This window comes from Cupressus sempervirens, chromosome 11 (assembly GCF_028749045.1).
Source record: "Cupressus sempervirens isolate cs-2001-9-10 chromosome 11, ASM2874904v1, whole genome shotgun sequence".
NCBI lineage: Eukaryota > Viridiplantae > Streptophyta > Pinopsida > Cupressales > Cupressaceae > Cupressus > Cupressus sempervirens.
Window position 1 is genome coordinate 843,448,542 of NC_143128.1, and position 144,179 is coordinate 843,592,720.

General features: G+C 34.6%; 2 protein-coding genes and 1 pseudogene across 4 annotated transcripts; 1 reads left to right on the forward strand and 2 right to left on the reverse strand.

The window, feature by feature from the left end:
• The first annotated feature begins 41,150 nt into the window (after positions 1-41,150).
• On the forward strand, positions 41,151-43,814 carry LOC149532182 (WAT1-related protein At5g07050-like). 3 transcript variants are annotated; one of them, XM_089809379.1, is made up of 7 exons: positions 41,151-41,451; positions 41,628-41,690; positions 41,784-41,900; positions 42,321-42,555; positions 42,646-42,804; positions 42,921-43,072; positions 43,404-43,814. In XM_089809379.1, the coding sequence occupies exons 1-7, from the start codon at positions 41,279-41,281 to the stop codon at positions 43,573-43,575; spliced, it is 1,071 nt and encodes a 356-aa protein (XP_089665505.1). In that variant the 5' UTR covers positions 41,151-41,278; the 3' UTR covers positions 43,576-43,814. The 3 variants fall into 3 exon arrangements, with proteins under 3 accessions (XP_089665505.1, XP_089665506.1, XP_089665507.1); XM_089809380.1 differs by having other exon boundaries at positions 41,180-41,451; positions 42,957-43,072; XM_089809381.1 differs by having other exon boundaries at positions 41,433-41,451; positions 41,632-41,690.
• A 3,122-nt stretch (positions 43,815-46,936) lies between these two features.
• Positions 46,937-112,070, reverse strand: LOC149532183 (peroxidase 56 pseudogene; annotated as a pseudogene).
• Positions 112,071-133,027: 20,957 nt separating this feature from the next.
• LOC149532184 (peroxidase 39-like) lies at positions 133,028-134,426 on the reverse strand. The gene is made up of 4 exons (XM_089808472.1): positions 134,223-134,426; positions 133,891-134,082; positions 133,639-133,804; positions 133,028-133,534 (listed from the first exon to the last, which is right to left on the reverse strand). Exons 1-4 carry the CDS (start codon positions 134,424-134,426, stop codon positions 133,131-133,133), a joined length of 966 nt encoding a protein of 321 aa, XP_089664598.1. The 3' UTR covers positions 133,028-133,130.
• Positions 134,427-144,179: the final 9,753 nt, after the last annotated feature.

Consider the following 144,179-nt stretch of genomic DNA (forward strand, 5'->3'; position numbering starts at 1 on the left):
TCATCACCTTCCTCAAGTTCCTTTCTTTCTTCATCTATTACTGAGCTATGGCCTTGGTTGATAAACCATAAATGCCTTTCCAAACAAATATGCTTTGAGTTACCACTTCTTCTACCTTATTCCTCAAAATATTAAAAGCTCTATATTTGGGGGAAAATATCCCCTTATATTTGTTCATGGATTTAGCCATCAGATGCTTGTCCAAAGAAGGCATGACTCAAGCTAGTTGAGCCTCTCTTATTTGTCTTTCTTTGGTCAAACTAAATTTCCACTTCTGCTCAACTTGGTCATATAGAATTTCAAGAAAAGAGATGGAAAATTCTAGTGGAGTAGATTTAAATGTAGCCATCATGTCATGTATGGCTTCTTCAACCTTATTCTTATCTTCACTCCCTGGCTTATCAAAATTAACATGTATGAACCTAGACAAATCTGTATTTGTAATAATATTTTCACACAAATTATCTATGTTAGAAGAGGGATTGTGTCTTACCACCTTGTATTGACTCAAGTCATTTGACTTGATCTTCTCCTCATCTGACTCAAGTTGAGGCACTGACTTCTTCTTCAATCTCTTGTATGTCTTTTTAATAGGTTCACTCGGTTCTATTGTATCTAGTGACCTCTTGCCCTTAGGCTTCACAATTTTTGTTGCTTGTACTATGACTACCCTTGTGCTTGACCTAGTAGGTACTACAAGATTATATTGTGGTTTCATCACAAGCTCCTCTAATCTCTCCACAGTCTGTTCTTTATCTTTCCTCTTCTTGTCCTTAGTTTCTTTGGGTGCTTCCTTGACTTCTTCTTCCTCGACACCTTCTTCTTGTTCTAGTTGATCCTCACCTAGGCCTTGACTTAGTTCTAGAGGGGCCTTTCCTTTTCTTCCTATTCATAATCTTCTTCTTCTTCTTCTCCTCCTCCTCCACCAAATATTTGCTTCATTTTTTAACAATTTTATTCTTCTTTCTAAGATTTGTAGTTGTTTTCAAGTCTATTATTATTCTGGATTTGTCTTCCTCATAATTACCAAATGAGGGGACACTCCTATTAATTTCTTCTGTTGGAAGAGCTATAATAACTACAAAGGCCTCATTTTCATTTACCTCATATGGAAAGGGTTTGATCCATCTAACTTTTGGTATTTCTACTTTTGCATATGCATGGTTGGCATCCACTAAAAAACACACATCTTCATAATATTTTTCCACTAACTATACAAGGATCCTTAACCTTTGTTTCATGCATTTCTTAAAATCCTCAAAGTAACTTTTCATTAATGAACTAAAGTTATTACCTAGCTGCTCAATAAATTTTGAAATCTATTTTGCAATTGACTTGTCAGTCTTCCAAGCAACCTTTCCAAATGTGGAAAAAAGTTTCTACACATAGAAGAGTATGAAAACTAGTAAAGAGACAAATTTTCATGATACACTCTTTACTTTCCTTATGGCCTCCAATTTTTTTGATATTTTTGTAGTTGCAACTTGACAAGGTCACAGGAATGATCCCTCTTTACTATCTATTGGAATTCTTTAGAATAAATGAGAGGAATGGTGAATTAGTTACCCAAGGTCCAAATATACAAATAAATTTTTTCATAGCTTAGTGAACCCATATCCATAAAATATATTCATGCATGCATCCATTAGATCATACAGTCACTTAAACTTGTAGGTTACTATCCTAGGTCAAAACTACTTTACAAAAATGTAAATAGGAAACATAACAGATTCAATAAAACATTTCACACAAGGATTTTATGTGGAAAATAAATTTAGAAAAAGACACCAGTAACATGCTACTTATTCTCACTCTTCTGAAGTGATGCCCTATGAAAGATTGGCCATGTTAAAGGTTACAATGTACACTATTAAATATGACTTGGTTAGAGGTTTCATCCATGTTGTTAGGAGTGAGTCTTGTTGGAGGACTTTAGAGCATTCATTTGGAATGTCATCCAATTAAAGGATTTACAAATGACTATTAGATCAACTTTAATCCAAAGGATTTACCCTTGACTGATATAATGATTAGAGAGTACAACCCTATTAAAGGTTACAATTCACACTATTAAATGTGACCTGGTTAGAGGATTTCAATCATACTATTAGGACTGAGCCTTGTTAGAGGCATTTAGACCATTCATTTGGAATGTCATCTAGTTAAAGGATTTACAACTATTAGGTCAACCTTAATCCAAAGGATTTACCCTCGACTGATACAATGATTAGGGAGTAATATCATAGCTTGATCTGATAACAAATTACAACTCACTTTTAGATTAAAAATATTTTTTTTAGTCCTCTATTTTTCTTGGCTTTCACAAAATTTAGCTTTGATAGCTTTTTCACCCTTCAAGCATTTATTCTCTTAAGCATTCTTTTTTTGCTTGCCAATCGCAGTCTCTTTTGTTTGATCACTAAATGAAGCAATACCTTAGATCTTTTGTCTAATTTAGGTTCTCGAACATGACCAACCTTGCTTCTAACCAACCATCACTATAAATAGAAAATTAAGATATTTTGTTGTTTAACATCTATCATTCATTTTAGGGTTAGGTAGGATTAGGCAAGATTTAATGAATCTACCCATCTTTTCATTTGAATCCCTTCTAGAAACTTCTTCTTCAATCCTCTTTGAATTTTTCTTAAAATGGTATACCATTAATTATTTTCCACTAACTCATCATAGTTATCTTCCACATGCTTCACAAAATTCAAGAAAATAAAATAGTAGGCTTAGATTCATCAAATCTTATATTTAACGTGAATATTGGCACCTTGCATCAATATGTTGTCACTCAGCTTCCATATTGTTCTTCCACTCATCATCCACTAGATAACTTGGCAAATACTAAAGTTTACTGGTGCTCAACATCAACTAAACTATACTAGGCTTACACTATATCACTCGACATTCACTAAATCTTCACTTTACTCATCTCCAACTAATTTTCTTCTCAGCTTACACTAGCTTTGCTCGACACCTACTATCCACTTGGTCAAGCTTTGCAAATTCAATTCTTCTTACTTGTTCTTCTAGACTTAGTCAGTATATCCAACCTTTGCAACCTTAAGTAGATAATCAATACACTATTTTATCATTGTCTTAATTGATCTTTGTACTCCTTTTTCATACCATAACCCAACCTTTCATCTAGGTACTCTTCTTATCACATTTGATTAGATCATCTTCATCAATCAAACAACTAATAATACTTGAATCAACTAGGCAGTTGTCTTACCAACAAGTAGGAGGTTTGACATTAGTGACAAAATAATGGTTGAAACATATTCTCATACTTGTTTCAATCTGTATTCAACAATCTCCCTCTTTGGAATTCATGGAAAACCATACCAACAATAATACCAAGAAGAAAATAATTCCTTGTATTGAAATCTCTCCCTCTATCAACAAGTTTCATATTCTGTATATGTTGGAATTACTTTAGAATAACTGAGAGGGAGGGGTGAGTCAGTTATCCAAAGTCCAAATGTATAAATAAAACTTTTCACAATTCAGTGAACCCATAAAATATTCATACCCAATTGTGCATCCATTGTGTATTTACTAAAATTTGTATGTTACTGTCAAATCAATTTGCAAAAGTGTAAAGCATGAAACACAGCACATTCATCAGCACACTTGACATGATGATTTTTGTGGAAACCCAATTTGGAAAAAACCACAAGTAACATGCTACTCCTTTTCCACTATTCTAAAGTGATACCCTGGAAGGCCAACCCTATTAAAGGTTACAATACACACTATTAAATGTGTCTCAGTTAAGAGATTTCAATCACCCTATTAGAAGTGAGCCTTATTAAAGGACTTTAGGCCATTCACTTGGAATGCCACCCTGTTAAATAATTTACTAATGACTGTGAGGTCAACCTTAATCCAAATGATTTACCCTAGACTAATACAATTGTTAGAGAGTAATAGTAGAGCTTTGATTTGATACAACTTACAACTTCTCTTGTAGATTATAGATCTATGTGTAGTCCTCATTTCTACTTGGCTTTCCTTCTTTGTAGCTTTGACAACTTTTTCACCCTTTAAGCATTCATCTCCTTAAGCCTTCTTGCTTAACATTCCCTTGCAAACTCTTCTCTTGGGTCACTTGATCAAGCAAAACCATTAATTCCTTCTCCTCCTTAGGTTCTCGCACATGACACCAACCTCTTTTGCTTCATGGCTAGACATTCCTATAAATAGGAAATTAGAATATTTTATTGCTCATTATCCATTGTCCAAATTAGGGTTTTGGATAGATTAGGTAGGATACAATGTATCTACCCCATATCTTGTCTTTTCTAGAAACTTCTCCTAGAATCCATTTGAATTTTCCTAAAAATGGTTTACATCAAATTTTGTGTCACTAGCTCATCAACCTTATCTTCCTCCTAGTTCACAAGTTTCAAGAAAATAAACTTGTTTGCTTAGATTCGATGAATCTTTGATCTTTATCATAATAAAATAGTTTGGCATTATCAATCTTCTGATGCTTGGCACATACTATGTTTCTCAACATTAACTGTAAAATCACTTAGCATCAACTAAAGTTTACTAGTGCTTGGCATCAACTAAACTTTACTTGGCATCAACTATTTTTCTTGGCATCCACTAGAATTTTCTCTTACTTGGTTCCAACTAACTTTCTTCTTGGTTTGCACTGACTTTTCTCGACACCTACTATCCACTCAGTCAAGCTTGGCAGACAAACTTTATTTAACTTATTCTTCTAAACTTTCTTAGTGTAGTTAGCCATTTTGTAACCTTAAGTAGATCATCAATACATCATGTCATCACTATCTTAACTGATCCTTTTACTTCATTACATAATCATAACTCATCCTTTCCTCTAGGTGTTTTTGTTACATCTTATTGATCAAATCCTCCTCATCAGTCGACTAAGTGATAGTACTTGAATCTTATAAGTAGTTGTCTTACCAGAAAATAGTAGGTGTTACATCAGTGACCAAATAATGATTGAAATAGATATTCATCTTCAATAATCTCCTTCTTAACAATCAATCTGCTTCTTAACAATTTCTTTTTTCTATCAGATTTCAATAGTATAGACTAAAAAATTCTATTATGATCAATAGACAATCAACATATCCTTATGACCACCTCTTGATCACTTCCTCTTTCTAATATTTAGGTATCTATGTACTATGATGATCTTATATCATATATTCTTTTTTTCTCCCTTGTTCTCAAGGTGTTTGGTATTCTGTATTTCTCCCTTTCTATATTTCTCCCTATTTCTCTACTTTCTTTATTTCTCCCTCTTTGACAACCATACTTGTCACCATAATATGCAAATATGAACTTTTTAGTTTCTCCCTCTGTCACCTAGCTTGTTACTGATCTGGAACTACAACTCTTTGATTACTTTAGGAAACTCCTAAAGTAAGATCCACTGTATCAATGTGTAACATATGTCAATCATCTCAATTGATGCAGGGAACTACTCATTCTTCTTACATAACCTTGGATAGGGGTATCACCCCTAGTTGACCCCTTAGATACTCATGATCATCCTTAGCTAACACTTTTGTGAAGATATCAGCTATCTGCTCTTTTGTATTCACATATTCCATCTTCACCTCTTTGTCTTGAACTAACTCTCTCAAGTAATGATACTTGATTGCAATGTGCTTAGTCTTTGTATGCATCATAGGGCTCTTTGATATATTTATAGCACTTATATTATTACAATAAAGTATCATAGGTTCAATGATTTCTTCCTTCATACCTTTGAGTAGCTATTTGATCCACACAATTTTTGTACAATTTATTGCAACAACAACATATTTAGCTTTTGCAATAGATTGAGATATGCAATTTTGTTTCTTACCAGTCCATGTAACTAGTCTCTTTCCTAATAAAAATTCTCCTCCACTAGTGCTCCTTCTATCATCAATATTTCTAGCCCAATCAACATCAGTGTAGGTTCTCAACTCAAACTTCTCAATTTTCTTGTAGGATAGACAATAGTCTTCTATTCCCTTCAAACATATAATTACTCTCTTAACTTCCATCAAATAATTCTTCCTAGGGTTAGTAAAGAATCTTAAAACTATCACAAAAGATAATACAATGTCAAGTCTACTATGCACTACATATTGCAATTCACCAATCATAGACCTATACAATGTTTGATTTACCTCAACTAAAATACCATTTTTTCACAACTTATGTTCTATCACCATAGGTGTGCTTACTAGCTTGGAATCTTCCAATCCAAAAGTTTTTAGTATCTCCTTTACATACTTAGACTAAGTGGTGTATATGCCATATTTCATCTAATGTACTTGCAAACCCACAAAGAACTTGATCTCTCCAAATATAGACATCTCAAATTCTTCTTTCATTTCATTTTCAAAAGATTTACATAAAGTATCTTGACCTCCAAATATGATATCATAAAAAAAAAAATTAGATAGCAGAATATATTTGCCTTTTTTTGCCTTCATGTACAGATTGTTTTTATCATCAATCATCTCAAATTCAATCTTCATAAGATAATTGTGAATCCTTTCATACCATGCTTTGGTGCCTTCTTTAAACTATATAAATCTTTGTGCAATCTGCATACCATGTTCTTGTTGTTTAAATCAAAAAATCCTTCTATTTGTTCTATCTAAACTTCTTCTAATATACCATTCAAAAATGTTGACTTAATATCCATTTGGTAAAATTTGAAACATTTGTATGTAGAATAAGCAAGCAGAGTTCTTATTCCTTCCAATCTAGCAACAGGAGTGAAAGTTTCTCCATTGTCTATCCCTTCTTCTTGTGCATACCCCTTGCAAACTAATTGTCCCTTATTCCTTGTGACTTTACCATTTTCATCTAACTTGTTTATGTACACCCAATTGGTGCCAATCACATTTTTATCTTCTGGTCTAAGAACTAGAGTCTATATCTTGTTTTTCTCAATTTGTTAAATCTCTTCTTTCATGGCCTTATGTTATTCCTCATCTTCTAAGGCATCTTTCACTATTATAGGTTCATGCATACTAAGAAAACATGTAACACTCCATTGATTATTTCTTATCATTGGTCTTGCATCTTTATCTCCAATAATTTGTGTAGCAAGGTGATGTCTTTTGACATACATTGACGATATTGGTTCTTCTCTATTTTCTTCATTTGGTCTATCAACTTTTTAATTATTAAGTACTTCTCTATCAGGTAATTCAACATCTCTTTCATGTACACTAGTCTTAGAATTAGAATGTGCCTCAGCTTCAGTCTATAACTTAGCACCTAACTATAGCTTGGTTCCTGAATGTATCTCAACTTTCATGGTATGTGACTCTGGAGTCACTAAAACTTGTTGTTAATTTTGACCTTGATTTACAACATTTTCATCAGAAGGCATACCTTCATAAAAGTATACAAAATATTTGTATTCCTCTAGTTCCTTCATAGGTTCAGCGTCATGTACCTCTGTATTTTCATCAAATTTCACATTTGCACTTTCCACAACTTTTTTAGTCTTAGTATTTAAACACTTATAAGCTTTACTTCTTGTGGAATAGCCAAAGAATATAACTTCTTCACTTTTTGCATCTAATTGACCAGTTTTAAAATCTTTGAGAATATAGCATTTGCTTCTAAATACCTCAAAATTATATTTTACATTGGGTGAGTATCCATACCATAATTCAAAAGGTGTTGAATGAGTACTTTTCTTGACTTGCACATGGTTAAAGGTATAGATAGTTATACTTACAACTTCTCTCTATTTCAAAGCAATATTATTTTCTATCATGAGTGTTTTAGCACAAGTCCATTACAAATTTGTTCCTCCTTTTAGGAATTCCATTTTTTGGAAGGGTCCTAGGTGGAAATGTCTATCTTTTGATTCCTCTGTCATTATAGAACATCTCAAACTCATTTGATGTAAATTCTCCTCCTCTATCAGATCTTGAACATTTTAGGCTTTTACTTGTTTCCTTCTCAACTGTAGCTAAGTACCACTTAAAAATTTGGAAACCATCATATTTTTGTTTTAGAAACATAATTGTCATCATCCTAGAATAACCATCAACAAATAACATAATGCAGTTATCACATTTTTAGCTTTGCACTTCAATTGGTCCACACAAATTAGTATGAACAATCTCCAAAATTCCTTTAGAGGTGTGAGTCTTACTCTTAAAACTATACTCTGTTATTTTTCCTAACTAACACTATTTGCAAATTATATTATCAAGTTTCTTCAATTTAGGAAAACCTATAACTCTCTTCATGTTACTGATACTAACCAAGTTATCAAAATTAACATGATATAACCTTGTGCTCCATAACCACGCATCATCAAATTCTACAACTAGACAAGTAGCATCATTCATATAAAGGTGGAATAGATTACCTCTAGTTTGATCACCTTTTCCAATTAGTTTCCCATTAGTATCATATATCTTAGCTATCTTATTCTCAAACTCAACCTTGTAACCTGTACTACACACAAATGAATAGTTAAGTTCTTCAACATAATAAGCATTGTCACATAAAATTGTTTCTATGATTTTGATAGATCCTTTTCCTTTTATCAAATAGGGTGCATCATTACCTAACCTTACACTATTTCCATGATAATAATTCAAGGTAATGAACTTACTTTTATCTCCAGTCATGTGATGTGAATGCCCACTATCAATTATCCATCTATCATTCTTGTTCAAAAAAGACACTAGTGCAATTGCCTCATCCTCATTAGAATCATCCTTCATTGCAACATACAAAACTTCATCATCTTGATCATCAGATCTATTTTTTGTTTCCTCTTCTACAATGTAGCAAGACTTATTGCATTTGTCTTTGTAATCTTTGTTTTCCTCATCTTTCTTACTTTTGTATTTGTCTCCACTTCTATAGTTCTTCTTCTCCGGACATCTACAACAATATGATCAACCTCATTGCAATTAAAACACATGATAGGTAACTTACTTTTGAATTTTCCTTTACCTCTATGAAGTCTCCTTGCTAGTAGTTCTCCAAGTTGTTCTACATCCTCCTCATATTTGTAACTATCACTCAAAACATATTTTACCTTCTTCTTCTTCTTCTCTCTAGGTTCCTTCAATGACAACTTAGCTTTGAAAGCATATTCCACATTGTTAGATTTGAAGTTCTCAAAATTAGATGGCTCAAAAGCAATGAGCCTACCTACTAGACCTTCAAGAGTCAAATTAGAATTTGGTATACATCTTAGTTCTTGTATTGTAGAAAATCTAATAGCATAGATGGGAAGCAATGTTCTCAAAAAAAATCTTAATATAGTATCATCATCTATCTTACCAGTAGCTCCTCTTATAGCATTAACAACATCTTTTATTCTAGAGCAATATTAAGCAACATTCTCACCTTCTTGTCATGTCATGTCATCAAATTTACCTCTAAGACTCTTACATTTAGCTATCAAAAAATTTGTGTCCCCTCCATAGATAGTTTGAAGAGCATCCCGCATCTTCTTTGTACTATCACAACCCATGATTTCATCAAACTCAACATAACTTAGGGTAGAGGCAATCTCCAACATTACCTAATTGTGTTCTTTCTTCTTTTTTATATCTTTAGTAGTTAGGAAAAGTTGGTTTTTTGAAACGAGGATGGTTCTAAATTATCCTAATGAGAATAAGGTACATCTAAGGGTAGATAAATCCTATCTTCAACATACTATTTCAGATGCCAAGCTAACTATAAGGCTAGACCCTTCTACTTCAAGCTTTGCAAAACTTAGGCGAGTGGACCTCGAATTCAATCTATATGGTACCAGTGCTAAACCTATTCTTGAATCTATAAATAGTAGGTTTATCCCTTATTTTTCCTAATACTTATGCAATAACAAAGATGTGCAGTAGCAAATTGCCACTCTATGAAATCCACAAGCTGAGAGAGGGAACTCTATTGTAGCTCTTCAACATGAAAGGGAAAAGAATTTGATTAATGATGTTGAATTTAACAAAACCCCAAATATGTAGCAGTAACATCAAATGATCCTGTAGCTGATCCATGCCTTATCTATTGGGAAATTCCATGAATCAAACAAATAAATATGGATACCTGAGACATATTCATATATTTAGATATCCGATCTATCCATTCACCTTGTAAATAGACATCTATTTTCATAAGAATTATCACTACTTATTGAATATCCTTATGATGAAACCTACAATCCTATCAAGGTAAATAAGCATTTACTTGGCTCTTTGTTCCAATAGAAAACTTATCCAGACATACAACCTTAAAGGATTGCAAATGATTTTAAGCTTTTTGTTCTTAAACAGAAAACATTGCAGATAATCAAATAAAGGAGACGAGAATTACAATGAAACTAAAGAATTTCTTGCTCATTTGTATTCATTTCTTTGAAACTATACATTCAGATGCATGAAATCAAAACATAAAACCACCTAACAGATCAGAACTAGCTCTATTATCTCCATTATTGTTGTTCATAAAGAGAAATTCTTGAAGAAAATGTGGTTTCATAGTAATGAAAACCCATCAAAAATGGAACCATTGGTCTAACAAATCTAAGAAAAACTAAAGATTGGAACACATATGGTATCACAATAGTGAGTAATTTCTTCCAAAATTGGAACCATACATAGAATGAGAAAGAGAATGATAAAGAGAAGAGTGAATTCTCAGATCTACTGTGCATCTAACATGTGTCCACTTGAAATTCCATCCCCTAGAAGTTAAAAGAATCTCTCTAATCTCTCTCTATAATTGCATATGAAATCCTCAACCATTTTGGCTATCAAAAGCACAAAATATATCAGATATTTGATGGAAACCATTTTGTTTGCCAAAATATCTGAAAGTATCATGAAATGCTGGTAAAAATTTGGGTTTAAATTGTATTAAAGTGACCAAAATTGACCCCAACTACATTTATACCATGTTTTACCAAGCCTGTAATTGCATTTTCAAATTTCATCAATTTCACCAAGAAGGCCCAAATTTTGCATTTCTTCCTATAACTCAAACCAATGATTTCCTGTGTGAAAACAAACTCCATAATTGGAAAGCCTGTCTTCTCTTGATTTTGGTGATATATAATATCATTATGTTTTCTTACCAGAAATCCCCAAAATCTTAGTTTGAAAAAAGTACCCCCTAATATGGCTTCGGTCTAAACTTCAAATTTTCAAAAATTTAAAATATCCTAAAGTGTAAACTTTAGAATATATGCTTTTTTGAATTTAAAACCATGTACATCTATTTCAAAAAAAAGTTTAAAATTTGATATTTTAAAGACATTTTATTTTTTCCCTCACCCTGCATTTCGGGTCAAACCCATTTTGGCTAGGCATGCCATGTGTTGACCTTTGATTAGTGGACCTCTAGATAGTCATCATCATTTGGGCACCATGTGGTAGCCTCTAATTGGTCCGCTAGGCATTGCCACATTCAAGCCTCTCATTAGCTACCTGAGTGCCACCAAACTGCCACATCACCACTTTGGATGCACTTGCCATGTCATCAATAGTCAAGCCCCCTGCCACATGGTAGCTTGGTGCTTCCCCACTTCGCTTGTCTTCCAAGAAACTCCATATTGCAGGCAAGTACCAACCATCGGATCTTGCCATGTGGCAAAATCTAGAGTGCCCATTATAGAACTTCTACATCAACTACATCCAAGACCCACTGACAAATGTTAGCTAGGTGCTTCCCCACTTGCACAGTCAGTAGCTACTAATTGTGCATGTGGGGAAGTGCCATCATGACACATGTCCCCCATGCCATCTTAGGACACCATTTTCTATGCTAGCTTGAAGGTTTCTCTGACACTTGTCATCTCCTTGTTCACCTGCAGGTCACCACGTGTCAATCCTTGATTGGTTCTCAGGTCCAGTCAACATGACATTACTACTTTGGTTCAAAATTTTTCTTCCCTTCAAATTCAGAAATAGGTGGGTCCCTCTATTCTTAGTTGTCTTCTTTTTTAAAATCTTGTGTCTTAAACACACTTAGCATTATAGTGCTTAGGTATTTAAAGTCTAGAAAAGACCTTGGCTCACTCAATGTGGGATTAAAATCCTATGACTTTCCTCAATATTGAAAGCTTGGAGATCAATTTGAAGGTTTTCAACATTTAGTATTCTGGAAGTGGTAGATAGAAAGAAGTGTGAGGTAGAAACATATTAATGCAGAGGACTTTGAAAGCATTGAACTTGTCATTGTTCATGCATGTAGGTGCCTGTTGCACATAGGCCATCCATGTCCCAAGTGGTAACTACATGTGTAGGACTTCCTAAACCTTGGCATACTACTTGCTTCAATTAGAGATAACCACAAATTGTGAAGGTAAATACATATGCACTTAGATGGTGCAAAATTCATTCAACTGTGATTTTTCCTATTTCCATGTGGAGCTCCCTATTCTTATGTGGCATGCCATCTGCTATCGCCTCCCCTCTTGTGGAGTTCTTCTTTGGCCTACATGGACTATAGTCATGATGTTTTCCCCTTTGACATGGTTTGTTGGCACCTCCCCTATAGTTTCCACTATTTTTTCCTATGGCTTCTCCCTAGCCTAGCGCCTCCTCTTCAAATGCGGGTCTACCTTGTTTCCCTGGCAAGTAGCGGTTCCATTTCCTACATTCTCCTTTGGCTAGTGGCTTCCACCATACCACATGGAGCTTTCATTCACCCTCACTCTCCAAGCCAGCTCCCTACATGGAGTTGTCCCTCATGCCACAATTTCCATCTTTGTTGGGTCAGTTTTCTCTTCATACACTGACTTCCATTCTCCCTGCCTTGGCACACACATAGAATAGGAAGATACTATAGAAGAATTTAGTGGCATTTGAAATGCAACACTTCCCATGGCATACGAATATGAAATACTATCCTTTAGTGTTAGCACTAGATGCAATTGCAAATTTTCCCATGGTGTCATTGGGAAAATTAGGAGGGGGGCCAAAGGAATGATAATGCTATATATGCATGACACATTTAAAACAAAGGGCCAGACCATGTTAGATTGACTTATGTTATACATGCAGAGAGAGAGGATTGAATACAAACATTTACACATTTCTTCCAATCTTAAACTCAAATACTAGCCCACGAGCCACTCTCGCATACTTGCTTGCATTTGAGCAGTATGGAACTCATCCTTGGAGATAAGATAGATCCAACTAATAAGCATATTATCACTTCAATATCAACAGTACAATGTGTCCAATCTTGTACATGTTGTTCCAGCATAGGCAATATCACCTACTATAAGTGCCTCTTACAAATAGAGCATGATTAATAGGATTAGTAATGTAATGAATAGAATCCCGCAAGGGTCCCCATAAGGAGCTATCATATATTCATTTTCTTCACTTATTTTGTATCTCATTTTGAATTTCCATATTATTGACTATAATGACAACTTTATTTTTATTTACTTCAAAAACCTCTCCTCATTGAACCTTACCCAAAATCCTTTCATTGATGTAAGTGTAGGCATTGATTGGGCCAAAGCATGTATGTATCTTCCCATTGCATAAGATGAACATGTAATATTGAAGTTGCAAAAACCATCTCCACTAGTGAAAAGTTGTCCACATTCTGAAACAAAAGTTGAATGATTCCATCTAGCAGACACATTACAAATAACAATTTCTTCCAATGACTTAATTAGTTTTGGATCTAAAATTTGAATCGGGCATTTTTCTTCTTATTCCTCATATCTACTTTCAAAATGAATAGATGGCATGTACTTTGAAACAAGCATTTTCATAGCTGGGTCAAGACAAGTTCATCCTAATATCCCAATCATACCAATCATCATTTATATCCTTGTTAGACCATGATGTTCTAATAAAAAAATTCCTTCTAATTCCATTTTAATCATCTTGAAAATCCCACAATGCCCTATCATTTTGACAAGATTAGTCAGGCCCCAAAGTGGGTTCGGCTAAAAAAAAAAATTGTTTCCAAACAACTGAACTGCCAAAGTGATCAATTAATCATCTAATACAAATCCAAATCAAATTCAACAACTAAATCAACAATTGAAACTTAATTCATCTCTTTTTGCAATTAGTCAACTTTGTACCAAGAGGTCTATTGACCGGCCTTAAAAACTGACTAGAACACCTGATTAGGCTCTAGAATCGAACATATTGATTATCTATCCCACATTCTCTTACCCCATCAAATCTTGTCTCATCAAGAATTTTTAGTCAAAAGATATTGACTGTCAAAATTGCCTCAGAACTACCTACAAGCAAACATGTTAGACAACAATAAATTGCACTCTATTTTGGCTTCAAAAATTAGGTAAACTAACACTTGGGAAGATGAAAACTGGGACATTGGTTCATTGTCATGAGGACAACATAAAATTGTGATTAGGGCTCATGAAAAATAATGGGGTGCATTTGGGAAGCGATCAAAGTGGGCTACACAAAATTTGTAGACTGGGGGCAATGTCAGAAAAGATTTTTTTGCAAATGGAATTGACTTGGAAAAGTGTGCAGACGGATTCATCAAGACTTGAAAATTGGCACACTTAAAGTATTTTCAGAGGAGAACATAGAGGTACAATCCATTTGATCTCATCTATCATAGATCTCAAGTTATAACATCCCAAAGTGGGGTACTGACCAATCTGCACTTTATGACACCAGTAAAAATTTATAAATTGCATTTGGAATCATGTTTGAAAACTGATCAAATAGATTTTTCATAAGCTCAAAATTGAAACATAATAAGTCTTTGACCTTTAAAATGCAACACAAAAGTAATTTTATCATTTTAGTCAACTAGGTCAAAGTTATAGTAAGTCAAACAAGGCTTCCCAGAATTCATATCAGCATGATATCAATTAATGACCAACTTTGAGAGATTCATAACCTAGGCAAATGGTTTTGAAATGACTTGAAATCTGAAACATAGGCTCTTTGGTATGGAAACTTAGTACTCCCAAAGTATTGTGTCATGAAACATTACTGGGTGTGAGATATTAAATTGCAAACATAGCCTCCTATCATTTTTTGACACCTAAGCAAAAATGCAGAATTGGAAATTACTCAAAATGGGACTTCACGAAATGGATCAGAATGGCAACTTATCTTTATGGGATGAGTAGACGTACTAAATGCATGGTGTTAGAAACATTAAACACCTCATGGGCCTCAAATGGATAGCTAGGTACACGTGCATTAAAAAGCATTTATAGGGCTTGATTTTCTCAATGGTACTCAAAATCGGGGCTACAATTTTGAGTCCCAACAGGGCTCTAGCAAGGTCAACATGCTTAGTGGTGATGGTAGATTGTGCATGGTCTCCAAGATCTCCTAGGTGTAGCTTCATCAGACTTTGTCATGCATGGAAGTTGTCCTTGTTAAGCATGGGTACCTCTCTCTTTGGCATCTTGATCTTTTTCTTATAGTACCTTCAAACTAGTCCTCTTAACAAGGTATATTCTAAGGAACCCACACTTTGGGAAAGGTGTAAAAACTTGGCAAAAGGTGTAAAAAACCTAACAAAAAAATTAGTGAAAAATATCAATTTACAAAGGAAAAATAATAATCTCCATTAGCAAATCATTTAAGTAACCCCCACTTTGGGAGAGGTGTAAAAACTTGGCAAAAGGTGTAAAACACCTAAAAAAAAAAAATAGTGAAAAATATCAATTTCAAAAGGAAAAATAGTAATCTCCATTAGCAAATCATTCATAGTCTCTTGAACAATGTGTAAAATTTGGACGAATTGTGTTATTTTTAAAACCACAAAAATATATGCATTAGCAAATAAAAATTATTTTATGGTAAAATATAGAAAATTTGGACAAATTATTTCATTGTATTAGACATAAAATATACACATTGATGAATAATAGTTGTTTCAATATTAAACATTAATTTTGTGGGCAAATTGATTCATTATGCTAAACATAAAATATATACATTACATTTATATGGTTAGATTTTATAATAAGTTTAAAATAAGTTTAAGTTTAAAAAATTCTTACAAAATAAGTAAATTAAAAAAAATTATATCTTTCCTATTTATTTACTTCTCTAGATATGGTCCTGAAACATAAACATTGATTTTTTTTTAATAAAAGGTTGAAGTCAAGATTAATTATTATCATGTGCCATGATTATGGAAGTTTATATCAAGATGTCAATCACTAATTAGGGATAGAAAATAATGAGGTGAAATGTGATTTGTATCAGTTAATTTTGAATTCAAGTCGACGATGAAAATGCAAAATGGAATTTTTAGGCAAAATGGGTCTACTAAAGTGAATTAAAATTTAATACATTGGGAAAACTACCCATACACATGCAAATCTAATGGAGTGAGGGATGGAAAACATGGCATCAGTTAGAATAACCAAGTTGACTGCATAGAAGGCAAGTAATTTTACCAAAGAAGTCAAATGTGAATCTGTGCTTGCTGATTGAAATGAGTAATGACCCACTAACACTGATAATGTTAGGTGATTGGGTCACCATCTAATGGCTCAAAAATCACCAAAATCAACATTAGAAAATCTCAATATTCACTAAATTATGAATATTCATCACTAAAAAATACCTTACCTCTTAAATAGATGGCTCTAATACCAATTGTTGGAATTATTTACGATAACTCAAGGGGGGGGTGTGGGGGGTGAATAACTTTTCACAGCATAGTGAACACATATCCATAAAACATATTCATGGATGCATCCATTAGATCATACATTCACTTAAACTTGTAGGTTACTATCCTAGGTCAAAACAACTTTGTAGAAATGTAAATAGGAAACATAACAGATTGAATAACACATTTGACACAAGGGTTTTACATGGAAACCCAATTTGGAAAAAACCACCAGTAGCATGCTACTAATTCTCACTCTTCTGAAGTGATGCCTTGTAAAAGCCCAACCCTATTAAAGGTTACAATGCACACTATTAAATGTGACCTAGTTACAGGATTTCAATCACCCTATTAGGAGTGAGCCTTGTAAGAGGACTTTAGACCATTCACTTGGAATGTCACCTAGCTAAAGGATTTACAAATGACTATTAAGTCAACCTTAATCCAAAGGATTTACCCTATACTAATACAATGATTAGAGAGTAACTATAAGGCTTGATCTGATAAGAAATTACAACTCACTTGTAGAATATAGATCTATATTTCAGTCCTCCATTCTGCTTGGCTTTCACACACTTCATGTCTAATAGCTTGTTCACCCTTCAAGAATGCATACTCTTAAGTCTTCCTAATTTTCTTGCCAATAAGAGTCTCTTCTATTTGGTTACTGAATGAAGTAATACCTCAGAGTTCTTATCTAACTTATGTTCTCAAACATGAGCAACCTTGCTTCTAACTAGTCATCTCTATAAATAGAAAATTAAGATCTTTTTTCATTCAACCTCTATCATTTATTTTATGGTTAGGTAGGATTAGGTAGGATTCAATGAATCTACCCATATTTTCATTTGAGTCCCTTCTAGAAACTTCTTCTTCAATCCTCTTTGAATTCACCTTAAAATGATTTACCATGTATTCTAAGCCACCAACTCATCATAGTTATCTTCCACATGCTTCATAAAATAAAATAAAATAAAATAGTTGGCTCAGATTCATAAAATCTTTGATTTACCATGAATACTAACACTCGACATCAATATGTTGTCACTTAGCTTCTACACTATTCTTCCACTCATCATCCACTAGATTACTCGAAAAACACTAAAGTGTACTAGTGCTCAACATCAACTAAACTTTACTAAGCTTACATTATATCACTCAACTGTTAGAATTCTTTAGAATAACTGAGAGCGGGGGTGAATCATTTATCCAAGGACTTATGATGTCCAATACAACTTTTTCTACAAATCCTTAATGGCACTTAACTAAAATTATCATGCATGCAATTGAACATTAAACAACCATGAAAAGTAAACATGCATCACACCATAACACTAAGGATTTGATAACCTAGAAACCCTTCAAGAATAAGAAGGTAAAACTAGAGTGGGGATGATACCCACAAAATAACTAAGCAATTTATTTTTAACCACTTCTGATGGTCTGCCCTATTAAAGGCCTGCCCTGTTAAAGGCTACAACACATTGTTAAATGTGACCTTGTTAAAGGATTTAAGAAAATTCAACTTGGAATGTCACCCTATTAAAGGATTTATATAGAGCTATTAGGCTTACCCAAGTCCATGGGATTTACAGTTACCTACTCAAAAGAATCCTCCATCCCTCTCTAAGGATCTCCTATCCTCCTCCTACGAATCTCCTATCCTTCTCTTAAGGATCTCTTTATCCTTATCCTGAGGATCTCTTTGTCCATCTCCTGGGGATCTCTTTGTCCTTTTCTTGAGGCTTACCCACCTAGCTATTAAGCTAACCTAGCAATGTAGGGTTTCAATATCTAATACAATGGTAAGAAAGTATTAGAAGGGTTTTGACCTGATAAAAATTGCAACTCTAACAGTGCAGATTTTAGATCACTATTCAGTCCTTTTCTTTGCTTGGCTTTCCTCCCTTGCAGTGCTAATAGCTTGTTCACCCTTCAAGATCTATCTCCTTAAGTTCTCCACCTCATTATGCCAATGCTCTTTCTGGTCACTTGATCAATTCAGAGTCTTGATGCTCTGTTCTTACTCCTCTTGACTTCTTCACATGATTACACTTATGACCAAATCCTTCTTATGCATCCTCTCTTGATCTATGACCTATAACTCCTTATAAAGAAGTTTTGTTCTTGATTTTCTGCTCAAATCTCCCTCTCCAACTTTATGGTTTCAATGGATTGGGTAGGATACAATGTATGTGTGCCATATCTTGTTTCTTTTTGATCTAAAAAATTCATGATAAATTCATTAGCATTAGCCAAAAGCATTTTACATAGTGTTCTATGCCACTAGCTCATCATTCTTATCTTCTATCTAGTTCACAAAATTCTAGATAACTATCATGTCAGCTCAGATCTGGTGAATCTTTGACTTTTCAAAATAATGCAGCAACTCGGTATCATTGGTTTACTAATGCTTGGCACCTTTTGTGTTACTTGGCTTCTATTATTATTTACTGGCGCTCGGCACTTGATCTTCACTTAGCACTTGAAAGCTGCTCGGCACCTAAAGATCACTCGGCACACACTAAAGTTGAACTTTCTTGGCTTCAACTGAGAATTTGTTCAGCTCTAACTAGCTTGCTTAGATCTCTCTCTAATGAACTTAGTTAATCCTTACATCTTTGATGTGTCCTAGTGTGTCCATCCTTTGTGTCTTAGAGTATCTCATCAATACACTATTCCATCAATGGCTTAGCTGATCCTTATACTTCATTATATCATCATAACTTCAACCTTTCTCTAGGTACTCTAATTACATCTTATTGATTGCCACCTCCTTGTCAATCAACCAATTGATAGTATTTGAATCACTAAAGAAATTTCCATTCTTGCAGGTAGCAAGTTTGACATCAATGACAAAATAATGATTGAAACATTCTTTACCAATTCCATTTCTCTTCATTCTTAATCTTTTCAATCATTTCCAACAATCTCCCTCTTTGGCATTGATGGCAAACCAAACTGATCAAATGATTAAGCTGATCAAATTAGTTTCCACCAAAATTTGAATTTGTTCTATTTTTGCTTCTCCCTCTAGACTATTGCATCCTTACTCTATATTCTTGATCCTTCATATATATCTCCCTCTTTTTATTGATTAGTTTCTCATATATCTCCCTCTTTGACATAAATGCCAATTATGTAGAATCTTTAACATGTTAAATAAAGGCTTTGCATCTTCATATTTTTCTCCCTTTGTCACCATGCTTGTGACTAATCTAGAGTTTCTACTCTTGTTGTCATCCTCTACATCATTCTTCTAATATTTCAATGATCTACTCCTGTTGATGTAGGGAAGCTTCTATGTTTCTTTAGACTGCTTGAGTTAGGGGCATTACCCCCAACTTACCTCTAAGATATTCATATGCATCCTTGGGCAATGGTTTGGTGAAGATATATGCAATTTGTTCCTTTGTGTGAATGTACTCCATCTTCACTTGTTTGTCCTCCACCAATTCTCTAACATAGTGATACTTGATTGAAATATGCTTGGTTTTTGCATGCATTACTGGATTCTTGGATACGTTTATAGAACTTATATTATCACAATACAATATCACAGGTTTAGTTACCTCTTCCTTCATTCCTTTCAATAGATGTTTGAGCCACACAATGTTTGTGCAATTGACTATTGCTACCACATATTCTACTTCTGCAATGGACTGAGATGTGCATGTTTGTTTCTTGCTAGTCCAAGTAACTAGCCTTTTACCTAAGAATAATGCTCCGCCACTTGTACTTTTCCTATCATCAATGTTTCCTCCTCAATCTTCATTTGTATATGCATTAAGCTCAAACTTCTCATTCTTTTTGTAATATAGGCCAAAATCATTAGTTCTTTTGAGATACCTCATTATCCTTTTTACTACCATGAGATGATTTTCTCTAGGATTGGCAGAGAATCTAGCCACTATTCCAACTGCTAGTGCTATGTCTGGTCTACTATGTACAACATATTGTAGTTTTCCAATCATGGATCTATACATTGTTTGATTGACTTTAGCTGATTCATCATTTTTAGATAGCTTATGTCCTATTTCCATTGGTGTGCTGATAGGTTTTGAGTCTTCTAATCCAAACTTCTTGAGTATCTCTTTGATGTATTTTGATTGTGTCACAAATATACCATGTTTTGGTTGATGTACTTGCAATCCTACAAAGAACTTGATTTCTCCAAACATAGACATTTCAAACTCATGTTTCATTTTGTCAGCAAAAATTTTGCACAGTACTTCCTTTGCTCCAGAAACTATATCATCCACAAATATTTTAGATAAAAGAATATCCATACCTTCTTCTGATTTGATGTACATGTTGTTGTTATCATCAGTTCTTTCAAATCCTATTTGCACCAAATACTTGTGAAGTCTCTCATACCAAGTTCTAGGGGCTTGCTTTAATCCATATAGAGCCTTATGCAGTTTACATACCTTATTTTTGTTCTTTTCATCAACAAAACATTCTGGTTGCTCTATGTAGACTTCCTCTTCAAGTATACCATTCAAAAATGCCAAATTTATGTCCATTTGATAGACTTTAAATCCTTTGAAGGTTGTATATGCTAGTAAGGTGCTTACACCTTCCATTTTGGAAACTGGAGCAAAAGTTTCTCCATAGTCTAGTCCTTCTTCTTGTGCATATCCTTTACAGACTAATCTTGCCTTGTTTCTTGTGATTTCACCATTTTCATCTAACTTGTTTCTAAACACCCATTTGGTTCCAATCACATTCTTATCAACTGGTCTTGAGACTAAGGTCCATGTCTTGTTCTTCTTAATTTGTTCTATTTCTTCTTTCATAGCATTATATCAGTCATCATCTATTATGGATTCACTTACTATTTTTGGTTCCATTTTGCTAAGCAGACATGTTTCATTTCTGAGTCTATTCCTTGTCATTGGTCCTGCCTCTTTGTTTCTAATAATTTGATCTACAGGATGATGTTTTTTTCACATATTTTGCCAATACAGGTTCTTTCCTTGTTTGCATGTTGTTTCTTTCAGAATCTGTATCCTCATGCATATTTTCATTAGGTATTTTTTCATTTTCCTCTTGTTGGCTATTTTTAGAATCTGAATGAACATTTTTTGTATTCTGCAGCTCTGCTTTTGAATGTGTCTATTGTTTGACATTCAGTGTCTGTGACTCGGCAGATACTAGATTCAGTTGCTGATTCTCATTCTGAGTTGTAGCTTCACCATTATTAGGTATACCTTCATAATAGTATACAAAGGTATTGTATTCTTCTGCTTTCTTGGTGTTCTCAACATTTTGAACTTCTGCAAGCTCATCAAATTTCACATTTGTGCTTTCTACTACTTTATTAGTGTTACCATTTAAGCACTTATAAGCTTTGGTTCTAGTAGAATAACCAAGAAATTGCCTTCCTCACTCTTTGCATCAAACTTTCCATTTCTAGATTCTTTATATATATAGAATTTGCATCCAAATATTTTGAAATTTTTTACATTAGGAGAATGCCCATACCACAATTCAAAAGGTGTTGCATTTGTACCTTTCTTGACTTGAACTTGGTTGAGTGTGTAGACTGCAGTACTTATAGCTTCTCTCCAGTACTTGAGTGCAACATTTTTCTCCATCATTAAGGTCTTGGCACAATCAATAACTGATCTATTCCTTCTCTCTACTATACCATTTTGAGGTGGCGTTCCAGGTGTTGATGTCTACCTTTTAATTCCTCTTTCATTGTAGAATTCTTCAAATTCTTTTGATGTGAATTCACCTCCTCTATCAAATCTGAAACATTTTAGGCTTGTTCTAGTTTCTTTCTCAACTCTAGCCAAGTACCATTTGAACATTTGGAATGCATCTAATTTTTGTTTTAGGAACATGATTGTCATCATTTTTGAATAGTCATCTACAAATAGCATTATTTATATGTCACCTTTATAGCTTTGTACTTCAATAGGACCACACAAGTTAGTATGAACTAGCTCTAATACTTTATTTGAATTATAAGTCTTGATTTTGAAAGTTGACTTGGTCATCTTCCCTAGTTGGCATTGTTTGCACATGGTGTTATCAGGCTTCTTCAACTTTGGTAGACCTCTAACTTTCTTCATTTTGCTGATGCTTATCAGATTGTCAAAATTTACATGACATAGCCTCTTGTGCCATAACCATACATCATCAATTTGAACAATAAGACAAGAAGCATCTTCTATGTCTAGATAAAACAAATTACTCTTAGTCTGATCACCTTTTCCTAATAGACTTCCTTGAGAATCATAAATCTTAGAAACTCCTTTTACAAATTCAACCTTACACCCTATGTTGCCTAACTGTGAGACACTTAACAAGTTATAATTTAGTTCTTCAACATAGTATGCATTATCACATGATATATTTTTAGTAAGCTTGATACTACCTTTCCCTTTGATCTGACATGGTGCATTGTTACCAAATCTAACACTATTTCCTTCATATTGAATAAAGGTAATGAACTTACTTTTGTCTCCATTCATGTGATGAGAGCATCCATTATTTATGATCCATCTATCATTCTTGTTCATGTAGGTTACCAGAGAAGTTGCTTCATCTTCATTTGATTCATCTTTCATAGCCACATAGACTACTTCATCATCATTCTTGTCAGAGTCTTCTTCAACAATATAGCATCTTTTGCCTTTACCTTTGTAGTCCTTTTTTTCCTCTTTCATGTTCTTGAAGTTGCCTAGACATCCTTGTAATTTTTCTTTTGTGTGCATCTAGCTACAATGTGACCAACTTCATTACAATTAAAGAAAATGATTGGTATCTTACCTTTGAATTTTCCTCTTCCTCTGTGAAATCTTCTTGCTAGTAATGCCTCCAATTGTTCCACATCATCTTCATCAGTGCTACTATCACTGGATACATACTTTCATTTTCCATTATTTTTCTTTTTTTGAACCTCCTCATTGTCTTTCATTGTCATCTTAGCTTTGAATGCAGATTCAAAAATTTTTGGCTTGTAGTTGTCAAAGTTGGATAGCTCAAAGGCAGTGAGTCCTCCAATTATTCCTTCAAATGTCACTGTGTTTCTTGGTACACACCTTAGCTCTTGGATGGCTAATACTCTTATAGCATAGATGGGAAGAAAATTTCTCAATTATTTGCTGCATACTATTTCTTCTGCTAACTATCCTCCTTGGCTTCTTATGGCACTGACTACTTCCTTCATTCTTGCACCATATTAAGCAGCATTCTCTCCTTCTTCCATTTTCATATCATCAAATTTTCCTCTTAGGCTTTCTCTTTTGGCTCTCTTGACATTATCATCTTCTCCATAGATTCTTTATAATGTTTCCCACATCCTTTGATGTCATAATACTCAGCATAGCTTAGTAATGAAGCAATATCTAACATTTCTTGATTATGCTCCTTCTTCTTGCTCATGTCATCTGCAATGAGAGGTCCTGTAGGGTCTACATGATCAACTGTGATTGAGGTCTATGCATAGTCGCCTGTTGATCTGAGGTGTAGCTTTATCAGACTTTGCCATGCAACAAAGTTATCTTTGTTTAGCTTGGGAACTTCTCTCTTGGACATCTTGATCTTCCTATTGCTAGTATCTTGAAACAAATCAGCAGTGGGCTCTGATACCAATTTTTAGAATTCTTTAGAATAACTGAGAGGGGGGGTGAATCAGTTATCCAAGGTCTTATGATGTCCAATACAACTTTTTCTACAAATCCTTAATGGCACTTAACTGAAACTATCATGCATGCAATTGAACATTAAACAACCATAAAAAGTAAACATGTATCACACCATAACACTAAGTATTTGATAACCCAAAAACCCTCCACAAATAAGAAGGTAAAAATGGAGTGGGCATGATACCCACAAAATAACTGAGCAATTGATTTTCAACCACTTATGATGGTTTTCCCTGTTAAAGGCCTACCCTTTTAAAGGCTACAACACATTGTTAAATGTGACCTTGTTAAAGGATTTAAGAACATTCAATTTGGAATGTCACCCTATTAAAGGATTTACATAGAACTATTAGGCTCACCCAAGTCCATGGGATTTATAGTCACCTACTCAAAAGAATATTTCATCCCTCTCTAAGGATCTCCTATCCTCCTCCTAAGGATCTCCTATCCTTCTCTTAAGGATCTCTTTATCCTTCTCCTAGGGATCTCTTTGTCCTTTTCTTGAGGCTTATCCACCTATCTATTAAGCTAACCTAGAAATGTAGGGTTTCAATATCTAATACAATGGTAAGAAATTATTAGAAGGGTTTTGACTTGATACATATTGCAAATCTAACAGTGCAAATTTCATATCACTATTTAGTCCTTTTCTTTGCTTGGCTTTCCTCGCTTGCAGTGCTAACAACTTGTTCACCCTTCAAGATTTGTCTCCTTGAGTTCTTCCACTCATTATGCCAATGCTCTTTCTGGTCACTCGATCAATTCAGAGTCTTGATTCTCTGTTCTTACTCCTCTTGAATTCTTCACATGATTACACTTATGACCAACTCCTTCTTATGCATACTCTCTTGATCTCTGACCTATAACTCCTTATAAAGAAGTTATATTCTTGATTTCCCACCCAAATATCCCTCTCCAACTTTAGGGTTTCAATGGATTAGGTAGGATACAATGTATCTGTCCCATATCTTGTTTCTATCTGATCTAGAAACTTCATGATAAATCCATTAGCATTCACCAAAATAATTTTACATAGTGTTCTATGCCACTAGCTCATCATTCTTATCTTTTATCTAGTTCACAAAATTCTAGATAACTACCATGTCAGCTTAGATCTGGCGAATCTTTGACTTTTCAAAATAATGTAGCAATTCGGCATCATTGGTTTACTGATGCTCGACACCTTCTGTGTTACTTGGCTTCTATTATTATTTACTAATGCTCGGCACATGATCTTGCTTGGCACTTGATCTTCACTCGACACCTGAAAGCTGCTCGGCACTTGAAGATCATTCGGCACACACTAAAGTTGAACTTTCTCGGCTTCAACTGAGAATCTTTTTAGCTCTAACTAGCTTGCTCATCTCTCTCTCTAAAAAATTAGTTAATCCTTACATCTTTGATGTGTCTTAGTGTGTCCATCCTCTGTGTCTTAGAGTATGTCATCAATACACTATTTCATCAATGGCTTAGCTAATCCTTATACTTCATTATATCATCATAACTTCAACCTTTCTCTAGGTACTCTAGTTACATCTTATTGATTGCCACCTCCTTGTCAATCAACCAATCGATAGTATTTGAATCACTAAAGCAATTGTCATTCTTGCAGGTAGCAAGTTTGACATCAATGACAAAACAATGATTGAAACATTCTTTACCAGTTCCATTTCTCTTCATTCTTGATCTTTTCAACCATTTCCAACATCAAAAACATTGAATCTTCACTTTACTTGGCTACAATTGATTTGCTTCTTGTCTTGCACTAACTTTTCTCAGCACCTACTATCCACTCGATCAAGCTTGGTAGACTCAATTCTTCTTACTTGTTCTTTTAGACTTAATTAGTGTATCCAATCTTTGCAGCCTTAAGTAGATAATCAATACACTATGTCATCATTATCTTAATTGATCTTTGTACTCCTTTTTCATGCCATAACTCAACCTTTCCTCTAGGTGCTCTTGTTATCACATTTGATCAAACCCTCTTCATTAATCAAACAAATGATAGTACTCAAATCAAGCAAGTAGTTGTCTTACCAAAAAGTAGTAGGTTTGACATCAGTGACAAAACAATGATTGAAATAATTTTTCATACTTATGTAATCTATTTTCATATTTTCATCACTATCTTGAATCCCAAATTAGTAGCCATACATGATACACTATTTAGTCACCTAGACTGGAAGAACTTGTGAGCAATCACTCTCGCTCCAAAGGTAATTAGGGGATCTGATATAGTCTCAATAGACATCCCTCTCTTGTTCCATATTGCACTTGTATTCTTTTTTATAGTTTCCTTTGCATCACTTCGCATGCTCTTAGGTTGATAAAGGGTAGGGTACCCTAATACTCTTCTTATGATCCTCTTTATGAGCTTAAATAGTCCATTCTCCAACCAGATATAATTATCATGTATACAACTCAGAACAATCTGTATCCATTCATTCATAAACACTTGGCAAAATTTTAAGGCACGGGTTAACCCTTTTCATTCAACAATTTTGTATTCTTCCCTCAAGACTCCATTATCAAAAAAATTGTTGTAGGTATCTCTTCTCTCCATGTCACCTACTTCTCCAATCTTTCCAATGTAAGAACATCTAACATCTTGTATAATCAAAACTTTTGGTGGTGTCATTGATAATGCACTAGACATGTCTCCCTTATATTCTATCTCAATAATAGCTCAGAAAGGGGGTTGCCTAACATTATTGCTTATCAATTGTAAATTGAAAACCTCCTTCCCCTCTTTCCTAACACTTGTAGATGAGCTAGACATCATTCCAAATATCTAGAGTTTGTGAAAATTCAAACAATGAAACTTGGTAATAGTTAAATACCTCTATAATCTAATGAATGATGATGAGTGGTAGCTGAATCTAGCTCACAAACACTTGAATCTTCTTTATTAATTCACAATTATTCCCTACATTCTCTCTATAAACATTTCTTTGTAAAAATGAGTCAAAAATTGACTATATAACCCTTCATATTCAGCAATAAATGCTCAGTGCTTACAAAGTTGTAAGCTTTGCTAATATATAATTTCTAATATGCTCGGCTAGCATAGAAAACTCGGCTAATACTAGCATGACTCCATCTCTTAGCTATAACTATAATTTCAATCATGCTTGACAATATCCCAACATAGAAAACAAAAAAACTATGCATTTTCTCCTGATTCTAATCACTTCATTGCATCTCAATATACACATATATAATCTTTTCAACACTTATATTCTTAAAACTAATGCATAATTTAACTTTTGAAATATCAATCCCATACATACCTCTTGATTACCTAGTTCGTGGTGATCTGATCACCTGATCCATTAGATGAAGTGACCTCATCTTGACTTGATATATTGCAATATTCCTTCTTCTTTCATGTCTTTCTCATCTCCATTTTCACCTTTTCAACACTGACCTTTTCTTTACCTTTGTCGAATTCACTACTCAACATTATTGACCTAGTTAGATAGTTTTCATTGATATGATCAATCTTGAGACAACTGAAACATGTAGTCTCATTCAACCATCTATTGTAGTTGCCTCTAAAATGTGTTCTAATGCAATTGTCAAGAACATGTCCATATTCTTGACAATAGTGACAATTGTACCTTGCGATGTAATCCCAATCACATGAATTTGCATTATGATTTGTCTTTTTTTTTCTTGTTTGATGTCCACTTGGTCTTAGATCTGCATTCATGTGCTTTGTGTTCATAATTCTAACAATTGTGACAATATCCTTCAAATATTTGAGTGTTCATGGTCTTGGTCCTGCATTCATGTGCCTAATGTCCTTGCTTATTGCACTTATGATAGTAACCCTTGAATTTCTTCTTAGGGTTCTAATTTCCATTGTTGCTCTTACAAATATTTTTTGTATGACCTATCTTTCCACAGTTATGACAAGTGGGTTTGTAGTGCTTACCTTTTTTATTCCTTTTCTCACCACTTTTAGATGATTCTCCTTTCTCAGTATTGGTAAATCCCAATCCAACATTATCATTGGTAGTTCTTAGAGATTCCATTAATTTCTCAAAGTATTTTGTGGCTTCACTTGGTTTGTTGAGTCTTTCTTGATGAATTCCTTTTCTACTCTTAGTTCATTTCTCAGTAGGGCATTCTATGTCTCCAAAGTTGTGAACTCAATATCTTTTCCATTCAGTTCTTGATTTGCAAGCATCAATTGATTTATTGTATCTAATTCCATGTTAGCAATCTTTTGCACATCTAATGTCTTTTCTTCAAGTCTATTGGTCAATATTCTTTTTTCATCTTCAATCATGTCTTTGTCTTCCTCAAATTTCTTTTTCTGTTCAGTCACCTCACATAAAAATACTGATTGGACTTCTTGTTCTATCTTGAGATTTCTACATCTTCAGTTAAGGTATTGGTCTTTTCCATAAGATCTAGGATTGTTAAATCAAAACCACTTAAGTTTCCATTCTCAAACAATCTAGCAGTGTCTTCTTCTTTGTATTGAGTATCACTTTTCTAAATAGATATCGCTTTCCTTCTCTTCAATGAATGTTGTAATTCATTCTTGCCTCCTAGAGTTGATGTAGGGCAAGCTATATTTCAATCTTCTAGTTCTCAATGGTCTTCCCAAATTGTAGACTTCCATCTTCAAGATATTATCTCTAAAGTTGTAAAACTTTCCTTTCTAGAGAACAAAGCTCTGATACCAATTGTTGGCAATAACAATGGGAAAGTAAACTTTGAGTGGGGGGGAGGTGAATCACCACCTCAAAAATTTAACCATAAAAAATTTGCAACACATCCATCTCACAATTTAAAATATAAATTGAACTAGCTAACTACACATTTTCATCCATAGCATAAAATAAATAACACATGACACAATAAATTGGTTACCCAAAAACCCTCCAATGAGAAGGTAAAACTAGGGTGGGGATGATACCCACAAATCTTCACTACTATAGCTTTAAAGTGTACCCAATTATGGTCACAATAAGTTTGATCATAAAATATGATCTACCCTATGAAAGGTTTTCCTTGTTAAAGGCTTATAAAGACTGTTAGGTCTCACCTTGCTAAAGGATTTCAACACCCTATTAAAAGTGTGCCTAGTTAGAAGACTTAGACTTACAATAAAGAAAGCACTCAATTAAGAGATTTACAAAAATTTTTTAAGACTACTCTATTAGGAGATTTTCTTTGTATCACCTATTAAAATGATTTAGCACTATGATCCTTCACTTAGCACACTATTGCTAGATTTTAGATCTTCTATTTGTTGATAATTCCTTGATCCTTCTAATCAGAAATATCTCCTCTATCCTATATTTACTTTCCTCTGTTGTCTCTAACTGATTCTATAATTCATGACATTGTTACAACCTCCATAGCCACCTTGAATGCTCTCTCTACACTTAGCATTCATCTCCTTTTCGCTTTCTCAAATTATTTAGGATTTGTCTAGTTAAATAAGAAAAGGTGGAATAGGGTTAAGTAGGAATCAACAGTTGTGGTTGATCCATATTTCCACTTAAAATATCCCTTAATATGATTTCTTGCATTTACTACATAAGGATTTGTAATATACCTCCATACTTATCTCTTAGAATCGTAAAACAATCATTAAGTCAACCCAAAAATGGTTTGCATAGTAGTTTGTGCCATTACAAACAACTATGTCCAAAATTGTTTACTCAGCATCCAAAGACTCTAATGCTCAACATGCACTATGTTCTTAACACTATAATTTGGCTTCTAAATGGGTCAACACTCACTATTTACTCGGCTCCTGAATCACTTGATATGTATAGTCTACTTGGCTCATGATTGACTTGACACATACTATTTTCTCAGCACATATTGGTGCTTGGCACTAACTAGATATATTTCTCGTCATGTATTGTCTAGCAATTTATCATATACATGCTTTGATCACTTGGCTCACACTAATTTTTTAGCTTGCACTGTAACTCTGCTAAATAATGACTAAGTGCTTTGTCACTACCTTGTCAAAACCAATCTAAGATTAACAATGGAAGGGGAAAATCATATTTCTTACAGGAAATAGATGGAAGTATTTGATAATTCCATGTGCATGCACAATTTCTTAAGACCTTTTTCTCCTAAGTTCAAGTGGTTTTTTCCATTTTGTATCATTAGATATCCTTTTTAATTTTCCATGTATTTTACTAGAAATAGCTTGATTCTCATCATATTAGGAACTAATATGCATCCCTAGAAAGAGCCACTAGTGGAACCCTCAATTTTATGATCAAAATTGATATTAAAGCCTCATTCTCATTATTTTAGAAGGATATGTATATAAGGATTACAAAATAATGCCAATAAAAAAATTTTGGAGGACAGTGCAAAATGGCAAAAATTTGTGAGATCACAAGGTATGGACAGGATATAGCTAAAAATGTGAATATTCATTATTTTGGGAGGGGTTTCACATGGGATTTTTGAAGTCAAGATTTCTCATGAGAATCATAAGTAATGATGTGAAATGGGATTTTAGGGATCATGTGAAGGGTGTATTATGAAATGAAATTTTTTTGCCCAATAATAGGAGATATTTTAATGTGCCTCAAAATGGGAAAAAAAGGGTTTTACATTGTATTTATGACTATTGTTGTTTTAGGGAAGGTAGCTAGATAAGAACACAAAAAGGAAAAATGATCATTGTTAGAATATCTCAAAAATTACAAAGTGAATTTTACAAATTTTATTTCGAATTGACATAAATATTATACATATGCAAGCCAAACATGTGTGGAATATGGTCGACAATTTTTTTGAACTGATTAGTCATTAAATGCCACTATTTTATCAAGACCTTAATGCAATTTGATTTTTCAAGAAAATTTTTGACACACATTCTTTGATAAAATATTCAAGATTGCAAAATTTGGGATTATATGCATGAAGATGAGTTTTCTAGTTTAAGAAGCATCCAACGGGTCAAGAGCCCAAGTCAGTAGCATAACTTGGTCTTTCCCCTGAGGAAGAGGATTAATTTGATATCATTATAAATATTTATGTCTCCGCATGGGATCTTAGAAGAAAATATGTCAGTTATGTAAGTGATTGTCGTGAGTTCAAAGTAGAGAAGAAAAATGCCATTTTTAAATTGATAGTGGTGGAAAGAGGAGAGGAACCTTGAGACCATGCCTACCTTAATGATATGTTGGATATGTTATGTGGCCTCCTACCATTATGAACATATTTTTATTTTAATATGCCAATATTATGCTTTATCAAAAAAATTAGGTTAAACAATTTTTATAAGAGTCTAAAGTTTTTGTTATGCCTCTTCACGTTCAATAAGAAGAGGTACTAGGACCCTAAAAATATATTAGAATATATCACTAAGTTTTTAATTATAAAAGGATATATTTGGTATAGAAATCTGGGCATAATAGGTAATCAAATAATCTATGTGAATTTTGAGTTGATACCGAGCCATGACTCTATTTTACTCTTTTTGAAGTTAAATAAAAATACATAGGTTCTTTCTAAGAATTTTTGTAGAATAATCTCTTATTCATATTTAATAGATTTTCCTCATGGATTACATTTCTATTGATAGATTGAAATCTAATACAATCCTTGATCATTAAAATTCACAAGCATTTTATTTTTTATTTGATTGATCTTTCAAGATTGATGCTAAAAGAAATTGAACTAGGGTTTGTATTAAAGTTCTTTCACTAGTGATTGATGGTATGAGCATGCTTTGTTAGAAGGGTTTGATGATCTTTAAGTTTTCATCAAGATAACTATATTTTGTCCAACTAGAACAAGGAAATAGTCTATTTTTATTTCAATAACTTATCTTATAATTAATTTAAGTTAGTGAAATTATTTTTAATATTCAAGTTCTCTATAATTCTTAAAGTTGCACTAATTCAAACCATTAAAAGGAACTCTAAAAAATCAACAAGATTTTATTTCTCCTTTGGACTAAATTTCTATCTCAACAGTATCAATTAGTAACATCTACATAAGCTATATTAAATAATTGAAGATATGATGTGTCCACAATTCATAAATTATGTAGTTGTGTTTCTAGGCTGTGTAAAATATTAACCATCAACATTCCATGATCCATCATCAAGATGAGAGAGTGTAGGAATTCCAAATACAATAATATTACAAACCACATGACTATAAAAAGAGGAGAGAAGGTGGGTCACAATGGGGGCACACAAATCAAGACCAAAACAAGAGAGAAAGAGAACTAAAGAAGAAGAAAACTCAAGAGAAAAAGTGAAAAAATGATCAAAATTAAAAAGACAAAAAGGTAAAATCCAAAAAATAAAGAAGAAAGGAAAGACCACTAAATAGAAATAAGAGCACTGAAAAATTAAGCTCAACCATTTAACTAAAAAGGTAAACAAAATAATAAATGCTCATTAAAGGAGTTAAAAACGAAGTAAATAAAACCATCAACTAAAAAGAAAAGAAGCAAGAAGATAAATATGAAAGGAGGTGAGTGGGTGAAACCAAACTAAAAAAGAGAGGGAGATCAACAATAACACAAAACTAAATAATACTAATCTACAAAAAGGAAGAATAATAGAAATACTAATAATAATAGTAATAAAAACACATAAATAAGCAAGTGAAAGACACCAAGAAAACAAAGAAATGTAAGAAAAACATAAGAGGGACCAGCCTTGGAAGGAGAATACAATGTAAGAACAAAGATCAAAAGCAAAATAGACAACCAAAATAAACAAAAATAGCTAAATTAAAATTAAAATTAACCAAACTTGTGTGTGTGTGTGTGCGCGCGCGCGTGCATGCGTGCGTGCGTGCGTGTGTGTGTGTACATACATACATACATACATACATACATACATACATACATACATACATACATACATACATACATACATACATACATACATATATATATATATATATATATATATAACTAAAATGAATACATACCACACACACACACACGTGTGTGTGTGTGTGTGTGTGTGTGTGTGTGAAATAGAAGAAGTAAGAAAATTAGTCAAGTAATAATAATAAAGGTAGAAAGTAGACCTACAAGGCTAAAAGAGAAAAAAAAAAACTAAAAATATCTAAAAATAAAGACACTTCTCAAAATAACAAGCACACAATCAAAGAGGGACAAGGGTCAGGAGTGAGGTAGCTAGTGAGACAACCACCACCCAAACTAGAGGAAGAAGGTCAAGGGAAGGGGTGATGAGATGAAAATAGGGGGTCAAATAAGGAGAGGATAAAATAAAAGTATAAGGAAAGATCGAAGTGAAACCAAGGGAGAAAGGAAAACAACAAAGAGAAAAGAGGAGAAGGAGAGAAGGGGAAGGATAGGAAATGGGGGTGGGGAAGAGGAAAGACCGAGGAGCAAGGAGAGGGAAAAATTGGGCAGTGCATTGATGTAGCAAGAATGTGAGGGTACCCCTACTAGAGGTAATCTAGATCCTTGCAATTAACCATGCGACAAAAAACACAATACAAGATATACAATCTGACACCAAATGCAACTAAGTATTCATAAAATATAAGTGTTTACATGCAATGTGTCTGACTATAAGGCCTTATGGGTTATGGAAAATAGTAATTACAAAAAAATTCTACAAGATCTCTCAAGATCTAACCGCAAACCCTAGCTAGTCCAGATCCACACTCTGGTATAAACTTCCAAGGAAGATCTCAACTTTTGATTGCAAGCACACCAAGAAATATCATTTTTTCCCAAGCCTCAGCTCCTATTCCTTCTCAAAATTCACAACTCCACCACAATCCTATTCTAAACTACCTCACATTCAGTGCTCTTTTCATAGACTCAAGAAAACTTGCCCTTCAGCTACTCCATTCTCAACTTAGGATCCACTCGCCTTAATAAATCACTCATGATCTACTCCCATGAATGATTGAATTCCTAAAGACTCCACAAAATACCCCTATTTATACCCAACTAAGTTGCAAGTTGGCTTAGCCTAATACATATTAAAATAAATGCTTACATTAAATGCCCATTCAAGCCACAAGTTAGTTGCAACACAAATTAAATACCTATAAACAAATTAAATGCGGCCAAAAGTTAACTCATGGACAGCTCATGCAACATAGAAGCCAAGAGGAAACTGAGTGTCAAAACCAACATTGAGCAACAACATTCTACCAAGCATAACCGAGCTCCATCTTTGACTAAGCTAACTCTAGTAACACTACAACCAAACTAACCAAGCTCCCTCATTGACTGAGCCAACTTGGGAAACACTGCAACCAAACCAGTTGAGCTCCCCAGTATATGCAAACTTCCACCTTCATAGACCAAGTCTCTTCACTAACTAATCAACTCAAGAAACACTACAACCAACATTCATTGAGCTCCTACTGTGTGTCGAGTTCCTGCAAGCATTTTCAAATTCCTTTGACAACTGAGTTCCCCAAGCTATGCTAAGCTCCTTTGAAAATTGAGCACCTCTAGGATCGCCAATTTCATTCATCCACCAAGTTCTTAACCAAGAACTTCCAAGAGATGACCGAGTAACCACCTCTACCAAGCATCTCTTCTTCAACCAAGCATCAATCCAAGAACCCTCCAAAGAAACTACTATGCCTCCTCACATGAACTCCAAAGTAGCCACTGAGAAAACCCAATATGATCCTACATCAGACTCCCCAGGTAAATAGAAAAGTGTGTCCCACACTTTGATTTCCAAAGAAAGATCAACAACCATCTTCATCTTCACCAAATCCTTCCACTCTAATAGGGATAGAAAATCAACATACACATCATCCACAACTGCATCCATCTATCAAATACCATAATCTCAACCATCTAATCAACATGCTCAATCCCAGGAACAAACTGAATAGAATGCTTCATTAAAAAAACCTCATTCACATCAGCAACAACAAACTCCACATTAGAGACAATATGTAGACCTCCACAATACATGCCAAACTCCCAATACCAGTGATCTCATTGCTTTCAACAAGATTCTTTGCAACATGTAACTCATCACCAACAACAACTTGATTATTCACAATGAAGTGCTCTGTAATTTCCATGTCAAACTCAACCAACTAAGCATGGAAGAAAATCTCTATCCTAACATCAACAAGGCCAAGAATATCCTCATCAATAGCCTCAAGTTTCTCTGCAGGTTCTACATCAGACTCCATAAACTAATCAATAAAACCAACCTCTTCCACCTTGACCTTTCTATCCCGTCTTCTCTCTTGAACAAGTCATCTAACTAGCTAGAAAAATCTCTTTCGGATTGGTAGACTCCAACTCCACAAAAATCTATGAAATTCCCTCATTTTCCCATCCTTAACTTGATTAGCTAAACTAGCTTTAAACCGAGAAGACACCTCCTTGGCTTTATCAACCAAACTAGCTTCAAACCAAGAAAACATCTTAGAAAGCCTCTTCTATGCCACATCATGGAGATTCAAAATCATCCTAGGGTCTAATATTCTTAGAGACATCTTCCAAGATCTTCAAAAACCCTTTGTAACAAATTCTTCCCATGCTCCATGTGATAAGAATTGTTTGCAAGTTAGATCTCTACCTACCACCTCGCACAAATAACCAAAAATAAATCACAAGTTCAACAACATGGATCTATAATAAATGTCACATAAACCCTCTACGATCATGCCTCAACAAGATCAACCTTCCATCTTCGCATCCATCAATCCATCTAAAAGTCCTCTACAATTGCAAGTCAAAACCATGATCTGCCACCTCACAACAAAGAGATCTAGGACTCCAAAAAGAACAATCCACCACTAGATCAATATCTTTGTAGATCAACTTCTCCAACCCAAGGTCCTAGTACAAATTACCTCAACTTGAGCTCTTGGTCTACACACTTAGGAACAATTGTACTCTAATACCATCTAACATAGCGAGAATATGAGGGTACCCCTACTAGAGGTAATCTAAATCCCTAAAAATAACCATGGAGTGGAAAATAGAATACATGATATATAATATGATACCAAATGAAACTCTATATTCATAAAATATAATTGTTGACATGCAATGTACCCAGTTATAAGGCCTTTTGGGTTATGGCCAATAGAAATTACAAAATAGTTTTGCAAGATCTCTCAAGATCCAACCATAAACCCTAGCTAGTCCAAATCCACACTCTAGTAGAAACCTCCAAGGAAGATCTTAACTTGTGCTCACAAGTCCACCAAGAAATCTTCTTGTTTCCTAAGCCTCAGCTACTATCCCTTCTCAAAATTCACAACTCCACCACAATCCTACTGTAAACTTCCTCACATTCGACACTCTGTCCAAAAACTTAAGGAAAAATTTCCCTTCAGCTACTCCATGTTGAACTCAAGATCCATTCCCCTCAATGAATCACTCATGATCTACTTCCATGAATGAATAAATGCCTAAATACTCAACAAAACACCCCTACTTATATCCAACTAAGCCACAAGTCAACGTAGCCCAATAAAAGTTCAAAAATAAACCCTTGCATTAAATTCCCATACAAGCCACAAGTTGGCTACAACACAAATTAAATACCTATACACAAATTACATGCCAAAAGTCAGCTCACAGACAACTCAAGAAACATAGAAGCCAAGACCAAACCAAGTCTCAAAAGCACCACCAAGAAAAAACATTCCACTAAGCATAATTGAGCTCCATTGTTGACCTAGCCAACTTGGGCAACACTACAACCAAACCAACCGAGATCCCTAGTATATGTTGAGTTCCACCTTCATAGACTAAGTCCCTTCATTGACCGAGCAACTTAGGCAATACTGAAGCCAAGCTTCGTCAAGCTCCCACTGTGTGTTGAGTTCTGAAAAGCATCATTGAGTGCCTTCGACTATCAAGTGCTCCAAGCTATGTCAAGATCCTTCAAAACCCAAGCACCTCCATGATTGCCAAGTTTGTTCATCCACCGAGTTCTCAACCAAGAATTACCAAGAGATGACTAAGTAACTACCTCTACCAAGCATCTCTTCTTCAACCGAGTATCAATCCAGGAACCCTTCAAAGAAACTATTGAGCCTCCTCTCATGAACACCAAACTAGCCACCGATAAAACCCAAGATGCTCCTGCATCAGGGATTAGAGTGGGTTGGGGAGGCAAGAGATGGCAATCCTTGAGGGAGGATAAAAGAGGGTGCCAAGAAATGAAGAGATCCCACCCTTGATCTTGATTAAAGTAGGAGGGATCATTGAAGATCACAATAGCCTCTTTCATTTTCCTTTTAAAGAAATTATCCTCTTTGACTAGGATTTGGGTGTTTTCCAAGAAAATGTGATGTTTGGCGAAAGAAGAGTACTCAAGAAAAGAAGATTTAAGAACCCATTCATGCTTTTTGTTCGACATTATGTTCCTTAATTCTTGTGACAAAAAAATTTCTTGTTTCACCAATATAGAATGAACTAAATGAAAAAGGAAGCTTGTAGCCATCCAATGTAGATAAAAGCATCTTTGGAGTCGTTAAGAGGTGGTAAAAAAATTCTAATTGTGGATAAGGGCTTAAAGGCACACTAAACACATTTTTTAAGGAGAATCCAAGATATTTTGTGAGAGAGTCCTTCGAAAAAAGGGAGGAAAGAAATCTTGTGAGGACATGATTGAGAAGGGCCAAGTCTAGGCATAGAAAATAAAGACCTAGCTTGCTTGAATGCTCTAAGTATTTTCTTGTTGGAATACCCAATAAGCTTGAAGATGTGACAAAGATGGGCCAACTTTGGTTGACATTTTCATCATCACAAATATGAAGGGATCTCAAAGCTAGAGTTTTCAAGACCCAACTTTTTGGCCTAGGTGATGATGTGAAGAAGAAGATAAAGGTCAATATGGGTGGCTTTGCAAAACACCTGATGACCAAGGGAGCCATTAGGTTTCCTAAGGAGTAAGACATCAATTTAAATGAAATGCAACCATCAACTTCAAGTTCCTTAGTAAAGGTGATGGAATGAGACACGCTATTGAGGTGGGCATGGAACTCCTTCAACATGTCAAGGACATGAGGCCAACACACATTAGTGTCATTGACATAATGCTTCCACTATTTTGGCTTGATGGGGAAGGAACACAAATCCATGACTTCAAAGTGCTCCATATAAATATTGGAAATAACAAAGGAGAGTGGGAGGTCCACTACCATACCATCTGCATGTTCATAGATGACACCTTGGAAAGAGAAAAAGGTAGATCTTGAGCACACCTCTACTAAAGAGGAGATGTCATAGACAATCTCAATGGAGTTAGGATTTAGAACCTTGGTGAAAAGAGAAATAAAATCAAAGCTTATGAAAATGTCCCCAAGTTATCCAATTTAGTATCATTGATGAAGTCAATAAAATTGGTAGAATCATTGATGAAAGAATCATAGTTACCAACTAGAGGCAAAATTGACTTAGTTAGAAAGGAAGTTAAAGAGTAAGTGGGAGAGCCAATGGTGTCAATGATGGGTTCAAGAGGAACATCATTCCTTTTACTCCAATGTTTCTCTTAGAGGATACATATTGATTAATTAATTAAGTCAAAAAAAATATTTTTTTTACTCAACTTTAATTTTGTAAGCTCTATTTTGTACTTAATAATTCTTTTATTATATATATCCATCTTAGTTTTTCCTTATTTAGATTGCAGATTCTTTTCTACTTTTAGCACTATTTATTTCTTTAAAAGTAATGGATCTCTTTGTAATTCAACATTATGAAAAAATATTATTTTTCTTTGTGCTTTCAAAGCACTTTCTTGTTTAAAAAATTTCTCTTGTACATGGTAGGTTATTTTGCATGATGTTGATTATTGAGCTTGTGAGAATCCACCATTTCTAAATTCTAATAGATTCATGTCCATATCCATTTTCTCAACTATTTACAATATTTTTTGTTCTTTCATCATTTAATCATCATTGTTACAACCTCATCCAAATTTTCTTCATATATCTATTCTGCTTACAATTAAAATTTTAAACTAGTTATCATTTTTTAGTAGCTTAAGGGTAAATTGGTACAAGTACACACATGAGAATTGCTTCAAAATTTGAAATATTAATTTGAGATCACATATTATATAAAAGAGAGAATCATTATATATAGTGCATGTTTTAAATAGAAACAAGGACTAGGTTCACTATATAATATTTTAGGTAATACCCATGTCTCTATCTCACCTTCATTATTTCTCATCCAAGTTCATATATCCAAGCAAACTGATTTGAAATGTATAGTAAACTAGCAAATTATCAAGCTTGAAACCTTTACATGACATTCTTAGACACTACAAATGTTAAGTTGAGTAGTTCTTTACATGCATATTCTTCTATTTAATCTTGTGTGATATGAATTGATTTCATGTCATATACTAGAATCATGATAGTCAAGATCAAACCTACAATGTTCATCTTCATTATTTATCATTTTCCTACAAATTTATATATTAAAATAGTCATCAAATCAAAATTAATAATTTTTAAAATATGATTATTTAGTCTAACTTATCATTTCTCATCATTAATTTAAAGCTAAGAAACCTTATCATATATATCAATAAAGAGATATTGATTTTATAAAATTAATTAATATAGAACTATATAATAGAAATTTTCTTATACACTTTTATATGCTTGTACAATTTTTCTTTTAAGTAGGATAACCATCTCTATGAATCACAAGTGCCACATAGTGGCTTGTATTTGTCATAAATTTAATTAGTTGTATTAGAATAATAACTTAATTTTAATAATTGATAAGAGAACCAATTTGTTTAGTAATAACGATAATATTTATTATAATTTGATCAATAATTTTCATACTATTCTAGATGAAACTTTAACATAGAAATTGTAATATAAGATAATAGAGAAGAAATATAAAAGATTGAGGTCTTTTTGGTTTTATTAATTTTATATATTTATAATTTATTTTGATAGTCATGTTGGTATAAATAGGTTACATGATGTTTTTAAAATTTCAATGTTTAGGTAAATCAATAAATACAACCCCACTATAAGCCTATCTATATATAAACTTTTGCATTATCAAATGAAATTATAAGTTACCAAATTGTTCCACGTAATGTAGTAACTTTTGACACATGTTTGGAATTATTTTTAAATTAGACCTATGAAAAGTATAATTAATAAATGGTATATAAAACTTGTGAAATTTCAATAGATAGTAAATCTTAGAAAATGATTTTGATCATTTGAAATTAAACAATTGTCTAAGAATACATAAAGGTAAGTTCACTTCTCTAGACTATAGATAGTTATTTTTGTCACTTATGTTTTAGCTTTCTATTAAAATGAGGATCTCTTCTTAAATTATACTTCTTAGAAATAATATTGAAAAGGAAAATTGTAATTTAAAAATAAAAGAAAAAATATTGAATTTAATGATACTTTTGAAAAGTAGACAAATAAAGATAAAAATAAGTACTTATTTAAGCCTTATTACATAATAGTTATATACATTGAATCTAAGAATATTTTTTAAGTTATACTTTATTATTATAAAACTATAATTAATTACTAATTACTTAAAAAATTTAATTCTTTCAAATTTTGAATGTTTTAATACATTATATATAAAAAAAAACATTTTCATAATCAATTTTATTATACAAATTAAATTAACATGTTTACCTACGACAAATACAATAAGCATTTCATTTACTTTTCCATTATCTTTTAGTACATATAGTGGTGAGAATAGTGGTGAGAATTCTGTGGGCACCGTTTGGGGAATTACCAACTGAAATAATTAGAATACATTCTCTATTAAGATAGACCGACGAATAGGGAACTTTTTAGTGGAGTGCCAAAGAATCTATTTATGCTATAAAGTAAATCACACTATTTATACTTTTCCTTAGTGTTTGGCTTTTAGTACAAAGATGACAGGCACTTGGTACAGTGGAAAGCCGCCTCTATTGTTAAGATGAGCTTATATTATAGATATAAGAAACTATTACAGTCTGATAACTTGCGTTTTCCTAGTTATGGAGAAATATAAGCCCTATGTATTCATGCTCATTGTGCAGGCTGCGTATGCTGGTCTCGTCATAATCTGCAAGGCTGCCCTAACTAACGGATTGAGTGCTTTTGTTCTCGTGTTTTACAGGCATGTCATTGCTACTATGCTTCTGAGTCCTCTTGCACATGTCTTTGAAAGGTAAATTTTAAATGAGTTTGCAATTATATTTTAGCTGTAGATTTATTTATTTTTAAATGAGTTTGCAATTATAAGCATTTATTGTTTTCTTTCAGAAGACTTATAACTCTGTTTATTTCCTATTTGAATCCATTCATAACTAATGCCCAGTGTGATCCTTTGATTTTGTTATGAAGGAAGACTCGGCCATCCCTCACCATTTACAGCTCCTCCATGATTTTCTTGCTTGCTCTATGTGGGTACGTTATAATTTATCATTTCATGCTTTCTGGTTATAGTGCATTTGCTGCCAGAATATAATGATCTGAATAATATGGTTTCATGATTCGCAGGACAACTATCCAACAAAACCTCTACTTGGCAGGACTTAAATATACATCTCCAACATTTGGATCTGCTTTGGGGAATGCTATTCCTGCAATGACCTTTGTCATGGCTGTTTTGTTCAGGTATAATTTGAGAGGAAACATGAGGAGCTTTTATAGGCCTAGCATCATTTCCCAGGATTCTGATTTTATTAAGGTATAATAAATATATGGAAAAGTTTCAATATCAAATTATATTCATATTTTATAATCTATCATCAAGTTAATGAATTAGAAAGAAGCATTCATTTGAAAAAACAATACGTTCAGATCATAAAATATGATCCAAACATTGATCAAAAAGATAATCACTGTACAACCATGGAGTGTAATTACATTCAATCCATAAACTTCTAATGCTCGTTAATATAATTTACATAAGCTTAAATATCTTTGGATTTGCTTTTAAATTTCTGTAACTCTCAGACTTTCTATGGTGAACAGCCAAATCGAAGAAAAATCACTGTTGATTGAGCATTTTTATTTTTCCTGACATGGGTTCAGAATGGAGAAAGTGAGGATTAAAACTCGGGCAGGGCAAGCAAAGGTTTTGGGTACGTTGATCTGCACTATTGGAGCCTTAGTTATGACTGTGTACAAGGGCTCTGTTATACCCAAGCTCTGGTCTTCTCTCATTCATAGAAAGAACCATCCAAATAATATTCATGAAGATTGGATAAAAGGTTCCATTCTACTGATGACCAGCTATTTTGCATGGTGCGCATGGTTTATTCTCCAGGTTTTCATCTTAACCCTACCTCATGAATGTTACGATAGAGAATAACAATTCCTTGAATATGTCATTTATATATTATACCTGATTTTGCAGGCTAAAGTTATAAAGTTTTATCCAGCTCAAATTTCCCTGATAACGTTGATGTGTTTTGCTGCTACATTACAATCGGGCGTGGCAGCCTTAGTTTTTGAACGAAAGCTTTGTGCCTGGGCCTTGGGATGGAACCTCAACCTATTGACTGTTTTCTATGCTGTATGAATTATATGCACATCTTTATAATTTTATATATTCCTTATTAAGAGCTGTTTACACTAATCTTACCGCTTAATCATGCTGATAGTCGTCTATTTGGAGTCTTGTTTATGCAGGGAATAGTGATTTCAGTACTTTCATACTGCCTGCAGATGTGGTGCATCGGCAAGAAAGGGCCGGTTTTTGCAGCAATGTTCTCTCCTGTAGCGTTGGTTATAGTTGCCATTTTGTCACCTGCTGTTCTAGATGAACAACTTCATTTGGGCAGGTGAATTTATGGAGCCAAATTATTATATAATATTTTAGTTCAGATAGGTTGTTTTAAGTTTTGATCCGTTTAAGAGGACGATTTATAACTGGATTACTAGATGGATCTTGTTTAAAAGAACTATAATTTTATCAGATTTTTAGAATCCATTATAACTGTTTATACATATGATTTTTTAGATTTTAATTTAAAATGCAATCCAACATATTAATGTAAAGGCATATATATAATTGAATCCAATATATCTATGTCAATAAATCATTAAAACAAAAAGAAGTTAATCTAATTATTAGAACAAAATTAATTTACAAATTCATGATATTGCTTGCAGTCTAGGAGGAGGAATATTGGTTGTAATAGGTCTTTATACGGTGCTCTGGGGGAAGAGAAGGGATATGAAGGATGACGGTGAGCTACTACCCATGAAAATCGACAAGAAGCTATCCCACTCGAAGTGCACCAAAGATCCACGCAGTAGCAAGGGAAATGCACGGAGCATATAAATTAATGCAGATTTGGCCTGAGCTACCACACCATCAGATGGGCATGATGTCTCAGTTGAGTATTAGATGATGCTACAAAAATAAAGGTCATATTACAAAATTTTAAAGTGAAAGCATTCTGATAGTACTCTACAACTTGGTGCACTTTTTCCCCTAAAATTTTGTGGCACTGTGGATTATATACATAATGTAAGTTTTAATATTATTTAAATTAAATATAAGATAGAAAGTTATTGAAATCATTTTTATAATTTTGAAAAAATATATTTTATTATAAACTGTTCATTGGGTGTAAGAGTCTAAATTTTAAAGGGATACATAGCTATTATAATCATATATAGGTAACTTTATTTTAGATATTGTATGTAATTATTGAAGTTAGTTTGGAAGGTATCTAAATTATAAATATAGTATATATGAGAGACGTAGATTGTTTATTATCATTAAGTTAATTAAAGTTCTTATTGAAAATGATTGGAGGCATCTCCCTTTAAAATGTGTTAGGAGGTCTCTTCTAAATGACACATTCCTCTTAATTATTTTAAGTTTGTTTCTTTTGTACTATTCCATGTACAAGTTGGTCTATCATGTTATCGATATTAAATCTTCATAGGTTAAAGTATTTTCTCCTATTTCCTTGTTCTATCATTTCATTGCATTTCCTAAGATCTTTCCATTTGAGAAGTATATAATAGACATAGCCATTATTTATATGGACATTAATTTTAAAAAAAGATTTACATATTTTAGTAATATAAATTTGAAAGCCAATAAGTTTATTTTATGTATTAGATGTTAGAAAATAAAGGTGATGAATAAGAATAAATATGACACAGACTCTTTTACTTTGCTTTATTAGATTCCATTAGTAATTTGTTAAATATATTGGATATAAGGGTATCTTTTATTATTACTAGTAGCTCTTATTCATTGATTATGTGATTATTTTGATGTAGATATATTATATAAACATACTCTTTGTGTGTTGTTAAGAGCATTATTTTTTCTTTTAAAGCTTAGCTCAGAGATGTATATAGTATGGAGTGTTTTTTCTATAAGAAATATTTGGTAGTTTGTCTATTCGTAATTTTTCTATTTTCGGGTAGGTGCACAAAGATGTATGATAAAAAAGAGGGTGATGCTATTTTTTTCTAAAATCATTAAACTCCACATTTTGACTAGAAATTGAAGATAATTAGACTAAAAATTTGGAGACACTAAAAGAACAGGAGTTATTCTTTTAATCTAGTTTATATTCTATTGATATACTTTAAAATGGTGGAGATTAAGACCCTAAAAAAGATAAAGCACAAAAAGTGGTCCTATTTTTGTGAGAAATCATGACATAGCATCCAGAGTGCACCCCCTCAAATTTTACCTTTTCCAAAACATAAAATTTGAGCATACTCACCCAAGAAAGCATTGAAAACTAATTAAAAATAATAAATAAATTATGTAGAAGGAACCTAGTTTCTAAAAGAAACCTATTTTAACATTTGATGAGTGAGCCAAAACATATGCCCAAAATATTAGTTTTGACAAAATGTTACTTTTACAAAAAGTAGACACCCTTAAAAAAGAAATCAGAGATGAATAAAATATTATCCTGACTTAAAAAATCGATGGATTGATAGCTAAGACAAAGTTCTATAATATCTTGTTATCTAATTTTGTCATTGTTGGCACAGGAAAAATATGTGATTTTTTATGTATATTTATTTAAAAATATGTCTCAAGCTTATTTGACTCATTCAAGTTTTTTGGGTTGCATTCTAAAGGAAAATGCAATCCTCATGCTTGTTATTTGTTAAAGCAATTAAAATTGTACACATCATTTACATGATGCCAATCATGTGTACAAAATGATCTACATATATTATATGTCAAATATAAAACATGAAAATATTTCATAAGAAAAAACTAATCTGCTATCATTAATAATTAGGTGGGAACAATGCTAATAAAAGTTGGGAGAATCAACCTTTGAGTCTTCTTGGGATCTACATAACAAAACATGGCATCTTTGGGTAAAGGTACATTTGCTCAAAATTATACTGTTAGCAATGGCTTTTTCCAAAAGGGATTTCCCTAGATCTATTAAATGGTACTTTTGTTGATGATATTTTTCCTTAACCTACTAGGGTTGTTGGTTGATGAAGGGTACTCCCCTTTATAACACAAACAGATACAATAGAATACATAAATTATTGAAAATTATAAGAATAGAAAATTGACTTGTTTTAATCTATACAAAAATAGAATTACAATATTCAGGAAACATGACATGCAAAGCCGCTTGGAAATTTTCCTTATAATAATTTGTAACCCGGAGCAAGCATACACTCCCCAAAAGTTACTTAGACACCCCTAAGGGCCCATTTGGTTGTAGGCGTAGGAATGAAGAATAGGAAAGCATATTGGGAATAGGAATGACTATTCCAATTATTAGTATTAACAAATATATGGGTGTAAGCTCATTTTAGAGGCAAAATGAGAATATGTATTCCAATTAACTAATCAAATGGAAAATAGAAAATGCATTCAAAATTTTCTATTCCTATATCATAAAATTGGGGTAATTTGAGAAGTGATGTAGTTGCATCTCAAGTGTTCAATGGAAAATCAATACGGTTCACCTCCTTGACAACCATGACAAATTATCAACATGTCTTCCTTTCCATTTCACCAAATATTCATTCATCATATGTTAGAGAGAAATTTAAAAGACAAGACTTATCAAGGTTCACTTTCACTTTATTTTTATATTGTTTTAAATATATTAGTTAAATTAGAATTAGTTTAGATTTAATTTATAATTAACATTGAAATATAATGCATTTATTTTGTACAATGGTTAAAAATTTCTAGATTTTACAAGTTAAAATAAGAACTTGGTTCCCTTGTCAACACTAAAAATATATAATTTTTTAAAACCATGTACATTTTGTCAGCATTTAATGAGTACTTACAAGATGAAAATAATAAACTGACATACATATAATTTCCTTCTAAAATTTTGCAATGGCCCAGAAATATGATAAGTCAAAATACTTAGCTACACCTTTTTCAAATGCTTATAAAAATCAGATATAATTCTTAAATGCATATAAAAATCAGATATATTTAAACCTTGTAGATAATATATCATCGAGTAAATAACTGAAATTTTGTAAGCTGTGATGTGGTGAAACATGCAACAAATTACTCTTGTAAACAGTATTGCAAATACCTTAACATTACGTTGATAAGCCTCTTCTAAAATGTCTTTGTTTTATTAGTTATTGAATATTTTATATTTTTATTTTGAGCTAATGACATTGCAGGAAAAAAAAATATAGAAGCTATGACATTTCATATGACCTTAGTTAACAAAGGCACAATGACGTCTGATCTCGCCTTCCGTTCCAGTGAGCACTTGGACTTGAGACATCTGTTACATGGATTTCTTAAAGTTTTCAAAGAAACTCTCATTCTTCAACTGCTTATCAACAAGCTTTTCGGCAATGGGATCTGTCAATAGCGCAACATCATATTGGAAGAGGCCTTTCTTTTCTTTGAGAATAGTAAAGTAATGGCTATCAAAACTGAGGGAGCTATTTGGATCCATTGCTACAGTAGTTGTTATGTCTGATTGACTCGTACATTTGGTCTTCAAAAATTCAGCATAAGTGGGATCTAAGGAAGGATCCATGTCTACTTTTCTTGTGAAGTTGTATAAACTGTTGTTAAATGCAGGACAAAAGCTGATTCCAATCGTATGTCCACCTATTAATTCACGATAACAACAACAATCATAATATTGCAATCTTGATTCAACAAATAAATTAACCAATGTAGTTCAATACTTAAATATTGGACATGTTTCTCACCAGAGAGAACAACGAGGTCTTTAACATTTAGTCCTTTGCTTTCAAAAGATGTCTTCAGTTGCGAGAAGTTAAAAAATGGCGAGGGAATGTTGGCCAAAGCCTCACTTTGTCGAGATATCACTCCATCCCTACGCCCTGTTTTCACTCGCCAAGATGGGCCTCCACTCTATACACAACATGGAAACTCAAACATATCAATAAGATAAACAATGAATAGATTAGTTGTGAACTTGTGTTTAAAGAATGAAGAACTTTTCTCCAGTATAACTTTCAATTCCAATGGGTCCATATAAATCTGTATGCACAATTTCTAATATATCTTCAGACTGATAGCTTTTACTTTTAAAACTAGTCTTTCCCATTTTTTCAATCTGACAATTCTTGCATAAACCTACCTCAGGTTTCTTTATATTAAGAATGCCTCTTACTTTTTTGAATTTGCTTATCTTCACCAGATTATCAAAATTGACATGACACAACCTCTTATGCCATAACCAACTTTCTTCAATTTGAGCAATAAAACATGAGCATTCACCAAGTTCTAGGTAGAACAAGTTACTTTTAGTTTGTGTGCCAGATCCTATCAGCTCTCCTTGCTCATTTAACAGTCTTGCCTTTCCATGCATGAATTCCACCTTAAATTCGGTATTGAGTAACTGTGCCACACTTAGCAAGTTATGTTTAAGACCTTCAACCCAATAGGCATTGTTGCATATAAGTTCTTTGGTTAGAGAGATTCTTCCTCTTCCTTTTATGAAACGAGGTTCATTATTACCAAACCTTACACTGCCACCATCATAATCTTCAAACTGATCAAACTTAGTTTTATCACCAGTCATATGATGAGAGCAACCACTATCTATAATCCATGTATCATTCATACTTATATGAGAGATAAGAGCCATTTTATCTTCCTCATCACTATCAGAATCATCTTTCACAGCAATATAAACAATTTCATCTTCACTATTATCAGAATCCTTAGAATTTTCAACCATGAAACATGATTTCTCACCTTTGTTCTTGAATGATTTGTAATCTTTCTTTCTATTCCATTTATGACTCTTCTTTTCATCATTGTTCTGCTTGTTTGGGCACCTAGCTGCAATATGACCAATTTCTTCACATGAAAAACAGATTAGAGGAACTTTACCTTTATATTTTCCTCTGCCTCTAGAGTATTTCTTTGCCAGTAGAGCTTCAATTACTTCAAGATCACTATCTGAACTTTGGTCTGATTCATCATCACTTTCTGACTCTGATTTCTTTTTGCCTCTATCTTTGAGTGAAAGTTTGGCCTCAAATGCTAATTCAGTGTTTTTGGAAGCTGGAACATAGTTGTCAAAATTGTCTAGTTCAAATGCGGTTAGTCTTCCAACTATAGCCTCCAAATTGATATTATGATTTGCTTCACACCTTCTTTCTTGAATTGCAGAAACTCTGATTGCATAGATGGGAAGCAAGGTTCTGAGAACTTTGCTTATAACCGTCTCTTCTTTGATATCACCTCCAGATGCCCTGATTGCACTGACACATGCTTTGATTCTATCAACATATTTTGCAATGTTTTCATCCTCTCTCATTTTCATTTGATCAAATTGTCCTCTTAGACTTTCTGCTTTTGCTCTTTTCACATTGTCATCTCCTCCATAGATTTCTTTCAGCTTGTTCCACATGTCAAAAGCGGTTTGGCAATCCTTGATATCATCAAATTCTTCATAGCTTAGTGCAGATGCAATGTCTATCATCATATTGTTATGAGTCTTCTTTTCAGCAATATCATTGACAGATAATGTGCCGGAAGGTTCTTTGTATTTTTCATCAAGATATTTCAGTCCTGTATCACCAATAGTAGCCAAATGAAGTTTCATCAATCCTTGCCATGCAGAGAAGTTATTTTTGTTGAGTCTTGGAATTTCTCTCTTGTAAGACATCTCGATCTTTGGCTTAGATCTTTGAAATCTTTTCCTGCAAGCACCAATAAGCTCTGATACCAATTGTTGGAAATGAGAATGGAGTAACTGAGAGGGGAGGGGTGAATCAGTTACTACAAAAACTTTTCCCACAAGTCCCTTAAGATGTCAAAGGAAATACTCATTGCTGATACTCATATAATCAAACTAAAAACACAAGAAACAAGAGACAAGAGACACCAGATTTAACGTGGAAACCCAATATGGGAAAAACCACCAATGTAACTAGTTACTGTTTTTCACTCTTCTGAAGTGAGCCCTGTTAGGAGCCAACCTTGTTAAAGGTTACAAAACACACTGTTAGGTGTGACCTTGTTAGAGGATTTAATCACCCTGCTAGGAGTGGCCTTGCTAGAGGTCTTTAGATCAATTCAACTGAATTGCCACCTTGTTAGAGGATTTTACAAAAGGCTGTTAAACCCACTCTGTTAAGAGATTTAAAAACACTGTTACAATTGTTAGAAAGTAACAATGAGTGATCTAAAATAAATACAACTTATCTTTGCTGATACAGATCTCTGTTCTGTTCCTCTAGATCCTCTCTGATCAAATACAACTCTGCATCTCTGATCCTTCAAAAAACTTGCTCTGACCTTCCTTATAATTCGCATATTAGATATTCAATCATATCTGCTCGCTTTTCCACATTCATACTTCCATTCTTTGAATTCGCAACTTGATCCTTCATATATACCTTTCAGATTATTGAGTCGGCTCAAATACAAGTTATAATTATAAATAATTGTGCTATGAGTCGGCTTCATACATTACATAAAGTAATTAACTTTAATTACTTAACCTTCGAGAAATCCTTCGCTGACCGACTTAACTCGATAAATACCAATTTCTCTGACTTTCCTTTCATGACCGAGTGAGCTCGGTTAACACTGTCTACTTCTTTTCTTCGATGACCGAGTCAACTCGGTAAATACTGACAACCTATCTTATATCCTTTATTTACCGAGTGAGTTCGGTAAACACTGTCTTTCGGCAACAAATCCTTTGATTACCGAGTGAGCTCGGTAGACTCTGTCTGATGACTGATATGACATTTGTGTAACATCAAAGACAATCATGCAATTATCAATTGTATCCAACAATCTCCCTCTTTGGCATTGATCGCAACACAACATGTCATAGCAGAATGAAATTTGAAAATAAGTCCTTTTCAGCACAATGTGTCATCAAAACAATTCTCCCTCTAAGATGATAGATTCTCCCTCTTTCAGTAATCTCCCTCTGTGAAGGAATTACATAAGAACTTTCTTTTTCACACAAATTTCAGAAAGATATGACAGTAAAGTAAATCTCTCCCTCTTTGACAACAAATGCCAAAGACAATAGAACTTAAATGAATTGTAATGTACCTTTAGTACTGATTCATATGCAAAGCTTCCAGATTTGACTGCATCAACAGATAGATTTTCATTTTGGTATGCGTTGATGCATCACTAAAACTTGTTTTTAGTGAATTTCGGATAGGGGTGCAACCCCTAACTTACCTCTGAGATACAAGAATGCATCCTTAGGTAGTGGCTTTGTGAATATGTCAGCAATTTGTTCCTTTGAATTGACATATTCTAATCTGATCTCCTTGTCTTGTACCAATTCTCTGACAAAATGATATTTGATTGCAATATGCTTGGTCTTAGAATGCATCACTGGATTCTTTGATATATTGATTGCACTAGTATTGTCACAGAATATAACAACTGGTTCTTTGATTTCCATCCTCATTCCTTGCAATAACTGCTTAAGCCAAACAATATTTGAACAATTTACGGCTGCAGCAACATACTCTGCCTCTGCTGTAGATTGGGATGTACAATTCTGCTTTTTGCTTGTCCAAGAAACCAATCTCTTTCCAAGAAAGAATGCTTCTCCACTTGTGCTTTTCCTGTCATCAAGGTTTCTTGCCCAATCAGCATCAGTAAATACTTTCAAATCCAAATTACCTCCAAATTTATACCATAGCCCATAATCTTCAGTTCCTTTCAAATATCTCATTATTCTTTTGATTGCCATTATATGAGTTTCTCTTGGTTTTGCTGAAAATCTTGCTACAATACCGACTGCAAGGGCAATATCTGGCCTAGTATGTACTACATACTGCAACTTTCCAGTCATAGATCTATACAGTGTTTGATCCACTTCTTTGGATTCATCTTCCTTGGTAAGTTTCAATCCAGTACACATAGGGGTTCCAACTGGTTTACAATCCTCCATACCAAATTTTTTTAATATCTCCTTGATGTATTTTGACTGTGTGATGAAGATGCCATTCTTACTTTGTTGGATTTGAAGACCTACAAAGAATTTAATCTCACCAAACATAGACATCTCAAACTCCTTGTTCATTTGTTCTGAAAATTCTTTGCATAGATCATCATTACCTGTGAAAACAGTGTCATCTACAAATATTTCTACCAAAACAATCTTATTATCTGGACCTTCTTTTATATACAAGCTACTGTTGTCATTAGTCCTTTGAAAACCAATCTGAATAAGATAGTTATGCAATCTTTCATACCATGCTCTAGGAGCTTGTTTTAGACCATACAGCGCCTTGTGTAATTTGCAGACCATGTTCTTCTTATCTGGATCAACAAAACCTTTAGGTTGTTCAATGTAAACTTCTTCATCCAGTATTCCATTGAGAAATGCTGACTTGACATCCATCTGATAAACTTTGAATCCTTTGTGAGCAGCATATGCAAGTAAGGTTCTTATACCTTCCAATCTTGCAACAGGAGCAAAGGTTTCTCCATAGTCTATACCTTCTTCTTGAGCATATCCTTTGCATTCTAGTCTAGCTTTTTTTCTTGATACCTTGCCATCTTCATTTAGTTTATTTTTGAATACCCATTTTGTTCCAATCACATTCTTATCTTTGGGTCTAGATACAAGAGTCCATGTTTTGTTTTTCTCTATCTGTTCTATTTCTTCATTCATAGCATCAATCCAACTATCATTTGCCAATGCATCTTTGATATTTCTTGGTTCAAAATCAGCAAGTAAGCAAGTGCCTTTTAACTTACTTCTTGTCAAAGTTCCTTCAGATTTATCTCCAATGATCTGATCTGGAGTATGATGCCTTCTGACATATTTAGCTAACACAGGTTTTTTACTTCTTGAATGAGTTTCATTGTTGTCCCTTTGTACTTCAGATTCTTGCTGTTCTGGCTCGGTAGATTCAGACTCGGTAGATACTTGCTTGGTAGAGTCTGAAAGTGACTCAGATTCTTTTAGCTCGGTAAAAACTTCCTGTGTCTCGGTTTGAATTTCCTGCAACTCGGTCATTGATGACTCGGGAGTTGAGGATTCCTGATTAACTGGAGTACTTGGTATAGTATCAGGTTCAATGTAAATAAATCTTCTGTAGTCTTCAGGAACCTTCTTGCTTTCTTCTTCTGATTTCTCTGCAAACTCATCAACTTTCACATGTGCACTTTCTATGACCTTGTGAGTAGATAGATTTAAACATCTATATGCTCTTCTTTTACAAGAGTAACCTAGAAATATTCCTTCATCTCCTTTTACATCAAATTTACCTTTTCTAGATTCTTTCAGAATATAACATTTTCTTCCAAATACTTTCAGATAACTTACATTGGGTTTGTAGCCATACCATAATTCATAGGGAGTTTTGAATGAGTCCTTTTTCAGTTGTACTCGGTTCAAGGTATGAACTGCAGTGCTGATAGCTTCCTTCCAGTATTTGATAGCAATGTTCTTTTCAATCATTAGGGTCCTTGCACAATCCATAATGGATCTATTTCTTCTTTCAGCTATCCCATTTTGTTCTGGAGTTCCTGGTGCTGAAACTTGTCTTTTGATTCCTCTTTCATTGCAGAAGTTATTGAACTCATGTGAAATGAATTCACCACCTCTGTCTGACCTTAAGCATTTCAATCTTTTCCCTGTTTCTTTTTCTACTCTTGCCAAGTACCATTTGAATTTCTCAAAGGCTTCTTATTTATTCCTTAGGTACATAACAGTCATCATTCTTGAGTAGTCATCAACAAAAAGAATGAAGAACTTTTCTCCAGTATAACTTTCAATTCCAATGGGTCCACATAAATCTGTATGCACAATTTCTAATATATCTTCAGACTGATAGCTTTTACTTTTAAAACTAGTCTTTCCCATTTTTCCAATCTGACAATTCTTGCATAAATCGACCTCAGGTTTCTTTATATTAGGAATGCCTCTTACTTTTTTGAATTTGCTTATCTTCACCAAATTATCAAAATTGACATGACACAACCTCTTATGCCATAACCAACTTTCTTCAATTTGAGCAATAAAACATGAGCATTCACCAATTTCTAGGTAGAACAAGTTACCTTTAGTTTGTGTGCCAGATCCTATCAGCTCTCCTTGCTCATTTAACAGTCTTGCCTTTCCATGCATGAATTCCACCTTAAATTTGGTATTGAGTAACTGTGCCACACTTAGCAAGTTATGTTTAAGACCTTCAACCCAATAGGCATTTTTGCATATAAGTTCTTTGGTTAGAGAGATTCTTCATCTTCCTTTTATGAAACGAGGTTCATTATTACCAAACCTTACACTGCCACCATCATAATCTTCAAACTGATCAAACTTAGTTTTATCACCAGTCATATGATGAGAGCAACCACTATCTATAATCCATGTATCATTCATACTTATATGAGAGATAAGAGCCATTTTATCTTCCTCATCACTATCAGAATCATCTTTCACAGCAATATAAACAATTTCATCTTCACTATTATCAGAATCCTTAGAATTTTCAGCCATGAAACATGATTTCTTACCTTTGTTCTTGAATGATTTGTAATCTTTCTTTCTATTCCATTTATGACTCTTCTTTTCATCATTTTTCTGCTTGTTTGGGCACCTAGCTGCAATATGACCAATTTCTTCACATGAAAAACAGATTAGAGGAACTTTACCTTTATATTTTCCTCTGCCTCTGGAGTATTTCTTTGCCAGTAGAGCTTCAATTACTTCAAGATCACTATCTGAACTTTGGTCTGATTCATCATCACTTTCTAACTCTGATTTCTTTTTGCCTCTATCTTTGAGTGAAAGTTTGGCCTCAAATGTTGATTCAGTGTTTTTGGAAGCTGGAACATAGTTGTCAAAATTGTCTAGTTCAAATGCGGTTAGTCTTCCAACTATAGCCTCCAAATTGATATTATGATTTGCTTCACACCTTCTTTCTTGAATTGCAGAAACTCTGATTGCATAGATGGGAAGCAAGGTTCTGAGAACTTTGCTTATAACCGTCTCTTCTTTGATATCACCTCCAGATGCCCTGATTGCACTGACACATGCTTTGATTCTATCAACATATTTTGCAATGTTTTCATCCTCTCTCATTTTCATTTGATCAAATTGTCCTCTTAGACTTTCTGCTTTTGCTCTTTTCACATTGTCATCTCCTCCATAGATTTCTTTCAGCTTGTTCCACATGTCAAAAGCGGTTTGGCAATCCTTGATATCATCAAATTCTTCATAGCTTAGTGCAGATGCAATGTCTATCATCATATTGTTATGAGTCTTCTTTTCAGCAATATCATTGACAGATAATGTGCCGGAAGGTTCTTTGTATTTTTCATCAAGATATTTCAGTCCTGTATCACCAATAGTAGCCAAATGAAGTTTCATCAATCCTTGCCATGCAGAGAAGTTATTTTTGTTGAGTCTTGGAATTTCTCTCTTGTAAGACATCTTGATCTTTGGCTTAGATCTTTGAAATCTTTTCTTGCAAGCACCAATAAGCTCTGATACCAATTGTTGGAAATGGGAATGGAGTAACTGAGAGGGGAGGGGTGAATCAGTTACTACAAAAACTTTTCCCACAAGTCCCTTAAGATGTCAAAGGAAATACTAATTGCTGATACTCATATAATCAAACTGAAAACACAAGAAACAAGAGACAAGAGACACCAGATTTAACGTGGAAACCCAATATGGGAAAAACCACCAATGTAACTAGTTACTGTTTTTCACTCTTCTGAAGTGAGCCCTGTTAGGAGCCAACCTTGTTAAAGGTTACAAAACACACTGTTAGGTGTGACCTTGTTAGAGGATTTAATCACCCTGCTAGGAGTGGCCTTGCTAGAGGTCTTTAGATCAATTCAACTGAATTGCCACCTTGTTAGAGGGTTTTACAAAAGTCTGTTAAACCCACTCTGTTAAGAGATTTAAAAACACTGTTACAATTGTTAGAAAGTAACAATGAGTGATCTAAAATAAATACAACTTATCTTTGCTGATACAGATCTCTGTTCTGTTCCTCTAGATCCTCTCTGATCAAATACAACTCTGCATCTCTGATCCTTCAAAAAACTTGCTCTGACCTTCCTTATAATTCGCATATTAGATATTCAATCATATCTGCTCGCTTTTCCACATTCATACTTCCATTCTTTGAATTCGCAACTTGATCCTTCATATATACCTTTCAGATTATTGAGTCGGCTCAAATACAAGTTATAATTATAAATAATTGTGCTATGAGTCGGCTTCATACATTACATAAAGTAATTAACTTTAATTACTTAACCTTCGAGAAATCCTTCGCTGACCGACTTAACTCGGTAAATATCGATTTCTCTGACTTTCCTTTGATGACCGAGTGAGCTCGGTTAACACTGTCTGCTTCTTTTCTTCGATGACCGATTCAACTCGGTAAATACTGACAACCTATCTTATATCCTTTGTTTACCGAGTGAGTTCGGTAAACACTGTCTTTCGGCAACAAATCCTTTGATTACCGAGTGAGCTCGGTAGACTCTGTCTGATGACTGATATGACATTTGTGTAACATCAAAGACAATCATGCAATTATCAATTGTATCCAACAATCTCCCTCTTTGGCATTGATGGCAACACAACATGTCATAGCAGAATGAAATTTGAAAATAAGTCCTTTTCAGCACAATGTGTCATCAAAACAATTCTCCCTCTAAGATGATAGATTCTCCCTCTTTCAGTAATCTCCCTCTATGAAGGAATTACATAAGAACTTTCTTTTTCACACAAATTTCAGAAAGATATGACAGTAAAGTAAATCTCTCCCTCTTTGACAACAAATGCCAAAGACAATAGAACTTAAATGAATTGTAATGTACCTTTAGTACTGATTCATATGCAAAGCTTCCAGATTTGACTGCATCAACAGATAGATTTTCATTTTGGTATGCGTTGATGCATCACTAAAACTGGTTTTTAGTGAATTTTGGATAGGGGTGCAACCCCTAACTTACCTCTGAGATACAAGAATGCATCCTTAGGTAGTGGCTTTGTGAATATGTCAGCAATTTGTTCCTTTGAATTGACATATTCTAATCTGATCTCCTTGTCTTGTACCAATTCTCTGACAAAATGATATTTGATTGCAATATGCTTGGTCTTAGAATGCATCACTGGATTCTTTGATATATTGATTGCACTAGTATTGTCACAGAATATAACAACTGGTTCTTTGATTTCCATCCTCATTCCTTGCAATAACTGCTTAAGCCAAACAATATTTGAACAATTTACGGCTGCAGCAACATACTCTGCCTCTGCTGTAGATTGGGATGTACAATTCTGCTTTTTGCTTGTCCAAGAAACCAATCTCTTTCCAAGAAAGAATGCTCCTCCACTTGTGCTTTTCCTGTCATCAAGGTTTCCTGCCCAATCAGCATCAGTAAATACTTTCAAATCCAAATTATCTCCAAATTTATACCATAGCCCATAATCTTCAGTTCCTTTCAAATATCTCATTATTCTTTTGATTGCCATTATATGAGTTTCTCTTGGTTTTGCTGAAAATCTTGCTACAATACCGACTGCAAGGGCAATATCTGGCCTAGTATGTACTACATACTGCAACTTTCCAGTCATAGATCTATACAGTGTTTGATCCACTTCTTTGGATTCATCTTCCTTGGTAAGTTTCAATCCAGTACACATAGGGGTTCCAACTGGTTTACAATCCTCCATACCAAATTTTTTTAATATCTCCTTGATGTATTTTGACTGTGTGATGAAGATGCCATTCTTACTTTGTTGGATTTGAAGACCTACAAAGAATTTAATCTCACCAAACATAGACATCTCAAACTCCTTGTTCATTTGTTCTGAAAATTCTTTGCATAGATCATCATTACCTGTGAAAACAGTGTCATCTACAAATATTTCTACCAAAACAATCTTATTATCTGGACCTTCTTTTATATACAAGCTACTGTTGTCATTAGTCCTTTGAAAACCAATCTGAATAAGATAGTTATGCAATCTTTCATACCATGCTCTAGGAGCTTGTTTTAGACCATACAGCGCCTTGTGTAATTTGCAGACCATGTTCTTCTTATCTGGATCAACAAAACCTTCAGGTTGTTCAATGTAAACTTCTTCATCCAGTATTCCATTGAGAAATGCTGACTTGACATCCATCTGATAAACTTTGAATCCTTTGTGAGCAGCATATGCAAGTAAGGTTCTTATACCTTCCAATCTTGCAACAGGAGCAAAGGTTTCTCCATAGTCTATACCTTCTTCTTGAGCATATCCTTTGCATTCTAGTCTAGCTTTTTTTCTTGATACCTTGCCATCTTCATTTAGTTTATTTTTGAATACCCATTTTGTTCCAATCACATTCTTATCTTTGGGTCTAGATACAAGAGTCCATGTTTTGTTTTTCTCTATCTGTTCTATTTCTTCATTCATAGCATCAATCCAACTATCATTTGCCAATGCATCTTTGATATTTCTTGGTTCAAAATCAGCAAGTAAGCAAGTGCCTTTTAACTTACTTCTTGTCAAAGTTCCTTCAGATTTATCTCCAATGATCTGATCTGGAGTATGATGCCTTCTGACATATTTAGCTAACACAGGTTTTTTACTTCTTGAATGAGTTTCATTGTTGTCCCTTTGTACTTCAGATTCTTGCTGTTCTGGCTCGGTAGATTCAGACTCGGTAGATACTTGCTTGGTAGAGTCTGAAAGTGACTCGGATTCTTTTAGCTCGGTAAAAACTTCCTGTGTCTCGGTTTGAATTTCCTGCAACTCGGTCATTGATGACTCGGGAGTTGAGGATTCCTGATTAACTGGAGTACTTGGTATAGTATCAGGTTCAATGTAAATAAATCTTCTGTAATCTTCAGGAACCTTCTTGCTTTCTTCTTCTGATTTCTCTGAAAACTCATCAACTTTCACATGTGCACTTTCTATGACCTTGTGAGTAGATAGATTTAAACATCTATATGCTCTTCTTTTACAAGAGTAACCTAGAAATATTCCTTCATCTCCTTTTACATCAAATTTACCTTTTCTAGATTCTTTCAGAATATAACATTTTCTTCCAAATACTTTCAGATAACTTACATTGGGTTTGTAGCCATACCATAATTCATAGGGAGTTTTGAATGAGTCCTTTTTCAGTTGTACTCGGTTCAAGGTATGAACTGCAGTGCTGATAGCTTCCTTCCAGTATTTGATAGCAATGTTCTTTTCAATCATTAGGGTCCTTGCACAATCCATAATGGATCTATTTCTTCTTTCAGCTATCCCATTTTGTTCTGGAGTTCCTGGTGCTGAAACTTGTCTTTTGATTCCTCTTTCATTGCAGAAGTTATTGAACTCATGTGAAATGAATTCACCACCTCTGTCTGACCTTAAGCATTTCAATCTTTTCCCTGTTTCTTTTTCTACTCTTGCCAAGTACCATTTGAATTTCTCAAAGGCTTCTGATTTATTCCTTAGGTACATAACAGTCATTATTCTTGAGTAGTCATCAACAAAAAGAATGAAGAACTTTTCTCCAGTATAACTTTCAATTCCAATGGGTCCACATAAATCTGTATGCACAATTTCTAATATATCTTCAGACTGATAGCTTTTACTTTTAAAACTAGTCTTTCCCATTTTTCCAATCTGACAATTCTTGCATAAATCGACCTCAGGTTTCTTTATATTAGGAATGCCTCTTACTTTTTTGAATTTGCTTATCTTCACCAGATTATCAAAATTGACATGACACAACCTCTTATGCCATAACCAACTTTCTTCAATTTGAGCAATAAAACATGAGCATTCACCAATTTCTAGGTAGAACAAGTTACCTTTAGTTTGTGTGCCAGATCCTATCAGCTCTCCTTGCTCATTTAACAGTCTTGCCTTTCCATGCATGAATTCCACCTTAAATTTGGTATTGAGTAACTGTGCCACACTTAGCAAGTTATGTTTAAGACCTTCAACCCAATAGGCATTTTTGCATATAAGTTCTTTGGTTAGAGAGATTCTTCATCTTCCTTTTATGAAACGAGGTTCATTATTACCAAACCTTACACTGCCACCATCATAATCTTCAAACTGATCAAACTTAGTTTTATCACCAGTCATATGATGAGAGCAACCACTATCTATAATCCATGTATCATTCATACTTATATGAGAGATAAGAGCCATTTTATCTTCCTCATCACTATCAGAATCATCTTTCACAGCAATATAAACAATTTCATCTTCACTATTATCAGAATCCTTAGAATTTTCAGCCATGAAACATGATTTCTTACCTTTGTTCTTGAATGATTTGTAATCTTTCTTTCTATTCCATTTATGACTCTTCTTTTCATCATTTTTCTGCTTGTTTGGGCACCTAGCTGCAATATGACCAATTTTTTCACATGAAAAACAGATTAGAGGAACTTTACCTTTATATTTTCCTCTGCCTCTGGAGTATTTCTTTGCCAGTAGAGCTTCAATTACTTCAAGATCACTATTTGAACTTTGGTCTGATTCATCATCACTTTCTGACTCTGATTTCTTTTTGCCTCTATCTTTGAGTGAAAGTTTGGCCTCAAATGTTGATTCAGTGTTTTTGGAAGCTGGAACATAGTTGTCAAAATTGTCTAGTTCAAATGCGGTTAGTCTTCCAACTATAGCCTCCAAATTGATATTATGATTTGCTTCACACCTTCTTTCTTGAATTGCAGAAACTCTGATTGCATAGATGGGAAGCAAGGTTCTGAGAACTTTGCTTATAACCGTCTCTTCTTTGATATCACCTCCAGATGCCCTGATTGCACTGACACATGCTTTGATTCTATCAACATATTTTGCAATGTTTTCATCCTCTTAGACTTTCTGCTTTTGCTCTTTTCACATTGTCATCTCCTCCATAGATTTCTTTCAGCTTGTTCCACATGTCAAAAGCGGTTTGGCAATCCTTGATATCATCAAATTCTTCATAGCTTAGTGCAGATGCAATGTCTATCATCATATTGTTATGAGTCTTCTTTTCAGCAATATCATTGACAGATAATGTGCCGGAAGGTTCTTTGTATTTTTCATCAAGATATTTCAGTCCTGTATCACCAATAGTAGCCAAATGAAGTTTCATCAATCCTTGCCATGCAGAGAAGTTATTTTTGTTGAGTCTTGGAATTTCTCTCTTGTAAGACATCTTGATCTTTGGCTTAGATCTTTGAAATCTTTTCTTGCAAGCACCAATAAGCTCTGATACCAATTGTTGGAAATGAGAATGGAGTAACTGAGAGGGGAGGGGTGAATCAGTTACTACAAAAACTTTTCCCACAAGTCCCTTAAGATGTCAAAGGAAATACTCATTGCTGATACTCATATAATCAAACTGAAAACACAAGAAACAAGAGACAAGAGACACCAGATTTAACGTGGAAACCCAATATGGGAAAAACCACCAATGTAACTAGTTACTGTTTTTCACTCTTCTGAAGTGAGCCCTGTTAGGAGCCAACCTTGTTAAAGGTTACAAAACACACTGTTAGGTGTGACCTTGTTAGAGGATTTAATCACCCTGCTAGGAGTGGCCTTGCTAGAGGTCTTTAGATCAATTCAACTGAATTGCCACCTTGTTAGAGGGTTTTACAAAAGTCTGTTAAACCCACTCTGTTAAGAGATTTAAAAACACTGTTACAATTGTTAGAAAGTAACAATGAGTGATCTAAAATAAATACAACTTATCTTTGCTGATACAGATCTCTGTTCTGTTCCTCTAGATCCTCTCTGATCAAATACAACTCTGCATCTCTGATCCTTCAAAAAACTTGCTCTGACCTTCCTTATAATTCGCATATTAGATATTCAATCATATCTGCTCGCTTTTCCACATTCATACTTCCATTCTTTGAATTCGCAACTTGATCCTTCATATATACCTTTCAGATTATTGAGTCGGCTCAAATACAAGTTATAATTATAAATAATTGTGCTATGAGTCAGCTTCATACATTACATAAAGTAATTAACTTTAATTACTTAACCTTCGAGAAATCCTTCGCTGACCGACTTAACTCGGTAAATACTGATTTCTCTGACTTTCCTTTGATGACCGAGTGAGCTCGGTTAACACTGTCTGCTTCTTTTCTTCGATGACCGAGTCAACTCGGTAAATACTGACAACCTATCTTATATCCTTTGTTTACCGAGTGAGTTCGGTAAACACTGTCTTTCGGCAACAAATCCTTTGATTACCGAGTGAGCTCGGTAGACTCTGTCTGATGACTGATATGACATTTGTGTAACATCAAAGACAATCATGCAATTATCAATTGTATCCAACAATCTCCCTCTTTGGCATTGATGGCAACACAACATGTCATAGCAGAATGAAATTTGAAAATAAGTCCTTTTTAGCACAATGTGTCATCAAAACAATTCTCCCTCTAAGATGATAGATTCTCCCTCTTTCAGTAATCTCCCTCTGTGAAGGAATTACATAAGAACTTTCTTTTTCACACAAATTTCAGAAAGATATGACAGTAAAGTAAATCTCTCCCTCTTTGACAACAAATGCCAAAGACAATAGAACTTAAATGAATTGTAATGTACCTTTAGTACTGATTCATATGCAAAGCTTCCAGATTTGACTGCATCAACAGATAGATTTTCATTTTGGTATGCGTTGATGCATCACTAAAACTTGTTTTTAGTGAATTTCGGATAGGGGTGCAACCCCTAATTTACCTCTGAGATACAAGAATGCATCCTTAGGTAGTGGCTTTGTGAATATGTCAGCAATTTGTTCCTTTGAATTGACATATTCTAATCTGATCTCCTTGTCTTGTACCAATTCTCTGACAAAATGATATTTGATTGCAATATGCTTGGTCTTAGAATGCATCACTGGATTCTTTGATATATTGATTGCACTAGTATTGTCACAGAATATAACAATTGGTTCTTTGATTTCCATCCTCATTCCTTGCAATAACTGCTTAAGCCAAACAATATTTGAACAATTTACGGCTGCAGCAACATACTCTGCCTTTGCTGTAGATTGGGATGTACAATTCTGCTTTTTGCTTGTCCAAGAAACCAATCTCTTTCCAAGAAAGAATGCTCCTCCACTTGTGCTTTTCCTGTCATCAAGGTTTCCTGCCCAATCAGCATCAGTAAATACTTTCAAATCCAAATTACCTCCAAATTTATACCATAGCCCATAATCTTCAGTTCCTTTCAAATATCTCATTATTCTTTTGATTGCCATTATATGAGTTTCTCTTGGTTTTGCTGAAAATCTTGCTACAATACCGACTGCAAGGGCAATATCTGGCCTAGTATGTACTACATACTGCAACTTTCCAGTCATAGATCTATACAGTGTTTGATCCACTTCTTTTGATTCATCTTCCTTGGTAAGTTTCAATCCAGTACACATAGGGGTTCCAACTGGTTTACAATCCTCCATACCAAATTTTTTTAATATCTCCTTGATGTATTTTGACTGTGTGATGAAGATGCCATTCTTACTTTGTTGGATTTGAAGACCTACAAAGAATTTAATCTCACCAAACATAGACATCTCAAACTCCTTGTTCATTTGTTCTGAAAATTCTTTGCATAGATCATCATTACCTGTGAAAACAGTGTCATCTACAAATATTTCTGCCAAAACAATCTTATTATCTGGACCTTCTTTTATATACAAGCTACTGTTGTCATTAGTCCTTTGAAAACCAATCTGAATAAGATAGTTATGCAATCTTTCATACCATGCTCTAGGAGCTTGTTTTAGACCATACAGCGCCTTGTGTAATTTGCAGACCATGTTCTTCTTATCTGGATCAACAAAACCTTCAGGTTGTTCAATGTAAACTTCTTCATCCAGTATTCCATTGAGAAATGCTGACTTGACATCCATCTGATAAACTTTGAATCCTTTGTGAGCAGCATATGCAAGTAAGGTTCTTATACCTTCCAATCTTGCAACAGGAGCAAAGGTTTCTCCATAGTCTATACCTTCTTCTTGAGCATATCCTTTGCATACTAGTCTAGCTTTGTTTCTTGATACCTTGCCATCTTCATTTAGTTTATTTCTGAATACCCATTTTGTTCCAATCACATTTTTATCTTTGGGCCTAGATACAAGAGTCCATGTTTTGTTTTTCTCTATCTGTTCTATTTCTTCATTCATAGCATCAATCCAACTATCATTTGTCAATGCATCTTTGATATTTCTGGGTTCAAAATCAGCAAGTAAGCAAGTGCCTTTTAATTTACTTCTTGTCAATGTTCCTTCAGATTTATCTCCAATGATCTGATCTGGAGTATGATGCCTTCTGACATATTTAGCTAACACAGGTTTTTTACTTCTTGAATGAGTTTCATTGTTGTCCCTTTGTACTTCAGATTCTTGCTGTTCTGGCTCAGTAGATTCAGACTCGGTAGATACTTGCTTGGTAGAGTCTGAAAGTGACTCGGATTCTTTTAGCTCGGTAAAAACTTCCTGTGTCTCGGTTTGAATTTCCTGCAACTCGGTCATTGATGACTCGGGAGTTGAGGATTCCTGATTAACTGGAGTACTTGGTATAGTATCAGGTTCAATGTAAATAAATCTTCTGTAGTCTTCAGGAACCTTCTTGCTTTCTTCTTCTGATTTCTCTGCAAACTCATCAACTTTCACATGTGCACTTTCTATGACCTTGTGAGTAGATAGATTTAAACATCTATATGCTCTTCTTTTACAAGAGTAACCTAGAAATATTCCTTCATCTCCTTTTACATCAAATTTACCTTTTCTAGATTCTTTCAGAATATAACATTTTCTTCCAAATACTTTCAAATAACTTACATTGGGTTTGTAGCCATACCATAATTCATAGGGAGTTTTGAATGAGTCCTTTTTCAGTTGTACTCGGTTCAAGGTATGAACTGCAGTGCTGATAGCTTCCTTCCAGTATTTGATAGCAATGTTCTTTTCAATCATTAGGGTCCTTGCACAATCCATAATGGATCTATTTCTTCTTTCAGCTATCCCATTTTGTTCTGGAGTTCCTGGTGCTGAAACTTGTCTTTTGATTCCTCTTTCATTGCAGAAGTTATTGAACTCATGTGAAATGAATTCACCACCTCTGTCTGACCTTAAGCATTTCAATCTTTTCCCTGCTTCTTTTTCTACTCTTGCCAAGTACCATTTGAATTTCTCAAAGGCTTCTGATTTATTCCTTAGGTACATAACAGTCATCATTCTTGAGTAGTCATCAACAAAAAGAATGAAGAACTTTTCTCCAGTATAACTTTCAATTCCAATGGGTCCACATAAATCTGTATGCACAATTTCTAATATATCTTCAGACTGATAGCTTTTACTTTTAAAACTAGTCTTTCCCATTTTTCCAATCTGACAATTCTTGCATAAATCGACCTCAGGTTTCTTTATATTAGGAATGCCTCTTACTTTTTTGAATTTGCTTATCTTCACCAGATTATCAAAATTGACATGACACAACCTCTTATGCCATAACCAACTTTCTTCAATTTGAGCAATAAAACATGAGCATTCACCAAGTTCTAGGTAGAACAAGTTACCTTTAGTTTTTGTGCCAGATCCTATCAGCTCTCCTTGCTCATTTAACAGTCTTGCCTTTCCATGCATGAATTCCACCTTAAATTCGGTATTGAGTAACTGTGCCACACTTAGCAAGTTATGTTTAAGACCTTCAACCCAATAGGCATTGTTGCATATAAGTTCTTTGGTTAGAGAGATTCTTCATCTTCCTTTTATGAAACGAGGTTCATTATTACCAAACCTTACACTGCCACCATCATAATCTTCAAACTGATCAAACTTAGTTTTATCACCAGTCATATGATGAGAGCAACCACTATCTATAATCCATGTATCATTCATACTTATATGAGAGATAAGAGCCATTTTATCTTCCTCATCACTATCAGAATCATCTTTCACAGCAATATAAACAATTTCATCTTCACTATTATCAGAATCCTTAGAATTTTCAGCCATGAAACATGATTTCTTACCTTTGTTCTTGAATGATTTGTAATCTTTCTTTCTATTCCATTTATGACTCTTCTTTTCATCATTTTTCTGCTTGTTTGGGCACCTAGCTGCAATATGACCAATTTCTTCACATGAAAAACAGATTAGAGGAACTTTACCTTTATATTTTCCTCTGCCTCTGGAGTATTTCTTTGCCAGTAGAGCTTCAATTACTTCAAGATCACTATCTGAACTTTGGTCTGATTCATCATCACTTTCTGACTCTGATTTCTTTTTGCCTCTATCTTTGAGTGAAATTTTGGCCTCAAATGCTGATTCAGTGTTTTTGGAAGCTGGAACATAGTTGTCAAAATTGTCTAGTTCAAATGCGGTTAGTCTTCCAACTATAGCCTCCAAATTGATATTATGATTTGCTTCACACCTTCTTTCTTGAATTTCAGAAACTCTGATTGCATAGATGGGAAGCAAGGTTCTGAGAACTTTGCTTATAACCGTCTCTTCTTTGATATCACCTCCAGATGCCCTGATTGCACTGACACATGCTTTGATTCTATCAACATATTTTGCAATGTTTTCATCCTCTCTCATTTTCATTTGATCAAATTGTCCTCTTAGACTTTCTGCTTTTGCTCTTTTCACATTGTCATCTCCTCCATAGATTTCTTTCAGCTTGTTCCACATGTCAAAAGCGGTTTGGCAATCCTTGATATCATCAAATTCTTCATAGCTTAGTGCAGATGCAATGTCTATCATCATATTGTTATGAGTCTTCTTTTCAGCAATATCATTGACAGATAATGTGCCGGAAGGTTCTTTGTATTTTTCATCAAGATATTTCAGTCCTGTATCACTAATAGTAGCCAAATGAAGTTTCATCAATCCTTGCCATGCAGAGAAGTTATTTTTGTTGAGTCTTGGAATTTCTCTCTTGTAAGACATCTTGATCTTTGGCTTAGATCTTTGAAATCTTTTCTTGCAAGCACCAATAAGCTCTGATACCAATTGTTGGAAATGAGAATGGAGTAACTGAGAGGGGAGGGGTGAATCAGTTACTACAAAAACTTTTCCCACAAGTCCCTTAAGATGTCAAAGGAAATACTCATTCCTGATACTCATATAATCAAACTGAAAACACAAGAAACAAGAGACACGAGACACCAGATTTAACGTGGAAACCCAATATGGGAAAAACCACCAATGTAACTAGTTACTGTTTTTCACTCTTCTGAAGTGAGCCCTGTTAGGAGCCAACCTTGTTAAAGGTTACAAAACACACTGTTAGGTGTGACCTTGTTAGAGGATTTAATCACCCTGCTAGGAGTGGCCTTGCTAGAGGTCTTTAGATCAATTCAACTGAATTGCCACCTTGTTAGAGGATTTTACAAAAGGCTGTTAAACCCACTCTGTTAATAGATTTAAAAACACTGTTACAATTGTTAGAAAGTAACAATGAGTGATCTAAAATAAATACAACTTATCTTTGCTGATACAGATCTCTGTTCTGTTCCTCTAGATCCTCTCTGATCAAATACAACTCTGCATCTCTGATCCTTCAAAAAACTTGCTCTGACCTTCCTTATAATTCGCATATTAGATATTCAATCATATCTGCTCGCTTTTCCACATTCATACTTCCATTCTTTGAATTCGCAACTTGATCCTTCATATATACCTTTCAGATTATTGAGTCGGCTCAAATACAAGTTATAATTATAAATAATTGTGCTATGAGTCGGCTTCATACATTACATAAAGTAATTAACTTTAATTACTTAACCTTCGAGAAATCCTTCGCTGACCGACTTAACTCGGTAAATACCGATTTCTCTGACTTTCCTTTGATGACCGAGTGAGCTCGGTTAACACTGTCTGCTGCTTTTCTTTGATGACCGAGTCAACTCGGTAAATACTGACAACCTATCTTATATCCTTTGTTTATCGAGTGAGTTCGGTAAACACTGTCTTTCGGCAACAAATCCTTTGATTACCGAGTGAGCTCGGTAGACTCTGTCTGATGACTGATATGACATTTGTGTAACATCAAAGACAATCATGCAATTATCAATTGTATCCAACAATCTCCCTCTTTGGCATTGATGGCAACACAACATGTCATAGCAGAATGAAATTTGAAAATAAGTCCTTTTCAGCACAATGTGTCATCAAAACAATTCTCCCTCTAAGATGATAGATTCTCCCTCTTTCAGTAATCTCCCTCTGTGAAGGAATTACATAAGAACTTTCTTTTTCACACAAATTTCAGAAAGATATGACAGTAAAGTAAATCTCTCCCTCTTTGACAACAAATGCCAAAGACAATAGAACTTAAATGAATTGTAATGTACCTTTAGTACTGATTCATATGCAAAGCTTCCAGATTTGACTGCATCAATAGATAGATTTTCATTTTGGTATGCGTTGATGCATCACTAAAACTTGTTTTTAGTGAATTTTGGATAGGGGTGCAACCCCTAACTTACCTCTGAGATACAAGAATGCATCCTTAGGTAGTGGCTTTGTGAATATATCAGCAATTTGTTCCTTTGAATTGACATATTCTAATCTGATCTCCTTGTCTTGTACCAATTCTCTGACAAAATGATATTTGATTGCAATATGCTTGGTCTTAGAATGCATCACTGGATTCTTTGATATATTGATTGCACTAGTATTGTCACAGAATATAACAACTGGTTCTTTGATTTCCATCCTCATTCCTTGCAATAACTGCTTAAGCCAAACAATATTTGAACAATTTACGGCTGCAGCAACATACTCTGCCTCTGCTGTAGATTGGGATGTACAATTCTGTTTTTTGCTTGTCCAAGAAACCAATCTCTTTCCAAGAAAGAATGCTCCTCCACTTGTGCTTTTCCTGTCATCAAGGTTTCCTACCCAATCAGCATCAGTAAATACTTTCAAATCCAAATTACCTCCAAATTTATACCATAGCCCATAATCTTCAGTTCCTTTCAAATATCTCATTATTCTTTTGATTGCCATTATATGAGTTTCTCTTGGTTTTGCTGAAAATCTTGCTACAATACTGACTGCAAGGGCAATATCTGGCCTAGTATGTACTACATACTGCAACTTTCCAGTCATAGATCTATATAGTGTTTGATCCACTTCTTTGGATTCATCTTCCTTGGTAAGTTTCAATCCAGTACACATAGGGGTTCCAACTGGTTTACAATCCTCCATACCAAATTTTTTTAATATCTCCTTGATGTATTTTGACTGTGTGATGAATATGCCATTCTTACTTTGTTGGATTTGAAGACCTACAAAGAATTTAATCTCACCAAACATAGACATCTCAAACTCCTTGTTCATTTGTTCTGAAAATTCTTTGCATAGATCATCATTACCTGTGAAAATAGTGTCATCTACAAATATTTCTGCCAAAACAATCTTATTATCTGGACCTTCTTTTATATACAAGCTACTGTTGTCATTAGTCCTTTGAAAACCAATCTGAATAAGATAGTTATGCAATCTTTCATACCATGCTCTAGGAGCTTGTTTTAGACCATACAGCGCCTTGTGTAATTTGCAGACCATGTTCTTCTTATCTGGATCAACAAAACCTTCAGGTTGTTCAATGTAAACTTCTTCATCCAGTATTCCATTGAGAAATGCTGACTTGACATCCATCTGATAAACTTTGAATCCTTTGTGAGCAGCATATGCAAGTAAGGTTCTTATACCTTCCAATCTTGCAACAGGAGCAAAGGTTTCTCCATAGTCTATACCTTCTTCTTGAGCATATCCTTTGCATACTAGTCTAGCTTTGTTTCTTGATACCTTGCCATCTTCATTTAGTTTATTTCTGAATACCCATTTTGTTCCAATCACATTTTTATCTTTGGGTCTAGATACAAGAGTCCATGTTTTGTTTTTCTCTATCTGTTCTATTTCTTCATTCATAGCATCAATCCAACTATCATTTGTCAATGCATCTTTGATATTTCTGGGTTCAAAATCAGCAAGTAAGCAAGTGCCTTTTAATTTACTTCTTGTCAAAGTTCCTTCAGATTTATCTCCAATGATCTGATCTGGAGTATGATGCCTTCTGACATATTTAGCTAACACAGGTTTTTTACTTCTTGAATGAGTTTCATTGTTGTCCCTTTGTACTTCAGATTCTTGCTGTTCTGGCTCGGTAGATTCAGACTCGGTAGATACTTGCTTGGTAGAGTCTGAAAGTGACTCGGATTCTTTTAGCTCGGTAAAAACTTCCTGTGTCTCGGTTTGAATTTCCTGCAACTCGGTCATTGATGACTCGGGAGTTGAGGATTCCTGATTAACTGGAGTACTTGGTATAGTATCAGGTTCAATGTAAATAAATCTTCTGTAGTCTTCAGGAACCTTCTTGCTTTCTTCTTCTGATTTCTCTGCAAACTCATCAACTTTCACATGTGCACTTTCTATGACCTTGTGAGTAGATAGATTTAAACATCTATATGCTCTTCTTTTACAAGAGTAACCTAGAAATATTCCTTCATCTCCTTTTACATCAAATTTACCTTTTCTAGATTCTTTCAGAATATAACATTTTCTTCCAAATACTTTCAGATAACTTACATTGGGTTTGTAGCCATACCATAATTCATAGGGAGTTTTGAATGAGTCCTTTTTCAGTTGTACTCGGTTCAAGGTATAAACTGCAGTGCTGATAGCTTCCTTCCAGTATTTGATAGCAATGTTCTTTTCAATCATTAGGGTCCTTGCACAATCCATAATGGATCTATTTCTTCTTTCAGCTATCCCATTTTGTTCTAGAGTTCCTGGTGCTGAAGCTTGTCTTTTGATTCCTCTTTCATTGCAGAAGTTATTGAACTCATGTGAAATGAATTCACCACCTCTGTCTGACCTTAAGCATTTCAATTTTTTCCCTGTTTCTTTTTCTACTCTTGCCAAGTACCATTTGAATTTCTCAAAGGCTTCTGATTTATTCCTTAGGTACATAACAGTCATCATTCTTGAGTAGTCATCAACAAAAAGAATGAAGAACTTTTCTCCAGTATAACTTTCAATTCCAATGGGTCCACATAAATCTGTATGCACAATTTCTAATATATCTTCAGACTGATAGCTTTTACTTTTAAAACTAGTCTTTCCCATTTTTCCAATCTGACAATTCTTGCATAAACCGACCTCAGGTTTCTTTATATTAGGAATGCCTCTTACTTTTTTGAATTTGCTTATCTTCACCAGATTATCAAAATTGACATGACACAACCTCTTATTCCATAACCAACTTTCTTCAATTTGAGCAATAAAACATGAGCATTCACCAAGTTCTAGGTAGAACAAGTTACCTTTAGTTTGTGTGCCAGATCCTATCAGCTCTCCTTGCTCATTTAACAGTCTTGCCTTTCCATGCATGAATTCCACCTTAAATTCGGTATTGAGTAACTGTGCCACACTTAGCAAGTTATCTTTAAGACCTTCAACCCAATAGGCATTGTTGAATATAAGTTCTTTGGTTAGAGAGATTCTTCCTCTTCCTTTTATGAAACGAGGTTCATTATTACCAAACCTTACACTGCCACCATCATAATCTTCAAACTGATCAAACTTAGTTTTATCACCAGTCATATGATGAGAGCAACCACTATCTATAATCCATGTATCATTCATACTTATATGAGAGATAAGAGTCATTTTATCTTCCTCATCACTATCAGAATCATCTTTCACAGCAATATAAACAATTTCATCTTCACTATTATCAGAATCCTTAGAATTTTCAGCCATGAAACATGATTTCTTACCTTTGTTCTTGAATGATTTGTAATCTTTCTTTCTATTCCATTTATGACTCTTCTTTTCATCATTGTTCTGCTTGTTTGGGCACCTAGCTGCAATATGACCAATTTCTTCACATGAAAAACAGATTAGAGGAACTTTACCTTTATATTTTCCTCTGCCTCTGGAGTATTTCTTTGCCAGTAGAGCTTCAATTACTTCAAGATCACTATCTGAACTTTGGTCTGATTCATCATCACTTTCTGACTCTGATTCTTTTTGCCTCTATCTTTGAGTGAAAGTTTGGCCTCAAATGCTGATTCAGTGTTTTTGGAAGCTGGAACATAGTTGTCAAAATTGTCTAGTTCAAATGCGGTTAGTCTTCCAACTATAGCCTCCAAATTGATATTATGATTTGCTTCACACCTTCTTTCTTGAATTGCAAAAACTCTGATTGCATAGATGGGAAGCAAGGTTCTGAGAACTTTGCTTATAACCGTCTCTTCTTTGATATCACCTCCAGATGCCCTAATTGCACTAACACATGCTTTGATTCTATCAACATATTTTGCAATGTTTTCATCCTCTCTCATTTTCATTTGATCAAATTGTCCTCTTAGACTTTCTGCTTTTGCTCTTTTCACATTGTCATCTCCTCCATAGATTTCTTTCAGCTTGTTCCACATGTCAAAAGTGGTTTGGCAATCCTTGATATCATCAAATTCTTCATAGCTTAGTGCAGATGCAATGTCTATCATCATATTGTTATGAGTCTTCTTTTCAGCAATATCATTGACAGATAATGTGCTGAAAGGTTCTTTGTATTTTTCATCAAGATATTTCAGTCCTGTATCACCAATAGTAGCCAAATGAAGTTTCATCAATCCTTGCCATGCAGAGAAGTTATTTTTGTTGAGTCTTGGAATTTCTCTCTTGTAAGACATCTTGATCTTTGGCTTAGATCTTTGAAATCTTTTCCTGCAAGCACCAATAAGCTTTGATACCAATTGTTGGAAATGAGAATGGAGTAACTGAGAGGGGAGGGGTGAATCAGTTACTACAAAAACTTTTCCCACAAGTCCCTTAAGATGTCAAAGGAAATACTCATTGCTGATACTCATATAATCAAACTAAAAACACAAGAAACAAGAGACAAGAGACACCAGATTTAACGTGGAAACCCAATATGGGAAAAACCACCAATGTAACTAGTTACTGTTTTTCACTCTTCTGAAGTGAGCCCTGTTAGGAGCCAACCTTGTTAAAGGTTACAAAACACACTGTTAGGTGTGACCTTGTTAGAGGATTTAATCACCCTGCTAGGAGTGGCCTTGCTAGAGGTCTTTAGATCAATTCAACTGAATTGCCACCTTGTTAGAGGATTTTACAAAAGGCTGTTAAACCCACTCTGTTAAGAGATTTAAAAACACTGTTACAATTGTTAGAAAGTAACAATGAGTGATCTAAAATAAATACAACTTATCTTTTCTGATACAGATCTCTGTTCTGTTCCTCTAGATCCTCTCTGATCAAATACAACTCTGCATCTCTGATCGTTCAAAAAACTTGCTCTGACCTTCCTTATAATTCGCATATTAGATATTCAATCATATCTGCTCGTTTTTCCACATTCATACTTCCATTCTTTGAATTCACAACTTGATCCTTCATATATACCTTTCAGATTATTGAGTCGGCTCAAATACAAGTTATAATTATAAATAATTGTGCTATGAGTCGGCTTCATACATTACATAATGTAATTAACTTTAATTACTTAACCTTCGAGAAATCCTTCGCTGACCGACTTAACTCGGTAAATACCGATTTCTTCGACTTTCCTTTGATGACCGAGTGAGCTCGGTTAACACTGTCTGCTTCTTTTCTTCGATGATCGAGTCAACTCGGTAAATACTGACAACCTATCTTATATCCTTTGTTTACCGAGTGAGTTCGGTAAACACTGTCTTTCGGCAACAAATCCTTTGATTACCGAGTGAGCTCGGTAGACTCTGTCTGATGACTGATATGACATTTGTGTAACATCAAAGACAATCATGCAATTATCAATTGTATCCAACAATAATTTATAATTCAAAAAATGTATGTATATGAAACAAGTAATATCTATTTTTAGATCAAAAAATAAGTTATATTGAATCTAGTAAAATTCATGTCATACATTAAAGTAGACCAATGTAGATCAAGTCCTAATATACATAAATAATATTATATAGACCATCTCAAGTCATTTGGAATTCTCATGAAGAAGATCTAGTAATCTCTAATGGTGCTCACTGTCTAGTCTCCACTTTTGATGTCCATATTTAGATTTAAGGAGACGGAGAGAATGGGAGGTAGCAACTACTAGGTGGCTATACTTAAACTCCTTATTGTTAGGCTAATAATCAACAAAGTGAATTCCATGCTACACTATTTTGATTTGGTTGAAATGGGGCTCTAAAAATACTGAACCTACAAACCTCAAATGTTAACAATGTAACTAAAATAATTTTGATATTTATTATCTACTTGAAATGTAAAAAAGAATATACGAATCTCTAAATAATGCACAAACCTATAGAAAAAAACTTTGTGTTTCTTTCTTTAGGTTCAATTAACTTCATCCTATCTATAGTGCAACACAAGCAATAGCAATGAACTACTTATGCATCTCTAGGCTCAACAATCATTGTAAAGACATCTTTTGTGCAAAAAAGTATAAATACATTGTACATAAAATACTTCAAAAGTTACACACATGCGCATGTGCACATACAAAAATACAATTTAAATTAAACACCTGCCAATTTTGACCAATACAATAATATGGTCAAAATCAATAGAAAATAAAGGAATGTTATCTAAGTTTTCATCTGCAATAGTGTTCTCTGTGACTATTTATTCTTCCCAATTAAAAGAATTTATAACTAGGAGATAGAGTAAGTTCTATTTATGTAAACTTACCAATATCGTACTAATTATAGAAGTCACATTTATAATCCAATAAGTGCTAAGTGTTCCATTTATTCTCATGAGAGATGAATTCATGTTGAATCACTACTCATGAAACATGGATCAATGAGTTTGAATCAAAAATCACATAGTTAAATCCTGATAGCAATATCACAATTTGACTTGCTATGGAAATTATCTCCTACTTACCACATTTATGATACATCATAACCTTGAGGAACATGATCAACACAAGTATTTTTGATGCAAGTATATCAAAATCAATATGGAGCTAAAGCAATATTGATAACATGTACCTCAACCTTGCAATCTTTTTCTGGAAAATTTTAGAATTTGTTTTTTGAAGTTTTCCACTTGTTTATATCTTGGTAAAGAGTTTATAAAATACCAAAAGATGACCTATCCATAGTGGAATATAGGAGGGAAATTTTTAGAGCATAGTTAGCTTTTTTTATAATTTTTATGGGGGTCTAAACTAAGAGACAAAATTATGGATGCGATTACTATGTTAACCTGGTTGTTTTTCCATCTTCAAAATGTAAATTTCAAAAATGGGTAACATATGGCATGGTAGTTTTTCCCATGCTTTTGTAAAACCACAAGTGGTTTCAAGGTTATAAAATCACTATAAAAGGAGGGCTTGGGGAGCTATTTGTATTATTTAGTTTTTGCAAGACTGGTGCTAGAAGTAGTCTCTTTGAATTCGAGTTGTGGTGATGTGCTCCTAGAAGAACTTGCATTGCAAGTGTATTGTAATCATCTTGGTTTGATAATACATTGTGTGGGTTTTGGAGTGTGGGGTTTTCTCCTAGAATGGTTTCCCCGTGGTAATCATTGTGTTATGTGTTCATTGTTATTTTGATTATATCATTATGCATTTCTTGAGATCTCTGCAATAGTTAGTTGAATTTGTATAATCATCCCCTCAAATAATAGTGTAGGAAGTGATCTTAACTGCCTTACAAGTGGTATAAGAGCTTGGCCAATTTTGGTTCTATTTGTTGGGCATAAGGTTTTTTGAGGTAATCAAGATCTAAGTGGGAGCTTGTGCAGAGTATTTCATTTTTGTGTTGTAGGATTGAAAAGATGGAAAACAAGTCAAGGAGAATTGATGTTGAAAATTTTTTTGGCACAAACTTTGAGATATGGAAGCTGAAGATGGAAGATCTATTGAATAATTAGAATCTATGGGATGTGATTGATGAGAAGAACTTGAGGCCCACATATCTGACTTTAGCTGCATAGTATGATGTGATAGAAAAAAAAGCTAAAGGTCTCATCAGATTGTGTCTTGCAACCTCAATTTTGATTAATGTTCATGAAGAACCTATCATGAAGAAGCTTTGGAAGAAGCTAAGTGAGATCTATCAAGAAAAATCTCTTGTAGACAAGATTTTCTTGAGGAAGAAGTTGTATTCCTTGAGAATGAAAGAAGGTGGACAAATTTCTGAGAATCTTGAAAGTTTTAATATGTTGGTGACTTAGTTGACCTCAGTTGGGGTTTCGATGGATGAAGAATAAAGGTGTCAAATATTTCTATCTTTGTTGCTAGACTCATGGGATAGCCTTGTTATGGCCATAGGGAGTGGTTTAATTGTCTTGAAAATGGAGGACATTGTTGGTTCTCTACTTTCTAAGGAGATGAGAAGGAAGGTCTCTATGAATGCCAAAGAGGCTTTGAGTGTTCAAGGAAGACCAAAAGAAAGAGGCAAGGACAAAAAATAGCATGACCTGTTGGGTGATGCGACGCGCTCCCCTGCCCACAGGTGGTTAATTATGTGGTGTTCCATGTTCACTAACAGTCACGGCTTTTGGTGCAACAGAAAATGGGCCCCACAATTGGTATCAGAGCCTGGTTTTGGCTTGGTCATGGGTTCAAATCTCCCCGGTGCCTTCCCGACCCACGTAAGCACCTAGTATGCGCGTCGAGGGGGAGATTGTTGGGTGATGCGATGCGCTCCCCTGCCCATAGGTGGTTAATTATGTGGTGTTCCATGTTCACTAATAGTCATGGCTTTTGGTGCAACGGCAAATGGGCTCCACAATTGGTATCAGAGCCTGGTTTTGGCTTGGTCATGGGTTCAAATCTCCCCGGTGCCTTCTCGACCCGCGTAAGCACCTGGTATGTGCATCGAGGGGGAGATTGTTGGGTGATGCGACGTGCTCCCCTGCCCACAGGTGGTTAATTATGTGGTGTTCCATGTTCACTAACAATCATGGCTTTTGGTGTAACGGCAAATGGGCCCCACAATTGGTATCAGAGCCTGGTTTTGGCTTGGTCATGGGTTCAAATCTCCCCGGTGCCTTCCCGACCCGCGTAAGCACCTGGTATGCAGATCGAGGGGGAGATTTTTGGGTGATGCGACACACTCCCCTGCCCACAGGTGGTTAATTATGTGGTGTTCCATGTTCACTAACAGTCATGGCTTTTGGTGCAACGGCAAATGGGCCCCACAATTGGTATCAGAGCCTGGTTTTGGCTTGGTCATGGGTTCAAATCTCCCCGGTGCCTTCTCGACCCATGTAAGCACCTGGTATGCGCGTCGAGGGGGAGATTTTTGGGTGATGCGACGTGCTCCCCTGCCCACAGGTGGTTAATTATGTGGTGTTCCATGTTCACTAACAGTCATGGCTTTTGGTGCAACGGAAAATGGGCCCTACATGACCATTCTAAGTCCAAGAATAAAGAGAGATCAAGATCTCCTAGTAAGTCTAAGACAACATGCAGGAATTATGGCATACCTAGACACTTCTGAAAGGACCATAAAGAGGAGAAGGAAAAGAAGAAGAAGAAGAAGAAGAAAGATTATGATTCTAAGTTTGAGAAAGAAGATGGAGATGCTTTCATCACAACCTTGGCCACTTGTGCAAGTGAAAATGCATGGTTAATAGACTTAGGTTCATCTTTGTGCATGACTCCTAATAGAAACTAGTTTAGTAAGTATGAAAATTTTGATGGTGGTAAGGTGTATTTGGGTGATAACTTAGTACTTGATATTGTTGGTCATGGAAATATTCATGTGAAATTTTCTAATGGTAGAATTAGAAGATTTGATGGTGTCTAGCATGTCCTAGGACTAGCAAGGAATTTGTTATCTATTAGTAAGATAATAGATGTGGGTGTGCATGTATAATTTTCTAAAGTAGGTGTAAAAATGGTGAGAGTATCTATGGTAATAGCAAGAGGAAGCAGATTGGGTACATCGTACCAACTTGATGCATGCACAGTTGAGTGCAATAGTACTTCTAATAAGATTGTGGAAAAGACTACTCAGTTGGAAAGGGAGAGGATTTCTCTTTCAACAGATGGTCATAGTTTTTGGGTACCCAACGGTGCTTTGTTTACCGAATCAAAGTTTCTTGCAGGTAAGACTATGTTATGGCACCAAAGACTTGGTTACGTAGGTGAGAAGGGTCTATGGACCTCAAAAAATAAGAACCTTTTTGATGGGTTGAACAGCTACAATCTTGAATTTGAGTTTTGTGAGCATTGTATCTATGGTGAACAAACCCGCATTTAGTTTTACTCGAGTTCTTAGAAGTCCTCATGCATTTTGGATCTAATCCATTTGGATGTATTTGGTCCAGTTGATGTTCTATCCATTGGTAAATCAATTTATTATGTTTCTTTCATTGATGATTTCAGTAGAAGAACATGGGTTTATTTCCTTAGGAGTAAAAATGAAATTTTCAGTCATTTCAAATAATTTAAAGAAATGGTTGAGATGCAAATGGAAAGAAAATAAAATGTTTGAGAACTGATAATGGTGGTGAATTTTGCCCAAATGATTTTGACACAAATTTTAAAGATTCTATTATTAAAAGAGAGAATACAACTCCATATTCTCCACAGTAGAATGGAGTTGCAGAAAGAATGAATAGGACCCTGATGTAGAAGGCTAGGAGTATGTTGAGTGGTACTAGATTAGAACAAAAATTCTAGGCTAAAGCTGTAGCCACTTCCTGCTACTTGATAAATAGGTCTCCTACATTAGCTCTTGTTGATAAGATGCCAATGGAAGCATGGTTGGGCCACAAGCCTTCACTTAGACATCTAAGAGTGTTTGATTATGAGGCATATGCTCATGTGCCAAAGGAGAAGTGAGAAAAATTGGATAACAAAGCTATTAAATGTATTTTCATTGGATACAACTATGGTGTGAAAGGATACAAGGTTTGGAATCCTATTGAAAAAAGATATTTTATTCAAGAAGTGTTATTTTTAGAGAAATTAAGCCTTCTTCTATTATAGTGCAGCCAAAACAAAGAGGGAGAACCTGATCATGAACCTAAACATGAACCTGAACTAGATCTTATTTGAAGGTTTAGTAGAGAGAGGAAAGCACCAGAAAGATATGGATATTGTCTTAATTATTGGAGGTGTATATTTTCTTTCAATGCTAATATTGATGAACTAAAATCTATAGAAGAGGCTCTTTGTATGAATGATATAGAGTCTTAGATAATAGCCATGGAAGAAGAGATGGAAACTCTTAAGAGGAATGACATGTGGGATCTTGTACCATTTCTTGAAGGATGGAATCCTATTGGTTGTAAATGGGTGTTCAAAAGGAAGATGGGTTCAGATGGAAGCATTGAGAAGTATAAATCGCATTTGGTTGCAAAAGGTTACTCCCAAGTTGAAGGAGTAGATTATGGTGAGATTTTTTCTCCAGTAGCCAAAAGGACATCCATTAGATTTTTGCTTTCTATTGCAACATCTTATGATCTAGAGATTGAGAAAATGGATGTGAAAATTGCTTTCCTTCATGGAGATTTGGAGGAAGAAAGTTACATGTCATAGCCAGAGCACTATGTGGTAAAAGGTAAAAGTCATTTGGTCTATAAATTGAAGAAATCTTTGTATGGTTTAAAATAGAGTCCTAGGATTTGGTACCATAAGTTTTATACATATGTGTTGAGTTTTGGATTTGTGTGATATAAATCTAATCATTGTATATATTTCAAATCTGATGGTGATGGTTTCTTGGTTATTGCCTTGTATGTTGATGACATGTTCTTTATTGGCAAAGGAAAAAGTTTGATTGCAAAATTAAAATCTCAGTGTTTGATAAAGTTTGAAATGAAAGATCTTGGTGCATCTAGGAACATTCTGGGAATGGATATTATAAGAGATAGACAAAACATTTAAAGCTTTGGCTAGGCCAAAGTAAGTACGTTGGTACTATTCTAAAAAGGTTCAATATGTAGGATTTAGGGCCATTGAGTGTTCCTATTACAATGGGAACAAAGCTTTCTAGTTCACAGTGTCCCACATCCCCATTGGAGATGGAAGATATGCATTGAGTACTATATCATAGTACTATTGGAAGTTTGATGTATCATATGGTTTGTACAAGACCAGACATTTCCCAAGCAATGGGAGTACTTTCCCGTTATATGTCTAATCTAGAAAGAGCACATTGGGATGCAACAAAAAGAGTTTTCATATACTTGCAGTGTACCTTAGAGTACTATATATGTTTTCATGGAACAAGAAATGAAAACTCCTTAGATATTCAAGGTTATGTGGATTCAGACTAGGCCAGTGATGTTGATACTAGAAGATCCACTGATGTATATGTGTTTACATTATTTGGTAGTGCAATTAGTTGGATGAGCAAATGATAGGTTTTGGTCTCTTTGTCCACTATTGAGACAAAGTATATGGAAGCTGCTCATGCCTACAAGGAAGCCATCTAGCTAAAGAGATTGTGTTCAGATATAGAGTTCGAAGAGGATGTAGTGACAAATTATAGTGACAATTAGAGTGCAATCTACCTAGCGAAGAACCTAACTTTTCATGCCAAGACCAAGCACATTGATGTACAATATCATTTTGTGAGAGATATTGTTGAGGATGGCAAGGTGAAGCTAGATAAGGTAGAGACTTTGGTGAATGTTTTTGATGCATTAACTAAGCTTGTGAGCACAAAGAAGTTCATATAGTGTTTGGAGTCTATGGGCCTCTTGGCCCCTAGCAATTAATTTCATGATATTTTGGATCCCCTAACTCTTGCAAGGTATTTGGAAAGTGGGAGAATGTTGAGAACATGTGTCTCAACCTTGAAGTCTTTTTCTAGAAAATTCTAGAATTTGTTTGTGGAAGTTTTCCACTTGTTTCTATCTTGGAAAAGAGTGTATAAAATACCAAAAAGGTGACCTATCCATAGTATAAAATAGGAGGGCCATTTTTAGAGCATAGTTAGCTTCTTTTATGAGTTTTATGGGGGTATAAACTAAGAGACAAAATTATGGACGGGATTCTTATTTTAACCTGGTTGTTTTTCCATCTTGGAAATGTAAATGTCAAAAAATAGGTAATATGTGGCATGGTAGTTTTGCCCATGATTTTGTAAAATCATAAGTGGTTTCCAGGTTGTAAAATCACTATAAAAGGAGGGCTTTGGGAGGTATTTGTATCATTAAATTTTTGAAAGACTAGTACTAGAAGGAGTCTCTCCGAGTTTGAGTTGTGGTGATGTGCTCCTGTAAGAACATGCATTTCAAGTGTATTGTAATTATTATCTTGGTTTGGTAATATATTGTGCGGGTTTTGAAGGGTGGGGTTTTTCTCTCAGAAGGTTTTCCCCACAGTAATCAATAAATTTTGTATTCATTGTTATTTTGATTATATCATTATGCATTTCTTGAGATATCTACAATAGTTAGTTGAATTTACATAATTTTCCTCTTAAATATTAGTATAGGAAGTGATTCCATGTAGCTTTTCCTCCTTACAAGTAACATTTCTAGACTGAGAAGATGGTACACAAGAAACAATACATAAATTGACTTTTTTAGGTATGAGAAATCTTGACAATTTTAGTGGTTGAAGTCACAAAAAGAGTAAATTGGTGAAACTATGAGAGGAGCTAAAAAAGATTGGTGCAATTTTGGAGGAATCTCATACTAGTGAGAGCTTGAGAGATAAAAAGTCATTTATAAAGAAATGAAAGTATTCACAAATTTTCTCCTTCATTATTCCATTTCAAGAAAGGTATTTTTAAAGTTTTAGCATTATAAATGATATAAAAATGTGTCCCTTATTGATTAATACAATTTCCTTTAAACATAGGCCATGAAAAGTAAATTTTTTCAATATTCGATGAGATTTTGGGCACTTTCTTAGGCATTTGGAGACCTATATATGCTTTCTTTATTCTATAATTGCATAATAATATTAGAAAATAAAAGTAAAAATCTATTGGGTGATATGAAAATGATTGATGGACCCATATGCTCCTACATCAAACATGCGAGTAGAATTTTTTCTTGAGTATGACTCACAAAGAGGAGTGGAGTAGTTGCACTATAATTTCAGTTTGTAAAAAACTCATAGAGAAACTCATCAATGAAGGAGACATAGATATATTACTCCTCTACCTCATCTAGAACTTAGCTACTTTTTGACCACCTGCACCAAGTTTGTCCTTTTCTCCTCTTCTTTCTCATGGACTCATTCCCATTGCAATTTGACCACTTCCACTACTAAATCTCCCTTCTTATCCTCCAAATCATTTGTACTCTTCTCTCCCTCTTCATGTAATTTTGTTTACAAAAAACTAACCACCTCCACCTATATCTAGCAATATCCTCAATAAGATCTACATGCAAATAATCAATATGCATATAATATAATGCAATCACAAAAATTCCTATTTTAAATGTTGTAAGAAAAAGGAAAATTGAATTCAACAATTTTATACTTTATCCCATTGTCTTTTTCTACCCAAACATCATCTTCATTCTCATCTACATTGATAATATTTTTGCATTTGACTACTTTACTAAGATGTTCTTTATCCTCTTCAATCCGTGTGGCTACAACTTTGGTCACTTCTAAATTGAATAATTGTTCAATCCTCTCATTATTTTCTTCGATAATCTCTCTTCATCAAGCTACTCATTGAATGCAATACCTTTATCCATCACTGAAAACTCTATATTAATCTTATGCTTATAAATTGCATCAATGTCCTCCATAGGACATTTCCTTCTTATTATATTTTTTCCTTTTCTCATATACCACCTACTTTCATCCACAAAATTATTTTTCTCTTGCCTTAGTTTTTTGCTTCTTTCTAAAATGTAATCATACATCTCTTCTTTCTCCCTTTCTCTAAAATAAGGATTGTCAAACCCCAACAGATCAGAAAACTACATGAATAGATATGTTATCAATCTACATATAAATAATATTCAAGTAAGATGTACAACATACAATTTATAATTCAAAAAATGTACGTATATGAAAAAAGTAGTATCTATATTTAGATCATAAAATAAGTTATAATTGTATGCAATTAATGATGTATATTAAAGTAGATCAATATAGATCAAGTCCTAATATACATAAATAATATTATTTAGACCATCTGAAGTCATTTAGAATGCTCATGAAGAAGATTTTGTATTCTCTAATAGTGCTCACTATCTAGTCTTTACTTATTATGCCCATATTGAGACTTAAGTGGATTAAAATTCAAATATGGGTTCAGAATGGAGAAAGTGAGTATTAAAACTAGGGCAAGGAAAGCAAAGTTATTGGGTACATAAATCTGCACTATTGGAGCATAAGTTATGACTGTGTGCAAGGTCTTTGTTATACCCAAGCTCTGGTCTTCTCCCATTCATAGAAAGAACCATTCAAATAATATTCATGAAGATTGGATAAGAGGTTCCATTCTATTTTTTCCCAATGTCTTTTTCCACCCAAACATATTCTTCATTCTCATCTACATTGATAATATTTTTGCATTTGACTACTTTAGTAAGATGTTCTTTATCCTCTTCGATCCTTGTGGCTACAACTTTGTCCACTTCTACATTGAATAATTGTTCAATCCTCTCATTATCTTCCTAAAGAATATCTCTTCATCGAGCTACTCATTGAATGCAATACCTCTATCCATCATTGGAAACTCTATATTAATCTTATGCTTATCAATTGCATCAATGTCCTTTGTAGGACATTTACTTATTATAAATTAACCTTTTCTCATATCCCACGTACTTTCATCCACAAATTTATTCATCTCTTGTGTTACTTTTGTATTTCTTTCTAAAATGTACCCATCCATCTCTTCTTTCTCCCTTTCTCTAAAATAAGGGTTGTCAAACCCCAACAAATCATAAAGCTACATGAATAGATATGTTATCAATCTACATATAAATAATATTCAAGTAAGATGTACAACATATAATTTATAATTCAAAAAATGTATGTCTATGAAACAAGTAATATCTATATTTAGATCAAAAAATAAGTTATAAATGTATACAATTATTGAAATATATTAAAGTAGATCAATGTAGATCAAGTCCTAATATACATAAATAATATTATTTAGACCATCTCAAGTCATTTAGAATGCTCGTGAAGAATATTTTGTATTCTCTAATGGTGCTCACTATCTAGTCTTCCCTTATTATGTCTATATTGAGATTTAAGTGGGTTAAAACTCAAATATGTGTTCAAAATGGAGAAAGTGGGGATTAAAACTCGGGCAAGGAAAGTAAAGGTATTGGGTACATTAATATGCACTATTGGAGCATTAGTTGTGACTGTGTACAAGGGCTTTGTTATACCTAAGCTCTGGTCTTGTCCCATTCATAGAAAGAACCATCCAAATAATATTCATGAAGATTGGGTAAAAGGTTCCATTATATTGATGACTAGCTATTTTGCATGGTGCACATGGTTTATTCTCCAAGTTTTCATCTTAACCCTACCTCATGAATGTTAGGATAGAGAATAATAATTCCTTGGATATATATATATATATATAGTACCTAATTTTGCAAGCTAAAGTCATAGAGTTTTATCTAGCTCAAATTTCACTGATAATATTGATGTTTTTTGCTGCCACTTTGCAGCCTCAGTTTTTGAATGAAAGTTTTCTACATGAGCTTTGGGATGGAACCTCAACCTATTGACCATTTTCTATGTTGTATGAATTATATGCACATATTTATACTTTTATATATTCCTTATTAAGGACTGTTTACACTAATCTCACCGATTAGTCATGCTAATAGTAGTCTATTTGGAGTTCTGTTTATGCAAGGAATAGTGATTTCAGTACTTTCATACTGCCTGTAGATGTGCCACATCGGTAAAAAAGGGTTGGTTTTTGCAGCAATGTTCTCTCCTATAGCCTTAGCTATAGTTTCCATTTTGTCACTTGCTATTCTAGATTAACAACTTCATTTAGGCAAGTGAATTTATGGAGCCGAATTATTATATAATATTTCATTTTAGATAGGTTGTTTTAAGTTTTGATCCATTTAAGTGGATGATTTATAATTGGATTACTAGATGGATCTTATTTAAAAGAAGTGTAATTTTATCAGATTTTTATAATTCATTATAACTATTTATACATTATTTTTTCTTAATCAATATTTCATATCACTCTCTAACATTTAGATTTTAAACAATTGATGAGAAGCTACCCCAATCAAAGTGCACCAAGGATCCAAGTAATCAAATGATACCTCAAGTAGTAAGGGAAATGCACGGAGCATATAAATAATGCAAATTTGGCCTGAGCTACCACACCATAAGATGGGCATAATATTTAAAAATGAAACCATTGCAATAGTACTCTACATCTTAGTGCACTTTTCTCTCTAAAATTTTGTGGCACTATGGATTATAGACATAATGTAAGTTTTTATATAATCTAAATTAAATATATGGTAGAAAGTTATTGTAATCATTTTTGTAATTTTTTAAAATCATATTTTATTATAAACTTTTCATCAGTGTAAGAGTCTAAATTTTAAAGGTATACATAATAGGTAAGTTTATTTTAGATATTGTAAGTAATTATTGAAGTTATTTTGGAAGGCATCTAAAGTATAAATGTAGTATAGATTATTTATTGTCATTAAGTTGAGAATCAAAGTTCTTATTGAAAATGATTGGAGGAATCTCTCTTTAAGATGCATTAGGAGGCTTCATGAAAATGACAAATTCTTATCAATTACTTGAAGTTTGTTTCTTGTTGTATTATTCCATGTGCAAGTTGGTCTATTATGTCATCAATATAAAATCTTCATAGGTTAGAAGTATCTCCTCCTCTTTTCATTTTACATAATTTCATTGCACTTGTTAAGATCTTTCTAGTTGAGAAGTATAATAGACAATAGCCATTTTTTATATGGACATTAAACTTAAAAGAGAGCAAAAATTGTGTATAAGATTATTTACATATTTTAGTAAGATGAATTTGAAGGCCACTAAGTTAGTTTATTTTACATATCTAGATGCTAGAAAATAAAAGTGATGAATAAGAATAAATGTGACATGAATTCTTTTATTTTGCTATATTAGATTATTTTAGTAATTTATTAAATATATTGGATATAGGGGTATAGTTTATTAGCACTAGTAGTTCTTATCCATTGATTATGTGATTTTATATACATATATATATATATAAACATTATTTTTGTGTGTTGTTAAGAGCATTACTTTTTCTTTATAGTTTAGGTGAGAGATGTATATAGTGTGAATTTTTTTTTTTCTATAAGAAATATTTGGTAGTTTGTCTATTTATAAGCTTTTATTCTATTTTTTGGGTAGGTGCACAAAGATGTATGATCAAAAAGGGGGTATAAGATGGCATTTTTTTTTCTAAAATCTATAAACTCCACATTTTGATGAGAAATTGAAGATAATTAGACTCAAAGTTTGAAGACATGAAAAGAACAATATTTTTTCTTTTAATCTAGCTTCTATACTATTAATTTACTTTGAAAATGATGGAGATGAAGGCCCTAAAAAAGGGTCAACTTTAAACATCACACACTAAGCAAAGAATTAAGCTTGAAAAAGGTATGTCAACTTTGACAATTTTACACTTTTAGCCTAGGAATAAAGCATTATGTGATGTTTAAGCCATCTGCTAAAAAAGAGAAAGCTCAAAAAGTGGTCAAGTACTTTTGTGAGAAAGCATAACATAGCATCTAGTGTGCTCCCTTTAAAAATTTTAACTTTTCCAAAACATAAATTTTGAGGATAACCCCCCAAGAAATCATTGAAAATTGTAAGCAAGAAAAGATGTGCAGAATTGCTTCCTACACTAATCTTGAGAGGACAATTATGTAAATTCAACTAACTATTGTAGAGTTCTCAAGAAATGTATAATAACTTAATCAAAAGAATAGTGAATGCATAACACAATGATTATCATGGGGAAACCCTTTCAGGAGGAAAACCCCACCCTCCAAAACCCACACAATGTATTCTCAAATCTGGAAGATTACAATACACTTGCAATGCAAGTTCTTATTAGAGTGCATCACCACAACTCAAACTCAAACTCAAACTCAAAGAGACTCCTTCTAGCACTAGTCTTTCAAACTAAACTAAATGATTCAAACACCTCTCCAAGCCCTCCTTTTATAGTGATTTTCCACTTGGAAACCATTTGTGGTTTTACAAAACTATGGGCCAAAACCATGGGCAAAACAACCATGCCACATGTTAGCCACTTGTAATTTGTAACTCCATGAATACCATTTTCATCCATAATTTTGTCCTCTAGTTTAGACCCCCATAAAATTCATATAATGAGTTGTTTACACTCTAAAAATATCCCTTCTACACATTTTAAGAGACTAAACACATTTTTAATAAATCATACACCTTTTTCCAACTCATAAACATGTGGAAAATTACCACAAACAAATTCTAGAATTTTCTTTAAAAGTCCTAGAGTTTTCTGGCTAAAATTTTCTAGAGTTTTCCAGAAAAAGTTTGCAAGGTTGAGACACAATTCTCAACATTCTCCCACTTGTCAAACACCTTACAAGATACAGGGGATCCACAGTGTCATGGACTTAATTGCTAGGGGCCAAGAGGCCCATAGATTTTGAAAACCATCTAAACTTCTTTGTGCTCACAAGCTTAGTTATGCATCAACAACATTCACTAAAGTCTCCACCTTTTCTAGCTTCACTTTTCCATCCTCAACCATATCTCTCACAAAATGATATTGTACATCAATGTGCTTGGTCCTGGCATGAAATGTTAGGTTCTTCACTAGTCAGATTGCACTCTAACTATCCCTATAAATTTTCACTGTACCTTGTTTGAACTCTATATATAAACATAGTCTCTTAAGCTAAATGGCTTCCTTGCAGGCATGAGTAGCTTCCATATACTCAGCCTCTATAGTGGACAAAGTGACCACAGCTTGTCTCTTTCTCATCCAACTGATTGTACCACTAAATAATGTAAACACATATGCACTAGTGGATCTTCTTCCATCAACATTATCGACCCAGTCTAAATCCACATAGCCTCAAATATCAAGGGAATTCTCATTTCCTATTCCATAAAAACATATTGAGCACTCTGAGGTACCCCACAAGTATCTAAAAAATCTATTTACTATATCCCAATGTGCTCTTCCTGGATTAGACATATAACAAGTATTCCCACTAGTTGGGTAATGTCTGGTCTTGTATAGACCATAGCATACATCAAACTTCCAACAATAAGTTCTTTAATATGGTACTTGACTCATCTCTTCCATCTCTAATGGGGATGTGGGATATTATGAATTAGTAATATTTTTTCCCATTGTAACAAAAACACTGAACGGTCTTGAATCCTACATATTGCACCTTTTTAGAATAGTACAAACATACTTACTCTAGCTTAGCTAAAGCTTTCTATTCTATCTATCTCTTATAATATCCATTCCCAGAATGTGCCTAGTTGCACCAAGATCTTTCATTTCAAACTTTATCAAGAGCTAAGATTTTAACCCTGCAATCAAACTTTTTCCTTTACCATTAAATAACTTGTCATCAACATATAAGGCAATAATTTGGAAATAATCACCATCAAACTTCTTGTATATATAGTGATCAGATTTAGATCACACAAATCCCAAACTCAATACATACCTATCAAACTTCTATTACCACATCCTTGGACTTCATTTTAGACCATACAAGGATTTCTTCAATTTACGGACCAAATTATTTTTACCTTTCACCACAAAGTGCTCTAGCTATGTCATATAAGTTTCTTCCTCCAAATCTCTATTAAGGAAAGTTGTCTTCACATCCATCTACTTAAATTCTAGATCATAAGACACTACAATAGAAAGTAAAAATCAAATGGATGTCATTTTTTCTACTGGAGAAAAAATCTCAACATAATCTACTCACTCAACCTAAGAGTAACCTTTTGCAACCAAACATACTTTATACATCTAAATGCTTCCATCTAAACCCATCTTCCTTTTTAACACCCATTTACAACCAACAAGCTTCTGTCATTCTGGAAATGGTACAAGGTCCCATGTTTGATTCCTCTTAAGAGCTACCATTTCTTCATCCATGGCTATTTTCCAGGATGCTGAATCATTCATACCAAGAGCCTCTTGTACAGATCTTGGTTCATCAATATTAGCATTAAATGCAAATATGCATCTCCAATCATCAGGTGAATACCCATACCTTTCAAGTGGTTTCCTTTATCTAGTAGATCTTTGAACAAGATCTAGTTTAGGTTCAACTTTAGGTACCTCTTCTTCCTTTGATGATTCAAAACTCATAGAGATCTCTTCGATTTTTTGTCTTTCTAAAGGCTTTGATTCAACTTTCTCTGGTGTAGCAAGTAGTTGAATCACATCTTTCTTTTCTTCTATTTTTTCTAGCTATAATGGAATAGAAGAAGGCTTAGCTTCTATAAAAATAAGACTTCTTGAATAAAATACCTTTTGTTCAATATGATTCCAAAGCTTGTATCCTTTCATACCATAGTTGTATCCAATGAAAATACATTTAATAGCTTTGTTATCTAGTTTTGTCCACTTCTTCTTTGGCACATGAGAATATTCTTTGCAACCTAACACTCTTAGATGCCTAACTAAAGGCTTGTGACTAGATCACACTTCTATTGGAATCCTATTAATAAGAACTAATGTAGGATGTATCACCTAATCTAGTATTGCAAGTTCAATACTAACTAATAATGAAAGCATTAACACAACTAAACAGTTAACACTTATGATAGGATGAGATTATCACCAAAAGGAAGGAAAACCAAGAATGGTTAGCTCCTTGGGTATAACCTATGATGATGAAGCTATGTCCCTGATGGATGGGGATGTATGCTCACATTGTGCTCAAGCTTCCAATATGGGGGAGGTTTTTACCAAGTGTGTGTATCAATGAGGGTTTCAACAATGGGGTTATGGATGGATTTCAGCATTATGATGGTATTTTGGTAGCTTTTAGGCTCTCAAAATAGCATTATAACTCTGTATGAAGGTGGATGATGGATTGTGAAGGGAGAGGGCTTCATTTATAGGCCAAGGGGTAGTGAAATGGATGGCTAGGATGCAAGGATGTAATAATAGTGAAGGGAGGCTAACATGCTTTCAAAGGGAAGCACATGGATTGTGCTTGTTTAGGGCCAATAGGATAGTGACACGTGTCATGAGGAGGATGAGTGTGAGAGGATAGGATAAGGGTTGGTCAAAGGGAGTAATGAGGGTGGTTGAGTGTGTAAGAGGGATGTAAGATTCATAAAGCAGTATGTAAGAGTCATAAAGGGGGATGTAAGAGTCATTAATGACATGTAAGATCCATTAGTACTCTTAGATGGGGATGGAATAGGATAAGGAAGATATTTTGACTTTGGTTTGGGTTAGCAAGTCTTAAGCCTTGCTTAAAGGTGTGCACATGTTTAGGAGGGGTATTAGGATTAGCTTAGAAAGGGGGTTAGGGGGGCAAGTGGCTTAGCTTGGATGGGATGGGTTAGTTAGGTGGCGAAGTGAGGTTAGTATGGCTAAATGGGTTGGATTAGGGATAAAGGTAGATTTTAAGGATGTTTTAGGGGTTTAGATATTTTATTAAATCATTTATTTAATAAAATGGGGATATGGTATTAAATTAAATATATTTGGGAATTTATTTAAGTTAATAGAGGAAAAGAGATTTAATTGATAAGCTAATTTTGGGTTATCATTTGATTTTATCAATTAGACTATAGTTTATTAAATTAATTAATTAACTAGGGGATGACAATTAATTAATTAAATAATAAATGTTTAATTAGTAATGTCCTAGGAGATGACTAAATACAATTACCTAGTGATATAATTAGATTTAGGTTTCTACATTTTGCCCCTCTTTGACATAGTGTTGAAACAACACTATTTCAAAGAAGTATGAATATAAATGACACAAAAAAGATTTTTTAAAGCAACATGGTTGCCCCAATTTTGAGTAGAAGAGGAGATAATGGACTAGGTGTTGACCCCTCAAGAAGGTGGCGGTAAGAGAAGGAAAGGCCTGAAAACTTCTTGAAAAGTTACAGTTAGCCAAGGGGATTAGGAGGACATAGAAGGGCTAAAAGAGGATAAAAAAAGAGGGAAATGGGAAAAATAAATAAGATTGGGGAAAAGGAGGTAACTAGAGGAGTCATAGAGGAAGATAGGGCACCTCGGGGGACCTATAAGGGTTTGGAGGGGAGCTGGGAAGGGGATAGGTTTTGACTAATAGGGGAAGGTGTAGCTGCAATCTTTTGAGAACATTGAGCAGTTGGATTGCTAGATTTAGCCCGTGCAGGAATGCACTAGCTAGAACGTGGGTCAAATGAGCTGAGGGGTCAAAAGCTAAAGAGTGATCCTGCGATAACATTAGTCTATGGGATCGTGAGTTTGTGAGGGTTCACAGGAACGTGATTGCAAGGATGGGGGGTTTTTAAGCGAGGTGATGAAATTTTGAAAAGGAAAACTGATGTGTGAATGGTTTTTTGTGTGTAGTGGTCTTTGGATGCTCTAGGCTCATGCGAGTGACAAGCAACTATACTATGTATAGAAGAGCAGTTAACATCAGTAGATTGGGCTAGGATTGAGGTCATAGACCTAGGATATCTGGTGAGGTTGCCCCATACACACACATATATGGCGATGGTGATAGCATTGTCTAAGCAGTGGCACAACAAGAGAGGCACATTCCACTTGCCTACAGGGGAGATGATAGTGACACTAGAGGATGTGTACAAGATATTTAAATTACTAGTGTAGGGGATGCTAGTGATGGAAACAAGAGAGATGACTATAAAGGCAGTGGTACAAGGGCGTGTAGGGCTAGACATTGCATTTCAAATTTGAACAGAGCAGTTTGCACTAGATGAGCACTTGAACCAAGTGGCCACAGAGAGATAGATGAAATTTCTATGTGTTGGGGCTAGTATCAGGGTATATTGCCCCAGATACAAGTGGACAGGAGTGACCTTGGCACTAATACTAGTGATTATGCGAATAGTGGGTGTGGGAGTCCTAGTAGCATAGAGGTCATTGATGCTAGCAGAGTTATATTGGGATTTGCATCAAATTGTATATCAAGGAGCAGGACAACAAGGGAGGAGTATAGGATTCCCTACATGATTATAGGTTTGGGCATGGGAGCACATCGCGGCATTCAGGCCAATCAGAGGGAGGGATAGGCAAATAGATGAACTAGTGGCATTCAGCTGGGGAGAGCCATTAAGCTACCACCATACGGACGATGTGGACTACTGGTGAGTCCTAATTGATGAGATCAAGGCAGTGGAATGGACACCATATATGGGTCTGGTGCCATGGGTGGAGGAGGGATAGTATTTGTCATATACCATATCACCATGTTTTATTTTTGCACAATAAGATTATATAACTAAGTAGTATCAACCTAATAAGGTGCTCTGATAGTTTGGATGGGTTCAAGTGGTTCCAAGAGAGCCAAATTGGTACTAGCTAGTTACTCGTGAGCCAGTGTCTATGTATGGGCCAACACTATGGAGAGATGGGTTGCTTCAAGCTTGGTGGGAGTTAGAGCCACAGCAGTGGGAATGGTTTGGTGGGGAAATAGATGCAAGCTCCATATAGGAGTATCAAGACTGGTGCCAGTGGTTGAGGCTGGTAGACTGAACACAAGCGATTAAGGCCATAGTGGTGGTAGGGGAGATAGCTCAAGTAGCTAGACAAGATAGATATGTGGCGAGAGTGTTACGAAAATGGGTTGAGGCTATCAAATATGAGGAGGGGCCAATTAGGTAGAGGTAGAGGAGAGAGGAGAGGTAGGAGGAGAGGCCAATAGTGGAGAGGGGACAGGGGGCAAAGGAGTAACAAAGGACATAGAGGCCCGTACGTGGGGGAGATGGGAGTAGTGGAGGTGGCAACCCTGAGGGCATAGGTGGTGGTCAGTTTAGGGATAGAGGAGCTGAGGAAGTTGTGAGGAAGGGTGGAGGAGTTGAGGGAGAGGGCAAGATTTTACCAGGGGAGGTACCATGCAGCAGTTCTAGCAGACCAAATAGAGCATTATAGATAGTCAACATGGTCAAGGATAATTGGGACCCACATAAGCATGTAGGGAGGGGAGAGAGTGGATGGAGCACAGGGGATCAAAGAGGGCAGGTGGGTCCCATTGCACCAAGTAGAGCCATAGGATAGGATAGAGCTAGAGGCAGGATAGAGGGATGGTTTGGAGGAGAGATGAGGCAAAGAGTTCAGGTATGGGAGGAGGACGAATGAGGCCACCATCTCCACCACTAGCAATACTAGGGGAAAAGAGGGATATGGATAAGGGCTAGGATGAGAAGGAGACTAATGAGGGAGAAAATTCATATGCTAGGTATATTGGTTTATGGATTATGTGTTTTTTGGATGCAGCAACAAATGTATTTTTGTAGGCATAGAACCAATTTATTTATATGTATGACATGGATATTGAATATCTGGACTATGATGGACTTTGATGTTTTTGCAAGGGGGTGATTTATTCATTTATTCTTTGTGGATGAGATACATATATATAGATCAGATCATTTGTTGGGGTGGGATATGGATGTATGGACTTATGATGTTATGATTGTGTTTACTACGTGGATGTTGTATATACAATTAGATGTAGATGAGAGACTAATGTATTTTTATGCAGGATGTGATGTGTGATGAGAGATATGATATTGCTAATAGTTTTTGATGCAAGATATGATGTATTGTGAGGATGAGACTGGTTTTGATAGTGCAGGATATGATGTGTTTTGATGATGAGACTGGTTTTGATAGTGTAGGATATGATGTGTTTTGATGGTGCTAACTTGGTTGATAGTATCAATATATTTGTGATGTAGGATATGATGTTTTTTGATGGTGCTAATTGGTTTGATAGTACTGATATATTTGTGATGCAAGATATGATGTGTTTTGATGATGATATTTTTTTTATGGTACTGATATGATGTTATTTGATGATGTGATTTGTTTTGATAGCGCAGGATGTGATTTGTTTTGATAGTGTTAATGAGGATGTTTATGATGATGGGAATGTTTATAATGATTTTTAAATGAAAATAAATAAAGATAAAATGAATGTGAGTTTTTATGATGGTGGCACAAATAAAAAATGAACACAAACTAAAAATGAATGTGATTTTTATGATGATGGCACAGATGTAAAATAAACACAAACTAAAAATGAATGTGAGTTTCAAGATGATGGCATAGATGTAAAATGAACACAAACTAAAAATGAATGTGAGTTTTATGATGATGGAATAGATTTAAAATGATAGCAAATAAAAAATGAATGTGAGTTTTATGATGATGGCATAGATGTAAAATGAACACAAACAAAAAATGAATGTAAGTTTTATGATGATGGCACAGATGTAAAATGAACACAAACTAAAACTAAATGTGAGTTTTATGATGATGACACAAATGTAAAATGAACACAAATTAAAAATGAAATGGGACAACTGAACTCAAAGTTTTGATGATAACATATGTGAAGTGAACTAAAGAGTATGAGGATAAAATATGAGAAGGATATCTAACATGTGATGAAAGATCTAAATCTATGATGGAGACATATGATAAGAGAAAACCAAATTATGGTAAGGGTAAATGAACTTAATCTATGACAATACAACATGCTAAATTAATTAAACATGAGGATGCAGGGAAATAGCAAATAGATATAGGCAATGATGGAGAAAAATAAGATACAGGAAAATTTATGATGGTGGGGAAGGGTAAATAGAACTCAATATAGGATAATGATCTATGATAAATAATGAACTTTAAAACATAAGAGAGGTTGACTTTTAAGCAGATGATGTCAAAAAATTATTAAACAGAAAACTCTTAGTTAGGGTGGTAAGAAATAGGATAGCTAAATGTAAAGCTAGGATAGTGAACTATGATAAAGAACATAATATGATGGTGGTGAAACTATAGCTTAGGGATTTAGGTTTTATAAGAGTATGATAAGGAAAATAGCTCAATGTTTGATGAGAAGGAAAATGAATCAAAATATTTTGATGATGGAAAGATCAGAAGGGTGAGAGAGATAAGTGATGCAAAGGAAGAGGTATCAGAGGCAAGGGAGAAATTTAGGAGAAGGGATTCAGGGGGGTAGAAATGATGATGCATGAAAATACAAAAGGTAAGTAGGGTGATGGGAAAATAGATGTGTGGGATAGTGGAATGGTGCAACATATCACTGATTGGTCAGGACCTTAGTCAGGGGATAGGAACAATATGCACAACTTTAAACAGTTCATGTGTAAAAGATTCTATGGATGGGATTGAGTAGGAGATCAGGATGATAGTAGGTCATGAGGAATAAGAGTTGTGAGGGAGTGGAGGTAGAGAGGATAGGAGATGAAGATAGTGTGTAGGAGGGGGTGAATATGGAGATGTATGTGGGTGACATAAGCATGTAATTCTTCATATGGGAGAAAATAGTGAGAGTGAGGGGATACACTAGAAGCTTGAGTGCGGGGTACTTCGTAAAGACATACCACCATGTAGTGTGAGAATTTTATTTGATATAGGAATATTAAGGATTTCCCAAGGTTATTAAGAATGCCAATGCCTTTTTCCAAATATTACATAGGACTGACTCAAACAAGCATGCAAGGATTGCCCAGTATTACACATGAGTTCTAGATAAATCAGCATGGAAAAAATGTTGGGTAATCCACAAGAAAATGATATTTCCCAACTACATCATGTGATCATAAATGAAAAACATGTTTTGAATATGCAAGTGTGATATCTAACTAACTCAATGATATTTCCCAACTACATCATGTGATCATAAATGAAAAACATGTTTTGAATATGCAAGTGTGATATCTAACTAACTCATAAGAAAAAAAAGACCATGGTCAAAACCATGCTTTTGAGTTGCCCCAGTCAAAGCACAACATGATATGGAGGACCATGGTGACCATGAAGAGGGAACAACTAAATCGCATGGAAACAACCCACCAAAATATACAAGAAAAAACTAGAAGAAAGAACAAAATCCAAAATAAATTAACCTTTTTCCAAAGAGATCAAGATAACTAGGTACTGATGGGCTAACATTTGGGACAAGGAAGAAAGCACTTTGTAAGGATTTAGTGATAGTATGGTGACAAAAATTGGAAAGGATACTTTCTTACAAATGGTTGTCCAAGGATGCAAGGTCTCAACATAGGACTTGAAAATGTACAAGTATGACTATACAATGGGTGACTTAGTAACATATGATAGAATATAATAGTGAGAATGTGTATGATGGGGGAAGCTCAAGATGAAGAAATAGCATTGTTGTAATATAGTTATTGTTACATGGGTATGATACATAAATTACTACTATTGTTACAAGGATATGATACATAGGAATGGTACAAAGAAAAAGCCACACCTGATAGTACACATGTGGTAGAATACAAGGATAAGATAGACCAACTACAATACATATGGTAGAATACAAGGATAGGATACACTAGCCATGATACATGTGATAGAATACAAGGATAGGATACACCAGCTATGATACATGTGGTAGAATACAAGGATAGGATACACTAGCTATGATACATGAGGTAGACTACAAGGATAGGATAAACCAGATATGATACATGTGGTAGAATACAAGGATAGGATAGATGTATGAATTATAGTTATAATACAGGATCTAGATAGGGTGTTCAAACCTATGGATGTTGAAAGGTGATGCCATGAAGTGTGTGGGAGTGTGAATAGTGAAACTATTGGGAACACCATAGAAAAATAGGAAGATGGGTGATGAGGTGTCATAGGGTGATGGGGAGATGTATATCATGGATAGATAATAAAAATGCTAAGTACACTTAGCACCTAATTGCTAGGTTTTCACTAGGGTGCCTATCCAAGGCACTTGAATTGCCAAGTTTTCACCACTAGATGCTCTTTTTTCTTTACCTGATTTAAACACTGAGGATTTTTTAGGTGTAGAATTTCTTGAGGTGAATGATGTTGATGGAATCATTTAGGATTTCACCTCAAGTGTGGATAGCTGATAGGACCCTGAGCCAAAAGATGTTGTGACCACATAAGGACCAAGCCAAATGGGCTTGAATTTGCCCTTCTTTTCTCGATCAGCTTGTACCTTCATGTTTTCTTTGAGGGCCATGTCTCCCTCTTGAAAGTGGCATAGGTAAACCTTCCTATTAAAGTTGCACTTGAGGTGATTCTAGTAGACCATGAGGTGGTCATAGGCCTGTTGCCTTTTTCACCAAGTCAAGCTGGGTAAGTCTAGCTATTCTATAATCTTCATCTGATATTTGGCCCTACAAAGAAATGCAAAGAGATAGGATTTCAACCTCAGTAGGTAATACTACTTCAACACCATAAACTAGGGAGTATGGAGTTATGCCAGTGGATGTATCACATGAGGTGTGGTAGGCCCATAGGGTAGGGTTGATCTATAAATGACAATCATGGCCATTGTCACTAACAACTTTCTTTAGGATTTTGAGTAGGGTTTTATTGGTTGCCTCTACCGAACCCTTACCTTGTGGGAAGTATGGGATAGAAAAATGGTGACGGATATGAAGGGAAGTACACAATTCCTCCATATTGAGATTGTCAAAATTACCTCCAATGTTAGTAAAAATGGTAACTTGGATGCTGAAGTGACATATGATATGATATAAGATAAATTTGGACACCTAAACTCCTATGGCAGTGACAAGGGGGACTTCTTCTACCCATTTAGTGAAATAATTGGTGGCAGTGATTATCCACTTGTGTCCTTCTGAAGATAGAGTGGTAATAACACCAACAAGGTCAAACCCCCAACAAGCGAATGACCATGGCAACACAATAGGTTGTAGATCTTAAGTTGGGGCTTGGATTAGATAAGCATTTTTTTGACAAGGTAGAAATTTTTTCAAAAAGTTGCATGCATCATGCTCTAGAGTAGGCCAATAATACCTAGCCCAACTAATTTTCTTAGCTAGAACTATCCCACTCATGTGAGCACCACAAAGTATGGCATGCACCTCCTTGAGAGCCATTGCAACCTCATTTTGGTCTAAACATCAAGAGAGAGTATCATGATAACCATAATGATATAGAGTTTGAGTGATGATAGTATAATGGGAAGCTCTGCGAATAAGGTTCTGGTGTTGGGTTAATGTGAGGTGGGGAGATATGATACAATTTGTAGGTAAGCATGAATTTTGTGGTACCATGGGGATTGGGGACTAACCAAAATGCACACCCATTTTGATTCATTATTCTCATACACAGGCTCATGTAGCTGATCAACTAAGAATTCATACTATGTAGCCTCCCACAAGATCTCAATAAGTGAGCCAATAGTGGCCATGGCATCCACAACCTTGTTTTGCAACTAGGGTAGCTATATGAACTATATTTGAGTAAAATGTTCCCTTAATTGACCTACCAACTCTTTGTAAAGTTGCAATGTGTCATCCTTGGTTTGATATTCATCTAGAACCTATTTGATGATGAGTTTTGAATCTTTGAAGACATGTAACTTTGTGATGTTCCATTCAATTATTAGTTTGAGTCCTGCAATAAGGGCCTCATACTCTGAGACATTGTTGGTACACTGAAAGTATAGTTTAAAATATTTAGGAATGTAATCTCCCTAAGGTGTGACCAAGAGTATGCTAGCTCTAAAGCCATGGGATATGTAAGATCCATCAGAGTATAACTTCCTAGAGGGTTGTTCATCTATTAAGTAGGGGTGCTCATCTAGAAATTCCATAATGAGGGGGTGATCTGCAACCAAAAGTGCATTTTCCAAGTGATCTGCTATAGCTTGTCCTTTGAGAGCCTTCCAGTCAATATATTGGATATAGAATTTTTTGAGAAGCATGATCCATTTGGCCAGACACCTTGTGAGCATGGTATGTGAAAATATATATTTCAAAGGCAATATCTTGGATATGAGTTGCATAGTGTGGCTTAACATGTAATGATGCAACTTCTGAGTAGAAAAGACTATAGCTAGGCAAGCTTTTTCCATTGGTGTATAATTTAACTCATATCCCACTAGGGTATGACTGATGTAGTAAATAGATTTTTCCTTGCTTGCATCATCAAGTTGTGCTAGAAGAGCACCTAGTGCTATGGGGGTAGCTATGATGTAGAGTATGAGTGGATGGCCTGCAACTAGAGGAACCAAAATAGGTGGATTAGCCAAGTATTTCTTGATTAGTTCAAAATTGCATTAGCAAATGGGGTCCTACCTAAAATTTTGATCTTTTATGAGTAAATGCATAAATGGTTGACACTTGTAAGTGAGTTGTGAGATAAATTGCCTGACTAATTGCAACTATTCTTGAAGAAAATAGAGTTGTCTAAGAATCTTAGGAGGATCCATATCCATGATGGTCTTGACCTTCTTAGGATCAATCTAAATACCATGTTGGGATATAATTAATTCGATGATTTTTCCTAAGGTAACATCGAAGACACATTTCTTAGGGTTGAGCATGAGGCAATATTTAGCCAATCAATCAAACACTTCCTCGAGATGAGACAAGTGATCAAGGGCATTAAGAGATTTGACTAAAATATCATCCACATAGTCCTCAAGAGTTTTATGGATGAGGTAATGGAAGATAACTGTCATGGCATGCTAATATGTTGCCTTGGTGTTCTTTAACCCAAATGGCATCATGTTATAATAGAATATCCCCCAAAGGGTGGTAAATTTTGTCCTATGTTGGTCTTCTTCTGCTATCTAAATATGATTGTATCTAGAGAAAGCATCCATGAGTGATAAGAGCTCATGGCCTATGGTGAGATCAACAATCACGTCTATGTTTGGTAATAGGAAATCATCCTTTGAACAAGCCTTGTTGAGATCTCTAAAGTCTATATGAATTTGAATATCAATAGAAGGTTTTGTGATAGGTACCATGTTGCAAATTCATTCTAAATAGTCAATTAGGTGAATGATCTTTACCTATAGCAATTTTTCTAACTCCACTTTAACCAATAAAGTAATTTTAGGTTACATCTTATAGAGATTTTTCTTGATAGGCTTGGCATTTGGATCCATGGCCAAATGGTGTATGACTAACTTGGAGTCCAACCCTGGCATGTCTTGATAGGACCATGCAAAGTGACCAACATTTTCATGGAGGATTTTAATGAGAAGGTCCACTTGCTTAGGTGGTAGAGAATCCACGATATACATGATCTATGGTATCTTAGTCAGACTAATATTGACTGGTCTAGTTTCTTCTATTAAGACTAATGATATGGCAAGTCCATGATCTTGTGGGGGAAGGATGAAATCTCCATCCTTAGGTGCCTCTAAGAGAATTTCACCATGGATAAATCTTTATTTTCATTTCATTTTTTGAATCATTCAATGGTGTTGTAGAGAATTTTTCACTAGAGGATGGTTTTCTTTTGCTTTTTTGCTTATTTCTTTCATTTTTCAACTCAATTTTGTGACTGGAGATTTCCTCCTCCCCAAAGTAACCTACTAGATTCAATTTGTAGACATATGTTTATGGTGGTGATATTTGTTTATGCATTGTTTCTACCCCCATAAATTTATGGAGTGCGTGCTCGGTAGAGAATTCATCAACATAAAACAACACTTGGTTGGTCCCAATCAATGAGTTTGGGCTAAGCGAGTGGTAGGTCTATGATATTTGAGGATAATTGGTAGAGCACAAAGGCTTCTAGAATAATTTCATCAAGGAAACTATTATCATTGGATTTCTTTTCTACCTCCTCAAGAATTTCTTCGACCTCAATGGGATTGTTTTGGATGTTTGTGAAGGTGTGGCCTTCTTTCGTAGTGCCCCTAGTTATGGGGAGTCCATAGCCTAAGCCTTTCTTTTTCTTTTCTTGGTATGCTTTGACAGGCTACCTAATGCCTAATTCTAGATGGTCCAAACCACCTCCTTGATAATCCCATTGCTCAGTGGCAAGGCAATGTGACCAGGGATATTTTTGTTTAAAGTGATCAAGAAGTTCTTCACTTTTAGGAGGTGGCTCCTTGTATAGCCATGTGCTAATGTCAGGCACTATTTTCTCTCCATTAAGGACACCCTTGGTAATAAATATGGTAGGGCCCAACTATCTGAGTTGAGAGGTGGTATCTGGCCTTAGCCCTTGATGTCTTGGGCACCCTTGAGTATTTGAATCAAGTGGTAGAGTGTCGACAGCAAAAGCATCTGTGAGATTTTATTCTCCACAACTTTGGTAGTTGATCTTAATTATGGAAAGAGTTGACACAAGTAAGGGATGAATAACTAGGGCCAAAGGCTCACCCAGCTATCCAAACCACTCTACAAGAGTTAACACAATGGAAGCAAACACAAGGAATAGCAACCAAAGGGAGAAGAATAGAGAAATACTTTTATTGATTCATCAAAACATCTTCATACATTCCCAACTGTAAGGCCTTCTAGGTTACAACCAATTATAGATACATTCACATTCAAAGATCTAACTGCAAATTTACACTTTTAGTTCTACTCTCTAGAATTCATTTTCCCAAAAACTTTCCTAACTCTAAGCCTAACCACTCTATATATACTTGCCAAAATGGCTTATAGATTATTCTAGAACATTAGAACATTACATAAGAGGAAGGCTGACCCAACAATGATTTGGACAATTCCCAAGAAAAGATCCTAACATAAATGTCATGATTGAAATAAATCCTACAAGTTGGCTCATAGAAATCATGTCCAAATGCTAACACTCGGCATACACGAGGTAACTCAGCACATGAAGAGTCACTCGGCATACACTGGGTAACTCAAAAAATGAAGAAATTACTACATTAACTTGGCACATGAAGGAATTTCTATAGTAACTCAGCACATGAAGGAATTACTACAATAACTAGGCACATGAAGGAATTGCTACAGTAACTAGGCACATGAAGGAACTACTAGGTACATGAAGGAATTGATAGGCACCAACTTGCAAAATGAACAAAAATGAGCAGGATAACAAGGCAACCCAAGATGCTCCTACATCAGACAACTGAGATTGAAAGAAATGATTCTCCTGAATCATTGAGATGTCACAACTTGAGTTGAATCCATCTCAAATTGAGAAATCCATGAAGCATCTTCAATAGGTATGTCCTTCCACTTCACCAAATATTCATAGTAATCTTTTCCTCTTGTGCTCTTGCCAATTCTCTGATCTAATATCTGTTCAACTTCTTCAATTTGCTTCTTAGGATAATCATCTGATACAATAACTTCATCCCCTGAATCATGATACTTATACAAATTAGCAATATTGAATATAGGAGATATATCCATGTCATCAGGTAACCTAACTTCATAAGCATTACCACTATCAAACTTCTTCAAGATCTTACAAGGTCCAAATTTCTTCATCTTCAACTTATTGTATGTTCCAACTGGGAATCTTCCTTTCTTTGGATGAACCATCACCTCATCACTAACTTAAAAATCATGGTGTCTTCTAGACTAATCACCATTCTCCTTATACTTCTAATTACTTTGTTCCAACCTCAACTTCACTTCCTTATGCAAAGACTCCATAAAATTAGCAAATTATTCTCCTACAACACTTATCTTTTCTTCACCAACAACATCTCTCAAATATGATATACCTCTAGGATGCATTCTAGTAACAATCTCAAAAAGTTTCTTTCTTGTATTCCTATTCATAGAATTGTTATATGCAAATTCAGCTTGTGCCAATACCATCTCCTAATTACTTGGCCTATTCCCAACTAAACATCTCAACAAATTACCCAAGATTCTATTCACAACCTCTATTTAACCATCTGTCTATGGATGGAATGTAGAACTAAACTTCAGCTTAGTACCCATCTTCTTTCACAAAGTCTTTCAAAAATAATCAACAAACTTACTATCGCTGTCACAAATAATACTTCTTAGTAATCCATGCAATCTCACAATCTCTTTAAAGAAAATTTTAGCAACATGCTCAGTATCTGATGTCTTCTTACATGGTATGAAATGAGCCATCTTAAAAAATTTATCCACTACAAAAATATGGAATCATACCCTTTCACTATCTTAGGCAATCTAAGAACAAAATCCATACGGATGTCAGTCCAAGGTTTCTCAGAAATAGTAATAGGTGTATCAAACTAGTATTTTGACTCACCCATTTTGCAACTTGATAGACTTCACAACTCTTTACAAATTCCTGAACATCCTTATACATTTCTGGCCAATAATACTTCTCTATTAGAAAACTCAATGTCTTATCAATTCCAAAATGTCTAGCTAATCCACCACTATATTTTTCCTTAACCAGATTCAACCTCATAGAACTTCTAGGAATACACAACTAAATATCTTTGAACAACATACCTTCTTGAATTAAATACTCATCATACTTACTTATGTGATCTGTCAAATTTGGTGCTCTGCACTCTCTCCATGCGTCAAAAAAATTAGGATCAGCATCATACAACTATTTCATTTTATCAAAATCAAGAACTTCAACCTTCATTTTAGTCAACAAAGAATGTCTTCTACTCAATTCATTAGCAACTCTATTAGTAACTCCACTCTTATGCTTGATCACAAATGTAAAACTCTACAAGTACTCAACCCACTTCATATGTCTTTGATTCAATTTATGTTGACTTCCCAAGTATTGTAAAGCTTTATGATTAGTACACTATACAAACTCTTTAGGAATCAAATAATGTCTCCACGTCTTCAATTCTTGGACAATAGCATAAAATTCTTGAGTTATACATAGAACATTTCTTTTTAGCATCATTTAAATTTTCAATAAAGAAAGCAACAGGTTTTCCTTCTTGACTTATTATAGCTCCTATTGCATTACCACTTGCATCACATTCAACCAGAAATACTTTCTTGAAATTAGGTAAATCTAGTATAGGTAATTCAGCAACCTTTTGTTTGAAAGTCTCAAAACTCTTATCAGCTCCATGTGTCCACTTGAAGTCCTTTTTATCTCTCGTCATTGTCTTAGTCATAACATTACAAACAGAACTAAAATTCTTTATAAACTTTCTATAAAATCTAGCCAAACCATGAAATGATCTTACCTCACCTACATTCTAAGGTGTAGGACATTCTAAAATTGCTTTAACCTTCTTAGGATCCATTTTCAAACCATCAACTAAAATCACAAATCCTAAATACACAATCTCCTCTTGCATGAAAGAACAATTTTTCAGGTTAATCAACAACTTTTCCTCTTTCAACCTCTACAATACTTGTCTAATATGCTCAAGATGTTCTTCTTTAGTCTTACTAAATATTAGAATATGATCCAAACAAACAATCACAAACTTATCCAAAAATCTTTTTAGAACTTCATTCATCAACTTCATGAAAGCACTAGGTGCATTAGTCAAACCAAAAGACATAACCAACCATTCATATAAACCATCTTTTGTCTTGAAAGAATTCTTCCATTCATCACCTTCTTTGATTCTGATATGATGATAGCCACTCTTCAAATCAATCTTGGTAAAATACTTTGCTCCACTCAAAAAATCCATTATGTCATCCATCCTCAGCATAGGAAACCTATATTTCACTCTGATCTTGTTAATAGCTTTGGAATTAGTACACATTCTTCATTCTCCATTCTTTTTAGGTGCTAATATAGTAGGTACAACACATGGACTCAAGCTTTCTTTGATCAAAACTTTCTACAAAAACTCATGCACTTGTTTGTTAACTTCTTCATTCTCTAAAGGTGTTAATCTATATGGTGCTTTGTTTGGCAAGCTAGTTCCAGGAATCAGATCCATACAATGACTTATAGTTCTTACTAGAGGTAAACCATTAGGAATATCATTAGCAAAAATATCTTTGTACTCATTAAGCAATTCTACAATTTTTGTTGCCACTTTGTCATTACCAACTTCTACTACTCAGTCATTACTACCAACACTGGGTCCTCTAGGAACTATGGCAAAACAGACTTGATTCTTTTTCATTTCCATTTCAAATTGCTTTCCATTAACCAAGCAAACTATTATTGCAATACAACTAACCCTATTTGGACTTTCAATCAAAGGTAACAATGTTTGTTTCTTCCCATTTACCCAAAGAGTATATTGATTCAATCTTCCATCATGTACAACATATGTATCATATTGCCAAGGTCTACCCAAAAAAATATGACAATAATCCATGGGCATAATATCACACAAAATTTCATCAAAGTAGGGTCCAATTTTGAACTTCACAAGGCATTGCTTGTTGGAAGTATACATGGAATAACTGAGAGGGGCAATGAATTAATTACCACAAAAACAAATCCATAGATCCCTTAGATGTCTTAAAACTTAATTATTGTTGACACATTGTAGCCAAATAGAAAAATGTTGTAACTCGGTAGATGTATGTTAACTTATTAAGCATTCACAAATATTTAACATGTATGCATAAAAAAAATAACATCAACACAATAGACACAAAATTTAATGTGGAAACCCAATATGGGAAAAAACACCAAGTAACTAGCTAACAATTTTCACTCTTCTGAAGCCCTATTAGGAGCCAACCCTATTAAAGGTTACAAAACACACTATTAGGTGTGACCTTGTTAGAGGATTTAATCACCTTACTAGGAGTGGCCTTGCTAGAGGACTTTAGAACAATTCAATAGAACTATCCACCTTGTTAGAAGATTTACAAATGGCTATTAAACCAAGTCTGTTAAGAGATTTAGGAAATCACTGCTACAATTGTGAGAAAGCAATAATGATTGACCTGAATGAGATGCAACTGAACTTTGTTGATACAGATCTCTATTCTACTTCACTAGATCCTCTCTGATTGAATAAATCTTTGCTGCTCCTCAATGATACCTAATCCTTCTTCAAAATTTTCTCACACAATTAACTTACTTGCATGCTCACACAATTAACCCTACTCGATAAATACTACTTCAGAAATGATTTCCAATGTTAACCAACAGAAGGTCGATAAACACTGCAAATTCTACAAAATCCTTTGGAGATCAAGTGAACTTAGTTACACTTTCCTTCACTAACCTTGTGAGCTCAGTAGAAACTAAATTTTGTCACAGAAACCTTTGACACCCAAGTAAGCTCAGTAGAAACTATTTCCATAGAGTAACATTTAGGAACACTCTGTAGACTTTGTAATCTGCTTTGCTAACCAACTAAGCTCAGTAGATACTGAGAATTGCCTTGCTGACCTACTGAGCTCGGTAGACTCTATTTGATGACTAATATGAAATTAATTTGGCATCAAAGACAACACACAATTGAAAAATTGTATCCAACAATCTTCCTCTTTGGCATTGATGATAACACATGATGTCATAGTAGAAAAATTTGAAAACAAGTCTATTTCTAATAGAATATTTCTCTCTCTTAGATTTTATGCCACAAAATTCTCAAATACAGAAATCTCCCTCATAGACATTCAAATTTCACAAAGATATGATAGTAGATTCTCCCTTTTTGACAACACATGCCAAAGACAACACAAACCAAATGTGTAACAATGTACCTTAAGTATTGATTCATATGTAATATTTCCATGGCTATGCTACATCAACTGAATGATTTTCATCTTGGTTCATGTTGTTGCATCACTAAAACTTCATTTTAGTGAGCTTCAGATAGGGGAATGACCCCTAACTTACCTCTTAGATACAAGAATGCATCCTTAGGTAAAGACTTAGTGAATATGTCAGAAATTTGTTCCTTTGTATGGACATATTCCAATCTAATCTCCTTATTTTACACCAATTCTCTAACAAAGTGATACTTTATTGCAATGTGCTTGGTTTTTTAATGCATCACTAGATTCTTGGATATATTGATCGCACTTGTCTTGTCACAAAACATAACAACTAGTTCTTTGATCTCCACTTTCATACCTTCCAATAATTGTTTGAACCAAACAATATTAGAACAATTCACTATTGTTGTAACATACTCTGCTTCTACTGTAGATTGGGATGTAAAATTTTTCTTTTTGCTTGTCCAAGAAACTAACCTCTTTCCAAGAAAGAATGCACCTCCAGTTGTTCTTTTCCTATCATCAATGTTTCCTACCCAATCAACATCGATAAACACTTTCAAATCTAGATTACCTCCAAATTTGTAATACAATCCATAATCTTCAGTTCCTTTCAAGTATCTCTTGATTCTTTTGATTGCCATCATGTGATTTTCTCTTGTTTTTGCTAAAAATCTTACTACAATACCAACTGCAAGAGCAATATCTAGCCTTGTATGAACTACATACTGCAACTTTCCAATCATTGATCTATATAATTTTTGATCTACCTCCTTTGATTCATCATCCTTGTTAAGATTTAGTTCAGTACACATAGGAGTCCCAACTGGTTTACAATCTTCTATACCAAATTTTTTGAGTATCTCCTTGATGTATTTAGACTGAGTGATGTAGATACCATTCTTACTATGCTAAATGTAAAGACCAACAAGGAATTTAATCTCACCAAACATTAACATCTCAAATTCCTTGTTCATTTGCTCTGAAAATTCTTTGCAAAAATCATCATTTCCTGTAAACAAAGTATCATCCACAAATATTTCTAAAAAAACAATCTTGTTATCTAGTCCTTCCTTGATATACAAGCTATTGTTATCATTAGTTCTCTGAAAACTAATCTGAATAAGATAGTTATGCAATCTTTCATACCATGCTCTAGGGGCTTGTTTCAAACCATACAATGCTTTGTGTAATTTGCAGACCATGTCCTTCTTGTTTGGATCAAGAAAACCTTCAAGCTATTCAATGTAGACTTCTTCATCTAGAATACCATTGAGAAATGCAGATTTGACATCCATTTGATATATCTTAAATCCTTTGTGTGTAGCATATGCAAGTAAGGTCCTAACACCTTCCAATCTTGCAACAGGAGAAAAAGTTTCTCCATAGTCTATTCCTTCTTTTTGAGAGTAACCTTTACATACCAGTCTAGCCTTGTTCCTTGATACCTTACCATCTTCATTCAACTTATTTTTGAATACCCACTTAGTTCCAATCACATTTTTATCTTCAGGTCTAGGTACAAGAGTCCATGTTTTATTCTTCTCTATTTTCTCTATCTCTTCATTCATAGCCTCAATCCAACTTTCATTTTTTAATGCATCTTTGACATTTCTAGGCTCAAAATTAGAAAGTAAACAAGTACCTTTTAGCTTACTTCTTGTCATAGTACCTTCAAATTTGTCTCCAATAATCTAATTTGGAGCATGATGTCTCCTCACATACTTTACTAACACAAGTTCCTTAACTTTTGATTGAGTTCCACTATCTTCATTTTGAATTTCAATTTCAAGTTCTGGCTATTCTGTCTATTGCTCAGGTCCTTGAAACTTGGTAGGCATTGGCTCGGTAGCATCAAAATGTGACTCAGGTTCCTATAGCTCGATTTGAACTTCTTACAACTCGGTGATTGAAGACTCAAGAGTAGAATTTTCTTGATTGACAAATGTATCTGGAACTATATTAGGTTCAATGAAAAAAAATCTCCTATAATCTTCTTGTTCCTTTTTGCTTTCTTCTTCATTCCTTTCTGCAAACTCATCAACTTTCACATGTGCACTTTCTATGACTTTGTGAGTAGACAAATTCAAACATCTATATGCCTTACTCTTGCAAGAATATCCCAAAAACATTCTTTCATCACCCTTCACATCAAATTTGCTATTTCTAGATTCTTTTAGAATATAACATTTACTTCCAAATGCTTTTAGGTAACTTATATTGGGTTTATAGCCATACCATAACTCATAGCAAATTTTGAATGAGACATTCTTTAGCTATACTTGATTCAAGGTATGAATTGCAGTGTTGATAGATTCCTTCTAGTATTTGATAGAAATGTTCTTTTCAATCATTAAAGTTCGTACATAGTCCATGATAGATCTATTCCTCCTTTCAACTATTCCATTCTGCTCATGAGTTCCAGGTGTTGATACCTATCTTTTGATTCCCCTTTCAATGCAAAAGTTATTAAACTCAAGGGAGATGAATTCACCACCTCTGTCTGACCTCAAGAATTTCATTCTTTTCCCTGTTTCCTTCTCTACTCTAGCCAAATGCCATTTGAACTTCTCAAATACTTCTGATTTCTCTCTCAAATACATGACAGTCATCATTCTAGAGTAATCATCAACAAAAAGAATGAAGAACTTTTCTCCAGTATAACCCTCAATTCCAATAGGTCCACACAAATCAGTATGCACAATTTCCAAAACTTCTTCAGACTAATAGTTCTTACTTTTAAAGCTAGTCTTTCCCATTTTACCAATCTAACAATTCTTGCATAGATCAACATCAAGTTTCTTTATATGAGGAATGCCTCTTACTTTCCTAAATTTTCTTATTTTCACTAGATTATCAAAGTTCACATGACATAACCTTCTGTGTCATAACCAACTTTCTTCAACTTGAGCAATAAAGCATGAACATTCACCAAGTTCAAGATAGAACAAGTACCTTTAGTTTGTATGCCTGATCCAATCAGCTTTCCTTTTTCATCCAATAGTCTTGTTTTTTCATGCATGAATTCCACTTTGAATCCACTATTGAGTAGCTATGCCACACTCAATAGATTTTGCTTGAGCCCTTCAACCCAATAGGCATTATCACATACAAGCTCTTTGGTTAGTGAGATTCTTCCTCTTCCTTTTATGCAACAAGGTTCATTATTACCAAATCTCACACTACCACCATCATAGTCTTCAAAATGTCCAAACTTTGTTTTATCACCAGTCATATGATGAGAGCAACCACTACCTATCATCCATGTATCATTTTTTCTTACATAAGAGATAAGTTCCATTTTATCATCCTCATCATTATCAAATTCATCTTTCATAGAAATGTAAACAATTTCATCTTCACCATTATCAGAATCATTGGAATCTTTAGCCATGAAACATGTTTTCTTACCTTTATCCTTGAATGATTTGAAATCTTTCTTGCCATTGCACTTGTGACCTTTCTTCTCATCCTTATTTTGCTTGTTTCAGAACCTAGTAGCAATGTGTCCAATTTTCTCACATGAAAAAAAAATTAGATGAACTTTACCTTTGTATTTTCCTTTGCCTCTAGAATATTTCTTTGCTAGTAGAGCTTCAACCACCTCAAGATCACTGTCAGAACTCTGTTTTGATTCTTTTTCACTTTTTGACTGAGAATCCTTTATCTTCTTTCCCTTTTCTTTGAGTGAAATCTTGGCTTCAAATGCTAATTCAACATTATTGGAAGCTGGAACATAGTTGTCATAGTTATCTAGCTCAAATGCAATCAATCTTCCTACTATGGCTTATAAATTTATCTTATGATTTGCCTCACATCTTCTTTCTTGAATTGCAGAAACTCTAATTGCATAAATGGGAAGTAATGTTCTAAGAGCTTTACTTACAACTGTTTCCTCCTCAATGTCTCTTCTAGAAGCCTTGATTACACTGATGACTACTTTGACTCTTTCAACATATTTGGCAATGTTTCCATCCTCTCTCATCCTCATCTGATCAAATTGTCCTCTTAGACTTTTTGCTTTGGCTCTTCTCACATTATCATCACCTCCATAGATATCTTTTAGCTTGTTCCACATTTCAAAGGTAGTTTTTCAATCCTTGATATCATCAAATTCTTCAAAGCTTAGGGCAGATACAATGTCTATCATCATGGTGTTATGAGTCTTCCTCTCAACAATGTCATTGATAGATAATGTACCAGAATGAGTCACATATTCTTGATTAAGATATTTCAATCATGTATCTCCAATGGAAGCCGGATGGAGTCTCATAAGACCTTACCATGCTGAAAAGTTATCCTTGTTAAGCCTTGGAATTTCCCTCTTGTAAGACATCCTGATCTTTAGCTTAGATCCTTGAAATCCTTCCTACAAGCACCAAAAGCTCTGATACCAATTTTTGGAAATATAGATGGAGTAACTGAGATGGGAGGGTGAATGAGTTACCATAAAAAAAAATCCACAAATCCCTTAGATGTCCTAAAACTTAATTATTGTTGTCACTCAATAGCCACAGAAAAATGCTATAACTTGGTAGATGTATGTTAACTTGTTAACTTTTCACAAAGATTTAACATGTATGTATAAAAGAAATAACATCAACACAAGAGACACTAGATTTAACATGGAAACCCAATATGGAAAAAACCACCAAGTAACTAGCTAGAAATTTTTACTCTTCTGAAGTGAGCCCTGTTAGGAGCCAACCTTGTTAAAGGTTACAAAATACACCATTAGGTGTGACCTTGTTAGAGGATTTAATCAACTTCCTAGGAGTGGCCTTGCTAGAGCACTTTAGAAAAATTCAATAGAACTATCCACCTTGTTAGAGGATAAGGATTTACCAATAATCATTACATTAGTCGACCACAATCATTACATGAAACAATTAAACTTTATTTTCCAAAATAATGAAATCCTTCATTGGCCAACCTTGCTTGGTAAATACTTCTTTAGAAATGATTTCTAGTGTTAACCAACTAAAGCTTAGTAAACACTATGAATTTTGCAAAATCCTTTGGAGACCGAGTGAGCTCAGTAAACACTAACTTTCCTATGGTGACCTTGTGAGCTCGATAGAAATTGACTTTTGTCATAGAAACCTTCAACACCTTAGTGAGCTCAGTAGAAATAGTTTCCATAGAGTAACATTAATAAACACTTGGTAGACTCTGTAATCTGCTTTGCTGACCAACTGAGCTCGGTAGATACTAAGAATTGCCTTGTTGATTGATTGAGCTCGATAGACTCTATCTGATAACTAATATGACATTTATGTTTAACATCAAAGAAAACACACAATTGAACAATTGTATCCAATATTGCTCACTTACCAATATCTTATGCTCATCTTTGATCCATGAAACATGATAAAGTTTGGGATGTTTTAGCCTTTGAAAATACAACTTGGTATCTAGCTCTTTTGATGCTAGATTTGTAGAACTTCCATTATCATTGATCACTTTGTAGCATTTTCTAGCCATCTTACATCTTGTTTTGAAAAGACTTATCCTTAAAACATGTTCCTCATTGCTTCCCTTATTAGATAAGGTTCTTCTCATCATCAAATTTTCTCCATCCTCAAGTCCACTTGGTGAACCCTTATCATCTCCCTAAATCAAAACATTTTTATTACCTTGCCCACTTTCAGAGGATCTACATTTGAAAGATCTATGTCCCTCTTTACCACATCTAAAACAATTACCATGAAATCCACCTCTAGAATAAGAAATACCTCTTTCTCGGTAAGAATTAGTGCCTCCTTGATAAGAATTACCAATTTTCCATTCTGTCTTGCCTTTTCCATCATTCTTCCATTTAGATTTTCCTTTATCCTACATAATTATCAGATCTGCCACCTTCACCATAAGATCTACCTTTGCCTCTCTGGAATCTACCACCTCTACCTCTTTGTCTTTGTTCATGCTTCTTTGTCATGATCTCCTCATCTTTCAAGGCATATTGATATGATTCTTCTACACTTTCCAACTTCACAAAACTTATTTCTTCTTGTATTCCAGATCTCAATCCATTTTAAATGTACCTTGTAATTTTCTCAACATCATCATCTAGATGTCCAGATCTAATGTCCAATATATAGAATTCCTCATTATATTCTTTCACAGTCATGTCCTTTTATTTTAAATTTTGTATCTTTCTTGACAGACTAACTTGGTAATCAGCAAGGAAGAATTTATTCTTTACCTTGTTCACCATATTTGGCCAAGTTCTAATATTCTCCTTTCCTCTCCTTTGTCTATTAGTTTACAATTTCTCCCACCATAATGATGCATGACCTTTCAACCTAGTGACTACAATCTTCATTTTTCTATTATTAGGAGTGTTTTCATACTCAAAGAACTTCTCCATATCAGAGATCCAATCCAACATAACATTGGTATCCAATTTTCCATCATAAGGAACAACTTCTACAATAGGCTTTGAATTTTCCCTAGACAACACTCACAACAACTTTTCCTCCTCTTGATCTTCTTCAGGTTCTGGATTATGGTTCAGTTTTGCTACTTCATCATCACTTCCATCATCAAGATGTGCTCCTCTCCTCTAGGCTATCTCCACAGCATTTAATCTAGCTACAATTTGTCTCAACTGATCCAATATAGCATTATCAATATTATTTCCTCTACCATGAACCATCTTTATAAAGCAGGTTCCTACAAGATCGTAACCCTCTACAAGTTTTAGGTCAAATCCATAGATCTGCAACCCTACAACCAAATTTGAATTAGGGTTCTACATGATCTAATATCCACAAGGATGAACCTCAAGCTCTGATACCAACTGACATAGGCAAGGGATGAATAAATAGGGTCAAAGGCTCACCCATCTATCCAAACCACCCTGTAAGATTTAACACAATAGAAGCAAACACAAGGAACAACAACTAAAGGGGGAAGAAGAGAGAAATACTTTTATTGATTCATCAAAACATATTCATACACGCCTAGCTATAAGGCCTTAAGAGTTACAACCAATTATAAATACATTCACATTCAAAGATCCAACTGCAAATTGGCACTTTCAGTTCTGCTCTCCAGAATTCCTCTTCACAAAAAACCTTCCTAACTCTAAGCCTAAACACTCTATATATACTTGCAAAAATGGCTTAACAATAGACTGGACACATCCCAAGAAAAGATCTTAATATAAATGTTGTGATAAAAATAAATTCTGCAAGTTGGCTCGCAAAAATCATGTCCAAATGTTGAAACTCGAAATACACTGGGTAACTTGACACATAAAGAGTCACTCAACATAAATTGGGTAACTCGACACATGAAGGAATTTCTATAGTAACTCAGCACATAAAGGAATTGCTAATCACATGAAGGAATTGTTACAATAACTTGCAACATGAAGGAATTGCTAGGCACATGAACGAATTACTAAGGACATGAAGGAATTGCTATAGTAACTAGGCACATAAAGGAATTGCTAGGCACATGAAAAAATTGCTACAGTAACTAGGCACATGAAGGAATTGTTGTAGTAACTAGACACATGAAGGAATTGTTAGGCACATGAAAGAATTGCTATAGTAACTAGGCACATGAAGGAACTAATAGGCACATGAAAGAATTGCTAGACACCAACTTGCAGAATAAACAAAAATGAGCAGGATAACAAGGCAACCCAGGATGCTCCTGTATCAAGAGTGGAAGCTAAAATGGTATCTAGATCATGGCAGGTGCTAGAGGAACTAGTCATGGTGTGGCCAACTTCAATTCCAAGGCAATGTTGGGTGTATGAAGCTTCAACCGCATTATAATAAGCAAAGGGTTCAAGATCTACATGGATGGTTACCTCAGTGCCATTATGCAAAAATTTGACACACTGATGGTATGTGGATGGAATGATCTTTATGGCACGAATCCATGGTCAGAAAAATAGGATGTTGTATGGAAGGTTAAGATCAACTATGTGACAAAGTATTTCTTTTGTACCTAGGCTACCTTTGAGAGGGAGCATGATGGTTCCTTTAGTGGTGCGTTCTAAGTTATCATATGCTTTAATGGTAATTACCTCATTAATTATATCTACCTCAATGTATCTTGCATATTTGATGAATTTTAAAGTACATAGATTTAAAGTTGATCGATTGTGTATCATGACCCATTTGATTGCAAAGTCAAAAACCATGATAGCTATGCAAACTGGAAGTATATGATCAGGTCAACTATTGAGATGTCAGAGGTCTTGAAGGACAAAGCACATGATGTAGAAAGGTGGCCGACCAAGTTGTGGAACTCGATGGCATTTATGTTAGTGGGGATGCGTGACTTGTGGAGAGTACTATTGAGGATCTCTGGATAAAGTGGGCTTGTTTGTAAGAGATCTAGAATGGAAATCTAAGCTACCATGTTCCCAAGGTGTTCCAAGATATTAGATTATGGTCCTAATGGGGTTGATCCTGATGAAGGTGCTCTTCATAGAGGTGTCCTTGATGGTGTAGATACATGTGAGCCAATTATATTGAGTCAAGCTTGATGGGTAGCAATTGCACATTGGGTATCTGGGCTTTTGATGTTTATAACATTGATAGATGGCTCAACTTATGATATGTAGCCAAGAAAGTTTTGGTAGTCCAAGTATGCTAAGTTATAGTTTTGAGACTTATCTCAGTTATCACCTTTTTTGTTTCGAGCATTATTTGGTTTGTTGGCAAGAGCATTTGTAGGTGTTTTTCCAGAATTTGAGTTATGAGGAGGAAAAGTGTTTTGATATATCATTAATCCTACACTAAGTGAGGCTTGTACCCCCACTATGATCACTTTTTGGTCAATAAGGTCTTTGATGTAGTCCTTGAGTTGCATGCACTTCTAGGTGGCATGTGCTTTGACATGATGGTATTTGTAGAACTCATTATCCTTATCCCAAGATGCTCTAGACTGATTGGGTTCCAAGGGTTGTGTCTGTGGATGTCAAATAAGATTATCCTTGGCTAGTTTCTCAAAGATTGCATCAAGAGGTTCCCCCAATGGAGTGCATACATGGGGTTGCCTCTGAATAGGTAGTTTAGGTCTAGCCAAAAGTGTGATAGCATTCGTCTAATTTTGATGATTGGGCATTTGGGCCTCGGTCCTGGGTGTTTTCTTTGTAAATTTTGATGACACCATCTTTGATGAGATGCTACTCAAGTCCCATATATTTTTCCTTAATGTCCTTGTATGTTTGTAAAAAATTTATAACCATGTGATGGGCAAGACTAGGATGTGAATTATTTATGAAGATTTTGACAAGGTGACGTTTGGGGATGGTACATGAGATCCTAGTTGTGAGCATTTTCTGACATTGTAATTATTTTGCAAGGCTTTCTCCTTTTTTTTTGGTATGAACTAGGTCTACTATAGATAACTTAGTCTCAATGATATGTGCATATTGAGCCATAAAGGCTTCAGAAAGATTAGCAAAGGTCTAAATGGTACCTTGGGGTATACAACAGAACCGTTTGAGGGCAGGCCCTCCTAAGCTTTTTAGAAAAAGGTGCATGAGGAATACATCATTATAAGCCACTTCTTGGCAATGCATATAGAATTCTTTTACATGTGTGACTGGATCACTACTCACTCTAAATTTATCAAACTTGGGGATCTCAAAGTGTTTAGGAAAGGGTGTCATTGTGATGGTTTTGTCAAATGGATATGGACAATCATTTTTGAATTTAAAAGTTTTGGACTATGTCCCATCTTTGAGCTCTTTTAGAGCATTTTTCATCTCTTCCCATCTAGAGTTTGTAGGTGGGGTAATGGATGCCCCTAGTCTAGGTTCCCCCAGTGTGGGATACATAGCAGATGTTGAAGGTTGATACAGGAAATACTGACTACAATATGGTGTTTGTGGAAAAATAGGTTGCAGAACTGGTGGGATGGATGCTATGGGTTGTTGGAATGTAGTTTGTGCATACTGTTTCATCTTCTAGGTAGATTGTTAGTGGAGAGGGTAAGTATGAGGTTGTTTCCCTACTAGATAATTTTGTGTGGATACCTAGGCATACTAATGGCATGATGATTGAAGTTGAAAAGATGGTAGCATCGGCACTACTTGGGCCATGCTTTGGGAATGTATACTTTGCCCAATATATGTTGGTTGTGCTCTTGCTTAAGAGAGAAACTGAGTATTAACAGGGGCAAGGTAATTAATATGAGGAAAATTGTTCATAGTAGGATATTGTAGTGGAGGGATGATTTTACTATTGCCTAAGGGTGGCATAGAAAAATAGTTGGTCATGGGTGGTAATGAATAGACTTGAGGAGTGGAGGATGATAGTGATTGAGGCATGGGCATGGATATAGTGCAGAAGGGGAGGCTAACAATACTCTAAGGCCCTAAAGGAAAGGAGCCCAAAGTACTTTTGCTAGTAAGAAATGGATTGATAGTGATGTTAGGTGGGATGGAAGATGAGGTGTTTGACCCTAGTGGAGGTATTTTGGTGGTGAATGGATTGGATGCACTTTGAGATGGAAGGGAAAATGTAATGTTGCTATGTGTAAAAGGGGGATTGTGTGAAGTGGGGAAGTGGGTGGTGGAAGAAGATGCATACACTTGTAGTTCATTGAGATGTGGTATGTATGAAGGGTTGAGTGAGGATGGGATGGGTGTTTTGTGGAATGGGGACAATCACCTAGGTTGAGAGTATATTCAATTCTATTGGTACTATCTATGGTGGTTGGCACCCACTATTAGGTGAAGAAAAAGGATCATGAGGGATGGATGACATTGTGGATGGTTGTTGCCAGCCAAATAGAGGACATGCAGGATCAGTAATGTTGGTAGGTGGTGGGTGTCCAAACTCAAAGGCACCAACATTGTCCCTTAAGAACTTTTCCATGATGGTTTCCTTATTTTGATCTATGAGGGCATTAACAATGGTGGTGTGGCTAGGTTGGTTCATGAAAACATCAATACCTATGGAATAACCTGTCTCTTCTGGGGCTTGTGGTGGTGGGTTTGGTGGTCTCATAGAAACTATGGGGTATGGCTGAGCTCGAGCTGCGTTACTACTATGACTAGGATCCATGTCTTTATTTTTTTGTATGTTCTTACTAAAACATGTGGTGGGTGGCATGAAAGAATAATTTCCCTAAGGATGAAATGCAAGAAAGATTGTGCTAATTGTATATGATGAAGTTATTTGTCTAAGTGTGACTAGGGTGAACTGGTTCCCTAAAATGCAAGGAAGAGTAGGTGGGGGTTTTAATGATTTTTTTAGGGACCTAAATGATATGGTACTAAGTGAAGGGGATTATGTTTCCCTTAAGTGTGATCCTATAAATGTGGTGGTGATAACAAGCCCTAAGGTAGCCTAATGTATATTTTTTGGAATATAAAGAAGGATCAAGTGTGTAAACCAACCTTTAGCTCAAGGTGATATGGGACACAAGTGACAACCCATTTGAGACAAAGCTTAGTTTCAAGGATAACTATGATGGTGAGATGGATGGAAACTTGTGTTTAGGGAAACAAAGCTTTAATGAAGTGATGCTAAATGCTTCTAAGTAGATGAATAAATGGTGGAGGATATTAGGTCTTTATTGATGTATGTGGAGGATTCTTGAAAACCTAAGGTTGATGTGAAAAAATGGGAGGAGGCAATTCTATTTTAAATGTTTGTATGGGGTAGTGTTTTTACATGAAATACTAACCCTATGAGGAGGTAAGTGCACAAGTGTGTGTTGAAAAGGAAGGACCTAATCAAAGTGAATAACACTAGAGTTGTTGATAACGCTGTGGTTGACACCTCATCGGAGAGTTAGGTTTTGAATTTTGTAATCCCACTCAGTTTTTAATGCAATTTTTGTGCCATCTTTCTCAATTTGGTCTACTTTGGAAATCCTTGGGTTGGGGGTATGTTTTTTTTGTTCTGCATCTATTTCTTTGTAAACCGATATCTGTGGAAGTTTATCCTTTTTGAACTTAGTCTTGGGTTGGCTTGACATGAGATAACCCTAAGGGATTTGTACACAACTATCAAGTTTTATAGGAAGTGACTACACTAAGCATACCCTTTAATCTTGGGTTGGAAACATAAATGAATTGAGGAATAGCTAAGTTTCCAAAAATGGTAAAGTATTGAAGTGGGGCAAACTAGACTTTAGGATTTGTTACGAATGAACTTTCTAACAATCCTTTGGTCAAGAGTAAGGAGGACCTATTTTGAAGACAAATGTGTTATTTTTGGTTAAGTAGGATAAGTAACAAGGATATTTTGAAAGGGACAAATTTGGGCTAAGGAAAAAGGGTTTGTAACTAGATCTTGCTTAGAGGGTTGTTGTTTGAGGGAACAAATATAATTTTGGACAAGGGAAAGTTGAACTAACAAGACAAAAGTTGTTGTGAATGGACTTTCTAACAACTACTTTCTTGAAAATATCAAAAGATGGGATTTCTTTGATGTGAGGGATTTATGAGCCAACAATTTCTCAAAGGACAAAGAAAATTTGGGAAAGACAAACAAATGATCTCTTTAGCAAAAGGATTTGATAATAACCATAGAATTGTGTATGTTTTTACAAATGTTTTTCACGGGTCTTGAGCATGAGTAAGACAATTCAAACACACTTTTTATCCCTAAGGTCAAATTTTTTTGTTGCAATATGCTATTCAATGGCCCACAACTTGGTATCTCCTAATTCTAGTACAATATGTCCCTCTAATTGAAGAGGTGAGTTGATCGACAAATGATACACATCAAAGAATCTTCAAGGCATGACAAATAGAAGTTCCCCTTCTATGGGAACAATGACCCTTGGAGATGAAACCCAAGTGTCCTTATGCCTCTACCAGGGAAACACAATGGTGAGTAATCTTGAGGGATGTTGTTTCCCTTGCACTATGAATGAGCATACCATGGATAAAATTGAGAATTTTTGACTAAAAAGGGTTGTAAATGGGTCCGTGGCATCTCACCAAATGGTTGTTACGTATGTGATCCACTTAAGAATCTATTCCAAACATGCTAAAATCATGGGAAAGTTTTCCCACCTTAGGCTACCCCCAAAAACACACTGCCCAAACTTGGGTGATAGAGTAAAAAAGTTTACCTTTCCCCTCATTTATATACTAGCCAAAATATTTACCAATTTGAGCTTCTCACCAAAGGGGACATGCTTCCCAGAGGTGGATGAGCATGCTAGAAGCACTCCTAGGTTGTTGCAAATGATCTTGCTAACAACTTTCGATACATGCATCTTGTACTTTAAATTCTTAAGATGCAAAAAGAGAGAAGACCAAGATGTGCTAAAGGGCACAATCTCAAAATACACAAGACACTTGATTCATTTCTAATTGGACACTTTAGTGTATTCTAACAAGCTAGTTTTTGAAGACACACATGAGCTTAACATTCAATTGTTCATTCCAACTTTACAATGTTGGTCAACAAAAGGAAATCGAGTCAACAAAATGTAAACCACACATGAAAGCTTTGAAAATGAGGGAATAAGAGCAAGTTTGTCCTTAAGGAATTCAATACTTGATGGATTTATTTTAAGCCCCAAAATTGAAGTGTTTGCACATAATGTTCATTTGCACCTTAAATAAAGTGTTCATCGCATTTGGTTGGTTTTAATACTTGGCATTCAAGAGTGGATTTTATTAATTAGATTTATCCAAACAACCAATGAGAAATGTTCTAAGACTAAACATTCATTCCATGGAAAAGTGAGAATTTATTCATTTTTAAGAAAAAACAAAATTTTTCTAACAATTAATCTAAGAAACTTGCAAAAAACTAGTTAGCACTTCACTCCTTAAAGTACCTGTAATAGAGAAGTGTTAAAATTTGCAGCTGGTATGTCAAACTTGCAAACTTGTGAAGATAAAATAGTAATCCTATGGTGTAGGAACATAGCTAAGGGTCACAAGATTGAGGTAAAAGAACTAGTGAAAATTGCAAAAAAGTGGGCAGTGGGCTAAAAAGAGATAGAGCAATCCCACAAAATAGTGATCCTGTAGGTTTTTGGGGATCATTCATGTAGATAGATGTCTCAATGGGTTTGAGTAGAAAGAGCATTTTAAGGGTTGACTAACTGGGTTAAGCATTCCCACAGGTCTTTTCCAATGATCTTGTTGGTAAAAATTGACATTCTCGTGGGAATAGTGTCAAGTGGGGATGCGGGGGTTATTTTTAATGACACATGGTGATGGTGGCTTAAGGAAAAGAGTGATCTCATGTTCACAGGTTTGTGTTCCCCCTGGTTTATGGATATAATCCTATGGTTGTGGGTTCACATTTTTAGGGTGGTGGGATCATGAACAAAGTGTATAAGAAAGTGGTTGAAAGTAGAAATCGATTTTATGGCTGAGAGCATGTTTCCTAAGAAGAGACTTGTGTGCCTGCAAAAATATCAGAAGATCACCTGCATATGCATATTGGCACAAAATGTTAGTTTGGTTAATCTAACATATATCAAACAAAAACATGATTATAGTGACCCAAATGCAGGGTCCCACCAAGTGTTCCAAAATGTATCACCTAATCTAGTAGTGCAAGTTCAATACTATGAGGCCTCGCCCTGACCCATCATAGCATAGTTGATACATTATTATTTTGATACTCATGACTTGATATGTCGAGACAATCTCAAATACACTGAACATTATTATGTTATTCTATGTTGTGTGATGTTTTACTTTAAAATATTTAAATATGTTATTCAATGTTTTATGAACATCTATAATGATGTTTTAGTACAGAAAGTCAATGCAAAATTAGGACTATGATTAAAACTTTAATCATGCAATTTTACTGGTTAAGTATATGAGCAGAAATGAGATAAATAGGTAATTAATTGAAAGATTTATGTTTTGAGTTATGTGATTTTTCTGATGAGTTATATTTATATATGCATGTGTTTTTCTTGAGCTACTGATGTGGACAATAAGTGTGCAGGATATTTTAGCTGGAAAATCTAACAGAGAATAAAAAATAGACCCTATGTATAGTTTGTGAAAACTAGGGTTGAATCTAATGAAAGATGTAGACCCCATTGTTTTGTATTTATTTTGTATCGTAAATTAAGTGTGTGTATCATTCTATAATCTAAGTGTTAATGTTTTGTAAATAGTGTTTTTTTATAGCATTGCTCAACACTCGTGACTTGTATATGTACTTTAGCATGATAGTTAGGGTTAACTAAGTAACTTGAAGATCTAAGTTGGACTAGGTTAGTGACCTTTGTACTAATCAGTTAGTAATCAAGATCTAATTACCCTAATTAAGATTAGTGATAAAATAAATAAAAATTGAGGGTTGTTATAAAGTCCAAATATTTTTCAAGTATTTTGATAGGCCCCTAAATAGTCCTAGAAGCAAAAAAAATTGAAAACTAAGTACCTATTAGGTATAGGTATGGGTTGGGGGTATTTTCCACCCCTCTAGCCCCTTTTTGTTGACTTTTGTGGTCACCCAAATATCTCATTTTTGCTTTATTGCGAAAATTGAAGTTTCACCATAAGTTGGATAAGTTAAACTCCACCTTGAGGTTAGTCTAATGACTAGACTGAGTTAGAAGACTCTAGAAGCCTTTAGGAAAGTGGGGAAGTTATTACTTTTTGGAGGTGGTTGAGTTAGGATCCTATTTAGAGGTAGATTTAAGAGAGGACGAGTGTTCACCCAACATTTAGTTTTAGAGAGAAAATTTAGGATTGAAGGAAAAGGAAGGGAAGCTCATCTCAAATTTCAATTGCCATAACCTTATCGTGAAGGTAGGAATCCTTTAAGCTCGTGTGTCCATGTCGTGTTCATTCTTAAGTAGTTTTCTTTGCATATGTATGTTTGTGTGTTTGATGAATATGTTTGGGAGGGATTGAAATGGGTTTTACTTAAATATTTTTTTGTAATATTTTTCTTTAATTTTCAAAGGGATTATACGGGTTGTATTGGCATTACTCAACCTCAGATATGGAAAAAGTGGCCATGTACAGGGGGAGGTCTTTAGTTGGACTCTGATAGTGTAGAGTCTCTCCTCAGGATGAGGAGAGGGGGAGAGTAGGATGTTATGGGCCCCTACTCATAAGCACAAACCATGTTTTGAGTTTTGGAATTTAAAAAATTGAATAACAAAAGTTCTTGTGATTATAGCTCCAAAAGGGCACCTATTATGGTGTTATGACCAATGTTTCCTATTAGAAAAATCTACCTTCTCCTTAATCTAGTTCAATGATGAACCTATAGTGCAAACCTGGATGGGAGTAAATGTTTGAATTTGTCTTCATTTTAGAATTGTTTGTCTCTTGGTCAGTTTCATTCTCTCCATGAATACCTTGATGTGTTGCAGATTTTGTAATGGCTACCTTGTTGTGGAGCCAAGTAGAAAATTCAGAGTTGTTATTTAAATTCAAATGTGTTTGGGAGTTTTCTCCTCAAGATTTTGATCCTGTTATAAAAATGTGATTGTTAAATGTATTATTGAAGGATTATGATCTTGAGTTTTCTTCCTTGGTTCTTTCCCAAGGGAGTCCTTGAATCAAATGAATGGAAAAAAAAAAGAGTTTTTCCTTTCATATGATTTCTTTCTTTTTAATTCAATTTATATGCATGTGTTATCGAAAAATGGATACAAAGGTGTTTCATCCTTCCTGTGGTATTCTTATATTTCAAAATTCTACTCATTTGATTAAGGTTAATTAGATAAAATGATGATATATAATTATGCAATTTAAGTTCAAAATATGTTAAAGAAGATTCATTGTTTGATTTGTACTCATTTCATTATTTTTGTGAGTATTAGGAAGTCAAAATATTTCAACTTGAATACTCATATATTACATTTAATCGTAAAATCAATTTAGAAAAAAAAATATTCCCCTTGGCTAATTTAATAAATTTTGAAAATCTATACTTAGACAAAAAAATGGACTTGTAAAAAAAAAATTTAACCTCCCTAGAGAAAAAAGTTCTCTTGGGTTTGTATGAGAAAAAGAAATAATCCCCTTGCTGAAATAGAGAATATTCCCTTCTTTATTCCATTAGGTATCCTTAGATGTCATTTTTAAGAAATGATTTGCAATTTTAAAAAATAAATGAATAAGCTAAAAATAAATATCTTATCTTAGCCTATTCTTTTCACCAGCAAAACTTTATTACATAACTAAAAAAAAAAAAAAATGCTCCACTTGGGTGCTAATGTCACCCCATTTTCCTCTCCCCAAAAGTGGTGCTTAAAATCAAATTTTGCTTAAAGGAGGAGTTTGTGTTTAATAGTTTGTAATGGAATCTGACATATATGTTCCCCACCTGCACATGATTGGAGGAGATCCCTTCATTGTTGGTTAAGCCCATACCAAATTCCTTCTCCCCATTGCAAACTTTAAGCACTCCTACATCCCATGGTTGGTCACATCAACCTAGGAATTTTGAAATATTAATGAAAGGGGGTCGTAAAGTGAAAAGTGCCATCATGTCTTGCTGACACCATCCTCCCTTGCCTCTACATCTTGGTCCATGTGAGGAGTCTAGGGAATCACCCAAAGACTTTAGGAAAGGGAGTAAGGAAGGGGTGGGTAAGTTTGGTTGGGTTAGTTAGAGTGTAGGGTGGTTAGGCTAGAGTGTTAGGTAGGAGTTAGTGGGAGTAGATTAGTATTAGATTTTGTTAATTTTATTATTGGATAATGTTTATAGTTAGTATTGCTTTTAAAGTATGTTTTGTTTGGTTAGTTAGTATTAAAGTTAGATTATGTTTAGCATAGCTAAAGTTAGTTTTAGTAAGATAGTTATTAGAGTTAAAGGTTAAATTGTTATGTTATTTTTAATTTTTTAAGATAATTTTAGTAATTAGTATTTTACAATTTTAATTAATTTTAATTATTAATAATATATTGAGCATAGTAAATTTTGATTTTAGAATAAATTAGATAATGTTAAAGTGTTAGTTAGTAGTAATGTGAGATATTAGGAAATTAGTGAGTCGTATTATTTAAATTTTTATTCGAATAAATTAACTATAATGTTAATTAATATTTTTCTTAAACTAATGTTTTAATGGTTAATGTTGATATGTTTTAAATTAGTTTCAAATTATATTTACTAGTAGGTATGGTATACTATTGTTTGCGGATGTAATATTTTAAAAGTAAATAAAATTAATATTGTTTTAGATTGATTTAAATTTAATTTAAACATTTTTTTTTATCATGTGATATTTAATTAGTATTGATAAAGCTTAAGTTATGATTTTCGACATTAATTTTATTAATATTAATATTGTGGAATTAAGATTGACTTTATTAAGAATGAGTTAGTTAGTAAAGATGGTTAGAGGGAGTGTTTTTTTGTTAGGGTCTAAATACAAAAATAAACAATGTTGAAATTGATTAAAAATGAATATTCAAGTATAATGGGTTAATTCCTTCACAATGGTTATAAACTTAAATGAAAAGTAAAGGAATTGTTAGGAGAACCTATATCTGCTTTTCAACCTACTACAGTTTAAGTTGTGAACCAAACTTGTCAAAATTATATCTAAACCTATTGTGACTTATGTATATCTTTTAGTCAGTCGATTTTAACATAGTAGTTTAATTAATAAAAAAAAATTACATGTGTTTTGCCCTGTATTTTGGGCATCACAAATACTAACTAATAAAAAAAGCATTAACACAACTAAACAGTTAACACTTATGATAGGATGAGATTGTCACCAAAAGGAAGGAAAACCAAGAATGTTAAGGTCCTTGGGCATAACCTATGATGATGAAGCTATGTCCCTGATGGATGGGATGTATGCTCATGTTGTGCTCAAGATTCCAATATGGGGGAGGTTTTTACCAAGTGCGTGTATGGATGAGAGTTTCAACAATGGGGTTATGGATGGATTTTAGCATTATGATGGTATTTTGGTAGTTTTTGAGCTCTCACAATAGCATTATAACTTTGCATAAAGGTGGATGATGAATTGTGAAGACAGAGGGCTTCGTTTATAGGCCAACGAGTAGAGAAATGCATGGCCAAGATGCAAGGATGGAAGAATAATGAGGATGCTTTTATAGGGAAGCACATGGATTGTTCTTGTTTAGGGCCAATAGGATAGTGACACTTGTCACAAGGAGGATGAGTGTGAGAGGATAAGATAAGGGTTGGTCAAAGGGAGTAATGAGGGTGGTTGAGTGTGTAAGAGGGATGTAAGAGTCATAAAGGGGGATGTAAGAGTTATTAGTGGCATGTAAGAGTCATTAATGCTCTTGGATGGGGATGCAAGAGGATAAGGGAGATATTTTTTACTTTGGTTTGGGTTAGCAAGTCTTAACCATTGCTTAAAGTTGTACACATGTTTTGGAGGGAAATGGTTTAGCTTAGAAAGGGGGTTAGGGGGGCAAGTGGCTTAGCTTTGATGGGATGGGTTAGTTAGGTGGCTAAGTGAAGTTAGTATGGCTAAATGGGTTGGATTAGGGTTAAAAGTAGGTTTAAAGGATGTTTTAGGGGTTTAGATATTTTATTAAATGATTTATTTAATAAAATGGAGATATAGGATTAAATTAAATAAATTTAGGAATTTATTTAATTCAATAGAGGAATGGAGATTTAATTGATAAGTTAATTTTGGGTTATCATTTGATTTTATCAATTCGACTATAGTTAATTAAATTAATTATTTAACTATGGGATAATGATTAATTAATTAAATACTAAATATTTAATTAGTAATGTCCTAGGAGATGACTAAATATGATTGCCTAGTGATGTAATCAGATTTAGGTGTTTACATAGGAGACCAATTTATCAGGTAGCAGGTAGTGACCACAGCTTTAGCCCAAGACTTAAATTTCAGTCCAGCTCCACTCAACATACTCACAGTCTTCTCCAACAAGGTCCTATTCATTCTTTTTGCAACTCCATTCTACTGTGGAGAATATGTAGTTGTCTTCTCTCTTTTAATACCATGATCTTTACAAAATGTGTCAAAATTATTGGAACAATATTCACCACCATTATCAGTTCTCAAATGCTTTATCTTCTTTCTAGTCTACAACTCAACCATCGCTTTAAATTCTTTGAAACAACTAAAACTTCAGTTTTACTTCTAATAAAATAAACCCATGTTCTTCTACTGAAATCATCAATGAAAGAAACATAATAAATTGATCTACCAATAGAAGGAACATCAACTGGACCAAATACATCTAAATAGATTAGATCCAAAATGCATGAGGACTTATGAGAACTTGAGTAAAACTAAATGTGGTTTTTTTTTCCATAGATACAATGCTCACAAAAATAAAAATCAAGATTATCATCATTCAACCCATCAACAAGGTTTTTATTCTTTAAGGTTTGTAGACCTTTCTCACATATGTGGCTAAGTCTCTAGTGCCATAACATAGTCTTCTCTACAAGTGACTTTGATTCAGTAGATAGAGCACCCTTGATTACCTAAAAACCATGACCATCTATTGAAAGAGAAACCATCTCCTTCTCCAAAAAAGTAGTCCTCTTCAGAGTCTTATCAGAAGTACTATTGCACTCAACCGTGCATGCATCAAGTTGGTACAATGTACCCAATCTAATTCCTCTTGCTATTACCATAGCACCTCTCACCATTTCACACCTGCTTTAGAAAATTGTACATGCAGACCCACATCTATTTGTTTTCTAATAGATAAAAAATTCCTTGCTAGTCTTGGGATATGCAAGACACCATCAAATCTTCTAATTCTTCCATCAAAATATTTCACATGAATACTTCCATGAGAAACAATATCAAGAACTGAGTTATCACACAAATACACCTTACCACCATCAATCTTTTCATATTTACTAAACCAATTTCTATTAAGAGTCATGTAAAAAGATGCACCTGAGTCTATTAACCATACATTGTCACCTGAATGAGTGGCCAAGGCTATGATGAAAGTGTCTCCATCTTCCTTCTCAGACTCTAAATTAGAATCTTGCTTCTTCTTCTTTTTCTTTTCCTCTTTGTAGTCCTTTCAGAAATGTCCAGGTTTTCACAATTCCAACAGATCACCTTGGAATTACCACAAGATTTTGATCTCCCCTTATTCTTGGACTTAGAATGGGCTTGTTGCTTTTCATTTTTTCCTCTTTCCTTTTGTCTTCCTCTAACAATCAAAGCCTCTTTGGCATTCAGAGAGACCTTCCTTCTCATCTCTTCAAAAAGTAGAAAGCCAACAATGTCCTCCATCTTCAAGATAAATGAAGTTCTCCCTATGGCCATGACAAGGCTATCCCATGAGTCAGGCAATGAACATAGCAATATTTGGCACCTTTCTTCTTCATCCATCCATACCCCAACTAAAGTGAACTGAGTCACCAACATATCAAAACTTTCAAGATGCTCAAAAATCTATCCACCTTCTTCCATTTTCAAGGAATACAACTTCTTCCTAAAGAAAATCTTGTTGACAAGTGATTTCACTTGATAGATCCCACTTAGCTTCTTCCAAAGTTTCTTCATGGTAGGTTCTCCATGGACATTTTAATCAGTATAGAGTCTGCAAGACACAATCTGATGAGACTTTTAGTTTTTTGTCTCTCACATCATACTCTATGACTGAAGTTAGATCTATGGGCCTCAACTATTTTCATCGACTGCATCCTATAGATCTCGATCAATCAATAGATCTTCACTCTTTAGCTTCCACATTTCAAATTTTGTTCCATAAAAATTCTCTACATCAATCCTCCCTGACATGCTTTCCATCTTTGCAATCTTACAACACAGTAATAAAAACCTCTACAGAAGCTCCCACTCAAACCTTGATTAGCTCAAAAAATTGTGTACCCAACAAATAAAACCAAAATTGGTGAGGCTCTAATACCACTTTTAAGGAAGAAAAAGTGCACTAAATCACTTCCTACACTAATCTTGAGAGGATGATTATACAAACTCAACTAACTATTGTAGAGATCTCAAGAAATGCATAATAACTTAATCAAAATTACAATGAATGCATACCACAATGTTTACCATGGGGAAACCCTTTTGGGAAGACAACCCCACCCTCTAAAACCTGCACAATGTATTCTCAAATCTGAAATATTACAATACACTTGCAATGCAAGTTCTTATAGGAGCATATCACCACAACTCAAACTTGAACTCAGACTCAAAGAGACTCCTTCTAGCATTAGTCTTACAAACTAAACTCGATGATTCAAACACCACCCCAAGCCCTCATTTTATAGTGATTTGCCTCTTGGAAACCATTTGTGATTTTACAAAACCATGAGCAAAACAACCATGCCACATGTTACCCACTTGTAATTTGTAACTCCAAGAATACCATTTTCGTCCATAATTTTGTCCTCTAGTTTAGACCCCCATAAAAGTCATATAATGAGTTGTTTACACTCTAAAAATAGCCCTTCTACATTTTTTTAGAGACTAAACACATTTTTAATAACTCATACACCTTTTTCTAACTCATAAACATGTGGAAAGTTACCACAAACAAATTCTAGAATTTTCTAAAAAAATTGATGAGTGGGCTAAAACATATGACCAAAATGGTACATGTTTACTTTTGACAAAAATCAAATTCACTTAGAAGATAAGTTAGAGATGAATAAAACATAATTGTGATTCAACAAAATTATATGGATAGATAGCTAAGATAGAGTTCTATAACATCTTGTTATATGATTTTTTCATTGTTGAACCACATGCAAACTTGATGGGTAGCATAGGCAAAAAATATAATTTTTTTGTATATTCATTAAAAAATGTATCTCAAGCTTATTTGAATCACTTAAGCCTTTGGGTTGGATGCCATAGGAAAATATAATCCTTAGGATTGTTATTTCTCAAAGCAATTAAAAATGTACACACCATACATGATGCACACCATGTGTACAAAATGATCTACAGATTTCATATGGAAAATGGAAAATATGAAAATATTTATTAACCAACAACTAATCTCCTAACATTAATAATTATGGAGGACAACACTAATAGAAATGGTGAGAAACAACCTTAGAGTTTTATTGGATATGTATAACAACATTTGGCATCTTTGGGTAAAGGTAATTTTTCTCGGCATTATATTATTAACAAGGTATTTTCTTTAAAAAGTTTTCCCTAGATATTATATGTTACTTTTGTTGGTAGTGATTTTCCTTAACCTGCTTTACTTGTTGATTGATGAAGGGTAGTTACCTTATGAACACAAATATATAAAATAGAATACAAAAATAATAAAAAATCACAAGATGAGAAATTGGCTTCTTAATATCTATACAAAAATAGAATTACAATATTCAAGAAACATGAAATGCAAAGCCACATGGGAATTTTCTTTATAATATGTTGTAATCTATGGCCAACATATATCTCCCCACAAGTTACCCAGACAACCCTATAGTTATTCATTATACAGGCAATTTTCCAACACCTAAGAAGGTTCTAGAAATTTTAACCCTAAAGTTTGAGGCCAACCAACCCTAAAATATTATTATCCATATTTTATCACATTAGAGTAGGCTACAACAACCTTTGTAACTCAAATGAAACTTTGAAGGAATTTTATTTTCTTTGATTTTAGGTAATCTAACTTTGAGAGACCATAACTCATTGCTAGTTGCTTTGATTAGCTACTATGACCCCATTTTGAAAATTCCACAAACTTGTTTACAACACTTGCTTCGTGGAAGATCAGAAGATATCATTAATCAATTTTTTACCTCTTTTTAGAACATCTAAATCCTTCAAAATTGAGTTCAAATCTTTTATACTTGAGTGCTAATACCAAAAAAAGATTAATGTCTTTGGAAATAGACTTGATCCCATAATGAAACTTTATTGGAAGGATGGTATATCTAGAATTAACCTCCAAGGAAGAAATAAAAAAATCATGAACCCCAATGACCATCTTACTAAAAAAAATTAAGATTCTAGATTAACAACTTTGCAAAGAGATAGAACTAGTTTTGCATTTTAAGTTTGCAAATCAAGAGCAGAAGTGGGAGCAATAACTAAAATGGAGTGGCTAGGGTTTCAGAGGTAGAAGGATCAAGCAATTGAGATGGAGGTGGAGAGTTGAATGAGGATGAAATGGGAGGAGAATGGGGAGATTTGGTAATTTTTTGGGTTGCTACATCAAAACCTAGGATGTCGAGTGTTGAGGATTGGGGGCTAATGTTGTTGGGGCAATGTGGATTTGGGGGTTGTGGTTGTGTGACCTACAATATCTATCTTCTTGATGGTGTCTTTTGTTTAGTAATAAATCAATCTCTAATAAATTCAGAGCTTCCCATGGGTAATTGAGAATTTTTTTTTGGTTCCCACTCTATTATTTGGAGTTGTTGGTTTGGGATGCATCCTAATCTCATCTCATGGGTGCATTTTGTGGATGGGCCTTCTATTCTAGGGAGCCTAATGGGTTTTTTTGGATGAATTTTCTAGGCTTGCCCCTCGCTTGGCCCTCTCATGTTTCTTGATTAGAGGGGTTGGTTGGGACTCTACTCCTTTTTTTGTTGTTTTTATGGATTTCTTGGGAAATCTCATTGGTTTGGGTCCTCCTAGAATGGAACGTGACCTACAACCTTGACGGGCATTTTGAGTTAGGGCCAACAGGGATTTGATGCCCTATGATTCTCATTTGAAGGGAAGTTTTGTTTTTTCTCTCTCTTCTTTCCCTTTGAGCTATGGTCTCTTTTTTATTTTTTGAATATTTAGAATCGACTATGGATGTCCTTTGTCCAGATTCATAAATGGGTTATTCTAGGTTGCTACCAAGAGGATGTTGAAAATTTTCCATGCCCTGTATGGCTCAATCTTGTTTATGTTTTAGTGGAGGAATTTCTTCCCATAATGCAGACTAATGCCTAATTACTTAAGGGCCTTCTCTTGGTCCTTGTATTTGGTTAAGTGTTGATCTCTTTCTATGGGTACTTCCCCTCAATATTGTCAAGTGCTTCTTCTTTTTTGAGTATTTGATGGCCTATGTGCTTTCTCCTGTATTTCCCCTAGATATTTCTATAGAGATGAAGTCTCGCCTTTTCTTTCAAAGGCACCTTTGGCTAACTTCCTAGTTTGAGGACCGGTTCTTGTTGCTGTCTATTAAGCTCACAACTCTTATTGAGGTGGAGATATCATCTATTGAGGTGCTGATATGTTGTGTGCATGTTGTTGATAGTGGGTTGAACATTCCTTCTCAAAAGGTCAATGCTTGGAAGGTGGAGTGGATTCAGGAGAAGACCTTTTGGGGATTCTCTTCCTCCCCATTATCCCTATTGAGTTGGGACACCTTTTTATTAAAGAGAAAGGAAGACATGTAGAGAGGATGATTTTTGTTATTCTCCTTTTGTCAATTTGCGACATTCCTTCTATGTGGCAAACTTGGAGTTTTCTAGTTTTTGCATGTAGATTTTTGACAATGAGATTGACTACTATAGATCTAGAGTTCCTTTTGATTTTGGTGGTGGAGGTAGTCTTTATTGGAGGGGAAGGTAGATGGGTTGTTATTAGTGACAGCACTTATGTTTGCGAGTTTTTCTCCCCTAGCATTGGATTTGTGATCCTTCCACCTCCTACTTCTATAGAGGTGGACCTCTGAGATATTGTGCTAGAAAGGGAGAGTGCAGAGGGACACAAGATTTTTGGGAATGTTGACTTTAACAAGCAGTTCTTCTAGTTATGGACCTATGGCTATGAGCGTTAAAGAGGAACAAGATACCCATTGCCCGAGGTTGGTTTTTGGGCCTTCTAAGGATGATTTTACATCCCCCTCTTTGTTTCTTTTCTTCCTATGACCGGGTGGTTGTCGATAATTTTAAAGGACTTCCCTAGGTCCTTTATTCCTATTTTTGGTTTGAGAATGTAGCTAATAATGGGACTTGTCCCATGCTAATCCTTAGCAATGCGGACCATGGTTGGTGGGTTTGCTGCATTCAAACCTTCTTTTTTTATAGAGGTGGACTTCATTTGATGTGTTTGTTAAATGTTTGGCACTAGGTGTTGTTAATATGTTGTGTTACAGTGTCTAGTGTCTATTATTTGTACCATAGGTCAACACCTCTTGCTGCTTTCTTTGATAAAAAACTTTGCAAAGAGATGGTCCTTATTGTAAAGACAAACCAGAAATAAATTTGGATGATGTGAGATTGCCTTTATAGGTCAAGGATACTTGTATATCAGAGAGCTAGGGTAATTTGAGAAGTGATTCTCTAGTTTTCAAAGAGAAATCAATTATATGGATCAACTCCTTGACAACCATGGTGAATTATCAACATGTCTTACTTTCCATTTGACTAGATATTCATACATCATATATTAGAGAGAAATTTAAAGGGCAAGACTTGTTAGACTTCACTTTCAATTCATTTTTGCAATATTTTGAATATATTTGTTAAATTGGGATTAGTTTAGATTTAATTTATAATTAACATTAAAATTTAATGCATTTATTTTGTACAATGATTAAAAAATTCTAGATCTGACAAGTTAAAATAAGAACTTGGTTCCTTGTCAAAGACGATTAAAAATGTAATTTTATAGAACTATGTATATTTTTTCAGCATTTAATGAATACTTACAAGATGAAAATAATAAACGACATACATATAATTCCCTTTTAACATTTTGCTATGACCCAGAGATACGATAAGTCAAAATACTTAGCTACTCCATTCTCAAATGCTTATAAAAATCAGATATTTAAACCTTGTAGATAATATATTATTGAGCAAATAGCTGAAATTTTGTAAGCTTTGATGTGGTGAAATATGCAACAAGTCACTCTTTTAAATAGCTCTGTAACTACATTAACATTACGTTGATAAGCCTCTTCTAAAAAAACTTTATTTTATTAGTTATTGAATATTTTTATTTTGAGCTAATGACATTGCAGCGAAAATAATAATATAGAAGCTACGACAATTCATATGACCTTAGTTAACAAAGGCACAATGACGTCTGATCTCGCCTTCCGTTCCAGTGAGCACTTGGACTTGAGACATCTGTTGCATGGAATTCTTAAAGTTTTCAAAGAAACTCTCATTCTTCAACTGCTTATCAACAAGTTTTTCGGCAATGGGATCTGTCAATAGCGCAACATCAGATTGGAAGAGGCCTTTCTTTTCTTTGAGAATAGTAAAGTAATGGCTATCAAAAGTCAGGGAGCTATTTGGATCCATTGCTACAGTAGTTGTTATGTCTGATTGACTCGTACACTTGGTCTTCAAAAATTCAGCATAAGTGGGATCTAAGGAAGGATCCATGTCTCCTTTTCCTGTGAAGTTGTATAACCTGTTGCTAAATGCAGGACAAAAGCTGATTCCAATCGTATGCCCACCTATTGATTCACGATAACAACAACAATCATAATATTACAATCTTGATTCAACAAATAAATTAACCAATGTAGTTCAATACTTAAATATTCGACATGTTTCTCACCAGAGAGAACAACGAGGTCTTTAACATTTAGTCCTTTGCTTTCAAAAGATGTCTTCAGTTGCGAGAAGTTAAAAAATGGTGAGGGAATGTTGGCCAAAGCCTCACTTTGTCGAGATATCACTCCATCCCTACGCCCTGTTTTCACTCGCCAAGATGGACCTCCACTCTATACACAACATAAAAACTCAAACATATGCATAAGATAAGCAATGAACAAAGTAGTTGTGAACTTGTGTTTATATAATTACGTACCCCAGCAACGACAGCGTCTCGAGCAACAAGGGCGACAATGTCTGCACACGAAACGACGCCCGGACATTTGGCCTCAATTTGTGCTTTCACATCATCATACACTTCAAACCCGCGCAGGCTCAGATTTGGAATCGCTGCTTTCTCTGCTGTGTTGTTGGCTGTGGAATTCAAAAGCACCGACGCATCGCAACCCTAATAAAACCACAACACACTTCAGTTATATATTTTTCACTTATAATACACTGAACGTACCAACGACTTTAAAGCACGAAAAATATGTGATTATATGGACAACAAATGAGTGAAGCAGTTTGGTAATGATTTATACTGACTCGCACAAAACAATCATGGAAATGCAATCGTAAGAGGGGAGCCGCAAGGGTGGTATCATTGTCTATGTGTTGCTTCACCACCTTCTCAACTATTTCCTCTGCAGATGGACAACTCTTTCTATAGAAATTATACCTCAGCTCACCCCCCTCGGACAAAAATACAGTGGCAAGGAAAGCAAGGACCAAAACCCACAAGCTCGCCATTTCTATTTTCTCTCTCTTTCTACTGATTCAATTTACAAATTCGAACTGGATTATCTATTTATATCCAGACAACGACGCGGCTTCTCTTTAGTATGCAATTGTTTATTGACTAGGAAAATCCCACGCGTTAATCCAGCAATTGCATTGTATATATCCTGTGCTTTCTACGTATTCCTCAAACAAATCTCCCGCTTAGAATTAGCGTTGTATATTATATTGCATTACAATTTCGTGCAAAGCTAACCAGCCAGGTGCTTTGTACGTTACTCTAAAAGTCAAAGCTCCAGTTTTCTATAAAACTAGAGTGTTGACAGAGTCGAAATTACTTACAATATTTAAAACCAAACTATAATATCGTCTGCAATCAAGCACATTGAAGTGTCTTTTTTACTCCTCCTTTAGCATTGTCAAACGTACAACCCGGTAAACATGACCTGCTCTGCGTCGACCATCGACCATGTCTATGTAATATTAAAAACAAACAATCCAGCTGTCTGAAACGTATAGTGTTGCCAATATATTTATTTAGCCAACGAATTCAATATACGACACATGGCTTTCCGGAGAGTACGTAATTATACTGGCTCCTCACAGCCTAATAAAAGAAATCTGTAATAAAAGATTCTTATTTATGATGCATAAGAAATATTTGATATATTTTTTACAAAAAAATGTTGATATAGAAGGAGTAGAATATAATCATAATTTTAAAAGTCAATATGATAATTTAGTCTCTAAGATTAAAGAAATTATTTATAATGTATAGTTAAAGTAATCTGTTTATTGGTGAAGTTGAAAGGTTTTTAAAGAGTCCATTAGGGATAAGTATTCGTGCGTTCAAGGCTCTAACATCATAAGGGATAAAGTTGGGATCATGCTTCGAACAAATTTGATGAAATAGGTATCCTTAGTTTTTAGCTTTTAGCTGAAGAGATGTAGCATAAGGCTCATGCTCTTAGACTGGGTTGTTGAAATGACTTTGAGGATGTAAACTCCTCCATTGAATAATAATGATCTTGCTGGGAGAAAAAAAGAGGGGGTTACACCTCATGTGTTTTTCAAGGTTTTGAATTCGCTATGGTGTTCTCTGTGACTATTTATTCTTACCAATTAAAAGAATGTATAACTAGGAGATAGAGTAAGTTCTATTTATGTAAACTTACCAATATCGTACTAATTATAGAAGTCACAATTATGATACTTGAGAACCTTGAGAAACATGGTCGAACAAGTATTGTTGATGCAAGTATATCAAAATCAATATGGAGCTAGAGAAACCTTTCTAGATTGAGAAGATGGTACACAAGAAAAAATACATAAATTGACTTTTGTAGGTATGAGAAATCTTGATAATTTAAGTGGTTGGAGTCACAAAAAGAGTAAATTGGTCAAATTATGAGAGGAGCTCAAAAACATTGGTGCAATTTTGAAGGAATCCCATAATAGTGAGAACTTGAGAGACAAAAAGTCATTTATAAAGAAATGAAACTATTCATGAATCTTCTTCTTCATTGTTCACATTTCAAGAAAGGTATTTTTATAATTTTACCACTATAAATGATAGAAAAATGTGTCCCTTATTGATTAATACAATTTCCTTTAAACATGGGCCATGAATATTAAATGTTTTCAATCTTCTGTGAGATTTTGGGCAATTTCTTAGGTATTTGGAGACCTATATATGGGTTACTTATTTTGTAATTACATAATAATATTAGAAAATAAAAATAAAATTCCATTGGGTGATATAAAAATTATTGATGGACCCAGATGCTCCTACATCAGACATGCAAGTAGGATTTTTTCTTGAGTATGACTCACAAAAAGAAGTGGAGTAGTTGTACTTTAATTTCAGTTTGTAAAAAACTCATAGAGAAACTCATCAATGAAGGAGACATAGATCTATTATTCCTCTACCTCTTCTAGAACTTAGCTAGGATACTTTTTGACCACCTCCACCAAGTTTGTCGTTTTCTCCTATTGGCTTCTAATTTAACAAAATTTGAATAACCAAGTATGCAAGGCAAGAATGCATCTATGGGAAACTATCTCCAATAATGAACACAATTCACCAAGAACCTAGGCAAACTATAAGGCTACTCTCCTTCTTCACTTTAGGCTTTGTAAAACCTAGGTGGGTGAACCTCTTAAGATCTAATTATGTGACCAATGCAATGAGCATAATCAGGATCTAGAATAATAGATGAAACCCCTAAATCTTCTATACTTAACCAAGAAATCACAAGCATGAAATAGCTAATAGCATGACTCATGAAACTAGTAAGCTAAGTGAGGGTTAAACTTTGAATATCTTTCAACATAAAAGGGAAAAGATGATTTAATATGTTGATATCAGCAAGACCTAGGTATGAACAACAAAACCAAATGATCCTATCTCTGATCAATGCTTTATCTATTGGGCAATTACATGAATTACAACTGTACATCTTTTGGAAATCTTTGAGATAACCCTTACATCAAGATCCCTGATCTATCTTTCACCTTGTGAATAGACATTTGCATCAAAATGAATCTCATATTTGACCTATCCCATCATGAAATTTGCAAACCCTGTGATAAACATCAAGCAATTACATGGCTCTTTGTTCCATCAGCAAGATACTTCAATCACATACATTTGTAAAAAAAATGCAACCTAGTTTATGCTCTTCATTCACAAACTAGAAAAGATTACTAATCCATGAACTGGAGACAAGATTCAAACTAATATTAAAACCCCTTGCTGTGTTTTTATTCATTTTCCATGAAAACAAATACATGAAAGATGTATAGAAATACTTCATAATCACCAAACAAATCCAAACTATCTGTATTAAAACTACAACTGTTGTTCATACAAGAAAAAATGCTGAAAGAAATGGTATGACAGTAGTGAGAAGTTTTTCTTAAAAAATTGGAACCTCTACAATGGATTAAAGAAAGAAAGATATAGGAGGAGAGTGAATTCCCAGATCTATTGTGCATCCAACATGTGTCCACTTGAAAAACCTCTCCTAATAGTGAAAAAGAATCTCTCTAATCTCTCTCTACAACTAGTGAATCAAATCTTCTATCATAACTAAAAAATGGAGCCAAATTATACCAAAATGGTATAATATCCTCAAAATTAATCCAATAAACCTTTTACCATGTGTTTTTACCAAGCCTGTAACTTCATCTTCAAATTTTACCCATTTCACTAAGAAAGCCCAAAATTTACATTTCTGCCTATAACTTGAACGAGTGAGCACCTATGCTAAAAACAAATCCCATAATTGGAAATTTCATCTTCTCTCGATTTCGACGATATATAATAAGCCTATATACACTTATCAGGAACTCCTAGAATCTTGATTTGAAAATCGAGCTCCTGCTAGGCTTCAAGATTGCATTAGAAAAAATATTTGATTTTTTCAAAAGTTAAAACTATAGAATAAATTCTAAATTTATTTAAAAATGTCTAACCCTACACGTACTTTTCTGGGAAAAAATATTTATAAATGAATCTTTTAAAACTTTGTTTAAAATTTCCCTCACTTTTCAATCTAGGTCAAACCTTGTTGACCACCCTCACCACATGTCAACACTGGATTGGTTCATTTCATTTTTTGTTTTGTCATCTGACCCTTCCAACTGGGTGCCACATGGCATAATTTCATTCATCCTCTATTTTGCCACATCAGCACACCATGTCATCGTGCCACGTCATTGGTCGCTATGTTGGTATCCTAGTTAGTATTTTGCAACATCATCAGTGACATAGCAACCTTGCAACACATGTCATTCTCTACCACATCATCACCTTGGGAAGCATGCCACGTCTGAAGCCTCTGCCATGTGTCACTGTCAGACTCATCCACCTCACCCTGACATGTCACCACCACATCACCCGAATGCCATGTCACCAGTACATCTCAACTGCCACATCAGTGCCACATCATTGCCACCCAGATGGTTGCTATATTGCTATGTTAACTATCGTGCATCTCCCAAGTGATCACTATGTTGCTATGTTAACTGTCATGCATCTTTCTCTTGGCAAAGTAGTAACCACCACAAGATCATCCACATGTCGCCATCCTATGAGTTCTAATCTCAATCCACCATATCACAACCTTCCTCAAAATTTGTGCCACATCGCACCATGTGGTTGGTCTGGTCATTGCCAACATCATAATCTTTTCCAGTGTGTTTGGTCAAAATTTATCTCTAATCACGCCTCAGTTGGCCCATCCATAGGCCCCATACACATGGACGTTGCCGTTTAAAAGGCACTATCTTGAGGACACCTCATGTTTGGTGTATTGTTGCATTTAAAGGCATAAAACCTTCACCACATAATAAATGTGGGATAAAAGCCTTTGAAGGTTTTCCACATCCTATACTTTTCCTTCAACTCTTTGATTTGAAACATCTTCTTCCCCTTTTTAGCGTATTCATGAGTCTTCTTCACCTATGCTTTATTTCCAAATACCCATGCATATTGTTCAGCCATAGGTGTCGGGCTCTTTTCTCCAAGATTTGCAATCAGCAATGGTAATGCAGGTAAAAGTGTTCTTGTCTGATCCACATCCATTGTGGTGCTATTTGTAAGGCACCAAGATGCTTCCAGTAATTGCTCATTTGCAGATCCAAAGGAAAGGCTCTGAACAAAAATAGGCACAACCCCAGCTTGAACAACTATTTCTACAGGAGGCATTGAAATCTGTGAAAAAAGTCATTTCAACATACAGAGAACTTGAAGATTGATGCTAAGAGTGATGTTGTTCAGAAATAGAAAACTCCAGTTCCACCGCTGTTCACAGTAATTAAAATTAAAACTTTCATGCATAGTTGTTAGATTGCATAGTTATTGGCATTCTTTTGTAGTTTGTTAGTAGTTTCTTTTTAAATTCCTAAATTTTCTCTTTAGCAAAGCATGGAATAATGCTAAAACCACTATCAGAACTCCAGATCTATATTTTGATCTATGTGTTAGGGATTAGTTTTAACAATTTTCTTATTTGAATAAATGTATTGGCTGAACAGCAATTGTTGTCGGAATAAAATATCAATTTTTTTTTTCTCTGCAATAAAACTGAGCCTCCCCTATTCTGAATATTATCATTTTAATTATTGTGTTGTTGTTGTTGTTTAAATTCTACATTTGGTATCAAAGCTGAAGGTGTTTGGAAGACATCAGCATGGCAAACAATTTGCAAATCCCAGAGTTTGATGGAGTTGATTACAATATTGGTCAATCAAGATGAAGACTTTTTTGATTGGGAAAGATTATTGGGAGATCGTTGAATCTGGATATGAAGAGCTTGCAGATTGGAATACTCTCCAACCTAATGATAGGAGATTGAAGAAAGAAGCTGAGAAGAATAATGCAATGGCATTGTTTCACATTCAGATGGCTCTTGATAAGATCTTGTTTCCTCGAATTGCTGATGCACAGACAACAAAAGAGGCCTGGAAGACTCTAAAAGATGCTTACCATGGCAATGATCAGATCAAGGTTGTGAAGCTACAAACCTTGAAAAGAGAATATGAGAACTTGAAGATGAAGGAGACAGAGAGTGTGGGAGATTTATGTGTGAGAGTGAAAGATGTGACTCATAAAATGGCCACTTTGGGTGAATCTATTGCTCAAGAGCAAATAATACAAAAGGTATTGAGATCTCTAACCCCAAGATGGAATATTGTAGTAATTGTCATAGAAGAAAGCAAAAATTTAGCTACCATGGAGTATGATGAATTGGTTGGATCTCTTATATCACATGAGGATAGAATAAGGGACACATCTACCAGTGTTAATGAGAAGGCTTTTGCTTCCCAATTGCAAATTTTAAAGAACGATGGTGCTAGCAGCAGTAGTAACAACAAAAAAGGCTCGGGAAGGGGCCAAAATCAAAATTTTTCAAGAGGATCTAGAGGAAGAGGAGGTGCTCAAGGAGGAAGAGGTAGAGGCAGATTTGATAAAAGGAACATCCAATGCTATCATTGCAATAAGTATGGACATTTTGAGAGAGAGTGTAGACTAAAATCAAGTAACAATAATGCAAATTATGCCCAACAAGATGAGGATCCTTCCTCGGGTAATTTATTTTTGTGTTATGGGAAAGGTGAAAGTAATGTGAATGATGTTTGGTATTTGGATTCTGGATGCTCTAACCATATGTCTGGTAACAAAGAAATATTTTCAAAGCTTGATGATAGTTATAGATCCAATATTACCCTTGGTAATAACAATACTATGGATGTTGTGGCCAAAGGAGCCATGGATGTTCAGACAAAGGAAGGTATGAAAAGTGTTCAAGATATTTATTATACTCCCAAGTTAAAGCATAATTTATTGAGTATTGGGCAGTTACGTGAGAAGAATTATAGAGTGGTATTTGAGAACATGCACTGTACTATCTATGATAAGAATCAAAAAATGAAAGTGATTATAGTTGTTCCTATGACAAAGAATAGGGTGTTTCCTTTGAAGTTTGGTCAAAATGATAATCAGCTTGTCAATATGGCTTATGAGGATAAAAGTTGGTTGTGGCATCTTAGGTATGGCCATTTGAATTTCAATAGTTTGAAGAATCTAACATCAAATGCATTAGTTCTTGGATTGCCTAAGGTTGAAGAGCATAAACAGATTTGTGAAGAGTGTGCAAAAGGAAAACATTCAAGGGAATCATTTCCAAAAGGTAATGCATGGCGGTCCCAATACCCACTTCAGCTTATTCATTCAGATATTTGTGGTCCAATGCAAACACAAAGCGTGGGTAAGTCATCATATTTCATTACTTTTATAGATGATTACTCACGCATGTGTTGGGTATATTTTTTGAAGACTAAGGATGAAGCCTTTGATACATTCAAGAGGTTTAAAGCTCATGTAGAGAATGAGAAAGGGAACACAATTAGATGTTTGAGAACAGATCGACGAGGAGAATTTTGCTCAAACAATTTTCAGAATTTTTGTGAGATGAATGGCATCAAAAGACAACTCACAACTACATACACACCCCAACAGAATGGAGTGGCTAAAAGGAAGAATTGTACTGTGGTAGAAATGGCAAGGAGCATGTTACAAATCAAGGGTTTGAATAATTCTTATTGGGTTGATTCAGTTGCTATAGCCGTATATATTCTCAACAGGAGTCCTACAAGTGCCCTACACAAGATGACTCCATATGAAGCATGGTATGAGAAAAAGTCTAATGTAAATCATTTTAAAGTTTTTGGTTGTTTGACTTATGTTCGCATCCCTGATCAGAATAGGCAAAAGCTAGATGCTAAAAGTGAATCATGTATTTTTGTGAGCTATAGTGAGGAAAGAAAAGCTTATAGATTATTCAATCCTATTACTAATAAGATTTTTGTTTCAAGAGATGTGATTTTTGATGAAGGGGGAGTTTATGGTCATCAAAAAAAACATGTTGGAAGGCCAAAATCAGTTTTGGATGATGATGATATTGCTGATAATGATAATGAGCAGCCAGCTAATGGTTCTATTTCAAGATCACCAAGCCCACCAAGAAACCCCTCACCAATCCCAAGAGCAAGTCCATCCTCAAGTCCTCCAAGGAAGGTAAGAAGATTGAGTGATATTTATGAGAGGTGTCAAAATCAAGCACATGAAGAAGATCCAATAGATGAGACAGTAAATTTTGTATTACTTGCTAAAGCTGATTTTGAGCCATCATGTTTTGAAGATGCATGTGCTAATGAGGTTTGGATGCAAGCAATGAATGAAGAGATGGATTACATTGATAGGAATGAAACATGGGAGCTTGTAGATCTTCCACATAAGAAGAAGAAGATTGGCACAAAATGGGTCTATAAGACCAAGTATAATAGTGATGGGAGTGTTGAAAGACACAAGGCAAGATTGGTTGCTAAAGGTTTCACTCAAAGGTATGGCATTGATTATGAAGAAACTTTTGCACCAGTAGCAAGACAAGAAACTATTAGGATGCTAATCTCTCTTGCAGCTCAAAAGAAATGGAATATTCATCACATGGATGTGAAAAGTGCCTTCTTGAATGGGTACTTAGAAGAAGAGGTATATGTGGGACAGCCACAAAGTTTTGAGATTCAAGGCAAAGAAGATTATGTCTACAAGTTGAAGAAGGCTTTGTATGGCCTCAAGCAAGCACCACGTGCATGGTATGCAAGAATTGATGGATATTTTCAGCAAAATGGCTTTCAAAGAAGTAAGAGTGAACCTACCGTTTACTACAAACAAGAAGATAATGATATTCTCATTGTGAGTTTGTATGTTGATGATTTTTTATATATGGGTAGTAGTTCAAAGATGAAAGATGAATTTAAAGTTGCTATGATGAATGAGTTTGAGATGAAAGATTTAGGTCTCATGAAGTACTTTCTTGGCATGGAGGTTTATCAAGGTAAAGATGAAATTTTTATTTGTCAAGAAAAATATGCAAAAGATATGTTGAAGAAATTTGATATGGCTGATTGTAAACCTCTTTCCACTCCAATTGCTCATGGAGTTGCATTATGTAGAGATGATGGTGCTGAAATTGTTGATGAGACATCATATAGGAGCATTGTGGGGAGTTTGATGTTTTTAACTCACACAAGGCCTGATATTGCTTATTCAGTTTCATTGGTTTCAAGGTATATGACAAATCCATCAGAGGAACATATGAAGGCAGCCAAGAGAATTTTGAGGTATGTGAAAAGCACGGTAGATTTTGGCATTCACTATTCTTCTAATAAGTTTGAGCTTGTTGGCTTTAGTGATTCAGATTGGGGAGGTTGTTTGGATGACCAAAAATTTACATCTGGTAATTATTTTTCTTTGGGTTCTGGTTTAATTACATGGAGTTCAAAGAAGCAAAGTATGGTTGCTCTCTCTTCTATAGAAGCAGAATATGTTGCGGTCACTTCAGCTGGCACACAAGCTTTATGGCTTAGAAAGCTTCTTGAAGAAATTGGAGAGATACATGTTTAGCCTACTGTGATTTTTTGTGACAACATAAGTGCCATTAAATTGGCCAAGAATCTGGTTCATCATAGTAGGACCAAACACTTTGATCTGAACAACATTTCATTAGAGATTTGGAACAAAATAAAGCAGTTGAGTTGAAGTACATCAGCACAAAGGAGCAAATCCCAGACATCTTCACAAAGGCAGTTACAAAAGATCAGTTTTTGGCACTTAGAGATCAGATTGTGAGTCCTCTCAGCATCAAGGGGGAGTATGAAGATTGATGCCAAGAGTGATGCTGTTCAGAAATAGAAAACTCCAGTTCCACCACTATTCACAGGAATTAAAATTAAAACTTTCATGCATAGTTGTTAGATTTCATAGTTATTGGCATTCTTTTGTAGTTTGTTAGTAGTTTCTTTTTAAATTCCTAAATTTTCTCTTTAGCAAGGCATGGAATAATGCTAAAACCACTGTCAGAACTCCAGATCTATATTTTTATCTATGTGTTAGGGATTAGTTTTAACAATTTTCTTATTTGAATAAATGTATTGGCTGAACAACAATTGTTGTCGGAATAAAATATCAATTTTTTTTTCTCTGCAGTAAAACTGAGCCTCCCCTATTCTGAATATTATCATTTTAATTATTGTGTTGCTGCTGTTGTTTAAATTCTACAGAACTTCCATCTTTTCTTGAAAGGATCATTTATCTGTGAATGAAGCTACTGATTTCAATTCCTCCACAATATGAAAAATTTGGTCTTCGAAGGATACTTTATCATCATCCATAGGAACATCATTATCAACTATGTTCCC

Bases quoted from the DNA above. Each gene is read 5' to 3' on its own strand.
- LOC149532182 (XM_089809379.1), top strand. From the start codon at position 41,279: ATGGAGAAATATAAGCCCTATGTATTCATGCTCATTGTGCAGGCTGCG. The intron at 41,691-41,783 runs GTACGTTATAAT...CATGATTCGCAG, and splicing joins TTCTTGCTTGCTCTATGTGG to GACAACTATCCAACAAAACC. The intron at 41,901-42,320 runs GTATAATTTGAG...ACATGGGTTCAG, and splicing joins GTCATGGCTGTTTTGTTCAG to AATGGAGAAAGTGAGGATTA.
- LOC149532184 (XM_089808472.1), bottom strand. From the start codon at position 134,426: ATGGCGAGCTTGTGGGTTTTGGTCCTTGCTTTCCTTGCCACTGTATTT. The intron at 133,805-133,890 runs GTACGTAATTAT...TGTTGTGTATAG, and splicing joins GAGACGCTGTCGTTGCTGGG to AGTGGAGGTCCATCTTGGCG. The intron at 133,535-133,638 runs GTGAGAAACATG...GTGAATCAATAG, and splicing joins AGACCTCGTTGTTCTCTCTG to GTGGGCATACGATTGGAATC.